This window comes from Talpa europaea (genome assembly GCF_964194135.1).
Source record: "Talpa europaea genome assembly, chromosome: 1".
In the NCBI taxonomy this organism is placed as follows: domain Eukaryota; kingdom Metazoa; phylum Chordata; class Mammalia; order Eulipotyphla; family Talpidae; genus Talpa; species Talpa europaea.
Window position 1 is genome coordinate 123,039,795 of NC_140073.1, and position 144,179 is coordinate 123,183,973.

Below are 144,179 nucleotides of genomic sequence, written 5' to 3' on the forward strand. Positions count from 1 at the left end.
AATTTTTTTAATTTTATTTTTATATTCCCCATACAATTGTAACCCCCTTATTTTGACCCCAACACCTCCTTTCCCTGCCCCCTCACCCCCTGTAGTGTGTCTCTGGTTCATAGTTGTTTGTTGATTTTGATTTTTTTCTTTATTATAGTTATTCTTTTTCCTGGTCCCTTATTTAGGTTTTCTAGATTCCTGCTATGAGTGAGACCATCTGGTATTTTTCTTTCTCTTTCTGGCTTATTTCGCTGAGCATGATCCCTTCTAGCTCCACCCATGTTGCTGCAAATTGCATGTGTTTATCTTTTTTGAATGCTGAGTAATATTCCATGGTGTATATGGACCACATCTTCTTGATCCAGTCATCTATTTATGGGCATTTGGGTTGTTTCCAAAGCTTAGCTATTGTAAATAGTGCTGCTATAAACATAGGGGTGCAGGTGCTCTTTGGAATTGATGTTTCTGTGTCCTTTGGGTAAATACCTAGGAGTGGAATTGCTGGATCATATGGAAGCTCTATCGTTAGTAGGTTGAGGAATCTCCACACAGCTCTCCATAGTGGTTGGACCAGTTTGCACTCCCACCAGCAGTGCAGAGGAGTTCCTTTTTCTCCATATCCTCGCCAACATTTTAACAATCTTGATTTAACAACCTCTTTGTAGGGAAAGGGAGAAATGCAGTACATGTAAACGTGTCTGTTAGCTGCTCTGGTACATTTTCTTGGGGAAAAATCAGAATATAAAAGTGAAAAAAAGAAGCTACAGAGATATATACAGATATGTTCATATACATCATTATCCTCTCTTGTTGACAGTGGCTATTTGAAGGGAGTGGGATGGGGTGAAAAGAAGAGGGTGCTTTTAATTTTTACCTTATAAAGTTACATTGGGAATCTTACTTTTTTCTAAACTCATGCTATATTATCTAAAATAAAAAGGGGGAAAGAGTAGAATTGAGTCATATCACAAAAATCCAAAATAAGAAAAGAAAGTGAATTGCCTAAACTGTAATGTTAAAGAAGTGAAAGGAGACCTGGGAAATTAAAGAGAAAGGTGGTATTCTTGGAACTGCAAGTATAGCAAAGGATAAAAAGTCTTACTTAAATGACTGATTTTTATCTTTTCTAACTTATAGTATTAGCTAAAGCACTCCCAGTTTTTCTCCTTAATGAGAATGCTTTGGTGCACACCCAATCATTCTTTTAAGCTAGGGCAATAAGAATTTCTTTCATGCTGGTCTTGATAGTGGTGACTGCCTTTGAAAGCGTGATTGTTCTTCACATAGAAGGTAGGACTAAGACCTGCTATGCCACTTCATGAAATGGCATTCTGGATAATTATTATTATTCAGGTATAATTATTTTTAGTAACATAATTTCGAGAGCAGCAACTTATCAAGTTAAGCTAGTGTGGTGTGTGTGTGATATGATATACATATATGTATACACACATATAATACATAATATATAATACTTGATGTATATATACACACACCACACTAGCTTAACTTGATGATAGATAGAATATGCAATCCTATAAACTACTCAGTTTTATGTAATATTAACAAAAGATATTTCTTAGAATCCTTGAAAATGAATACAGACTTTGAAATGATCAAATTTTGAAATCCAGAGTTTGATATATTCAGACATTTCAGAATAAAGACAACACATGCTTTTTTGTGTTTTATACATGGAAGAAAGGTGTATAATGTCTGTTCATTACAAATGTGATAGCTAATCCTGAGAAAAAGGTGATAATATTCTTCCGCAGAGATTTCCTGACAATTTTAGGTGTCAGTTAACATGCTCATTATGTTTTGGGCAGAGGGAAATCTTAGTCCTTATATTTAAGAATTGTTCAGTGGGTTCTCTTTAACCCTACAAGTCAAGTATAGAATCCTATCCTAGTACACAGCCAGCTTTTTGGTAAAATTTTTTCTTTAAAAGATGTGGTACTAAACTATGAACCAGAGACACTTTTTGGGGGGTGGGGGCCGGGAGGGGAGGGATTGGGGTCAGAATGGGGCATGTGCAGTTGTATGGGGGAATATAAAAATAAAATTTATTATTTAATAAAAAAAATTTAAAAATAAAAGATGTGGTACATATACACAATGGAATATTACTCGGCAATCGAAAGAGATAAACTCATGCAATTTGCAGCAACATGGATGGAGCTGGAAGGGATCATGCTCAGCAAAATAAGCCAGAAAGAAAAAGAAAAATACCGGATGGTCTCACTCATAGCAGGAATTTAGAAAACCTAAATAAGGGACCATGAAAAAGACTAATTATAATAAAGTAAAAATCAAAATCAACAAGCAACTATAAACCAGAGACACACTAGGGGGGGAAACGGAGGGGAGGAGAGATTAGGGTCAAATTAAGGGGGGGATTGTATGGGGAATATAACCAAGATGAAAATGCATACATTGTGCAAAAATGATGTAAAAATATATAAAATAAAAATTTTTAAAAAATACAGAAAAAAATTTTTTTTTCTTTAAAGTGAAACTAACATGGTGTTTCCCAGGGTACAACTTTGGATTCCTGGAAAAACAAACATATACATCTGATGTGAATTCTGTGTGGGGCAATGAAAATACCTTTAATGTTTCCATGAAGAACATTCCATTTGGGTTTATAATTCCTCCATTGCTAATTATCCAACATTAGCTATCTGTGGGCATTTACTGTCTATACTGGTTGTTTGGAGGTTGAGAAGGGCCTTTGTCAGCCTGATCTGTCCTAAATCCTGAATGACACATCATCCAGTACTTAGCCCTGTTGTTGAATTTCAGTAACAGAAAACTAAACCCAAACAAATCAAATCAAAATGTGAAGTACCTAAAATTTGAAGCTATTATATACACACATAGATACATACATATGGGCCCATCTCCTATGGATATTGCAACTCTGGCTGCTAGGTTGTAGCTCTAAGTAATTTGTAAGCGCACACACACACACACACACACCCCAACCTTAGCGCCAACACAAACTACCCCATTGTTGTGTGTATTAAAAGTAGCCTCAGAACCAGTAAATGTGACTAGGTCATGACTGTGGTGATGATTGGATTGAAGGAATGTTAAAGTTTAGAAATGTGAAAGCTGTGTATTACCTTATAACCTGGTGTTCCTGTTACATTTTAGGAATGGGAGCAAATGGGGCAAAGGTGGGAAAAAACCTAGGCTCTCAGAACAATCATTGTCAGAATTGTGAAAGAGGATTGAGTAAAGGAGGGCCAGCACACTCTTCTTGACTTTTGTCCTAGGGTTTAACTGGAGAAGAGGAGACAGACTCAAGGAACTTTTTACAAGTAGAAAGAGGGAAAGTCCAACTACTTTGAAAGACTCTGAGAAAATGTTTTGACCTAAGACCAAGAGTGTCCCTGGGGGTGGGTAGGCACCCCCAGTGAAAGGGAGACTGTGCAACATGAGTCAGCAGTGGCCAGAGTCTGATGTGGCTTTGCAGAAGATAAAAGAAGAACTAGAAAGAGGAACTGGTGTTGCCTCAACAAACCTGATTTGTGGGTTAATTGCGCCAAGAGAAAGTGAGTCAGGAGCTCAGGCTGGCAGTTAACTGTTCATGAGATTATGCAGAGGAGACCTCTGCAGCCCTGCTGGGTGCATCCACCTCTGTGAAGTCCCTTTAGCCCAGAGCAGAGACAGGCTGCAGAACCCAGGACTCCCAGAGAAACTCTGAGCCCTGGACCAGGGAGGAGTGGGCCCCATCAACCTTGTGAGGAATTCTCTCATAGTGACTTTGGACACTTGAAGGGGCAAGGTTCAGGTAGAACACACTTGGTCCTAAGGTAAACAAGGCTACTCTCAAAGTAAAGCCTAAAGTCCCAACACTAAACACAGCAAACCATAGAAAATGGCATATATACTGTCTATGACTTTTAAAGAAATGTGCTGATCTAATCCAGCATAGACAAGCTTCTGTAGCTATTACAGAGTGCCTTCTTAATTTTATTTCACAATACATTCTGTGGAATTGTGTTTACCTAATGCACCCAGATTTACCTTTATGAGGGAGTTTGAATGAAGGACTTTATTCTTACATTTCCAAATGGTAAAAAAATTATGCACAATTATATGTCCCATGTAATGAGGTTTCCTGTATTTTGAAAATGTATCTTGTAAGAGTATGAAAAGCCCTTGTAACCAGCCATTTCAGTTGTTTCTATGCTAAGCACAAGGATAAACAGATTTCAGTTTTGCAACTCCCTGTGACCTTTCAGGAGCTCCAGGATCAAAGGTGTCCAGCTTGTTACTCAAATATGTGGTATTTAAAATAATGTGTTTTTTTTTTTAAAGTGATAAATGCTCCTTGAAGAAAAAGCCAGGAAAGTATAAGAAAAAAATCAAAGTAGCTTCTAATTTAACTACTCAAGGACAAGCCCTGATAACATTTTAAAAGTAGTCTCCAGGTCTTTTTCTAAAATATATTTCATATGAAATATATGTTTACAAATATAAATTTACTATACCGAGGGGTTTATGTCTTGCTTTTTTAACTTAATGTGATGCATAGCTTATGAGCATTTCTCCATTTGTAATAATTTTCTTACATCCATGAATATAAGATTCTTTTTTTCTCTCATGGATATGCCATAATTTAACCACCCTTATAACTGATTGCTTACTTTATTTCCATTTTGATTATTATGAAAATTGCTGAAATAGCCATCCCTATGCCTAAATCTTTGCCTTTTTGAAAATTTATACTTATACTCAGTTGATGAAAGTACCTGTCAATCTTCATTCTTGCCAGCATTGAGTAATTTAATTTTGAGAGTGTTGGTATGGTGTGTATATTAAACTATCTTTTTTCCTTAATGGGCTAGGTAGTCTTTTTCTAAAAGAACTTGATCAGACATGGTAACTCAATTTATCAGAGTTCTAATGACATAAGAAACAATTTTAGGTTACATACACTGACATATACTTAGGCTATACATTATCAATTTAGATGATAGTAAATTTAGGGACTAAAAGGAAAATTCAACTATTATAACTACAGGTCTATAGAAAAATGTATTTTAAAGCTTGAGGTCATGATCTGAATTGTAAACTCATAAAATGTGTCTAAGAATGAAGCATCTATAAGTTTCTGTTTAAAATGTCTAATTTTGGGGCCTCCCTGATGGCGCAAGAGGTTAAGCACCACACTGTGAAGCAAGCTGTAGCCTCTGCAGCATGAGTTCAATCCCCGGCTGGCCAGGGAGCAACCCACATGGCGCAGCAGACCTCTTCTGACTCTGTTGCTCCCCTCAGCAGTGTACTTCGGTCAATCTGCCTGTTCTGTTCCCCACTCTGCCTCTTGTGGGTCCTCTCATACCCCACATCTCTGGCCTGTACCCTAGCTCTGTACCCTAGCTCTGCATAAATAAATCTTTAAAAAAAATTAAATGTCTAATTTTATGGACAGATTGTGCTGTCTCTAACCCTTCTAACTTTCTCAGTGTCTCAAGGTGTCAGAATAGCTAACTAATATACTAATCCTTTATTGGATAAGTACCATATATTCATTATTAATAGTCTTATTTTTACATATATAGTATATATGCTGGCACAGTAGCCTAATGTCTTATTACTAATAGCTGAAGTTCTATTATCTTTCATTATAATGCTTAATTTTCCATTATAATGCTTATTTTCTCACAGTTTGCTTTTTCTGTGTTTCTAGTATTTTTAGAACTTGGACTTGTACTGCTATACTAATGTATTTATCTGATTCAGTCCTTTTCTGAAAAGGTTTGGGGAAAAAATGTGTGTATGTGTCTGTATATGAAACAGAGATTCACATAACTAAGCTTAAAAATAAACCAAAAACTATTTTAAAGAATTATAATTTGTCTTTTATTTTTTGCTAACTGAATTTTATATAAATTGCTTCTAAAATATAGTGAATCTTTTTTAAAGATTTATTTATTTATATAAGAACTGGGGCACAGGCCAGAGGCACAGGAGGGTGAAAGGATTCACCAGAGACAGAGCTGGGAGCAGAACAGGCAGATGGACTGAAAACACCACTGAGGGGAGCAGTGGGCGAGACAGGAGAGGTAGGAGAGGTCTTTCTCGCCATGTGGGTATCTCCCTTACTGGCTGGGAATCGAACAAGCACTGCAGAGGCTGTGGACAGGTTCACAGTGCTGTGCTCAACTCGCTGTGCCACCAAGGAGGCCCTGAAGTATAGTGAATTTATTGAGGAAAGCCTTTCTGAAAAAATTTAGGCAATTCTACTTTCAATTTTAAACTTTTAAAAACCCATTATTATATGTATTGAAAACGCAAGAAGTCTCATTTTCCATGTTCTTCCTGGAAAGAAACAAATTTTTATTCCTTAAAATTGTAAATAATTTGACAATGTAGTTTTCAAATGATGAGTGTTAACTTGGTGTAAATCCAGTTCCTCTGTGGTCTCTATTGGTGCACACCAGCTACCACCTATGCTCTTTTCTCTCCTCTTCTAAGCCTGTACCTGCTCTGTTTCATGTAACAAGTTTACAGATAGCATTTCAAATTTGGTAAGACTTCCCAGGCTACCACATGGTAATAGTTGCACTTGTAAGGTTCCCTAACTGAGAATGTATATAATGATCTAAAGCTGGTAAGAATTGCATTAACATTTATTAAAGAAATGAAGGATGATAGCATCCCTGTGCATGTGGAAATGAGTAGAGTGCATATATGTGACCATTTATTTCATGCTTTTGAGGACCAATGGCAGTAAGTCCATGGTGCCCAGAGTTTGGAAGTGATGCCCTAGAGGAAGCATGTGGTAGGTGATTCCATGCCCACCGCTGCGGCCCAGGGCTGGAGGGTAGTGACTAGGATGCTGAAGTATGGGTATGGCTATCTTGGGAGACATGTTGCTGGTACCCAGTTTGGAAAGTAGAAAGAATGTTTCCTTAAAATTATGCATGCTGTAACTCTTTGGTTCTCTAGCACTCTTGGTTCAGTAACCTGCCAGCACTATTAATATTACCATTTCAATGGGGAAAGGGTTTTAAGCTTCAACAATTGACACACAACTAATATTGGAAACTCAGCCTGTTCATTAGTTTAGTTATCCTATACAGAGTTTTAATCTACTGTCTGGTTACTGATCTTTATTTAGGAAGAGATGACTTTACATTGATTCTGCTGTTAGAAAGCATCTGTGATACTCTTAAAAATCCTACATTGTGTTCTGTCTTGACAAATAAATGCAGAATATCAACATAGCATATCTAGTTAACTTCATGTCTTACTTTGATTTGGATTTTTTGTTGGAGAAACACAAGATATAGGTATTTTCTTAAAAAAAACATTTTTTCTTGCTTTAAAAAGAACTATTACTTGTTCCTCTCACTGGGTTTCAAGACAGGAAGTTTGAGAGGTAGAAGGAAATGAGACTCTGTGATCTTCAAATTTACACTATAATCTATTGGCACAATATTTAATCAAAAGACTAAAACAAACAGGAATTGGCTTCCATGATAGTTGACAAGGCCTATATAGCTTAATTACAAAATTTTTTATTGCCATTTAATTGTATCTTCCACGAAGTGAATGTAGAAATCCACTTGGCTTTTACTACTAAAACTGCAGTTGGGGGCAAATGACTATTGCCCCCTACCCCAGAGAGATGAATTGTATTCCTTTTATCCTCTTAGCAGGTTTAAGGGAATTACGTTATCAGTTCCTTTCACATTTATTATGTTAGAACTATATAATTAAAATGTTCCTAAGGGGACTATATTTTAAATGAATAACTATTTTTGTCTTGGAGACACTTAATCATTCTAGTTCATTATCCAACAATGTGTTATTTAGTGAGCCAGTGGACACCCCATCTCACCCCCCCCTTAAACTGAAGACATGAAAATGGGTATGAACTATGGACATGAGCACTAACTAGCATTAGTTAGGCTGGTGTTAGCCTAATTCAGAGGAAATGCCAAAATATTCTAGAACATTAACTTGTAAAGAATACTTTTAGAATAATTGCAAAATAAATCCTAGAATTTTATTTATTTTTAATTGTATTTTTTTTTACTGTGGTAACATTGATTTACAGTACTGTATATGATTTAGGGGTATAGGTTCATACCTCTTCAGATGTATGTTACTGCACCACACCCACCGCCAAAGGACCATAATCTTCGATCATACTCCATTCAGCCCCCTTCTACCATTTACTCCCTCCTTTCACCCCTGGTAGACTCAATTTTACGGTGAGATTCTAGGGTTCTTTTTGGTTTAGTTTTCTGTTTGTCTTGTTTCTTTATATTCTACATATGAGTGAAATCATTCCGTATCTGTCTTTCTCCTTCTGTCTTATTTTGCTCAGCATGATGTCCAGTTCCACTCATGTTTTTACAGATGACAAGAGTTTATCTTATTTTATAGCTGAGTAATACTGCATTGTATACATATCCCATAGCATCTTAATCCATTCATTTGCTCTTGTGCACTTAAGTTGTTTCTACAACTTGGCTATTGTAAATAGTGCTGCAGAGAATATAGAAGTGCATATATCCTTTTGAATTCTTTGGGTAGATACCTAGGAGTGGAAATGCTGGATCATATGGCAGATCTTTGTTAATATTTTGAGAAACTTCCATAGTGATTTTTCATAGGGACTAAGGCCCATTATTTTTAAAAATATTTTATTTTATGTAATTCTTACATCATTTTTAATTTTTGCACAATGTATGCATTTTCATTTTGGTTATATTCCCCATACAATTGCACTCCCCCTTATTTTGACCCTAATCCTTCCTCTCCCCACCCCTCACCCCCTCAGTGTGTCTCTGGTTTATATTTGCTTGTTGATTTTAATTTTTACTTTGTATTAATTAGTCTTTTTTCTGGTCCCTTATTCAGGTTTTCTAAATTCCTGCTATGAGTGAAACCATTAAGGCCCAGTATTTTCATGAAATATTATATTCTGAAATGAAACCACTACTACTACCACCACCAAATGTGATACATTGTTTTTGAGTTAGCAAAATGCTTTCTTATGAGTTGTTTGATTTAAGCCCAAGAATCCCTCTATAAATTGGTTGATTTGGGTTTGTTTTTATATCCATTTTACAGTGGGAAAAAGAAGGTTCAAAAAAGCATTGATTTTTAGTCAGGAGAGCACTTGGAACGTCTTAAAATTTTCTGGTGACATTACACTTTAGTAAAAAAAATTCTGGTGACATTACACTTATATGCATACTGCATCAGATGGTTGTCAGAAATAACCAGTATTTATTGAGACCTTACAAGAGTAAAGGGCAACGTGCTAAGTACTAGATTCTTCCCTCAAGGAGTTTATAATCTAGTTAGGCAAAGAGGAAATATCTATTAAAAAATAGCAATAACATTACCCATAGATCCTACAGCAGCACAGGTGGGGGAGCTCTTTCCAGAAGTAGAGGAAGGAATAAAAATATTGCAAGTTTAATTTACTTCCAGATGTTATAAAAGACTGCTTTAGATATAGTTTATAAAGCACCAACTAAAATAACGGCCCTGCAGGATATCAGTGTAGTAAGACCAGTACACTAAAATATAAGATCAAAATTAGAAAATCATCAGCAGGGGTTGCAATAGAAAACTACTTTTTATTTTCCACATTAAAGCTACTTTCCACACTCTAGCAATAATGATCTTTGTAAAATACAAATGTGGTCATTCTGCTTTCTTGTTTAATTCATTTCAGTGGCTTCCTCTCAAAATAAGCAATACCTGCAAGTTCTTCATACTTGCCAGGCACTGTGCTAAGAGTTCAACATGGGTTGTGCCTTTTCATTGTCACCCTAACAGAAACACATTATGTTCCTCATCTAGCTCAAGACGGACACTGGAGAATTAAGCTGGGTGGACAGGACTAGAGTCAGCTTAGGCTTCTTCCATAATTTGGCTTAACCATAAAGGAGTCATGTCAAAATGCTCTAGAGGAAGAGGAAGACTTCAGAATAGTAATTCACCTCCTTTGCACACCTTAATCCCTGTAACATGCTATGTTATAAAACTAACCATATCTTTCTCTTTCATGACATTGGCTAGCAGATGTTAAAGTAATCCTTTTTGAAAAAAGATCTGCTAGAATTGACCTTGAGCTCTGTGCCTCTGAGAAAAGCTCTATTCTGGCAAATTCTGTGAATTGAACTGAATGTTTAATTAAGAGTGTAGCATGTGAATAACAGGACTCCTGAAGGCTCATTTAGAGTAGTTTCTTTAATTGTGTTCTTATAAATTGCTGCAGGAGTTAATTTCTTCTCTGGAACTCACTACTGCTCAAAAGCATAGAGAATGGTCAATAGCAATTGACAATGTAGGGCTAACTCCATGAGTTCAAGAAGTGGATTTTCCCATTCTGCAGCAATAGTCTTCTATGCACCAATTTGAGTTATAATGGCAACAGTGCCAGGAGTGTCTCTTCTGTGTTATCCAGGGGTTGCTTTCTTTCCACTGATAGTTACATCACTGCTACCTTATAGCACACATTATCTTAGTGTTTGTAGGTCTGACCTTTGGCGATTATTATTCTAAATAATTATATACAGGTTATAATTTTTTTTCTTTAAAAATTGAATCTATTTCCATACTCATATATTCGTGAATAACTCAATACATGCTTAGCCAGTTTTAATTTACTTAATGGAGAAAGCTATCAATTTTAACTAGAATGATTTCATCACCTCTTATCAATAATTCAGAAGTACCTGTTATTTGAGTGACTCACTATAAGTACTGGTAGAATGTCTTTCCAGGTTTTAAAAGACTGTGTTATGTTTTCACAGTAATAGTGTTGATTACTATCATTAGGTGAGAAAACTTTTCTGCTTTTCTAAATGCTAAACAAAAGCCCTCCTTATCCAATTAGAATTAACTGCAAACCTACACCTGCAATCCCCTAGAGAAGTTCTATAAACTTAATTTTGTGTGTAATTTGAAATGTCTTTTTTTTTTAAAAAAAAAAACAAAACAGTTTCTATTCAGAAATCTTTAAAACTCAGAAGTTTAAGACATAATATCTCAATGGGTTCATATTAGTGAACTGCTTAGTAAACAGAATTTCCCCTGGATTTGTAAAATGATTAAGTACTTCATCCAGGTTGGGAATATTTTTCTGCTCTTTTTACCACCCTATCAATGACAAGTTAAATGTAATCTGTTTTAAGCCATGTCCTGCGGTGGGTCATATTTCAATTAAAATAGAGGTTTTTTTTGATTTACTTGTTTCTTTTTGTTCCTATTCCTGTGATTACACAAACGACTGTTGTTAAATTTTATTATTTTTACTATGTTTACAATGTGATTTTTCTTGATCTTCCATCAAAATAAAATCTGATCTGAAAATAATGAGAACCATTATGTCTGGAATTGAAACTAAAAACATTTGCTTGCATTTCTTTGATTTGGAATTTATATAAAAGTTACTGAATTTGACATTCATAAAAAAGGTACTAAATGTTATATGAGATGAACATTTCCTTAGGACTTTGCATTTTTTATACTTTGAGAACTACTTAACATCTGGATCAAATAACAAGTGAAACCTTACATAACCTTAGGTAGTCTAAAATCTTTTGAATAACAATGATTTGGGAGAAGGTCACTTAACAAGGTTGAAGTCAACATCCTAATATAAGACATTTTGCAGCTTTGAATTAGCATTTGGGCATCAGTTCTTCATGGGGAATTCTGCCCTTATAAGAAAACTTTGTGACCTTCTCTGGCCTACTTGGTGAAGATTCAGCAGTTGATTTATGAAGGACAATTAATTAAAAGTCACTATAGGGCACCTGATCGGAACTCATGCAGTCAGAATTCATTCTGTGCAATTCTGAAAACTATTTTTAGTCTATGACAGAAGAATGCTATTAGTTGCTTTTAATTATTGTCTTTTATAAAGAAAAAGCTCGTATAACTGAGTATTTTGTGTTTTTTTTTAAATTAGAGGTATGCATGCATAAAGCTTTAAAAAAAAAACCAAACAACCAACTTTTCAAGAATTATAAAAGGAAAGAAACAAATCAGACTTATATGCTAACCCTCCCCAGTTCCCTTTCCAGAGGCAATTACTTTCCTTATTTTTTAGGTGGTTATTTTGATATTTTACCTATATGTTTTTAAATAACATGCTTGTATTCTCATTCTTGGTTTTTTAAAATGTAGGTATTACCTATAATATCTATAGTCTTTCCACTGTGACTATAGAGTTAGCTTTTTTTTTTTTTAAAGATTTATTTATACATACACGAGCTGGAGTGCAGGCCTGAGGTGCTGGTTGAGGGTGCTCAGAGAATTCACCAGAGTATGGAGCACGACAGGCGGATCTACTGAAATACACTGCTGAGGGGAGCAGCTGGCAAGACAGGAGAGGTCTGCTGCACCATGTGGGTTATCTCCCTGGAGGGAATCAAACTCATGCTGGAGTGGCTGCTGACTGAGACTTAACCCCTTTCACCACCAGGGAGGCCGGAGTTAGCTTTCTTTTCTGCCCCAATTCTTCGTATCTGTTCAATGTTCTCATTTCCCTGACTTCCCAGTGTAGTTATGTGGCAATTTTGGTGAGGCCAGTAATCACAGCTGAGACATGTAAATTGTGATTATTTTTCTTTGCTTGTGCAACTTTTTTTGTAGTGTGTGATATACTTAACTTGCTCTGTATTTACCATAATTGATCCCTAAACTCTTTGCCAACTGTCTATGTTTCCTTTAGGAAATACAGATGTACTGGTATTTTGTCATCACACTTTGCCGACATTCTCTCGTGACCTCAGACCTGCCCCTGCAGGACTATTTGCCCTTTGTGTCTGCTACACAACTATCATCCCTGGATCTCAGTCCCCATCATGCATGCATTCCTTTTGCCTCCCTCCCACATTGTCTTTCCCCCTTTATATTCCATATCTTATTCCTTATCCACTGCGTTTGGCAGAGCACAACCTGAGAAAGGATATATACAAGATAAATTGAGAAGCTGCATATGTAAAATGCCTCACTTCACTTGTGAACTTGAATAATTTGGCTGGGTTTAACTTGTAGAGAAATCTGAAGCCATTGTGGTTCCTGATCCTTAGTATGTGACAAATTTTACCTTTCAAAGTTTGTCGGGTCAGCTGACCCAATGTTCTAAAATTTTCAAGATGTGATTTGACTTGGGTCTGTTTTATCCATTGTGTTTGATACTCAGTGGGTTACTTGAGGCAAACAACTCATATCATATATTTCTGAGAACTTTTCTTAAAACATTTCCTTTTCAATCTTCTTTTTCACTTTTGAGGTTTTGATAGGGATTGTGTTAAAACTGTATATAATTTGAGGGGAACTGAAATCTTTACTGTAGTGAGTGTTCCACTCCATGAACATGGTGTATCCCTTATTTAGATCTTTGATTTCTTTCATCAGCATTTTGTAGTTTATAGCAGATAGTCTTGAACATGTTTTGTTTATGCCTAAATATTTCTTTTCTCCCTTAAATAATTTAAAATGGGATAGTAGTTTTAATTTTGGTGTCTGCATGTTCTTTACTAATGTGCAAAACACAATTGTTTGTAGGTTTATTTTGTATCCTTGAGCTTGCTGAACCCATTTATATTAGTTCTAGAAAATTTTGTAGATGGCTTGGCATTTTCTACAATTATGTGGACTTCAAATAGAGTTTATTTCTTCATTTTTGATCTCTGCTTCCATTTTTCTCATTACTGTACTGGCTGTTGCGTAAGAGTGGTGAGACCGGTCTTGCTTTATTCCATGTCTTAGGGAAAATACTCAGTTTTTCACCAGTTAGTATAATATTACCTGTAATTTTTATAGGTGGTTTTTGTAAAGTTGAGGAAATTATCTTGTGTATCTATTTTTTCTGAGACTGTTTGTGAATAAATTTTGCCAATTTTTTTTTCTCCATTGATTGTAAAGATCATGATACTTTTTTCTTTACCTTGTTAGTATGGTGGCTTACATGGACTGATTTTTAAATATTGTCTCACCCTTGCATCCTTGGAATAAATCCCACTTGGTTGTAATGTACTGCTTTTTATATATTGCTAACTTTTCTTGTTTTTTAAAGATTTATTTATTTATGCATACAAGAACGGGGGTACAGGCCAGAGGTGTGGGGGTGAGAGGATTCACCAGAGATAGAGTGGGGAACAGAACAGGCAGATTGACTGAAATATACTTTTCAGGGAAACAATAGGTGAGACAGGAGAGGTCTGCTGCACCATGTGGGTAGCTCCCTGGCCAGGGATCCAACTTATGCTACAGTGATTGCAAATAGCTTTATAGGTTGCTTCTTAACACCTTGCACCACCAGAGAGGCCCTAAATTTTCTTTTCTAATATTATGTTGAGTTTTTGTGTCTGTATTTATTGAATATTGGTCTTTGGTTTTCTGGATTTTATCTAATATAGGATCCTGGGTTGATAATTTTCCCAACATTAAAAATATATATATTGTGTTGCTTCCTTCTGGGGCCCATAGTTTCTAGTGAGAGATCTGCTATCATGAATTGTTCTTCCCTTATGATTCCTTTCTAACTGGCTTCAACTTTTTTTGGTTTTGAATTTTCAAAGTTTGACTGTGGGGTTTTGGTGTGGCTTTCTCCTTTTTGAAGTTCACGCAGCTTATTAAATCTGTAGGTGTATGTCTTTAGGCAGTTAGAGACTTTTTAATTTTACTTCTTTGAGTATTTCAACCCTGTCCTTTTTCTTCTCTCCTTCCAAGACTCTGATTGCATGAATTTTTGACCTTTTGCTATAGTGTGAGAGGTCCTGTTAAGTTTTTTTTTTTTTCTGGGCCTGTCTTCTTTGTTGTTCAGATTGTGTAATTTCTATTGTTCTGTCTTTCTTTTCATTGGATTCTTCTGTCTCCATTCATTGATTTTTATATTTGGGTTATCATATTTTCCCATTCTAAAATGTCTGTTTTCTATTTTATATTTCTTTATATTATATTTCAAAGCACAGACTTTGTTTTCTGTGCTTCAACTTTCCATTTTTTCATGTTTCAAATCTGTTCATGTTGAAGCATTTTTGACAGCTGCTTTAAAATCAGTGTGAGGTTACCCTGACATTCCTGTCATCTTGATGGTAGCATCTGTTGGTTGTCTTTCTTCATTTAGTTTGGGGTCTTCCTGGTTTTTGGTATAATGCAATATTTTTTATTGAAACCTAGACATTTTGGGTATTATGAGGTTCTGGGTCTTATTTAAGTGTTTTGTTTTAGCTGGATTTTTCCCGACACCACTCTGGCAAGAGAATGGGAGGTGTGGCCCTATTATTACTAGCTTGGGTAGAAGTACAGGTTCCCCACTCAACACCCTGCTGACACCTGAGGGTGTCACCTTACTATGGAGGTTTACTTACTGTGAAGTGGCCATGGATGTTCTCGCTTGTCACTGGGCTGATACCTCTGACTGGCAGTGGAAGGCTCATTACTGTTCCCAACACCCCCTCTTTTAACATCTGGATGGGAGCAGGACCAGTGGCCTTGATCTTGCTGGGAGGTCCTGACTCTCAAACCTCCTCTGCAACCATCCAGTGCAGAAGGCAGCAGTGGCTTGTTACTGACAAGTTGGAATAGAAGTCTGGCTTCCCATGCAGCCTCCACCAACACTGTTGTAAGCTGTGCCTCCTTATTGCTTCACAGTGATGGAATTCCAGCTCCCTGTATGGTCTTCTCTGACGCCACCTCCACTGAGGGTTTGGGTACCCCTTTAGAGTGTGGTGAATGTGAAAGTCTTGGTTCCCCTCTTTGCCTTTGCTGATCAGGGTGGGAATGAGGCCACATTTTTCCCCCAGTGGTATTTGGCTGCCACTTATGAGTTATTTGAATAAATTGAATAAATCACATGAGCCATGCCTCATTTTCTCCTCTGCAAAACAGGGATGATAGGAATGTTGTGTGATGAATGTGAGTTAATACATATAAAGATCTTCAGATGTTACTTGGCACAGAGATAATGCTCAATAAGTATCTACTAATTTTTTGCTGAGTTTTTTTTTTTTTTGGCCTTTTTTTTTAAACCTACAATGTATATGAAAAGAACATCTGGAGAAACATATGTAATAAAAGCAACATGAAGACTACTCCTTGGCAGGCCATCCTACTGTGGTGGCTATGGTGGCCAGGGCTTCAATGATCAAATCCAGTTGCAATTGAGTCTACCTTTCTCATTACGTTTGTGGTAGTGGTTAAGAACACATTTCTGTTTTTCTCTGGGAACTGAATGATTTTAGCTATTTATTTTCTAAATTCTAGACTTCACAGTGGATTTGCTTGAACAGTAAAACCAATAAACTATATAAAAATTACTTTCAGTTTCCGCTATTTGGTTTATACGTAATCCCTATCACTTTACCTTTTCCTAAGGAATCAGTGAAAAGATTAAGAATGAACCTGAGCTCTCACCCTGTTAGGAGATGTCATTAGCCAGTCATTGGCCACAAAGAGTATTTGATTTTTTTTGAAAGTACTTCTCTTTATCAATATTGCACTTCTGTAACTGATAAATGGTGAATATTCTCACACTTATTATTTGTAGCTTAGAAATCCTGCAAGATGAAACCCTGTTTAATTGTCATCAGTTTCATTACTAAGCCATCTTTTAAATTTTACTTTACAGATCATCAGTCAGAATTTTGAAGGTGATAAACTGTCTGATGGTGGAGCAAAGCCATGGCGACAGATGATAAAGTTGCCATCTTAACTGATGATGAAGAGGAACAGAAGAGAAAATATGTGCTTGCTGATCCCTTTAATGGTATTGCCAGGGAACAAGAACCACCTTCAAATGAAACACCCTCTTCCACAGAAACAGCTGCTATACCTGAAGAGGAGATAGACTGGATAGAAAAACATTGTGTTAAAATAAACAATGATCTTCTAATTTCCAAGGTCTTTTATTTTTTCTTTTACTCTGCTTATGGCTCTCTCTACCCACTTTTGCCTGTGTATTACAAACAGCTGGGAATGTCTCCAAGCCAGAGTGGACTGCTAGTAGGTATTCGATACTTCATTGAATTCTGCAGTGCCCCGTTTTGGGGTGTAGTTGCAGATCGCTTTAAAAAAGGCAAAATTGTCCTTCTCTTTTCTCTTTTGTGTTGGGTTTTATTCAACCTGGGCATTGGATTTGTCAAACCTGCCACCTTGAGATGTGTACCAAAGATTTCTCCAACAGCTCACCCCACCAATTCAAGTCACCCGTTAACCACCTTGCCAGCAAATTCTTCCACGATCACTCCCATCACCACGTTACCTAGAATGCGGGAGAAAAGGGACCTGCTTCCTTCCAATTGGCCAGTGATGTTAGAAATGGGGCCCAACACCACAGTATATGCCACCAGTACACCCACTCTGCAGCCTCAGACAGAAGAAGTTACCACCCACATTACAGACCTGACCTTAAACTGGAGCACTGCAACCCCTGCCTCCCCAGGAAATGTAACCAGGGAGACAACCACTTCTGTTATCACTACCACCAAATCTTTACCTTCCGACCAAGTCACACTTGTTTATGATCAACAGGAGGTTGAAGCTATATTCTTGGTGATCTTGGTAGTTGTCATAATAGGAGAATTTTTTAGTGCCTCTTCTGTCACGATTGTGGACACAGTAACACTGCAGTATCTGGGAAAACACAGAGACCGCTATGGACTGCAGCGCATGTGGGGCTCCCTGGGCTGGGGCCTGGCAATGCTGTCCGTGGGCATCGGGATTGACTACACCCACATAGAAGTGCTCGTAGATGGCAAGGGGTGTAAACCCCCTGAGTACCGGAACTACCAGATTGTCTTCATCGTCTTTGGTGTCCTGATGACCATGGCCTTGATTGTGGCTACCCAGTTCCGGTTCCGCTATAACCACTTCAATAATAGTGAAAATAAAGGGAAGGAGGTGGAGATCCCTCAGGTGGAGAGGAACAGCTCCACAGAGTCCTCAGAGGAGACACCAACCACCACAAGCCACTCGCAGGCCTTCAACTTTTGGGACTTAATCAGACTGCTTTGCGGCGTGCAGTATGGCTCGGTGTTGTTCGTGGCTTGGTTTATGGGTTTTGGATATGGCTTCGTGTTCACCTTTCTCTACTGGCATTTGGAGGACCTGAATGGAACTACAACCCTCTTTGGGGTCTGTTCAGTCCTGAGTCATGTGTCCGAGCTGACAGCTTACTTTTTTAGTCACAAGCTTATTGAATTGATTGGCCACATCAGGTAAGAACATGCTTACTCTTCCTGCCCCTAGTAGTTGAATGTTATTTTTCCATAGTTTACAGTGCATTTAAGGATATTATAAATTGTGTTGCTGGTAGGGCTGGGTGGGACTGAAGCTTTCTGTTGCTTTTCCTCCTTAAAATAGAAACAAAAGGAAGGAAGTAATGAACCTAGATGAATTATCTAAGGCAAACAAAAAAAAATGCTGCTTCCTCTGTATGCTGAGAGACTCTTACAGCAAATGTTTTCAGGTGTAGAAGCAACAATTTCATACACAGTATTATTCCATAGCTCTTGAAGGTCTGCCTGTGTCAAGCACTTATGAAAGGGTTTAGAGGATAAAGTGGATTACGTTTTTTTCAGCCTTCTTTTATTCTCAGCCACTTGATGACACAGATCTTGAATATTTGGTGTATGAAGAGGTCCACTATATTTAACAAGACTGTCAATGACCCACCATAATCTCTAATCCATGATATTATATAGGGGAGATTTTTATATATTTTTTTCTGATGATAACAGTGGCCTCATTTTTGTCTGCCACAAAGACAAAAGTATGTTTAAAAATCTTCCTTTTACCTAAAATCTCCCCTGTAACCTTTTGAGTAAAAAAAAAAACCTATAAATGCCTAATGTTTGTTATGTAATGTTTCTCATACTTTGTCTGGAGTTGATCAAACATTAGCTTATTGTTTATAAGACTTTCTGTTCTGTCACTGGTTCTTAAATATAGAGCCAACTTCAGTTAAGCGTTCTTACCTCACAGAAAAGCACAGCAAACCTATCCCTAAAATTTGAAGTTGCTGTAACTGAAAAAAGCAACTGTGTGGTAATTTTAAAATCTGTTTCTAGGAGTAATTAGAAAGGAGAAATAAATACTAACAAGATTTGATTTTTTTCCTTTAATTTCCTTCTGACTAATTGATGAAAATATTTTCTAATTTAAAGTCTCAACATACAGTCATTCTTTTTCCCCAAACAATTGTGAATATTTTTTCTTGTTTGCTTTGGTTTTGTTTTGGGAAGCTATGTTCTGTTCATTCTCTTTCTGAAAGCTTTGGCCCTTTTGTTTTCACTAAACAAAGTCAGATGTGTGTGGATAGTTCTTAGACCCACAGACTTCCCAAGGCACATTCAGTGGGGCCAGCCTGAAAAGTGTCTTGGAATATTAAGAACTTGGAGTGTGCTTTAACTGTGTCCAGGTCATGTTTACATTCTCTGAGGATGACCATGATTAATTAGAGACACTTCTTTGCATTGTGGGGGTCTGAGTGGGATCTCACCTCAGCTAATACTGTCTTTAAACCATAGTCATTTATTTATTCCCAGAAAGCTACCCAGTCAGGTCTTAGCAGTGAGTGGACTTCTGAGATGTCATTGTTTTATCAGTCAACTGTAGGAGTTGAATGCTGACTCAGTGTGGAGTATGCATATGGCTTCTATTTTCAAACATTGTTAGGTTCTTCTTACATGCTCAGAAAAAATGTTTCTTTTCTGTCATTGCCTTTTGTCTGGGGCATATATTTTCATGATAAAATCCTTGAAGGTTTAATACTAATTTTGATAATTATAATAGCTTACACTGTGTTTTTCTTTCATAAATTTTACTCTTTATTTAAAACATCTACAGCTCACTTAACCTTCATTTTCTGGTTTTATGTACCAAAGCATCTTCCTTACTTAATGATGTGATGGAAGAAGATGACTCTTGTGGTCACATTTTTGCTCCCAGAAGCCTACTGGGATTCCATCAATTTGTGGTCATTTACCTCTGTTGGATTTTAATTCTTGCCATTAAAATGTATCATCTTAACTACTTTTAAAAGGTTCTGATAGCTGCAGTGAGATTATGCCCACATATTCAAGTAAAATGGATTGTTTCTTTTGGTGAGAATTTGGAGACCCCAGTCAAGTGAGATTTGGGGGTTTAAAAGTTAGCTATGACAGTTGAAACTTTTCACTGAAAGAACAGCATACATTAAAATAGTTGCTGAGGAGAAATCAGCTTTCTGTAAATTCATAATCTTTATGTTTCCCTTGTAGACTCTTAAGGAGGGATTTGTCTGTGGTCCTTGTGTATGTTTTTTAACATTCTGTGACTGTCTCATTGGGAAGTTGTTCTGAGGAGTTAGCACTTCCATAAAAATTGTAAATATCCTAATGTGGTCAAAAGTAGCTTTCCCACAATTTCTTTATGTAGATTCATAATTAAGAAAAATTTATACCAGAAAACAGTTTTTAAAAATAGAATTCCAATTTTGAAACACTGAATATTTTAACAGTTCTGTAGCTTGGGCCCAGGTTTTTAGGAATTACCTATCAGTCTGAATATGCACATACACCCAGACACAGAGTGATTACTGACTTTGACCTTCTCTGCAGAGAAAGTGGCCTTTTCAGGCAAATTGCATAATGCTTCATATTTCCATTCAAAAAAGTAAATTTCTTTTGATTTGAAATCACAAAACTTTGGAATTTACAACAGGTATAGTTCGAAGATGCTGGAAGGGATCATGCTCAGCGAAATAAGCCAAAAAGAAAAAGAAAAATACCGGATGGTCTCACTCATAGCAGGAATCTAGAAAACTTAAATAAGGGACCAGGAAAATGAATAACTATAAGAAAGTGAAAATCAAAATCAACAAAAAACTATGAACCAGAGACACTTTTTGGGGGCTGGGGGCTGGGAGGGGAGGGATTGGGGTCAGAATGGGGCATTTGCAATTGTATGGGGGAATATAAAAATAAAATTTATTATTAAAAAAATAAATAAATAAAATAAAATCGACGAGAAGGCCATATAGTTGAAAATGAAATTAGTGGGAAGGGAAAAGGATAATCTATTTAAAACATTGGTTTTAAGTACAATCACATATGCTTTATTCTTATTAGCTGGACTCAGTTTGTTAATTTAATCCTGCTAAGGTCAATTTATACTTACTCTACAATAAAACCTACATTGTCCAAAAAAAAAAAAAAAAAAAGATGAAAGCTAGGCTTCTTTAAGGATTATAAATAGGGTATCTGGTGGTGCCAGGGGTTCAGTCTCAGCACTATGATGCAATTCACAGTCACTGCAGCACGAGTTCAATCCCCAGCCAGGGAGCTAACCTCCATGGCGCAGCAGACTTCTCCTGTCTCACCCTCTCCTACACTGCTCCCTTCAGCAGTGTATTTCAACAGACCTGCCAGTTCTGCTCCCCACCTGTCTTTGGTGAATCCTCTCACCCTCCCGCACCTCTAGCTTATACCCCAGCTCTTGTATGTATAATTAAATAAATCTTTAAAAAAGGATTATAACTATAGCTTAAGATATATTCACCTTGCTGAAGATATCAACAACCATGAGTTAGGGTTGTGATCAAAATTAATTGCAACTAATCATTTGTAAATTTATAAATCATTACTATTCAATATTAGGCCATCATGATGCTATTTGATTTGCATTTATTTACTTTTTTTTTTTTTTTGTGGGACCCTTGCCGGCAGCCGGGGAACGAACGGGCGCTGCAGAGGCTGCGGGCAGCCTCACAGCCCAGTGCTCAACTGCTGCGCCACCAGGGGAGGCCCTGCATGTATTTACATTTTAAGGGGGATACAAGAATTTTGCTCAATTTATCTCACTTTCAAGGTCAGTTTTGCCATGTAAATGTTATCCAGAAGTATTATATTAACAATATTAGCCAATAGTTATGACAGAATAGTAGTCAGTATCCAAACGAGCTAGCCAGTTGGGGAAAAAAAGAAATACGAGATACAGATAGTTAGAGGAACCCACTGGCTTTCCTGGGCAGGCGCTGCAGGAAGACACAGAGCAGATAGCAGGACGCTGGGCTACAGCTGAAGACACAGAGGAGGTAGGGCATGAGGAGCCCTTTGTGACTGGAGGAATAATAATCAGTATTAGAAGAGTAAGGAAGCCCTGCCGCTGGGGTGATCAGGAAGGCTTACCAGAGAAAGCTGAATTTGAGCTGGCCACTGAAGGATTTAGAGAAGATCCTGTTACATTTTATTTTTGCTTTTCATCCTCTCCTTTCTTTCTCCCCACCTCTTTGTGCCATATTTGTTGATCCTGAATCTTTTCATTTCCAGATCCCTCCTCATCCAACGTGATAGGGTACTGAATTTCGCAGGCTGTGTTTCCTGAGTCTTGGTGTCCAATCTTCTGCCTGGATTCAGCTAATGCGGTGGTGCTTACCAGTTAAACTCACCAGAAGAGCATGAGGAAAATCCTCATGCCCTCAGACCAATTACACCAGACTCTCTAGGGCTATACTCAGGCATATGATTCCAGTGTGCAGCCAAGATTGATAATCACCAAGTAGAGAGGCAGAGGTGGAGGAGAAGATGGAGGTGGAAGGGGAAAAAAACCCAGATGTAGCTTTCTCTTTTTCTAGTTCATGCAGCTTTTGTGTGAGCTTTGAAGATTGTTCTTTGTAACTCTTTGAGGAGGTTCTTTTTCTTCAGTGAACAGTTCTTCACGCACATGTGCTGGTCAGTATAGAGCTGAAGACAAGAGGGAAACCCTTGTCAGCTCTCTGTACTCCAGCAGTCTGCCCTGCCCCCAGATTCTTACCCTCTCTCAACTCAGAAGGCCTCTGTGTCCACTCAGGAGTATCTCTGATAGTTGCTGCATCTCACCTATGGTACTACACACTGTGGGTGACCATGAGCTCTGGTAGCAAGGCCCTCTCCCCCCTACTCCTCTCCCTCTACCTCCACCTTGGAGAGACTGGCTGCCTGCGCTTCTTTCATGGACTCTGGCTTCTCCGCTATTCCTTCACCTAATGACTAAGTCCTTGGATTAGGACAGATTGGTGCCTGTTTCCCTGATTAGTTCCTGACTCATACATAATCCTTAGCTGCTAGGAGGTCTTCTGATGGTAATCATCACAGTGAAGGAAGAGAATGAAAATTGAATCATGCAGTACTTGATAAAAAACAAACATAGTGAACCTTAAAAGAAAGGAAGGAAAAGAACATAAAAGAAAGAAAAGAACCACATTTCCTTTCTTATTCCTTAAGGGAGGATTGTTTCTCCTTTCAAAATGACTTTTGACAATAAAAAAAGATGTAAAAATTTAATTTCCGTTGTCAGTTTGGAATTATACATGCTCTACAGAAACAAGAATTACTCTGTTATTTAAGAATCAAAACGCTGCCTATTTGTCTAATTTTTGAGCAATTATGTAGGCTTAGGGAATCCCAGATTACTGGGATGCAGGGATGCATACTAAAATGGTGGGGGAGACCAAAGGCCAGGTGGGTGCTAGGATGAGGAACACCAACTTCCTGGAGGCAGTAGGGAGCCTTAGCAAAGGGAGGGCCACATATTTTCACTTGTTTCCAATGCAGGGACTAACTGTGAAGCAGGGCTTTTACTGAAAAGTTTCTTAAAATAGTCCAAGAGGTGATACAGGCCTGAACTTCAGCAGTAGTAATAGAAACTGAGGGCAGGAATGGATTTGGAAGATAAAAATGACAGAATGGTTTGGTTGTGGGAATGGAGGGACAGATCCCCATGTCTTCAACTTTCATAAATCTGATAGAAAATCCAAAAGGAAGATACAGAATTGAGGGGGATTGCAATTTGAATTTGATGTTCTTTACTTTGAAGTTTGGAACACCTAGATAGGAACGTCTAGCAGACCGTTGACTGTTAAAAGCCTGAAGCTTACTGGAGAGGTTATTAGACTAGTGAATAAAGATTTGGGACAGTTAAAGCCATAAGATCAAAAGGGAAATATTAGGGTGGAATAAAGCGACTAAGAAAATCAATCAGGGTTGTCTCCAAGATTAGTTGTAAGTTTCTGGTCTTACTGAAATGTTGGTCTGTTTATTGTTTATTGTATCCTCGGGCTTAAGAATATTTAGTTATGTTGAATTGTGTTGTGAGGTATTTCCTATAACCAGTCAACACCTTGCTTCAGGGGTGACATGATAAGAGGCCTGCATAAGCAGATGTCTCAAAACACCACTGAAGTGTGCTCTTTTTTCCCTAATGTCACAAAGTGGGAACAGAAACAGTTCGAACAAAATCTTTTTGGTTAGCAGTCCCTACTTTAAAAGAATAAGTAAAATAGCTAGTCATAAAAGTTTGTAAGTTGGCAAGTTATGGTAATTTTATTTATACTATTTTTCCTTGAAAAAGCTATCACTTAAGAGAAGGGTTTCAGCATTGTGAGTGAGGAACACTCAATTAAATCTGAAATTAATGAAATCTGAAATCTGGTAAAAGTTGAAGGAACTTCAAAACCGGAATTGTCTGTGGAGTGGCTAAGACTCTTCACAGTGGGTTTTGTGGGGGCTTTCAGGGATCCTTTCATGCTCCTGGTAGGGTAAGCCCTCCTCAGAGATTACCCAGGTTGGTCTGGAGACTTACAGGCTAATAAAGACTGTGGTGGGACGCACCCAACATCTGGGGGACTCCTGGATAATCCTCCTCAAAAACCTGTTAGCACACTTGCTTATGCCTCCCTCCTGCCTTCCTTCCTTTCTCCCCTAGTTTCTAAGCCTTGCCCAGACATATAACTTCCGATTATTTGATTTCAAAGTCTGCCTTCTTGGCACAGCCCTTGTCCATCTTGCTGGTAGTGCAGAAATCCTGGCTTGCCATGGGTTGCCTCAACATTGACACCTGAGGTTTCTGGGGCTACCTCAACAGAAATGGTCTTTTGGCCCATTTCATCTCATAACATGAAATTGTGCTTCTCAGTAAACTTTTCTTTTGTGATTCAGGATATTGGACAGCTGTTGAGTGACATTTGTTCTGCTACTTTGCCCTTATCCAATTCCTCCTAATGATTTATCAACGTTTAAAGTATTACCTGTTTTCTAAAGCCAACTCAAGCATTCACCCTATTTCCCTAATCTAAAGGCACAACCATGATCAGGAGCATAACTATGCTAACAGGGCCAGCCCCTGTCTTCATTGGTCCAACCCACAATTGTTTCAAGTCCTTGTCTAGGTTTGGTCTCATGTAGGGGCCCTAGCGCAGGAACACACTGATATTATCCACCAAAAGATCACTGCAGGTTAAGAGGGAGGGGAACTTGACCTTACACTGGCCAACCAACTTTGTGACTCCATTCTCCTCCGAACCTTTCTATATCCTTGTATCTATAAAATAGAAGAGTTGGGCCTCCCTGGTGGCTCAGGGGTTTTTGCCTAAGTCAGAGATGTGCAAAGCTACTCATGCAAACCCAGGCAGGTCTTGCTGTGACAACAGGCTATCAGACCAGTGATGGGGGTGTGATTCACGATGGCAGTCACTGGGATCAGTATAAAGAATTTTTTCTGCAAAGTCAGTTCACTTGAGTGGAAGTTAGAACCCTAAGCCCTAGACATTTCTCCATGGACTAGCTCAGATGGAATTCCTAGAAGACTTTGCTGCCCTTGCTGAAATATTTGCTTTTAATGGCAGCTTACACACAGACAGTTTTTTTCACATGCTTATTTGATCTTTTCAAATGGCCAGTAGTGACAGTCCCTGACAAAAATCCACTTTTAGTATGCCGGTGCCAGGAATTCCACCACTCCCACCAATGGCAGAGCATGCCCCACCTGCTGTGAAAATGCACTAATTAGCTCTGTTTGTCAGAGCCTTTCATTTTACACAACCACTGGAAAGGTAAATAGCAATCCCTTAGATAACATAAATGAGTAAATATAATTATATTGGGTTGTATAAAATGCTAACAATCCTCCTTTAAGGGCACAGCCTCTCTGCCTTTAGAAGCCCAGGGAGGGCCTCCCTGGTGGCGGTTGAGCGCTGGGTTGCAAAGCTGCCCGCAGCCTCTACAGCACCGGGTTCGATCCCCGGCTGCTGGGCGAGGGTCCCACATGGCGCGCAGACCTCTCCTGCCCACCTGCTGCTCCCCTCAGCAGTGTACTTCATCGGTCTGCCTATTCTGTCCCCAGCTCTGGCTCTGATAAATTCTCTCACCCTCCTGCGCTTCTGACTGTACCCAGTGCTTGTATAAATCAATCAATCAATCTTTAAAAAAAAAAAAAAAAAAAAGAAGCGCAGGGAAGCTGTCACTGGAATCTCATACTTTATTGCTAGTCCATGGGATGAATGGCTCTTGGGAAAACACTGGCATCCTTTACTAAATTTAGCTTTATATTGGAGTTATAAGCCACGTTGGAGGTCATTTTTGTGAGCTGAATTGTGTCCCTAACCCCAACTCAGATGTTGAAGTCCTAACTCTCAGTACTTCAGAATGTGGCTTATTTGGAGATGGGAGGGGGTCTTTAAAAAAGTGATTAAAATGAAGTCATTAGGGTGGGCTCTAATCCAGTATGACTGGTGTTCTTGTGAAAAGAGGAGATTGGGACACTCACACACATGCGTGCACACACACACACACACACAAGACCATGTAAAGACACAGGGAGAAAGCTAAGAAGAGAGACTTTAGAAAAAAGTAACCCTACCAACCAACACTTTGATCTCAGACTTCTAGTCTCCAGAAATGTAAGAAAATAAATTCTGTTGTTTAAGCTACCCAATCTGTGGTATTTGTGATGGTAGCCCCAGCAAACTAGTACAGTGAAGCAGGCCTAGTCCACCCAGGTTAGGTTCCCTTCCCCCTAATCCTCTGCCTTTGTTTTGCCACTTGTGATGTGGAACTTGTTGCCTCACAAGGTATCTAAGATCTTTTATTATGTAGGGCTTGATCACATGATATGGCAGATATTCTTGCCATAGTGGCTTAAGGCAAACAGGAAATGTATTGATTAACTAGCACATGGCCTTAGGTGTATCTTTAACCACATCTCAAATGATGCTATCAGAATCCAAGTCTCTCCAGCTACCAGCTCTACCTCCCACCAGTGGGTTGACTTCATTTGCAGGCCTCTGCCGGAGGGCCTAGGCAAGCCAGGGTCACATCTTCCCAGCTGAAAAGAGAATGCTGCAATCCCTTGTTTCTGCTTAGCAAATAAACAACATCGATTGCACTGACTGCTCACAGTTCTGATTTTGGGCTAACACAGCCCACTCTCTCTTCAGCAGAACAGCCCTTCACACATTTGGGTGTCCCTCCTACAGGTTTGCTTTTCCAGTTCCCTCGGGGCTTTTTCTCAGAACATCTTATCCAAGACTCTCTTTTTTTCTTTCCCCTCCTTATTCTGACTCCTTTGGGTTTTTTTTGACAGTAATAACTTAATTGTACCCAGTTCCTGCTGTGGTCTGGCCAAAGTCAAGAACAGTGGGATCATTATCTCTTCTTGATTTGGTCATGATACTCCTTTCAGCCTGAATTTTTATGAACTTGTTCAGTTTCCTTTAATTAAGCTTAGGGTCAGCTACAACTCTTAAGGCCTTTTTCAAATTAATTGCTTTGCCAAATGTCAGTGATTCTTGTCTGAAACTGTAAGGTTTGTATACCTATAGTTTTATGTATACCTTAGGACATATCTTGGAAGACTTCTAATCAAAACCATGGTGTGTGCTCTAGCATTTGACATTTACCTAGGTAGAAACAATAACAACAAAATGGCAGCTTATGTCTTCCAAGTAATTGGTCTCCATTAATCAAGTTTCTATTTTAAGAAGTTATGTCTTAAGCTGATGATACACACAACCTAAAAAGAAAAGTAGAAGATAAACTAAAAGAACAAAGGAGAGCTGTAAATATAGTCAGGAACCAGCACAGTGATCAGGCTGATGGTTACCATAATTATACTCTTAAAGTCATTGGAGAGGAAAGATCTGAAGGCAGCAAAATAAATGACTTAAGGCCACCAAAGATGCAGACTTCATTTTTACCTTTTCTTTTTCTAGCAGAAAAAAAAAAATTGAAGTATGGTAACTGCCCAAAACATACATGGCTAAGTGACTTTTCTTTCCCCATCTTTCACTCTGGCATACAATGTGACTCTTATGTTCTGTTTTACAAGGATAGTTGCCAGCTGTACCTGCTTGGTGATAGAAGCTTGGTGGCTTCCCAGTTCTCAGTTGGTGGTCCCCTTGGCTGGGCAGTGATTATAGGAGTCTCACTGGCTCTTTGAGCTTCATGGCTTATGAGCCAACTCTTACTTTTCTGGTGAGATAGGCCTGTGGGTACCCCAGAACCCTATTACCTGCTCATGCACATGTGTCGTAAATTCATTTATGGTGCTTCAGGATGACCCAAATAAGCAAACTGTCGTCAGCTAATCTTTGAACTAGTGTTTATCTACATACATGACTTGATATTTGATATTTATTTTTAACCACAGTCATTAACATTAATCAAAAATGTTGCCAAATATGAACATCCCTTTTTTTTTTTTTATATCATCCTAGTTTCTAGGCCTCTTTTAAAAGGCAATGCATTCTTTGACACACACATCACCTATTCTTATACAATAGCCAGGTATATATGTGTGCATGTATCTCTTGCTACACACATATATAATTACATGTGTATGATTACAGGTTTAATATGTACATACTTTATAATGGTCTTATTCCCCAAATATGTATTCCTGGCACTTAGAACAGAGTTTGTTAAATAATTATTTGTTGTATGATGTTCTATTTGAAGTATTCTTGTTTTGGCTCTAGTCCATAAATATATATTGTATGCCTCCTATATATCAAGCACTGGAGATAAAATTGAGACAACATAATATGAAGGAGACCTCACTGTGCAGGGAGCACACAGTCAGGCTGTCAGTGTGTGGATACAGCTGACATAAGGATTATAAAGAGAGGCACATGATGCTGTGAACATATATAAAGAACTGATATCTGAAGGAAAAGAATATCAGGTCACAGGGATGGTGGAAACAGTGACCCAGTGGGTCCATGTGACAGTCATGTGATGGGAGGACAGTGGGTTGTGCCAGATAGGCAACAAGGAAATATGTTGTATAATAGAATCTTGATTCTATTGGAAGTTTTGATTCAAAAGTTCCTATTGTATTTCATGTACCTTCTATGATCCAGGTGGTTCTTGAAGCAAATGAGCACCTTCTTAGTCTATTTCTACAGAACACCATTGTCTTTGTCTGGAAAGAATATGATAATGGCAATGTTGATCATTTCGTGTGCATAACACTTAACACTTTATGCCACTATATGATTTACTCATGCTCAGTCTCACAACAGATTCAAAAGATAGGAATAATACTGAAAATTAACTTAGCTAGGAAGTTGTATTATTTTTAAGGTGCAACAGAAACTCTGATAATGTTCCCTTAGGTTGGAGAAGCATTGGTCAGCCTTATGCATCATCCAGCATTTATTGTGCCTACTCAAGCTATGTGATCTGTGTTCATTCTATGAGGAAGTAGATACACACATGGGGAAAATTCAGAGAGAACTAAAAGGTACCCAGTAAAGTGTCTCTCTCACCCCTGCCAACAGTCCCTCTAGAGACCATCAGTGACAAGAGATTCTAGCACCTTCCAGAGACATTCTGTTCACATGTAAATGCCTACATGGATATGTAACTCTTCTGACATATAACATAGAAAATGTAGCTTTATTACTATAAAACATAAAATATAAAAACATTTGCTAATCTTTTGATGTAGGGCCAAAGCTTTACTTGGAAATGATTCTGCTGACTGAGGTGAAGCCACACCTATGCTCTCTGATTTCCATTAATTTAGTTTTAACATAAACTTAAAAATACATACAAAAGAATCTGAGAGCAAAATTCCTTTAGTTTTTATTATTTTATTTATTTATTTATTTATTTTTATTTTTTATAGAGGCATGTTTTTATTTATTTATTTATTTGTTTGTTTTGTTAATACATGCACTGGGTACAGTCAGAAGCGTGGGAGGGTGAGAGAATTCACCAGAGCCAGAGCAGGGAGCAGAGCAGGCAGAAGGACCGAAGTACACTGCTGAGGGGAGCAGCGGGCGGCAGGAGAGGTCTGCGCGCCATGTGGGACCCTCCTCCGGTGGCCAGGGAACAGCCAGGGATCAAACCACCACTGCAGAGGCTGCGGGCAGCTTCGTAACCCAGCGCTCAACCGCTGCGCCACCAGGGAGACCCAGTTTTTATTATTTTAACCCCAATTTTTTTATAATTGTGTTTCCCACACCTAATTTGACAACTTTTTTTAACCTGCTAAATCCTTATTGTTATATGCTTATTAAACATATAAAAATGTTATATTATCCCCTGATGTAGTATACAAATTCAGAATCTACAAAAAATATACACCTTATAAAATGACACAATGACCAGCAAGACATTGTTTTAAGAGACTCATCTAGTAATGGCAATACCATTGCAGCAAACTTAAGACCTATCCTAAAGACCAACACCTGAAGTGTATATAAACTCTGTATTTGCTAGAACATTTTCTGCCTTTATATATTTAGATAGAATCAAGCACTAGGATTTAAAGAGAAACTCTCATTTTTGCTTAATCTTCTGATACTATAAGCCAGGATATTTTTTGATATGTTTCTATATAATCTTAAGTTTGACATTTAGGTCTATGGTCAATTTTAATTAATTTTTATAGGCATAAATCTGGAACATGGTTTTCAATTTAACATGTGGCTAACCATTTGTTCCATCACCATTTGTTAAAGGACTATCCTCTCTCCACGGAATTGTTGTAGCACAACTATTGAAAACCAATGGTCTAAATATGTGGGGGCTTAGGTCTGAATTCTCCATTCTGTTTCCTTGTTCTATGGTTATCTTTACACCAATACCACCTTTTTAAATGAGTCTAGAGGTCAGGAATGTTTGTGTTTCAGCTTTATTTTGTTTCTTCAAAGATGGTTAGTCTATTGTAGGTCCTTTATGCTTCATGTGAATTTAACATCAGTTTGTCAGTTTATGCAAAAATCTGGGCTTATGTATGGGATTAGATTGAATCTATAGGTCAAGGGAGAATTGTTGTTCTAACAATACTAGAAAAAAAAAAAAGAGCAACTCATCTAGTGGTACTCAACAGGAAGTGTTTAGAAATATGTGTGGAAAATTTTTGTTACAAAGACTGGTATTTAGCACTGAACGGTCAGGTATCTTATTAATCATTCAACAGTAAATGGGTGGATCCCATCCAAAATGATAGTGGCCCATTGAGAAATTTTTTTTTAAAATGAGAATAGTGCTTCTTTTTTGCTCTCCTGCTATTTTACATATGATTATATTTAATTACATTAGTGTAGATTCATTTAGACTTTGAGCAAGGCAGATTTCCTTTGAGTACAAAGATGAAAAAGACATAGTTGTTGCCGGAACTAATAGTCTTCTCTATGTAATAGTTACAGAGGGTGACAAGTACTCTAATGGAAACTGTACTAATAGAGTAACAAAATAAGTTCAATTTACCCACATTTGGGGAAGTTTCTTGGAAAGACGATGCATTTCAAGGGTAGGACTCAACAGTCACAGGTAGCAGTGCCCAAAATCATGACTTAGAAAAAGAGAAAGGTATGTCATCAGCTCTGCCACTTCCAGGTAGGCACTTGGTCTGAGCATGAGGTGTGACTGCTCAGGCAGCCCAGGTCACTGTCTGCGGTCATGTCTCCTCCCTGGTGTATGGCTGCTTTTGCTACCATGCTGCATTAGAAGAGTCTACCATGATGGTAGTTCTGGCTGCTTCCTTGGATTGGGAATTCCAAAGAATGCCAGCTATGATGCTTTCAAACCAGCCAACCCTTGGAGTGGGGCACAGGAAGGCAGGAAATGCCACGAAGAGGACAAGATGGGGAGAAAAGATGAGATTGCCCATAGTTATGGTAAAATCTTATGCCACTAGAGGTGCAGAGAAATCCTGCAGTTGCATCCACAGAAAGAGTACATCATTGGAGCCTTATAGAAGCAGGGGATGATATGAGAAAACAAGAATTTTACAGACTAAAATTGGACTCTTTCAAGCCCTAAACCTTAGATTGTAATTACTTTCTAAATTGTTTAGTAAGCATGGTATTTTCCTGTAATCATGAGATATTTTTCTACCTTCCTAAACTGACTGTGGGGAGTATCACCTCACTAAGGTCATCAGTGGCAGTCAATGAATATGATAGAAATAAGCTTCATTCTTGGCGAGGAGGGCACTGCTTATATTAAGTGCTTATTTTAAGCACCAGAATCTTGACTGTAGTTAGCAGCTGATGTCTACCTGATGTAGGTAATAATCTGTAATAATTGTAATAATATCTGAAGGCTTTTGTTTAAACTGACAAGTGATATAAACTTTAAAATGATTTGGGAATAATGGTACCCAACCTAATTATGAGACTAAATACTGTTTACAGAAAATCTAAGCTGATTCATATATGAGGCAAACTATAGACTGTACCCTTAAGCATCTGGTAATAATGGCCAATTCTTCTCATAGGAAATGGTAAAATCTAAAAACTACAAGAAATTGTCCACGTGTTCTGTAACCTGTTGGGAATGTTGCTTTCTGAATCTCGGTTTGTTGCTAGTCTGTTCTCCATTCCTTTGCCTTGAGAAACACTCACCCTTGAGTAACCTGTAGACTAGGTTACTCTGAGTCTGTCTGTGTCATTTATAATCTCTTCTATACATTAGAACATATGCATTTTTTAAAGATTTAATTTATTTATACAAGAACCAGGATACAGGCCAGATGTGCAGGAGGGTGAGAGGATTCACCAGAGACAGAGCGGGGAACAGAACAGGCAGACTGATGAAATATACTGCTGAGGGGAGCAGCGGGCAAGGCAGGAGAAGTCTGCCGCACCATGTGGGTGCTCCGCGGCCCGCAGGGATGGAACCGGCACTGCAGAGGCTGCGGACGGCTTCACAGCACTGCGCTGAACTGCCTGTGCCATTGGGGAGGCCCAAGAACATATGCATTTTGATGTGTGGGTCTATAATACAGATTGCAGGGCTCTGGTGGTACATTTAGCCACATTGTAAGTAGAGAATCATAACTAACCTGACCTGTTAGGAACTGCACAGTGACTCACAATTAATTGTATCTCTATCTTAAATATAGTCTGTCTGGGGGGAAAGTATGAGCTTTATTATAAGATAACTGTCCATATGGGGAATTGTAATTACATAATTAGACTTTCACAAGCACTTTTCTGCTATTGTTATAATTTGCTCAAACTCCATAATATCATGTTTTCTGTCATATTAGTATTAGTTGCCCCTTACCAACTGTGTTCTTCTTTATAATACACTTTATAATTCATTTACATCAATCATGGGTTCTAAAATTGCCAGTTTATCTTGCAACTTTTATACTTACTAACGTCTCATTATGAAGTAGGAAAGCGATGATACCTCTCATTACAGGTGTTCAGTAGGTATCTTTGTATCTTGCTGAGAGGCAATTTCAGACTATTCTGTATTTCTAGACTCTAGTACCCAGGAAAATTGTAAGAAACATGTGCTTTATAATAAACATAAAGAATTTGTCCAGAAGATGATCTAGTAAAACATATTTTATATTTCATTTTATTAGCAAATATTTAATTTCATGAGTGTGAATGTATTCATTAGCTATCTCTCCCATTACAAAGCACCACAGACTAGATGGCATAAAAAAAGAAAGAATGTGAATTCCTCACAATTCTGGAAGCTAGAAGTCCAAGATTAAGGTATTGCGGGTTGCTGTTTTTGAGGATCCCTCTCCTTGGCCTGTTTTCTTCTACTGCCTTAAGCTGGTCTTCCCTCTGAGTCTGTCTGTGTCATTTATAATTTCTTCTTGTTATCAGGACACCATTCGTATAGGATTAGGGGCCACCCATATACTATCATTTGCTATAATTACTTTTTAAAGGTCTCTTTCTCTTCATACAGGTATACTCTGAGGAAATTAGGACTTAGGTCTTCTATATATGAAATTTGGGGGAGGCAGGAAGAGAGGGTCATTATTTAGCCCATAAGTGAATAATGTGCAGTTTAAATATCCCTTTCAGGGCCTCCCCAGTGGTGCAGCTGGTTGAGTGCAGTGCTGTGAGGCTGTCAGAAGCCTCTGCAGCACAGGTTCAATTCCCTGCCAGTTGGGGAGATTCCCACATGGTGTGGTGGACCTCTCCTGTCACACCCACTGCTCCCCTCAGCAGTGTATCTCAGTGGATCTGCCTGTTCTTCTCCCCGCTCTGTCTCTGGTGAATCCTCTCACCCTCCTGCGCCTCTGGCCTGTACCCCAGCTCTTGTATAAAAATATATAAATCTTTAAAAAAAAGAACTCCCAAAATATTAAAAAATATAAAAATAAATATCCCTTTTAGATATTAAAGAGATTCTTAAATTGCTGAAATACTTCTTAGCAACTAGTCAATAAATATGTTTACTCTGCTTTTTCATAGATCAAAATGCTGCTTTCCTTCCTACTCATACCCTTGCTGATTTCTTGAAACCACTGGTTTTCCCAGAATAGTTGGGGAGGAAGCAATGGTTGTGCTCCCCTCTCTTTTGGAATTCTGGGATAAAAGTGTTAGAAAACTAAAGGGCACTTGGATACTCTTCTTTAAAAATAATAAAACATCGCTACCATGTATTGAGTGCTAATGTTGCACGATTCTCTGTGCTGTAATTATCACAAGCCTGCAGAACAGAGGTCCCTACTTGATTTATGAGGAAACTGAGGCTCAGAGAAATGAAGTATCTTTCTCTGGATACTTCTTATTTTTCTTTTATTCTAAGGTACCTGTTTCGGCCTAAAGCACTATCAATTGTGAAATTAGAATGTGGGAAAGAACTAGAGTTTAAATGAAGCAGATAGCCACTTGGCTTATATCAACAGATAGCAGTCTGAGACCCAAGGGACCCCAAACTTAAGGCTCCCATGACTGAATTCCACATGAGTACAGGTCTGAAGACATAGCACCATCTACCTCTTAAACTGTCTTCATTGATTTAAGTTACTTTAGACTAGGACCTTTGGATTTTGGCCTGGGTTGAAATGTTGTCATTGTAACCAGGATTCAGATGGGTTCAAAAGAAAGTTTCAGGATGGGCAATGTGAACAAGCAAGATATATTACCAATATTTGTTTTAATGAAGGGATTATAGGATGTACTAAGGGGAGTTTCTTGGAATCAGCTAGAAAAGTGGGGTCTGTCCTTGGTCAATATTTGAATAAACAGGGAACTTCAGAAGCTAGGTGCCTGGGTTCCAACCCTAGGGATCTTTATTGATAGTGGCATAGGCCTAGATATCTATAGTTTTGAATAGTTACCATAAGTCTAATGTACAGCCCAAGTTAATAAAAGCTAGTGAGCTAGGCCAGGGATTGGCAAAACTATAGGCAGGAGCCAAATTTGTTCTGCTGCAGGCTTTTGTACAACCTATGAGCTGAGAGTGGCTTTTGCACTGCAAAGTGGTTGAAAAAAATCATGAGAATAAGATTTTGTGACATGTAAAACTTATAAATCAAATATTACTGCGACACAGCCATCCATGTATATTCATTTACATGTTGTCTATGGTTGCCTTCACCGAATGCAGCAGAGTCAAGTAGTTGTAAGAAATCTTCAAGGCTGGAATTATTTACTGTATGGTCCTCTGGAGAAAATGTGTGTTGACCCCTGAGTGAGGCTAAGCAGAAGTCTTCAACAGAGCTGCTTTAGTACTGAAAAAGGAGAGATAGGTTTATTTAACTTGTGTGTTTGTGTAGTATATTTTGCATTTTAACTTCCTGTGGGCTTTTTTGTTTATTTCCTAGCAGAGGGGCCTTGGCTGATAGATCTGCAGCAAATGTGCTCAACAAATTTTTTTTATCAAACAGGATTAAGACATGCTTTCCCTCTCAAACCATACAAGTATAAGTAACATAATGTCCACAGAGTAAGATAATTTTATTTACTTTTCTGAAGAGCTTCTAAATTCCTTCTTCTATTCCTTTCCTAATTCCTCCCCGCACTTGGCCATCTATTCTGTCTTCCACCAATCCTTCTGTTCCTTTTTAGCAGTTAATGATAGGTGTATTGCTCAGAGCATTTCCTTTTTTTTAATCCAATGTTGGAAAACAGAGTAAAGTTTATAGGAATGATTTTAGTATAAAAATAGAGTAGAGCAAGATTAGGAAAATACCAGAATATCATATTAGTTTATTTCTTTTACCTTCCAGTTTTTATCCACTTGAATTTAGAGAATAAGAAAAGTGTTCAGGTCAGGAAAATTAACAGAAAATGGAAAACAAATGAGAAAGAGAAATCTCTACAATCAGGTTGTGCTTTTACAGAAAAGCAGCTGCTATTTGCTTCCAAACCAGCCTGTCCAGTTCAGAGTGAGAGAGACTGTAACCTTATGCTTGGATGCACCACTTTAGAGTGGATACACCGACCCTGAGAGTCTCCTTGTAAAACTGCTTGGTGTCTTGGGATCTGTAGGCAAGATGCATTCATAATCACATGTTCTCATTTTTATCCTTCCTTCCTCCATCATAGTGAGTGGCCACAATCCCAAGCATATTTACCCCACAGCCCCCTGGAAGGAAGCCAACAGTGGCATTACAGATGGCAGTGTGCCCAGACTATCTTAAAAAAAGCATCGTCTCTGCTACTAATTAAATTTCAGGACGGGTGATGTTCGCTTTTATATTAATAAGTGTTGTGAAAGGCTGAGAACAGATATGTTAGAAGTTACCCTTCTTATTCCTAAGAGTTCATGGTTAAATTTAATTGTCCTTTAGCTGAACCCTCCTAAGTTTGGTACACTGTATTGTAGATGATGGATGGTTTGGGCAGGAAAGAAAATATGTAGGTAATATTTGCATGTTTTGTAGCTCATAATGGGGGCTCAGTTTGTTTTCCTTTGTGTTTTTTTTAGAGTTCTGTACATTGGCCTGGCCTGCAATACTGCTCGTTATATTTATATTTCCTACCTGGAAAATGCCTGGACTGTTCTCCCCATGGAAGTTCTTCAAGGTAAGTTAACAGCTGGAATTAGAATTATTTCTTTAGCTAACTGAGCTATGGCTATGTAAAAATTCAGTGGTCTTTGGCATATGACTCTCCAAAGGAAGGGTGGAACTGCTGTTTTAAATGATTTTCAGGTGGTTGTTAAGGAAGAGGTGACATCAGAGGGACTGGTTCTTCATTTACTGTTCTATGTTTGTTGAGCCAAACAACATTGGATTTGACCCACACCCCTGTGATTAAACAAAGAAAGAGGAAATCTAGAATACACTCCTATGTACAATTGTTAGGCATACAGCCAAAGGTGGTTTTAAAACATAAAAGGGTGTATGTATCCTTTGTTTAAAATAAAGCTTTATTGACTTACCATTGGTTTACAAAGCTATTTAAAATTTGAGTTTACAGCTTACATTTTGGTGCTTTTATAGGTTAACTATACTTACTGAAGTTTGTCATAATTTTATGGCTTCAGATATTTTTAGCATATCTAGTGCTTTATAATGAAAACTTTGTAGTTAGACTATTGTATAATTATAGACCTTTTGTAGTTAGACTACTGTCTAACTACAGACCCTTTAAGTCTTTGCCCAGATACCCACTGTTGGCTTTAATGAACTGTTTTCTTCAACATGTAACTTGGAACAAATTTCTAGGAGGCTTTTGCCGTGTAGCTTAAGTGATGAAAACATGGATTTCTATTCAAAGTTCATTGCCATATTAGCTCATATAAATCCAGACTATATCCTGAAAATCCCTGTTAGCAGCTTAGTTAACCCATGTTGGGATTATGATTACAGTAAAGGTTCAGGACAAGATTACTAGAGTTGATCTCATGGGACAGTCTAGACTCCTAAATCATTAATTGTATTAAATAATCTGTGGTTGCACTCACTTTCATTAGCTTCATGGATTGCTATATTTCCCTACCCTTTAGGATACAAATGCAGCATAATCTATGCAATTAATTTCCTGTTATGATATCTAAGATGAAAGATTCACAATTATACCTTTAGACAAAATGTACCACATGCAAGTTCATCAAATTCTATCATAGCAATGAAAAGAAAACTTATCCTAGTTGAAAGGAGATATAATTTGTATTCACATTATAAGTATAAAAATTAAACATATCTACCCTTTAAAGATTTGGTGCAAAGATGTAATTGGTAAAAGGAGACTATCTTTATAAATCATAGAAAATGGAAACGGTATTAAAAAATAAATGGTTGTTTATAATAAGTAGCACTCTGGAAGAGTCTGGAAGTGGGCACACATCTCACTATTGTATTGTTTAAGAATAGCAAAGCTTAAATATGAACTGTAGGAAAGAATCATGCACTCACAGGTTTATGCGGCAGAATTGACTGGATTCTCCATCCTTATTCCTATTTTGTTCTATGAGGCAGGATCCTTACTTAACTTATTGCTTTATTTATTGATGTGTGACCATTGCAGTCTCTAAAAAAATTAAAAGACAAAAGAAACCCGGTATGCCTGAAGAAAAGAAAGTATATTGTAATAATATAAGCATATACTTATTCCCTCTTAATACAAATTAGACTGAAAAGGACAGTGACTTAAGAGAGCAAAAGAGAAAAACTCTTTAGTAAAATGTTTAAAGAAACAACAGAGTAATTTTATGATGGCAAAAACAAATGCTGTTGTGCATCAAAAAACTTTTTTTTCCGTTTATTTACCAAAGATGTATTAAATAACTACTTTGAATCAGGCAGTATGCTGGGCTGGGAATGTATAAAAAACAATGTATTAACATGAGCCCCAAGGTCTTACCATCTGCTCAGGAAACCAGATGTGTAAACACATAATTACTACACAGCGTGTTAGATGGAATCAGAAAAATGTTCCAGGTAACAGAAAATATGCTTTGTGGAGTGATGAGCTTTGTGAAGCAGGGATTAGGATATTGAAGATATTATTGAAAGATTCCCCAAGGAAATCAGTGTTAGCTGGATTTTGAAGGGTGGATAGGAATCTACCAGGTGGCCTGAAGAGAGCAGGCCTTTGGTGTCATGCAGAGCTGTGAGTCAAAGCACAGAAGTGGGAAGCAGAATGGCGCTTGCAGGAGACGTAGCGTTAATGCCCTGGCTCATCTGGATGGATTTGATTTCCCAGCTGCTGAATGGGCCATATTTTTATAAGATTTGTGTGCACCTCATGGCAATTATCCCAGAATTTAGGAAGCTGGCCAAGTTCTGAATCTGAAGAGGAATCCTGCTTTTTGTGGCAGGCTATGATTTATAGCTTTGTGTTTCATTTCATTTCCCCTCGTGTCAGTGGAAACCTGGTTACTGAACTGATGCAAGAAAAAAGGGAATCTATAAATACACAGTCTCCTAGTCTAATAGAAGGCCCTGTGACCAGCCTCACAAAGCTCTTTGTGTCTCAATCTGGAGGAGACAGTTTCAGTCCCTGGCAGAAGTGTATGCTGAGTATTTTGGCAGTATGCCAAAACCAAAATCCCTTGCCTTGTCTGACCCATGTCCACTTACAGAAAATAGGTGACAATCCATGCAGAATAAATCCTGCATCACAGGAATTCTTTTTAACTGAAAAGGGTTTGTTTTGGCAGTCTGTATTCTTCCTCCTTCACAAGGCTTGTCCAAATGACTCTCAAGTACCTGTGCTTAAAGTGACTCTACTGAGGGTGTAATAAAGACAAGATACGAGGATGACAAAACACTGAGTGACTGAATTACAGGACAAGCATACTGTCATGATAAACACCCCTTAATTCCTTGACAGGAATTATGACCTGATGATTACGAAGCACTAGTTTTAGGAGTGGGAGGTTGAGGAATGGGGTATTGGCTCCCATCAATGATAAGCTTGACCCTGAAAAGTCCATGATTTCATTTTGATTTCAAACACAAGAGGGTCTTCTTTATGGAGAGCTGTGTGGAGATTTCTGGACCTACTAAACATAGAGCTTCCATATGATCCAGCAATTCCACTCCTAGGTATTTACCCAAAGGACACAGAAACATCAATTCCAAAGAGCACCTGCACCCCTATGTTTATAGCAGCACTGTTTACACTAGCTAAGCTTTGAAAACAACCCAAATGCCCCAAAATAGATGGCTGGATCAAGAAGATGTGGTACATATATACCATGGAATATTACTCAGCATTCAAAAAAGATAAACACATGCAATTTGCAGCAACATGGATGGCGCTGGAAGGGATCATGCTCAGCGAAATAAGCCAGAAAGAAAAAGAAAAATACCGGATGGTCTCACTCATAGCAGGAATCTAGAAAACTTAAATAAGGGACCAGGAAAATGAATAACTATAAGAAAGTGAAAATCAAAATCAACAAAAAACTATAAACCAGAGACACTCTATGGGGGGTAGGGGGTGAGAGGGGAGGGATTGGGGTCAAAATAATGGGGTTGCAATTGTATGGGGAATATAAAAATAAATTTTATTATAAAAAAAATAAAAAATAAAATAAAATAAAAACCGAGGTGAGGTCTGTGTCTTCAAACTATCACCCCTTATCTCATCTTCCAAACACTTAAGAACTAGTACCCCCTGGTGGGCAATTAAGGGGAGGAGATGAGGGATGTGCTTTGGTTCACATCTTCAGCTCTGCTTCTCTTCCTCTTTTGGGTTGCTTGTAACAAATAGAAGAGGGTTGCCTGTTTTCCTTCACTCCCTGGGGTGCTTGATCATCTCAGCATTCCTCTCCTCAGGACATGTGGGCAATAATTAACAGATGGGATAGGATGAATTACATTTCTTGCTCTCTAGGTTCCTAGGAAGGAGGCTATGGCAGGGATCTCTGGGGATTAAGGTAAAGGTATTGGGTGCTATTGGGAATTGTGAGGATGTTTCTTTTCCATGATCTTTCTCACAGTTCTTGCATCTCCTGCAGGTTTATCCTTTTGGCAGGTTAGCTACCACTTGGCAGCAAGCATGTTGTCAGCAGGCAACTGTGGCACCATATAAAGAAGCAAGACATATATCTTGCCTTTAAGGAAACTGAGACTTATTTTAAAAAGAGACAGTGGGTCTAAGTGCTTGAAAGCATTGCTAGGTAAGATGGAGGGGCTGGGATCATTTTTATTTTTCAAGATCTCATGGTAAAAACCCATAGGAATTTTTTTCCTTCTACTTTTGTATAAGAATTTAAACGTTCAGAATTGTGGTCAGGAATAGAAACATTTGACAAAAACCAAACCCACATTTGTTAATGCTTCATGCTATGTGGATATTGGCTGTGAATCCTTGCAAGACTTTGAGGTGAATGTGATCAAAATTATTCTTGCTACTATAATGTATTAAAGGCGAGTCAGGCCATTCTAGGGCTGCTGTAACTAAAGATGTCCTTTTGAGGTACTTGGTTTAATGGCTCAAGCACTGAAGACTGAAATGAGTTCTATATCAGATCCTTCTCTGCAGGAGTCAGTGGGGCCAAGGTATGAAAGACGGCTTTTTAATGTCACCTGTAGGAGAACTTGAGTTGACACTAATAAGGTTTGCTCCCCTATTTATCGTGCTTATTCAGCCAAGGAAGAGCCATGCTTTCCTCCTTGTAATAAACTAGAAGAGCATGAAAAAATTATGAAAGGATGGCTCTACAGCTCTTATTTGATAGTGGCAATTCTAGAGATATTGCAGTTTGAAACAGAAGTCGCTTACCACATGAACATGTAAGATGGACAGTTTCTCTAAGTTTGGCATTTCAATCGATAAATTGGCATGTGAAAGTCAACGGTGTTATTGTTAAAAATAACTTTTAATCAGAAGAGCTATATAAGTTGTAATAGCTTTTTTCTTTGCCACTCACATGCTTTACAGTAAATCTTACAGAACTTTTCCTTCAAAATAGAAATTACTTTGTCTACTTAGAATTCATTTTAAATGTCTTCTGCTCCAAGGATTCTTTTCTGGCAATTCATCCCATATTTAGCTCTTCCTCTTCTGAATTATTCTCAAACTTATCAGCTGTGTTATAGAGTTTGGTACTTCATTAATACCCAATTATTTTTACAAACACTAGTTTTTGTTTCTGATTTTTAGCTCTTAAATGCAAAGACCTTGCCTTAATTTTTTGAATTCTCCAAAGCATCATGCATGTAGGAAAAGACTATAAATATATGATTTTACAGACCTCTATAAATATAGTAAATATTTTCTAATTTTTAAAGCTCTTAAATAACATAGTTCTGGCTCAAGGATGTATAAATATGTGAAGGAGATTTAAAAACTAAATTTAAAAGATATATTGTTTCTTTGGGAACATCCTGTCATCCATTGCACATCTGTGAAAACACCAGTGTATTTTAATCATGTACTTACTTATGCTCCCAACTCATATAAATTATTAAGGGCCTCCCTGGTGGTATAGGGGTTAAAGACAGGGCTGTCAAGCTACGAGAAGCCACTACAACACAAGTTTGATCCCCGGCCAGTCAGCATCCCACATGGCGCAGCAGACCTCTTCTGCCTTGCCCTCTGCTCCCCTCGGTAGTGTATTTCAGTCGATCCATCTGTTCTACTGCCTACTTTCTCTGGTGAATCCTCTCACCTCCCGCACCTCTGGCTTACACCCCAGTTCTTGAATGCATAAATAAATACATCTTTAAAAGAATTATTTAGGGTGACTTACCAAAATATACAACAATCTGGGAACCATAAAGTGGTTAGATTTGAATTAGACCATCTGGTATTTCAGCTCCCCTACCTGTAAGCTCTGTCTCTTTGGGTAGGGTACTTAATTTCTCTGAGCCTCAGACTTTTGTGCTACAGAATGAGTTAATATGCATTACTAAATATAAAGTATATAGTTTTGAAATTTGAAGATACAATGTACCAAAAGGAAAAAAAAATCAGAACTATTTCCTTTTGGGTGCTATTTTAAAACTGGTAGAAGAAAATATGACTAACTTCATTGTAAACAATTGAAATAAAATTTTTTATGATCATATTGTATTAGATCCCTCATCTTCATGGTCTAGAGTGATTGTATAAGACTGACTTCAGTTTAATCACTAAATGAGCCTGATAAATAATTTAATGACCTGGGTTCATGAAAGAAATAATGAAATACTCTCCAAATGTAATGTCTTCTTTCTTTATTAGAATCTCTATGAAGTTGCCGCACCCCCTCCCAGCCAAAGACAACCCTTATAATTTTTACTTGAATGGATAGTCAACTTCCTCAAAGAGAAAAGTTGAAAATATAAACCAACATCAAAAGGCAAAGTCTGATTTTCTCCATTTGAAAAAAATGAACTCAGAGATAATTTTTCCAATCCTTTTCCCAATGTCAGCACTTGGTTGAACCCAAAGAAATAGCTGAGATTCTATTTTATCTACCAAATAGTAAAAAAAAAAAAAAAAAACAAAAAACTGACAAGAGTTTTAGATTATCAAAATTACTAGTTGATTCTTCCATTTATGTGGTATTTTGAAATAAAATATTTTAGAGGAACCATTTTTAATTGTACATCTGCCTGAAAAATGTTGGCGCATATACAGCATCTCATCTTCTGCTTTTAGTAACAGAGAAAAAATTTACTGTATATTTTACTATTTTTTCTTCCAATTAATTAATGCCCTGAGTTGTTTTAAAGACGATAGTTCTCAATTATCTAATCAGTCCTGAAAAGCAATAAGGAAACTCTGGAAATATAACCATAGAGAATCTTTTATAACTGCTACTTAATGTCAGCCAACAGATCCCAAGAACAGTTTAAAAGCATCCTGATTTAAGTCAGCCTGATGGAAAATGCATTAATTATTGTAGAAGACTCAAAGTTATAGAAAACCTTTGGAATTCTGAAAAAGGAAAGAAAAAAATACCCTATTGTTGGAAGTTTTTGTATGCCCAGATCTTCACACTTAAGAGAATAACTGCTAGAATTATATTTGATCTAAATTTATAGCAAAAATATTACTATATGGTTATAATTATCTACTTATAAATCCTGCAATTGATTGCTAATAATAGACATGACAGTAGATTTGGTATTATCATTAAAGTCAGTTTATAACCATTTCATGTGGTTTCAGGTCTTCTGTGATTCATCTTTTAGAAATGATTTTCAGGGTTTCCCTAGTGGCATAGGAGTTAAAGTCTCAGTGCTGTCAAGGCATCGCCAGCCACTGTGGCATGAGTTCAATCCCCAACCAGGGAGCTAATCCACATGGCAGCAGACCTCTGCTGTCTCACCCGCTGCTCCACTCAGCAGTGTATTTTAGTAGATCTACCTATTCTGTTCCCCACTCTGTCTCTGGTGAATCCTCTCAACCCCCTATACCTCTGGCCCAGTTCTTATATTCATAAATAAATAAATTTTTTAAAAAAAGAAATGATCTCTAAAACATGTTGGATGTTACTAGTGAATCTAATTAATTTTTAATAAATTCATTTGATTTCTTGGAGTATTTTTGATTTTTTTCCTTAGTAGTATTAATGAGAAAATATGTGTATCTGAAAAGAAATGGAGTTAGCAGATTTGTTAATACATGAAAATATTTAAAAATATATCCATTGTATACTACTATGTCAACATTTATAAGTAAGACTCTATGTAGGCATTATTTAATTCCATGAGAGCTGGCATTTTCTAAAGTATTGAAATTGTTTAACCCGATAAAGCAAATATTGTATTTGACTTTTGTAGACATGAATTACATGTGCATTCTACTTCTAATCATCTAGTTCATCTGCCTAGTTAAAAAATAACCTAGTTGAAATAATTATTAAAATATATAAATGCCTAAAAACAATTATTTTGATGTTTCATACTTATAGGATATATAATTTAACATACCCCATAAAAATAGTGTTTATTCTAATATAGGGATACTTAGGTAAGATCATCCCTGGTAATTGAGCGTATGCTAGACATTGTGAATTTTACTTTGTTGGTGCTGGATATTTTTGTATTTTGTATTACTGTAAGTATTATTGAGCTTTGTTTCAACTAAATTAGTTGGAAATAGTATGATCCTTTTGAGTGATCTTTTAAAGATCACTCAGTAGGACCAGTGCATTGTTTAGATAGGGGCTAATTAACACAAGGCCCTTTGGGTGCTCTACCAAGCCCAAGAATCATGAGTTTTTCCAGTTTGGCTGGTGGAAACAGGTTGTGTTCCTGGCCATTTATGGGATCTGAGTACTGTTTCCCATAATGCTTTGGGAGGTTCCTTCCTGGGTGTGGATACTTTCTACACATTCTTTTGCTGATCACTACTCTGAAAACTCGGAAGGAACCCACTGTAGATCTCTGGAGTTTTCTCACTGTGAAGCTGTCTGCTGTCTGGTACTCTGCCTTAACTGCCCCAGACTGTTAGCCCCATCTCCTCAACTCACTGTTTCCCTTTCTATATGCTGCACCTTCTCCACTCTCACCGGGCATTAAGCTGTTTGCGTCCCATCTCAGGAATCACTGTCCCTGCACTGATGTCCAGTGTCTTGGGAACTATTACTTCATATTTTTGTCCAGTTTTTAGTTGTTTTGGGAAGGAAGGTAAATCCAGTACCTCTTATTCCATTTTGGCCAGAAACAAGACTAATGTCATATTATATCTTAAATGAATATTAATATATTAGTTTAATTTTCCAAAACAGGTTAAAAGTTAATGATGATATTATCTCCAAATGAAATTATTTACCAGGCAGCAAGCCCATGACTTAATTTAGGCAGAACCAGATGATTTCTTAATCCATTTCAATTATAAAACCTATTTAAAACCATTATAATTTTTTAAAATTTATCATACTTTAAGCAGTGCCCTTAAATAAAGACTTAAATTCAGACAGTGCACACTTGCTATACATTAAAATAGTGATCACATTTTTTTCACCTGTTATCTTCATCCTGTCCTTCCTTCCAACAAGTGGTGAAGATAAGAAACTTGTAATAATAAGGTATTATAAATGGTCTATACACTCTTTTGGTAAACAAATTGAAGCTATATATTAAAAGGCATAAAAATTGTTATATCCTTTGAATCATTACTCCATTTGTAGGATTAGAGCCAATGTATTTATAAGATGCATAAAAAGGTATTTTTCAAAAATGTTAATTGTAGTGCTAATTATAATAAAGCAATTGGACATAATTTTAATGTCTAAATAGGTGCCCAATAAGGAATTAATACCCAGCACATATAAAGAACCGTACAATTCAAGAACAAATAAAGGACAACCCAATTCAAAAATGGGCAATGGACTTGAATAGATATTTTGTTAAAAAAAAAAAATACACACACACACAGAGCCTCCCTGGTGGCTTAGGGATAAAGTCTCAGCACTATTACCACGACGGCCCACCCTGGTAGCCTATATTCGATCCCTGGCCAGGGAGACAACCCGCATATGGCACAGCAGACCTCTCCTGGGTCTGCTCCCCTCAGCAGTGTATTTCAGTAGATCCACCTGCTCAGCTCCCCAACCCTGTCTCTGGTGAATCCTCTCACTCCCCGTACCTCTGGCCTACACCCCAGTTCTTGTATGCATAAATAAAGAAATCTTTATACACACACACACACACACACACACACACACACACAACCAATAAACACATAAGAGCCTCCCTGGTGGCGCAAGGGGTTAAGACGCAACCTATGAAGCTATCCGCAGCCACTGCAGCACAAGTTCAGTCCCCGGGCAGGGAGCTAACCACATGGCACAGCAGACCTCTCCTGACTCGCCTGCTGCTCCCCTCAGCAGTGTATTTCAGTTAATCCTCCTATTCTGTTCCCCACTCTGTCTCTGGTGAATCCTCTCACCCCCCACACCACTGGCCTGTACCCCAGCTCTTGTATGCATAAATAAATAAATCTTAAAAAAAAACATAAGATTCTTAACATCACTAGCCATTAGAGAATACAAATCAAAACCACAATGAGATACTACTTCATACTCATTAGGATTGCTATTATAAAAATCAATAGTAAAGTGGAAAAAAAACAAGTGCCAATGAGGATATTAGAACCTGCCTGAATTTTTGGTGGGAATATAAAATGGTGCAGCTACTATGAAAAACAGGCTAAACATGTAATATGATCCGGTAATTCCAATTAACAGTGGGATCATACCAAGAAGAATTACAGTAGGGAGTCAGATACAGGCACAGCAGTGCACAGAGCAGCATCATTCACAACAGTTGAGACAGAAACAACCCAAATGTCCAGCTACAGATCAACAAAATGTATTATCTACATAATAGAGAATATTGGCCTTAAAAAAGAAAGAAGTTGACACGTGCTACAATATGGATGGACCTTGAACACATAATATGTGAAATAAGCCACACACAAAAGGACAGTCCTATCTGATTTTACTTATGTGAGCTACCAGAGTAGTCAGATTCATAGAGACAGGAAACAGAATGGGGGTTCCCAGGAGCCGGGCAGCTATTTTTGGGTGAATACAGTTTCAGTTTGGGATGATCAATTCTGGAGAGGGACGGTGATGATGATCGCATAATACTGTGAATTTCTTAATGATGCTGAACTGTACTTAAAATTTCTAGTTAAAATGGTAAATTTCATATTATGTATATTTTATCACAAATAAAATATATACCTTTGTTAGGTATGTATGTGTGTATATATATATATACATACCTACATATGTATATACACATACATACATATCCTTAAATAATATATTCACATTAAATAAGTCACTTAAATAGTCATGTAAATGAATAATTCACATTTCAAAAATGAGTAAGTTTTATAGACCAGATGATCCCTCTTATTCTTCCTCCCCAGGAGTGACACATGCAGCTATCTGGGCGGCGTGCATTTCTTACCTCAGTGCAGCTGTTCCCCCAGAGCTGAGGACGTCCGCCCAGGGCATCCTGCAGGGCCTTCACCTGGGCTTGGGCAGGGGTTGTGGAGCCATGATTGGAGGCGTGTTAGTCAATTATTTCGGTAAGAATTGTTTTCTCTCTTTTTCCTTTCTTTGATACTAATTTAGGATTTTCAGCAACAACTCAATAAATACTGACATTACTACTGAAGATTGCCAGAAACTAAATTCCAGTACTCATGTTCTCTTTCTGGCTTTCCTGGTGATCATAATTGTGGTGCAATGCGCTTAAGATGATTAGAGCTGCTCCATAATCCCACACACTTCTTTGACTGAATGAGATGCTTCACAGACACCTGGAAGGAGCCAAGCAAATGAATAAGCACAGGTGTTTCTGGTTTGAAGTTAACCTAAACCTGCCAATGATATTGCTAGAGGAAAGAAAAGTCATCGTCGTTATTTCATCAGTAGATTTTGAACCAGAGAAATCTATTAGACATATGCGACTTTGGTATTATCACTATATCTATAATCATACAAACTGTCTGCCCTGTCTGATCTCCCTTGTTGGAAATACAGGTGTAGAGTCAGGAGTGGACAAGGTGCAGGTTTTCTGATCCCATGCAGACCGGGTAAAGGAGGAGTCAGAGTCCTCAGTGGTTTTGAAGGTTTTTATTGGGATTACCAGATACATGGCAGGCAGGGGTGCTGGGGGGCCATTAGGCCGGCAGGCCTCCCAGCCCCCAGCAGGTCTTCACTCTGGGCTCTCCGGCCTTCTCTGCTTCTCTCTTGGCTTCTGCTGCTCTCTCAGGTTCTCTTTTGGCTTCTTCTGCTGGCATCCCTGTGATGCCGCCCTTAAAAGTCCAGTCTCTCAGCCATGGTGTACCCACTTCAGGTACTCGCCATCAGGCATGCATTCAGGACCACAGGATTCCCTCATCTATCCTACTGGTGGGAGGGCAGAAAAGCCTGATACCTTTTACCTACCCTACAACAGGGCTGGGATGGAAGTGGGATTATAGGCTCCAGAGACCTTGATTGCTCAAGTTATCTATATAAGGTTGGCCCAGGGTTGAGTTTATAGAGCTATTTGAGCTCTGCTGTTCCAATTAAGGGGGCTATTTAATCGTTAGGTAAACCATCTTTCTGAAGAGAGCACCACTGAATTTTATGATGAAAGGCACTCAGATAAATGCTATCATTTATCAAAGCAGTTTTAAAATTTAATCAATGATAGGTCCAGTACTGCCACCTGGGTCTCCTGGTGTCTAGCCAGCCTGGTATTATTTTTCACTACATGAAGCTAAAGTCCTTTTGCTATTCTCATCCCAAGCTCTGCTGCCTTTGCCCTGAACTTTAGAACATTAAGTTTTTGATGAGCACTATCTGGAATATTTAGAACCACCCTATTGAGTGCTCTGTCTTGCTCACAGGGGCTGCTGCAACCTTCCGGGGTATTGGCATGGCTTGCCTGGTGATCCTCCTGCTCTTCTCCCTGATCCAGTGGTTGGCAGTGCCGGATGAAGAAGAAGGTAAACATAGCCGTTCTCTTTTAATGATTCTAAAGGTAGAAGCCAAGGGGGAATTCCATGCATACCGCTCCGAAACCAAGGGGAGTAATAGATGTACCATACATCTGCTTGCCTAGATCTTCTCAGTGGTGGTATCAGTGCGCTTGTGTGTACCTTTGCTGGAGAGAAGCTACCTACTGTGTTGAAAAGGATACTGATTGATTTAAGTAGCTTGGGGTTTTCTTGTTTTTGTTTTCTTTTGGGAAGTAATGATTTTACATTTCTCTAGCCTTCTAAAGGGATTTAAATTTTAAATCAAATACCTATAAATCTATACAGTAATTTTACTCTTAGGGAAAGGGAGTGGTAGTAATCTTATTTTATCTTCATTTGAAAAAAGTCTACATCTTAAACTTGAAGTTTTCTCTAGAATAAGGCATGAACGTCATTAAAATTTTTGTATAGAAAAGAGGTTTTATCAAATATAATGTGTAGGTGAGGACAAGCTGAATCAATTTTTTTTTTTTAATTAAGAATGCCAACCAGTAGAACAGAAATATTCTTGTTCATCTCCTGGGTCCAACAATAGGATTGGTTTATCTTCTTTGGTGTCTTGTCCTTTGAGGAACATTTGCCTCACATACTTGAAGTGCTTCTGCTAAGAAAAAAACTAGCTTGTTACAGAAACCCCAAAGGCAGATTTCAATGCCAGCAAGTTACTGGCATTGAATCAAAACTGATTTTCCTTATTCCTTTGTATTCCTAACTGAATCATGGTCCGTGCCTTCAGTAAAAGGTCAGCAAGAACAGTTATCAGATAACTTTTTCCTGGTTGATGCTTATCTCTAAAAATCTCAATCCTGAGTGGGCCTAAGGCAACATTCACTAAGACCTATGCTCCACAGATATTATGTTGAAGTTAAGTGAATAATACATTTCATAAATGTAAATTAATAAGTCCCATAGGGAATTTCTGGAAGATTAAATACCATATTCACTTGCTCAGTACTTGCACCAAGGTGAAGCCCTTGATATACAGCAGGTGTTAGCTGCCAGCCACACTAGAACAGGCTTGTGGGACTGTCCTCTTGTTTACTTATTTTTACATTTGATTAAATGTATAGAGAACTCGGAAAACTGATTTAAGCATGATTTTCTCTCCAGACAAGACAATGTTGGCAGAAAGGATTCCTGTTCCCTCAAGTCCTGTTCCCATAGCAACCATCGACTTGGTACAGCAGCAGACAGACGATGTCATGTCACGAATTGAGCCCAGACTTCCACCCAAGAAAACCAAGCACCAGGAAGAACAGGAGGATGTAAACAAGCCGGCATGGGGGGTCAGCTCCTCCCCCTGGGTGACCTTTGTCTATGCACTCTACCAAATTAAAGAGATGATGCAGCTGACAAGAGAAAACCGCGCTTCTGAAATACAGCCTTTACAGGTGAAGTTCCTCTTCTGACCTGCCTTAAGTGGGCTCAGTAGTTTTAATATTCGTTAATTCATTCAACCGGAATTTTGGAAGGTCTGGTGTAGGGAATAAACACGTAGACGAGTAATTTCAGGGATGAGTGCATTGAAGAGGTTCCACAAAGGGACAATTTTGCCTTAAGGAATTCAGGATGTCTTCACGGCAATGGTGATACTTCTTTTTTTTAGATTTATTTAGTTATGCATACAAGAGCAGGGGTACAGGCCAGTGGTATGTGGGGGGGGGGGGGTGAGAGAATTCACCAGAGACAGAGTGGGAAACAGAACAGGCAGATTGACTGAAGTACACTGCTAAGGGGAGCAGTGGGAGAGTCAGGAGAGGTCTGCTGCGTCATGTGGGTTGCTCCCTGACCAGCTGGGGATTGAACTCGTGCTGCAGAGGCTGTTAATTGCTTCATAGTGCAGTGCTTAACCCCTTATGTCACCAGGGAGGCCCAGTGGTGATACTTCTTAAAAGAAAAAAAGTACATCCTGAGATTTCTTTTTTTCCTTACAATTTCTGTGTTGACAGGTATCAGTTGTAGTAAGGACATATGGTTCATGCCTGGGAGGAACATCTGCATTAATAATCTCTGCAATTCTAAGATTTTTTTTTTTTAATTCTAAGATTCTTGTGGGATTATATATAATAGAACCTCAATAAACATTTGATGAATTAATACCCCGAGCCATGATACAGGTCTCATAGGACACCTAATTCAATGGAAGTGTAGTTTTACTGGTGGCCTCATCCAAATAATAAGGTGTGATTTTTCTTATCCTGAGAGGTGTGGTCTCTGAGTAAAGTGAGATCATGTTGATAAGAACAGTGTGGGTAGCTGTAAGTCAAACGATACACTCTCTTTGGAAAATGACAAAGTGTGACCTTTGTGGACAGTTTGGCCAAAGTAATGTGTCTACTCCCTGTGTTTATCATTAGACACTCCCTTTACATGGTGAGTCATGCCCACTCTTTATCGAGAGTAGTTTCAGAGGACCATAAGAAGAAATAAGGGCAAAGCCTTCAAAATAAAGAGAAATGTAGGTTATTTCCTTTTTATAAAATATGAACCACCTTAATTAATCACAACTTTATACGACCTTACATATTTCTCTAACTTAAGCCAAATCTGATTCTTCACTGATAACTATAATGAACTCTGGTCTATGCATGATCCTATTTATAAACTCACAGGAATACTTTGCTTAGTCAAGAAAGAGAATATCAGGGTGGGAGAAGCACATGAGGGATGTGCAGTGGGAGGGGAAACAGGAGAAAGAGTGGTATTTTCTGCCTAAATAGTGGTGTTTTCATTACTTGGTATAGACATCTTCATTTCCACAGAAACCTGTTGGACTTAAGAAATATTTTTTTTCTGGTATGTTAAGATGAATAAAAACCAGCTGGCCTGGGCTATTCTTATGAAGAAGTTGTTATACTAAGATTTTTTTTATATTTTAGAATCAATCACAGAAATAAAACTATGGTGATATTCAGCTCTTCGAAGTGAAGAGGAAAATCCATTTGAAAAACATCTGTAAACGGCAGGAATGTGGCATGGAATGCAGCACTGTGGCATTTTTGCAGAAGGGCTGTGCGTGAGCTCTAGAGGGAGTGTGTGCTCACAGCTGCTTACAGTGGGGTTTAAAAGACTTACACTATTGCCACCTTTTAGCTTTTCATAAATCTGCCAAACACAGATAATCAAGAACCTCTAGAGGTTCATTTTTTTCCTTCTGAGATATCTCATATTCCCAATTTGTTTCTATTCCTTTTTACCAACTTTTTAAAAATACTCATCAGAATGGCTGAATTGTTAGATTTTTTTTTCTATTAAATACAATAAAATATGGTTAAAATCTTAAAAAAAAAGACCTACACCCCAGTTCCTTTATGCAAAATTAAAAAAATCTTAAAAAAAAAAAGTGCTCACTCACATTCCCTTTTTTCTACATGGATATTCAATCTTATTTATCTTTCAGTTTATACCTTAGGGTCCCAAATATATATCAGGACTGAATTTTAGGACATTCTTCTGGCCTTGCCGTCCTTGCTTCCTGCTGGATGGGGGCCTTCAGGCTCTTGAATTCAGTGGTCTCCTGCGTGGCCTGCGTGTCACTGCCATGCTGCTTGCCTGGCAACTTGGTGGCTGGTGAGGGTTCAGGAAATATTTGCTTCGTAAATTGTTTTCCTAGTAGTAACAGGCTTCTTGGTAATAATGTTCCTTTTTCTACGAGATACCTCTGCTTATAGTGTTTGTGTTTTTCATGCGGCTTTGGCAGTTGCACATAGGAAAAGAGATGAAAGGTAAGATGTTCCATCTTATCCTTCTATTACTTGTTCATCTCAGGATGATATCCCCCCGTTTCCTATATCCTACTTGACAACAGTACAAAGTGGTAGGTTGATTTGCTATCACTGACTGGGGGTCATCTCCTGTTTTTTCCTTTCAGGGGACCAGTGAGAATAGGGAAAATTCTCCAGCCGGTGGAGCGCGGCCTGTCCCTGGTGAGACTCATTCTGCCCCCTCGAGAAGCCAGCCATCCCCTCAAGCGGCGGCACCTCCAACGCAGAGCAGTCCAGCTCACCGAGGTGTGGAGCAGCATGCGGAAGAGAGCGGGGACCAGCAGGCTCCTGCCGCAGGAGGACACTGAGCGGCCTGCTCACCTCGCACCTTCATGGAATGGCTTCTCTGCCTGGACAGAGGGAGAGGTGTGAACCCCAGTGTGACACGTCTCCCTTAAGGAGCATGGCGCCACCTTCGCTTCTATATACCTGAACTCATCATTACCATGGAAACACACACACATGCCACACAGGAGCTACAGTACACATTGGCAGAAGCAGGTGAACTTCACAATCCCACTAGAATCACAGATGGGAAATGGAGTGCAGTGAGGACTTTAGTTCTTTGTCGGTGAGGTTGACGATGGACTTCTCTGTCAGTGCAGAAAAGAAGCTGAAACCAGCAGTTACACTAAGTGGAGGGAAAGGAAGCGCTGCAAGGTGAAAGCTGATATAATTTTTCCCTCTTCTGATTATTTATTCTAATTATTTGGCTCTCAATGCAAATTGGGAAGAAAGAGTATATATCTATCGTTTTGTTTTTTTTTTTCCTGAAGAGAACCATTAAAAAGGTTATGAGACATTAAAAAGTAACCAGATAGCAGTTCAGAGTATATTCGCTTTTGTTTTGTTTTTTTAAAGTTTCACCAGAAACTTGGCGTATGTTTAGCAAATATATTTTTATATGTGTATGGTGTATAATGAAAACAGTCAATTCTTTGAGCAGCAAAAGCTGTTAAGGACTACTGCAAGCTAAGCTGAGCTTTAAAATGCCTTTTGTTTTAAATGGGCTTTAAGACCAGTGGAGGGGATATTTTCAACCAACCAACCAACTTAGTATCCAGTGGCTTGATATATAGACAAGGCTTTACTAAATATATTGATACTGTAAATAGCCCCCGTCACTATTTACAATTTTATAGTGATTTGGGCTGCAGTTAGTTGATGGAATAAAACAAAAACTATCACTGAATTCCTAAGGGTTTCTTTAATTAAGCAGTACTATTTTCAAATAACAGTATAAGATTTAAGTGCCTGGGGGAGGGATGTGATTTTTAGAAACTACAGAATAGGTCAGTTTTTATTTTGTTTTTTTGGTGAGGGGGTTAAAGGTGGCGAATAGGAAACCAGGAATGGAAAGGAGGGGACTAAGAGGCAACTATACTTTCCAATGACTAAGGAAACAAATCTCAGTATCTTCCTTCCCATGGAGACACAGTCAGACACTGGACAGTCCAGATATGGGTAAGCTACTGTAAATATTACATACAACTACTGCCAGAACAATGGCTGGGTGAAACACACATATAGCTTGCTGCTAAAAGTGAAAGCTGAGGTTAAAAGGAAGCCTTGGGGGAGGGACTTGGAAAAGGGAACACTGCTTTAGCTGAATGGAGGTCAATTACAGTGTGTGTAATAGCTGTGGATGAGCACAGGAGAGAGGAAAGAACAGAGTTAAAAATGAGCAACTCACCTTGCCCCTGACCCTGATTAGACAGGATCAAGTGTAAAGTGAGGGCTTCTCCATGACACCATACTTCTGCCCCAAACTGCATCTGGGAGAAGATACTCTACACTTGAAAATCTAGCTTCACCACAAAACACTGCTTAAAAATAAAATCACTGAAAGAAATAGAACTAAGCAAATAGTTATTTTTGCACTTGAACTGAAACGTACTGTACTGTAAATTATCATGACTCATTTTAAGTGACCTTTAAAATCAGATGTATTTATTATGCTTATGTAATTATAGAAATAAAGAGATGGGTGACAGGCTGAACCTCACCTATGAATGTACAGTATGTGGATTTGTGAAACTGACTGTAGGAAGTCAAAAACTTATACTGTGTCTTGTGTTTACAGTTCTGATTTATTTCTTTGAAAAGCCTGCTGTTTTGGAAATGTACAACTGACATGTTGAAATAAAAATAAATACCATTTTTAAATACTTCTTAAATGATAAAGATGTGACCAAATAAAAGTACTTTACTCTGTAAAGAATGAGACCAAGATTCAACAGATCTTTGTTATGAAACATTTACTGTGTTCAATAATGCAGTCATTTCCAGCCTTTTAGAGCGACAACTTCGTAGGTTTGTGGCCTTTGTGGCTTTTTCTTCCTGTCCTCAACATGCTATATGCCATTAAAAAAATATTAAAGTGAGTTCAAATTAAATTCTGATTTGAGAATTTCATAACCCCACTTGAGATTCCCTGGAAATCCCGAGGGGTGTCACAAATCCTGGCTGGTAATCACTGCCTTAATGACTTATTTCATGCTCTTTCCCCTATGATTGTAGAAAATGTGAATTACCCGAGTGCTGAGCTTGTGTGGATCCTGAGAGACTAGTTTCTAATTACAAACAATTACTCAAAGCCTTAAGTAGAATAGTAAGATGATTATAATACATATATCTCCACTAGCCAGTAAACCTCATGAAAACCTACAGAATTCATAGGAAAACATACTGCCTTACTGGCTTATAATCCTGCTCTGGGCCACATGCCAGGTAGTGACTAAGTGCTTCCCTCTGATCTGCTCTTCCTCCAGTACAGCAGGGTGGGGGGTGCTGGGGCCATGATTTAAGCAGTAATCCTCTCAGCCCACCAGGTGTAAGCAGTGAATCGGAGAAAAGAACCATATTCACACTCCTGGGTACTTGTTGTCTGCTGATGAAATTGCCATCTTGTCTTGTACATATCACCAATCTGGTACATACCACTGTCCCCACTATAAACATGGGGATTCTGAAGGGAACAGTTTATGTCATGGGATCAAGAACATAAAGCCAGCATTCAAACTTGCCTGATGCCAAAACATGGTTCACCCAGCACCTTCCCCCCACCCCAGGGGCCAGGGAGGCTTCCCTGCTTCTGGTTTGGTGGAACAAGCCATACAAAGGCCTGGCCTGAACCACCATCACCTCATGTGCCTGATACAAGGACATGTGTGGCTGTACTGCCAGGTATTATAAAATTCGTTTTCTGGATATTCCCAGATACCTAAAAATCAGGCACCTTTTAACTCCTGATGCTTTCTTAGCTGTGGCCAGACCGCTTACACTTTGAAGGTGACTTGGGTTGTCTGGCAACCTTGCAGAGAAAACCCAGAGGTTGGTAGGGACTCTGACCAGTGCCACGGGCATCTGGATGAGCAAGCACATCCACAGCTCAAAGTCCCAGATGATGGCATTGTTGGGGAGCACTGTCTGGAGTGTAGCCTTAGCCACAGGTGTCAGAACTTGCCATGTGGTGCATCTGAGGAGCTGGGTTTCTGACTTAAAAGGCCACATGTGACTTGTGACCACCATATTGCACAGTGCCAGTGTAAAAGACTATTTTAGGGAGACCTCTCCATCTGTTTCCCTATCTTCAGTATGAGAGGCTGAACCTTAAAATTGTTGCATGAAGATGAGGGCATGCTGTGACTGCAAGGAAGTAGCAGGTGATTTTCCATTCAGAAGTTCCTTTGTTTTGGTGCATGAGGATACCAAGTCACTCCTGAAGTCCCAGATCACTCCTGTGTCATTTCAGCAAAACACAGTTCAAGAATCCAAACCATTGGGCAGGAGGGGGGAGGCAGGTGCTTAGATGGCGTAAAGTTGAAGGGGTGAGAGAAGGGGCAGTGGTTTCTAAAATCTAAAATCTAAAATCAATTGACCTTATGCCAGGACAAACTGCAGTTTGAGATAAAGAGAGTACCTGGAAACTTGATGTCGAGAAGGGGAAAGAAATGAGCCATTCCAGGTGGGGGCTTAATTCTCACTCCCATCTGTTTTGGGTGGCTAACGCAGGGTCACCTGCCCTATTGTGGCTTCATGGAGGTTCTAGATTTTAGAGGTGGCAACCCAGGGATCCTACAGTGCTCAGTTTAGGAGTTTGAGATCTGAAGTCCCATTGTCTGGATTTGAGTCTCAGCTCTGCCAGTGAAAACCTGCACATACACCTGACCTCTCTGGGTCTCAGGTCCCTTCTCTGTAAGTGATGAGAGCATACAGGCTATTTTGAATTCTAAATGAAATACCTGATCTATATTGCACATTCTGCAAGTACTGCTGTTATTGTTGTGTGGCAAATAAGCCATGGCAAGAGCAGTGGGGTCTCATTTCCCCAATCAGAACCTGACTCTCAGTATTTTGTCAACATTTAAATCTATATTCTAAATCTATAAATGGTCAACATTTAAATCTATAATCTATAAATCTACTTTCTCCGAAAGTACATGTCATGCTAAATGTTTGCCTATACCTAGTAAACTGTTCAATAAAGCTCAGTTCCTACATGCATTGTAAACACTGAGTAGCTGGAGGTAGGAGCTGAGACACAAGATCAAGCAAAACCTAAGCTGAAGAGGTTGGGGATGACAGGTAACAACAATCCCCTTGTGTGAAGTCTACAGAGAGGGGGAGATTTTTAAGACACTGTTCCACAATTTTTGTTTCCTTTTCTCCTACGAGGCATCAACAAATATAAACCAAGAAATCTTGTTTTTTCCCAAATAGTCATCTGAGGATATTACTATTTTCAGCTATAGACATGTCTATAGTATGTGCTACTCAAAGTGTGGTTGTGGGCTGGTTATTCATATACCATACACTGTTGCCAGTGGATGACAAAGTAGAAATTAAGGATTTCAAGATACGTAAGGCAATTTGACAGTGCCATGACATCCAGGCACATGATAATGGCTTAGAATTTATATGTCTTTTAAAAAATTACTTCATTTTTCTACTTTTTTTTTTTAATGTATCTTACCAAAGTGTTACTTGCAATGGAGGTAGGGGGTATGTCCATCACCCAGACCGTCTAGAAGCAGCATCTCCTGCACACACAGCTACCAGGCACAGGGGATTAACGTGCACTGAAGCAGCAGGCACATTAGCATTCAGCTAATCTCTTGAATGGATTAGCCATGGGGCCTTTTCCTTCACTAACTTTTTTTAAAGCCTGCAATAAAGGAAGTAGAAAGGACATGGTCCCTGGCATTCCGTGGCTCAAACCCTGATTCTAGTCCTTGGCATATATGTCCTTCAACAAACTTCTTTTACTTTCTCCAAATCTTACCTCAAATGTAAAATGGAAATAGCAGTAATACATATTACAGAGAGGCCATGAGGTTCATATGAAAGGCATAGAAAGTGCCTCGTGTAGCACCCGGTCCTCCTCCCCTTTCTAAGGCTTGATCACTGCCTTTTTGGAAAGTGGACCAAATTTAGAATATATGCAGATTCTCCAAAAGATTTAAACAACAAAGAGCAGCTATCCCACTGAATGCACCTACATGATGATACAAACCAGTATTACTTCAATTAAAAAAAAAAAAGACAACTAGACTCTTAGGCCAGAGAAGGGTAAAAGGTATTAACATATGAAGAACATGCCCACTAGAAGGGCATTTGATGTTGGTCAATAATAAAAGATTAGACAGTGGTCACAGGAGGAATTTGGTGGGACCCGCCTTAAAAGAAGGGTCCTCTCTGCTAACAGACTGGGTATTTCATCACATTAGCAAGGCTGCTCACCCTGAGGGTATCTGCATTGGACTTTTTGTCCTGACGACTTTAAACATTATTATATAACAAATTCCCTTTTTGTGCTCTCGCAACCTTTTTATTACCATTTGAGCCCTTATAAATCTGTTTTCTGAGAATTTGTTGGTTGAATCAATTCTTATCTTTATGTCAATTATATTTTTGGTTGTGAAACACTAAATGGACAGACTATATGAATTGGTTAATGTGAGACAACTTTTCTTATGGTTCAATGACAAAAACCAAGCACTAAATCAACCAGGTCAAGAGTCACACCCACATGGTAAACCTATCAATGTCACATCAACCTGTGGGGTCTCTCAGAGGGCAGCATACTTTTGGGGTTGCCTAAAAATACCTCTCTGTCCTTCTGCAGGCTTCTTCAATAGCCCATTTCATTATGTTACCTATGCAGAGGCTGCTTCTTTCAATGGGACAAAATAAAAACCCCTGATTTAAAATATTATATTTCTCCGACGCTGGGGAACAACCCCATACAGAATAACATAAGATCCTGTTTCTTTTCTCATCATTTCAGGGGTCTCAATTTCTCCACATGTTGATGTAGCCCATCATCTACTCCAAAACTCCTAAACTCTAAAGTTGCTTATTACATTTCTAGAGGACCAAAAAGCCCAAACTTCAAATACTGTCCAAATGTCAGAGAGACACACCCCTGTAATTCAACCTTAAGTATTATTGGCAAACTACACAACTAATTCACAAAGCATTTTTTGTGACATGTTAAATGTGCTTTAAAACCTTTTAGAAATAACACTGAATGATACGATTGTTTAAGCACAGCCACCTACTCTTCATCTCACCCACACATTTTGGTGTCAAATAGTCCAACTTGCTAACAACAGTAAGCTTTTGTGAGACACCTCATGCAAGTAATAACAACAAAGGGCCCTGTCCTGCTCCTCAGCTGCACCCTTTGGTGGTGTGAAGCCCAGAGTCCACTTGCAACCAGAGATATTTTCTGAGTGGTCACTTAAACATATAAAAGTCTTTAAATAAAGGAAGGGAGGAGAGAAGGACATGGAAAGGGAGCGTGTGTGTGTGTGTGTGTGTGTGTGTGTGAGAGAGAGAGAGAGAGAGAGAGGAGAGGATGAGAGGGGAAGGCTTGTGGAGGGGAAAAAGATCAATGTTGTTTGATGAGCTCAAGACTATAATCAATGCTATACTAAACCCCAAATCAAATGAACACAACATAGATACATGAAAGTAATGCTTTTATTTGCTTGGCTTGTCAATACTTACATAACAGAAATGGACACATCCCCAATTTCCTCTAAAAGTAAACATGAGAAAGAACATCCCAGAAGATTGCTCTCTTTTTTTCTTTCTTGAGTTGTTTTTATTGTGATGGTTACAGCCAGTTTGTTGGACCACTAGGAGTTGCTGCCTTCTATCGAAGGCCAGGGGCTGTCTTGGATGGGATGGCTCCTGGGATATCCAGCAGACTCTTCACATACATTTTGTAATCCACAAATGATTCCTTGTGTGGTGAATGTGGTGAGCACAAGAATGTGCATTTTATAAAACTAGCAAATTTCCTGACATCTAAAAGGTGTCAGGTAAAAACAGACCTATAAAATATTGACACAATGCTTCAAAGAGGAAACATCATTTGAAAACCAGTAAGAAATTCTAAATGGGTTGCCATGCTTTTCTTCAATAACGTAGGAAATCTACTGAATTTGGCTCAAGAAAGCAATGCATAGATTCTCTGTCTGTCCTCCATGACCCTTTAAAGGGAGATTTTTTTTTTTTTTTTTTATGATCCCATAGCATCAAAAAAGGCCAAGATTGGTTGGTAGGAAGAATCAATTTAACAGCATCCAAATCTTTTTTCAGACCCATGACATAGCCTCTTTTTCTCACAGTCAAAGATTACAGTTAGTCTCTCATTTCACGCTGGAGTTGAACAGTATGAATCAAGAAAAAAAGATCTGTGCTCTATCTACCCTGGCAGATCACAAATCTGTTTTGGAGGAGATTGTTACCAACATATATAACTCAACAATTTTTAAAGATGGCCCAGTGAACTAAAAAAATGTCAAAAAGGTTAAATGTTTTCAATTTCAACATCCAAAAAAAAATGTAGACATCAAACCTAATTTTTAATCCTTATATATATCTATAAAAGTCTTATCAAAACTTAAAAATAAAAATCTTAGAATGTTTCTCTTCATTATAGTTACAAAACTGCTGGTTGGTCATTATTAAAAATAAAGTCACCAATATTGTTAGACCTGAAAAGTAGGGCGATGGTCCCTTGGCTCATTTCTAAGGTCTCTTCTACCTGAGTACTGGAAAACACTAGGGCTGGAGTTCTAGTCCCAGTGCTGCCTCAAAATAGTGTATTGTCTTGGACAAGTTATTTACCTCCCTCATCCTTAATTTCTCCATCATTAGCATTTTCCAAACACAAGTTCCAAAAAATATTAATCTCCTAACAAAAGGATTCTGTGATCAAATTAAGTTGAAAACTGCTGCACACACCTTCTCCCCTTTAGGAGATCCAGAATGTGCACTCATATTAGTAAGGGCTCTGAGAAGTCCTGTAGTTTACTTGTTTGGCTGTGTATCAATCTTAGTTGATTGACTTCAGAATCCTGTTACATAGGATGTTATTAGCACCCTGTGGACTTGACTTTGGAGAACACTTGTCCAGATCATTCTCAGGTCTCTCCTAGCACACTGATAACATATTGAAAGCACAATGCAGAGTCTCTTGACACAGGTTCTCGGGATTAGGAGTATTTAGTACCCTTGTATTGCTAAAGTGAATGCTGAATTCACACTAACTGGCTCCTTAAAGACCAATATAATTCCCTTGTTCCTAATGAAAGTCTTCGTTCAAGGAAAGTGGTCCTGAGTCTCACAGCATCTGGTAGCCACGTACAGTATAGTAAATAATAGAACTGGTCAAGAATAAGTTATCAATATAGCTTAGTTTTCCATTCTAATGTGACTTGATATTTCTCCACAGCAAAGGTTTTTACCACTGTTCCCTAAAATAGTTCTGTTCGACTTTCAGTGGGCCCCTGCCCTTTCATTCCTTGTCCAGAATGAAGTCAATGCTCAAGCAGACTGTCAGCATTCTGCAGGCTGAAGAGCTGCTCTTCTAAGAAGACACCCCCAGGGCCGTACTGTTCTTCATGCTGACTTACTTCTTCAGGTGACAAGTGGCTTCCTCCAAGAACAAAATCTGCAAACCTAATAAGGTTTTTTGTTTTAAATAAAGTTAATGTTATCACAGAAAGGTTTATTTGGAAGATAACATGTTCCCTTGCTCCTTATTCTCTTTAATTAAATTTGACTTTGTATCAATAAGAGGCTGGCATTGGTGCTAAAAACAGGGGTGGCTTATGTGATCCTTTAAGAGACATTCAAGGAGAAGTTAGAAAGGCAGGCAGACACAAGGCCTGAGTATTGCCAAACATCATACCCACCTGTTTTCTAACCCCTTGTTTTCTCTTGTTCATATTCGCCTAGATTTATTATTTATTCATTCTTTCAGTATGTGTAGGGTAAATGTATGTCAGGCTTTTTGGCCCTCCCGCTATTAGGATTAATGATGATCCCTGTGGTCCTGAATGCATGCCTGATGGCGGACACCTGGAGTGGGGTGTGGGGATACGTAGGTGGGTACACCTGGGCTGAGAGACGAGGCTCATCAGGGTGGTGTCACGGGGATGCCAGAGGGAGCAGAATAAGGAGAAAAAGTGAGAGAACGGAATGGAACCAGCAGAAGAGAGAGAACAAGACCATGAAAGAACCTGGAGAGTCCAGGAAGAGTGAAGATTGGCCGGGGGCTGGGAGGCCTGCCACCCTGCAGGCCCCCGGCCTGCTGTGTACCTGGTAAAATCCCAATAAAAGCCTGAAAAAGCCACCGAGGACTCCAGGACTCTCCTTTACCTGCACAGGATCAGAGATCCTGAATTGTGCCCTTCCCACCACTACAGTATGTCAGTGCTTTCTGCCTTTGATCTTTAATTTGAGGGCATTGTTATGATAAGGCTAAGAAGCAGGGAAAGCAAAAAGGGAAAAGATACTGAGGTGGAGATGTCTTTCTTGGTGAAATTTAAAAATTATTTTCTACACTGTAAGTGAGGTGAAAAGCAGATGACACCTTACATTCCACTTTCCTCCATCATAACGGCCTTCCCTATAAAACACATCAGCTTAGTATTGAGTCTGACATTAGCGGTTCCATAGTACAAGTCTGAGCAAGAAATAAAAAGACCTGTGACAGGTTCCACACTGCCTGTCACCCATGGAAGCAGTCTGTGGCATGGAAGTCCCTAGACCGAAGTATCATACTATTTTCACACTGATTCTAACCCAGGTTGTGATCCAAGCAGCCAAGCAGGACTTACTTTTTAGGGGCCTGGAGTCTGGAGACAGCCAGCCAGGACTGGAAGTCAGGCCTCTGGCAGGCGCGGCGCAGCTCCTCCAGGGCGCTGGTGGTTTCCGCGTCAGCCTGTTCCCTGTACTCATCTTCAGTGAGGTACTTAACCACCAGCTTTTCTGACGTGAACCATTTCTTCATTTTCCTAAAACATATGACATTTGGTTGCTAACTACATTTCTTAGTAACAGTAATAAGGTCGTTTCGACCATGCCTATTGTACGGTAAATGGAATTCATCAGAATTTTTACTCCACTAGCCTCTGTAGGCGTGCCTGATGGTGGACACCTAGAGTATGGTGTGGGCATGCATAAGTGGGCACACCTGAGCTAGAGGCTGGGGCTAGAAGGGCGGCGTCACTCAGACAGAGGATGATTACAGAGAGGGTTAGCTGTGTGACTACAGAGGCGAGCCCAGAGAAAGCGTGTAGAGATTCGTGGGGGGCTGCCTGCCTGCCTCCCAGAGCCCACTGCCTGGCCCGTGCCTGCCTCCCTGTCTGGTGTGCCTGGATCCCTGAGAGAGCATTAAACCCTGAAAAATCCACCAAGGGCTTCTTATCCATCTGCTCAAACCATAGTGAATCTGTCCTGTGCTTGCTGGCACTAGACCTAGGTGTTTTTTATTATTGTGATTTGGCATATAGAACATACATTCTGGGTTTAATAGTATATCTTCCTCTTCCTAGGTGAACTTAAGTCATGTCCTCAGATATCTAAGGACCAATTTTTGGTATGAGATGCTAATTGTTATTTTCTTCCTTCGCGATTTCTAATCACACAACCAGACAATTAAAAGCCTGGTGTCTTCATGCTCAGCCTACTGATTTTCTTGGGCACTAATAGAAACAAGCCTCTGAAATGTCCTTTTATGGAAACACAGTAAAATCACTTGCCACTTACTTTCTAGACAGAAAAGCAGTATTTGTGGGATACCGTCTCCACCTAGTGGTGGTGATGCTGACTAAATACTAGAAAGGGATATATAAGGAAAGTGTATGTACAGTAATTTATAATAATTCCTCCTTTGCTACATGCCAAGGGACTCATGATTGGAATTTTTTCCCAATCAGAAAAGTCTTAAAGGGAAGAATCTCATAAAAGTGATAATGATGATAAAGTTTTAAAAACAGGCTATGCCTACTGATAAATTGAAAAAAATGTTTCTAGGTGTTTTACATATAATTTAACCAGAGATTTCCAAATGAACAATCACAAGAATTACCAGAGGTTTTTTTAAAATATCTCTTTTCTTGAATTTGGGACCTGAAAAATCTTTTATCGTCTAAAGATTGTTTGGAGGCTAATGAGCTAGATTAGGGAATCACTGACAATATTTCCTTCTCCTTTTCTGAATTCCTAGCTTGGTGTCCCTGGGATTTGGAAAAGCCCTGGTCTAGCCCTGGCCTTGAGCTTTACCCACTATGTGAACTGGCTATCTCCTTAATAGTTCTGAGCCTCACTTTGCTTACATGGAAAAAAATGAAAGCAATAACCACAACCAGGTTCAATGAGATATTTTACATACAGTGAGTAGCCTACAGTAAGAATTCATAACGACAATCAAAAGGGTAGCTACTCTATATTATTAAAATGTATTCAAGTAGATCTTTGCAAACTAGAAAATAATATACCAATCAAGGTATTACTTCTCTGCTTTATCATATAACCTTTAAGTTTCTGTTTTATCCCCTATTTATTCACAGAATTATTCACTAGCAAAAACTGAGGAAATATTACATTTTAATTGTATTTGTTATCAACAGCATACACAGTGTGGGTTCCTATGAGTTGGCCCTAGCTGGTCACTCATGGGCAACTTTGCTATCTACAAATCACAGGAGAGAATTTGCTATCTACAAATGACAGGAGAGAATTTTTTGACTGTTTGCCATCTAAAAATCACAGGAGAGAATTCTTTGACTACCTACAGAGTATAGCCTGTATCATGAGGCAGGTAGAGGTTACTTCACTTTTCTATACTTTCAAAAGGTTTAAGTTTTAAAACCTAAGAGAAAAGAAAGTCCTTAATAAGAATAACACCTTTCCATCATTAATAATTGATTTTCTGTTCCCTCTCACCTCATACGCACAATAAATACCTAATGGAAGGAAGTGCAGACAAAACTAGAAATTCTAGGCAATCTGGGCCCAAGTTAATTTGTTACTGATTTCAATGAATTCTAGAAAAGCTGTAATTACCTGGTAATTGCAAGGCACCTCTGAAAGACTGCTGAAGACTAGTCATGGAGATGGGATCAAATGCTTAAGTTCTCTACCCTCCTCCCCTCACTGAAGGTAATCTCCAGATGAAATATAGTTAATTATGAGATTAAATATGACATATCCAAAACTTTCCCCAAACAATAAATAAAACTAGAGTTCAAAAAGTCAAATTTACAAGGAAAGAAAATATACACACCAACTCATATAGCTGAATACCATCCATGGGTAGTGCAGCATCCTGGATGACAGCATGAGAACAATAGCTATATACGCAAACTGGGGCGCCGTGACACCAGAATAGACCAGAAGCAGGGACAGGAGCCGCAGAGTCCATGTCAGAAGGTTTATGTCCCTCTTGTCAATAAGTGGCCCGTGTTTGTAACAAACAGCAAAGCTGAGAAATCCAATTATCAAGACATAGGCTGTAAGAGCAAAAGAATGTAAAGTTTACATTTTTTTTTTCAAATTTACATTATCTGAACTTGCAAAAGTTATGTGGAAAACCTGGCAGAGCTTTGACTTAAGAACTGAGAATAGAGCAGAAAACCCTCATTTTCATTTTCTTTTTCCAATGAAGGCTGAGGAATGATAAGACTAGTTCATTTTTTCCACATGAGAGTCCAGATTGACTTTTGTAATATTTACGAATGTACAATAATTAATTACTATGATATATAAGTCTATGTGCTTTCTAGTCCCATTCCTACCTAGACAAACATTATCATGGTTGTTTTGGTCAAATCTAAGCCTCAGCATCTCTTGCAATCAGCTCAAACCCTATTTTTAATTTTTACTTTCTGATCACCAAAGGAAAATGTAATTTTACAGAGGGACCAGGCTGTGGCCTTCCTAATGCAGCACTCGGATTCAGCAGCACTAGTGGAGGGAGGATAAGATTCCCTCAAATGCAGGGCAAGATGCCACACGTCCCATGTGGGAGCCAGTGCACAGTGCACGCCACCTCTTCTTAAGCCACCAAAAGTGATTCCTTTGTATCTCAGAGCTGATGTACAGTTTACAGAAAATATAGGGGAGAAAGGCACAAGCTAAGCTATACCACAAAGGAGTAATCAGAGAAAACCATAAAGAGGGATGTTGTATAGGACAATTAGCTTGAACCCTGCAGGGCAGCACCGTGATGGAAAAAAAAAAAAAAAAAGGAGTGTTATGGATTAAAAGAGACTTACAGGACATAAGAGATGCAAAATGTGTTCTGGACTATATCCTTGCTTATACAAATCAACCACCGAAGACATCTAGGAAATTTGAACTTGGCCTGGGTAATAGATGTTTTTATGTAATTATTAACTTTATTTTAATAGTTATTTAACCAAAGAGGTCTTGTTTTATTTTTTAATGCTCAGTGACATATTTAGGTGCATATGCCATGAACATCTATAATTTATTTTAAAAGTACTTTAGAAAAAAAGAAAAATGATCAAAAAATGAAATCTTCAAGTAAAAAAAGCTGTTTTCTGGGTGAGTGGACAAATGTGAGAAATTTGATGCTAGTTTGGGGAAAATCTATTCTTCTAGTCTCCATTATTTTCCAATTAAAATAACTTTTTAAGGAACTCTCCTATATTGCTGGTGGGAGTGCAAACTGGTCCAACCACTATGGAAAGCTGTATGCAAGTTCCTCAGTCTACTAAAAATGGAGCTTCCATATGACCCAGCAATTCCACTCCTAGGGATCTATCCAAAAGACACAAAAACAATGATTCAAAAGAATACCTGGATCCCTATGTTTACTGCAGCACTATTTATAATAGGTAAAACCTGGAAACAACCCAAATGCCCAAAAATAGATGACTGGATCAAGAAGATGTGGTGGGTGGCACAGCGGTTGAGCACTGGGTTGTGAAGCTGCCCGCAGCCTCTGCAGCGCCTGTTCAATCCCCGACCACTGGGTGAGGGTCCCACATGGCGTGCAGACCTCTCCTGCCGCCCGCTGCTCCCCTCAGCAGTGTACTTCGGTCTTTCTGCCTGCTCTGCTCTCCCCTCTGGCTCTGGTGAATTCTCTCACCCTCCCGCGCTTCTGACTGTACCCAGTGCTTGTATAAATAAATAAATCTTTAAAAAAAAAAAAAAAGATGTGGTTACATGTACACAATGGAATACTATTCAGCAACCGAAAAGATAAACTAATGCCATTTACAGCAACATGGATGGAGCTAGAAGGAATTATGCTCAGTGAAATAAGTCAGAAGGAAAAAGAAAAATATCAGATGGTTTCACTTAAAGGAAGAATATAGAGGAACCAAATAAGACATCAGGGGACAAAAAGAATAACAGTACAAAATACAACAAAGCAAAAACATACAATTATAAATCAGAGATATACTGCAGGGGAGGAGGCAGGAGAGGGATCAGAAGGAAGAGCACAGGACACTGTGGTGAGGGTGAACGGGTGAACTAAAGGCAATTCTATGAGGGCTACACCTGAGGGGTGGGGTGGAGGAGCAAACATTGTTTAAAAATGAACAATGATGTAAAATATATATTAATAAAAATTAAATTAAAAATAAAATAAATAACTTTTTAAAAGTTGTTTTGCATGAAACAAGGAGAATGAATGGATTCTTAATAGCCTCTCTGTTTCTGAAAAATCAAGTCTCACTAGTCATTTATATTTAGCATTTCTCACCTTACATACTGACTATACTAAGCAAAAAAAGTCACATTTTAGAGAAACTTTTTCATTACAAGTTATATGTAGTTAGAGCTTAACCACAATTCAAAAGTATATGCAGTCAAAAGGAACACATACTTTCTGTTCTTTTGATCTTTAGTATAGACAAGTAAGAAAAATGTCACAGGGAAGTAGGCTAAAATGAGATCCAAAGAACTAAAATATTATTTTTAACAACATTTCTCCTTAACTCAAAATGAAAAGTCAGATGCTATAGAGAAATGGATGTCAAAAGAAAGCCTCCAGGTATACTTCAGCTTTACCAATAACAGCATTTTTTTTTAAATTTACCTACCTAATATATATATTCTGTTTTCATACGACAGCCATTTCTGATCTTCCATCAACTGGTATATAACATAAACTGAAGCAAACCAACAACCAACCATTAGCGCCCAAAAGGTGCTATACTGTGTGTGGAAGAAAATAAATGACACATTTTTTGGTTCATTCACTCTCATAAAAAAATAGAAATAAACAAATAAACCCTCCGAGTTAGAAACTACTACATCCAACTGTACTGAAGCCAACGGAAGATTCTCCAGTGTTTCCTTAAAAGTCAAGGGACCAACAGCTGGGACTTGCTGGAATGCTGACTCTCAAGCCTCCCTGCAGACTCCTGAATCACATTCTGCATTTCAACAGGACCCCCTGGTGATTTGCATGTATAGTGAAGTTGGAGGAGCACTGTTCTAAAGAATAAATTTATCTCAAAATAAATACTGGTGTTGCCAGCTTTAACCAGAGTAACTGCAACATTATCACCGACAATAATTATTCTCAATTAAGTACAAAGCATTCTTTTATTGAAGGTGTTTCAGAACTAACAATAATGGAGAAATGCCTTATTGTAGCAACGCTGTTATCCAAGGCCCGATGGTTCAGCATCACCCGAGTCCTCAGTTTTGCCATAAAAGACACTCAGCATATAACTAGCCCTAGTCACTTCTAAGAAAAACTAAAAGGGTCAAGAAAATTATCACTGTAACCTAATACTTAAGCCTCCATATACTAACAAACAAAAATGGAACTCTAGAAAAGGATACATTTAAAGTCAGTTTATACAATCTTGAAATATAGTTGGAATCTGCTATCATCAATATGAATTAATTTTGATGCATTTTTCATGTCTACAAGATCACAGTTTACATGTTTCCATGCATTTATACATAGCATGCTTACCTTAGGAATGTGCCTTTTTAACAGCAGCAGGACAAAGACGAATATCATTAGAATACCTAGCACAGTCCCAGCAGAGTAATAAAAAATAGGGCTTCTGTCAAGGCAAGCAGATAAAAGTCATTTAAATGCCAAGTTGCACTTTCTGTGTTAAAAACATGTTTAACTTAATGACAGTAGTCATAAAGAATATTAAGAAGAGAAAACTCAGAAGGGAGCTTTGATTACATCATATACTCCAAAAAAATGGAATCTGTACTTGAAATTTATGGTATATGGCTTGCCACTAACTCCGAATATGTGAGTTATCTTGTATGTTTAGAATTTGGTTCAACAATACTTATGGGCACCTATCATGTAGCAGGCACTTGTCTGAGACCTTCACATGCATTCAAAACTACCCTGGGAAACAGCTATTCACATCTAGGGAAGGAGACTAAGGCATAAAGAATGTGAAGACCAGGCCTCCCTGGTGGTGCAGGCGGTCAAGCGCCACACTGTGAAGCTGTCCGCAGCTCTGCAGTGTGGGTTCAATCCTGGCCAGTCAGCCGGTGAGAATCCCACAAGGCGAAGCAGACCTCTCTCGTCTCGCTCACTGCTCCCCTCAGCAGTGTATTTCGTCAGTCTGCCTGTTCTGTTCCCCGCTCTGTCTCTGGTGAATCCTCTCACCCTCCCGTGAATCTGGCCTGTACCCCGGTTCTTGTATAAAAATAAATAAATCTTAAAAAAAAAAAAAAAAAAAAAAAGAATGTGAAGATCTTCCTGAGTCAGTGTCGGGCTAAAATGAAGGATTCAGGCTGTACATACAGCCCAGTTGCTCTGAGACTGTTTTTACTCTTCCAGCTTTGGAAGAAACACTAGATTTTTAAAGACCATTAATAGCATTAAACATGACTGATTACATGACTAGGAAAAGCTCTAAAATGAACAATATGAAGAACAGCAAGCCAAGAAATAAAATTATATTGGAAAGAGAGTCCTTCTTCATGAGAAACAAAATATTAGGATAACATGCTTATCCAAAAGTCAGCTATTTGTTAAATTCAACTTTCTGTATTAGAACCACAAATAGAAGGCAGCTTGAATGTAATAGAGAGAGCAAGGCAGTTGGCACCAGTAATCCTGAGTATAAATCTCAACCCTGGCAAGAACTGGTCATTTGATGATGGATGTTGAGCTTTAATCCATAAAGTAAGAAAAATAATACAGAGCTCATATGGCTGTTAAGAGGATCAAACATAAAGGTAATGTATACTAATACATAATATAAAATAACGAATGAGAGCACTCTCTAACATACACACCAAGCTAGACAAAGAACTGTTAGTGGTTTTTTTTTTTTAAATTTTTTAATTTTTTTTTTAAAGTATGTGTTTCTGGTATATTTATTATCTTTTTTTAAAAATATTTATTTATTTATTTATACAAGCACCGGGCACAGTCAGAAACGCGGGAGGGTGAGAGAATTCACCGAGCCAGAACGGGGAGCAGAGCAGGCAGAAGGAGCGAAGTACACTGCTGAGGGGAGCAGCCGGCGGCAGGAGAGGTCTGCGCACCATGTGGGACCCTCCTCCAGTGGCCGGGGAGCAGCCGGGGATCGAAACGGCTCAGTAGAGGCTGCGGGCAGCTTCGCAAACCAGCACTCAACCGCTGCGCCACCGGGGAGGCCCAAACTGTTAGTGGTTTTAAAGGCCTTTCCAGCACAATCTTCAGACCTATTGTTTGCAAAACCTAAAACAAGAACTACAAAATATTGTAGAAGTATTGAGCATAGGGTCAGAAAATTCCTCTACACTTCTTTATTCAGAGGGTTCACAAAGTGGCCTCCCTGGTGGCACGAGGGGTTAAGCACTGCACTATGAAGCAATCTGCAGCCTCTGCAGCACAAGTTTGATCCCCGGCCGGCCAGGGAGAAACCACATGGCGCAGCAGACCTCTCCTGCCTCACCCGCTGCTCCCCTCAGCAGTGTATTTCAGTAGATCTGCCTGTTCTTCTCCCCGCTCTGTCTCTGGTGAATCCTCTCACCCAGACATCTCTGGCCTTTACCCCAGCTCTTGTAAGTATTAAAAAAAAAAAAAAAAACAGAGGGTTCACAAAGTAAAAACGAATACTTACTGACTCAAGGTCTTTGCGTAAAAGAAGAGGAAAACACCTGCCGCAAACACAAGGAAGAGTTTGAAGTCCACAACTGGAGTAAAAAAGACACACACAACAAAGATTTGGTATCACTGTAATGGCAGTAAAAGAAAAGTCAGTTTATTTGAAAGGTCATGTCAAAAAAATCGAAACCCAGAAAGAGAAGTACAATAAAAACAGACTTACTACTTCGATTCACACTCATCGTACAGAAAAGCATCTTCCCAGTAGGCTCCACCGAGAAGCACACTGTCTCCTCACATGGATTGATGGTTAGGGTTATTTCATTAGATGTCTTTGGTGTCCAAAATTTATGAATCACACATTTAAAAAAAGATAGAATGGTTTCTGGATACTGACAATTGTATCTGTCTGTGATATATACAATATTGAACAGGTCTGGACTAGTAATTTTCACCTACAAAGCAAAAACACATAAATCATATATAGGTATGATTTATATATATATATATAAAAACTATATGATCTATTTATGTAAATATATATGTTTAAAAACTTCATAGAAGCTTCTTAAAATCATGAGTAAAGAGGAGTAGAGAGAGAGCCAGATTGGCTGAGTGAAGAAACACGTGATCACAGCGTGTGAAGAATGTTCTGATCCCAGGACTGGACACACACCTGTGCTTATTCTAAACACCAGGCACAGACAATTCTGAAAGTGAAGTTTTCTTCCTCTGAGTTGTGGCTGACTTAACTCCCCCTTCCAGCAGGCTATTGTGGCCAAGGGGTACACAGACAAGGATGAGATGGTGGCAAACTATATGGTCACAAACAAAAGCAAAGTAGGGTTTATACCTTCTACCACTTTCTACTGTGATAGAGAAAAAGTACTTCCTTCTGAGCTCGTGTAATTCAGGCTTTTTTCATCAGACCTCCTGAAAGAGGACCAGAAGCCATCCTCAGATTCTATTCACTTCTTACAACAAAGCATAAGCTACAAAGCCAAGCAGATGATGACAACCCAGTGATGATTAAATGACAACCCTGCTATGACTTTCGTCCCTATTTCTCTTCTTGTCCAAGAGTAGGGCAAGCCTGAAAAGAGTGAGAAAGCCAGCTTTGAGTTATTACCAGCCATCTGTCAACCTGCCCCTCATTTTCTTGCACTTTAGCTACTGGCTAACCGTTGCTCTCTGTGGCCCATATGGCTTTCCTTCATACTTCTTAAGGACTCAATATACACATCAAACTCCCTCCAAAACCCTGGTCTCTAAGTTCCTCGATCTACTTCCCCCTTCATCCCCCTTCCTGCACCCTTCACCCCACTCTAATCCTCTTGCTTTATCATACTCACTTGCAAAACCCAATTCTCCCCTTATTCCATTCTTGAATTTCTACATCTCCAAATGTGCTGGGGAAACAGTGTTTCAAACAGTGGTCTCACGTCAAACCCATGACTGCGAACCTGAACGCTGCCCAGTCCTCTGTAGTCAGTGCTCCTCTCACCAACCATGATTTCACAACTTCTCCTTCCTCAGTATCCCAACACCTCCTCCTCCTCCACTCTCTTGGCTGATAATCCTTCCCACTCCACTGAAATGTAAGAAATCAGAGGAGAATGTCAACCAGTTCCTATCCCCATGTCCACCCACCTCGCAGCACCAGCAGGCACATGTTCTGCTTCCTGTTTTGGGGAGAATTTCTGCCACAGAGGAGATTTACATACTCTGTTCTAAAGGCAAGTACCCGACTTGTGTACTGGATCTTATCCATCTCTGCTTACCCAAGGATATGCCATTAAAACACACAAACACACCCCTATCCCCCCATTTTCCTCTGTAGCTATCATCCCATTTCCTTGCTTCCTTGGAATAAAATTCTTTTTGAAAGTTTACCATACTTGAAGTTTCCAGTTCCCCTCCTCCCATTTTCTCTTCAACCTGCTTCAATCAGACACCATTCCCAAAAGGCTGCCCCTGACAAGGTCACTAGTATCCTATATGTTGCTAAATTACGTGATGGATTCATTCTCAGACATCCTATTTGGTCCATCAGCATTCAGCAGTGTTGTTCATTTTCTTCTTCTGTTACACTTTCTTCTGGGACTTCCTGGGTATCTCCTTCTTCGATTGTTGTTCTTTTTCTCTCTTCTCTACCAACCCCTTCCACTCTCTGGCCCATTAATAGAAGACTGACCCAGGCTCAGTTGTTGCTTCTCTTCTTTTCATCCAAACCCACTCATTAGGCTCATAGCTTTACGCTCCATCCTTAAATATGCATCACTGCTTAATTTTGCAAAAGAAACACAGGACAGATATGCCAGTGTACTATCCACTATATATACCAGAAAACTGGCACCTACAGGTGTCAGGTAGGAAATGTGTAGAGGGATGGGGGGAGTGATACTTCTCCTCCAAGAATTCCTTTGTGTAGACTTTTAACTTTGTGTAGACTTTTGACGTATATTATCAATAATATAACAATTCAACATCATATATCAATAATATAACAACATCATATTTCAATAATATAACAATTCAACATCTGAATTCCACTTCCTAGCTATTCCCTTAGCCTAGAACACACTTTCTCCAGACACCCTCCATGAACTCTTTCTCAAATGTCACCTTTCCAATGAGAACTATTCCAGCCACACATTTCATTACTGTAATTTGCCCCCCACCTCCCTTGTTTCATATTATTTTCTATTTTTTTCATAGCACTTATTAGTTTTATAATTTTCTTCTCTATATTTATGGCAAAAATCTACCCTACCCCCACTCCCAAAATTGTAAACCTCACAGGACGAGGGATTTATTTTGTTCACTGATATATTCCAAGAGCCTAAAATAGCTCCTGACACTTAGTGGTGCTCAATAAATAGTCGTTAAATCTTGAATGAAGGAAAGTACTAGGCAATTCAGAGTAACTATTATCTTGGCCATATCTGGCACTGGAGCTAACTCTAGAATTTCTATATTGAGGGGTTTGGGATGGCAATTATTTTGGAAAGTAGGAGGGTGGGTGTTGTCTTGTGTCTAAAGAGCAAGTACACTGTACTCAAATAGTCTATTTATTTGAGTTTTTTGGAGTAGGGCCAATGAAGAGCATGGAGAGTTGAAGTCCCCCCTTAAAGTGACTCCTGAGTCACTGTGTGTGTTCCCCAAGTCAGCTTTCACAATGATACATAGCTCTATGTCATACAAAAGTTACCTTCTACTCTTCAAGTAGTATATTTTAATTCCCTGTACCCAAGAAATGATTTAAAAGTAGATGCTTACCTGCATAGTTGACCATATATATTTCCACTCTAATTGGGAATTTTGATAGTAGCAGTAACAGTTTGACTTGGAAACTTTAATTAAATCCATTTCCTTCAAAGCTTCACACTTTTGAGCTGAGAGAGAGAACAGGAAATATATTTCTTAATATTAAGTTGCCCATAATGTTATCTTTTTTCTTTTCTATTCACAGGTTTAACAATAGCCATTTTTATAGTCTATGACCAATAAATTCTTCTACATGGTAATTATAGTCCTTTATTCTTTCCAAGCTAAAAGGAGACAGACAAAAATTTCTGGTCCAATGTGAATATTCTTATGAAATATGCAGGGCACTATAAGAGCACAGAGAAAAAAATACTTCTTCAGTCCTCAAGCAGTGGGCAAGAGTTAAGGACAGCCCCAGAAAAGAGGAAATGTGAATGAGGCACTGCAGGATAAATTGGGGGCAATGATGGGTTGGAGGCGGTGTGTACAAAACCATACGGATGGGCCTCCCCGGTGGCGCAGCGGTTGAGCGCTGGGTTGCGAAGCTGCCCGCAGCCTCAGCGGCACCGGTTCAATCCCCGGCTGCTCCCCGGCCACCGGAGGAGTGTCCCACATGGTGCGCAGACCTCTCCTGCCACCCGCTGCTCCCCTCAGCAGTGTACTTCGGTCCTTCTGCCTGCTGTTCTCCGCTCTGGCTCTGGTGAATTCTCTCACCCTTCTGTGCTTCTGACTGTACCCAGTGCATGTATAAACAAAACAAACAAACAAACAAACAAATAAATAAATAAACATGCCTCTATAAAAAAAAAAAAAAACATACGGATGACAGAAGTGGTTCAGCAATTCATTGAAGGAGGGAGTGTAGTGAATACAAGAGGACATTTCAATACCTGCAGCTAGAGAGGGAAGCAGTGGTCACTGTTACACTAAGTTATGTTTCATGCTGAAAGCAGAGCATTGAAGGATATTAGGTAGGTATCAAAGTCTCAGGAGGAAAAGTGTCAAGTTAAACCTCAAAAGGTTTAAATGAAAGGAGTTCAGCAGAGACGTGGGCAGGGTCAAGGCATTAACAAGGTACTGTGCACTTCCCAGGAACCAGCAACAACAGGAAGTCTCTAACACCCCAGGCCTGAGATGGCAAAAGGATAACCACTGCCAGAACTTCCATGGAAGTGGAGTGAGGGTATGGGCGTCTCAACCTCTCTCTCCTCCTGCCCTCCTGATCAGCGCTTCTCTTTGGCCAAATCCAACAGGAAGCCTGAGGGCAAAGTCCAGGTGATACAGTCCCCACCGCTCAGCTTCCAGGCCTGCAGCAGGAGTCAGGGGGCAAAGGATGGCTCCATGGGAACAGAGACTAGCCAGTTCAATAAGGAAGTGACAAGATTATTTACTGTCATGTTTTAGAAAGCGCATTCTATAAGCAATGTGAATATTAGCCGGGAAGACAGCTGAAAGCAGAACCACTAAGGAGGCTACTGAAGCAATGTAGGCAAGAAATGGACTGAGTAGGAAGAAGAATAGGTTAAAGGGGGTGTAGGAAGCAGAATCAACAGACTCTGGAGATTCATTGCTGGAGGGAGAGCTCAAAGATGATGGAAGATTCTGGTGAGTGGAGAGATGGTGCTGTCCTTTATCCAGCTAAAAAATACTGGAGAAAAAAGAAAGCTTGCATGGGAAAAGAGGGATGAGTTCATTTCACACAATCTGAATTCTGGTTGGCAAAACTAAGTGAAGACAAGATAGGCTGTGCACAAAAATGTGATTGGGACAGATGTAGATGTGTATGTGTATTTGTATGTCATATAAATATTATATATGACAATACATGAGACAACACAACATAATATCTGGGGGGCGGGGAAGGTGGATATTTCCTGTAATGTTTTAGAAAGCATTCTATAAGCAAGGTGAAAATTTACAGAGATAAATACGATAACTGACACAAGAAAATTATAAAGAAATGGGGTTCTTCCATTCTGTGACTGCTCCTGCATTTGAATTTAAAATGAAGTGAAAGTCATAAATTCTTCTGGATTCAGGACAGGGTGTCACCATTACATCTGTAAAATAGGAAAAGGGCAGGGAACACTTATGGGCACACAGAGAAATGGCCTGATGCCCAACCCCTGACTCCTCTAAGGAAAGTGTGGTCAGCTGTTTCTCCAGAAGAACCTGAAATAAAGCTAGCACAACCTGCTATGCCAAAGATGGGGAAAGATTGGGTAACCACTAATAGCTAGTCAACAATTATATCCATTTAGAGAATAATATTGAATAAGCCCAGATAGGTCCTTGTTCTGGCTAAACACATCCTTAGTGTTAAGCTGGAAAAAGGTGATGACAGACTTGGGGAAAGGACACTGCAAAAACCCACAACCTCCTGAAATACAACCTCATAAGCCAGGGTTCTCAGGTGGCTACACAAAGCAGGAGAGTTACACAAGTATCCAGTATCTTCCACTGTGACACTGACAAATCATTTCATCTTTACTCTGCACATTGTGATATTTATTCTTAAATATACTAACAAACATGCATAGCCTGAGAGTCTGATTGGTGAATACAGGTTAGAGGCAGAACTCAAAAAAGTTATGAGAAGGAAGCTCTGTAGGTCCTGTTAAATATAGGATGCTAAACAAATAAACTAAAAATTCAAATTTAGTATCCTGTAGATTTGAAACTAGATGAAAACTAGACCTCTGGTGATGACTATAATATAATATATAATGTAATATATACAGATGCTGATTTATAAGGCTGGGCACCGAAGCCTATATAATGTTATAAACCAGTGTTATTTCAGTTTTTTTAAAATGCATCCTGCATCTGTTTATACATAAGAACCAAAAGGAGTATGCAGAGTTAATACTACCAACACACAGCGATCATGCTCAGGCATATTCTTAGACACATCTCAGATGCAAATTATATACCTGGCCAGAGGCTGCACAGCAAAAGGGCACTGGCCCGGACATCTAAGGGCTGGCAGCTAGTTGTAGAAAAGATATTGCCAAAGAAAACGGGGTAGAACCTGGAAAAGCCTGAGCAGTTTTGAGGTAGCACATGCACACACATGCGCGCACACACAAAACATGCACACTTTATATTTAAAAGCCCTCAGCTGGTGAGCAGCAGAGGTCAGATTAGAAGTGCTTTGAATTTGCAGGATAGGGCAGCCAGAATTGAGAACTTTAAGCTGTGAGTGCTCAACAGAAGAGAGGAATTCCTACCTGTTTCTAAGGGGAGCATATTTCACCAGGGCAGGTAAGGAGCTTGGAGTCTAAGGTCCACAAGCCCCAGCAGTCCCGCTAATGCCCAACCAGTTCTTTCTTCAGGGTTATTTCTAATACCACACATGTGTGCAATGCTAGGGGGTCTTATTTAAATTGCAAGGTAGTAACTTTTTTTTGCCTGCTGCATTTTAGCACTAGATTTTAATAGTCACATAACAGGATTCTATACTGAAAAATGAAAAAGAACATAAAACACAAGATAAGCATGTATCGCATGTTTTTTTAAAGATGGTGGTATATCGCATGTTTTTTTAAAGATGGTATAAGATATAATTACATAATGTATCATTTCATATGCATAAAGTCAAGGACAGAAATGATAGAAAATCCAAAAATGATTATTTATTTTAACACATTAGTAGTTATAATCACAAGGGCATCTTTCTTCAGCCTCTTGGTTAGCTTGGGTCCTAAGACACAGACTAAATTCATTTTAGTAGCAATTATAATGAACATTTATGTTCTTGAATACTGAAAATATGCTGTGAAAATGATAAGGAGCTTCTTATTTGAAGCTTAAAGGGGATTTTACAGGCTTCAAGGAGGCTATTTTCACAATTCTGCCACAATTCTGTCAGATTCCCCAATTACGACTTAAGAGACGACTTACAAGGGCTTCTCCTGTGGCTGCACCCAGGTCGCTCTCTGCATTCCCTTTTCCCACATGGGCTTCTACTTTGAGATGAATCAACTCTCCTAAGCGGGCCTCTTGTTAATGGCCTGAGAGAATATCCTCTTCATGGGGTCTGAGCTTTGTAAGCAAATGCTACCTTCAGATGAGATTTTTTTTTCATTTGATCCTGACTGTTCCGTAAATCATTTGATACCTGTAGCTCCTAAGATAAAAGCCAAATGATGCCATATATGTATAGTGCAATGTTTGAATTCAAGAATAAAAGCTTCTCTGTTGTCCAAGCTACTGTCTGCTTGCACTTGGATTACTGTAATTGTCTTCTATTTTTCTTCCTGCATCCAGAGCTAGCCCTATTCCCCTACAATCCATTCTCCAATCAGCACATGGATGGTTTAAAAACATCAATCGAAACACATTATTTAGGCAGCTCTCCTCCCAAGACAGCCTGCCTGTGACTCTACACGTCCTTCTCTTTTTTCTTTTCTCCTTTTCCTAATAAACCAGTCCTTATAAAATACAAAGAAAAAAACCAAAACAAAACAAAAAACCCCTATTACCCCCACCCCGGAAAAAAAAAACCCACATTATTTACCTGCTCAAAACCCTTCAGTGGCTTCTCATAACACTCATAATAAAATCCACATGCCTTTCCAAGGATCTAGGTGCCTCTGGCTTTTCTCCTCTACTTCTCTTGGCTACTCCAGCCACACCAACCCTTCTGTCCTCAAGATTCCCCCACCCCACCCCACCCAAACCTCCAGTTTTCCTGCCTGCAGTTTCCCTGGCCTCAACTAGATTCCTCAGATGCTGGCAGAGCTTGCTTCTTCCAATTGATATATGAGCTTGTATGTCAGAAAGCCACTGTCTAAAGTAGTATCCACCAGTCACTTCCACAGGCTTTCTTCTGACTATGCTTTACTTTTTCTTCATATCACATATGTACTTACTAGTTCATACTCATTCTCTTAATGAAGTTAGGGACACTACATATTCATTATGTATCCCCAGCATTTAAATATTTGTCCTTTGTATGAGTGCTGTAATTTGAGAGGATTTGTGGGTGATTCAGGCATGCGCGGTCAGGCCAGTGAACGCCTGGCCAATCTTTTAAGAGCCTGGCCAGTGCCAATCAGCATCATAAAAGGTGGTACATGCTGGTACGCACCTTGAAGCAACATGATGTAACAGGACACCCTCTCAAGCCTGTGCCATTGCTACCACACCTACAGAACCCACAGGCTACTCTGCCCCCTAATCACACCATCCTCAATATGCCCATAACACCCTTTGGGCTAGAGACCCTTTTCTCTCTCCTCAAGGGAGAGAGAAGGCAGGAAGAAACAAGAGGCACCAATACGCTTGTCTGTTACTTTTTTTACTCATAATATATGGTACATCAATGTTCTCTATAAGGGATCTCCTGGTTAGAAGAAAATATTGCTCTGAATTTTACTTCGTTAACCTGATTAAGTAAAGTATGGATGGAGACAGTGTTTGGCTACCTACAAAAACACTACTAAACTCAAGTCTCAGTGTCTTCCCTAAATGTTTCTAGAGTGGCTTCTGCTGTCGAGGTAAAGTTAATATCAAATTTATACACTACACAAGACATTATTATAGACAATGTGTCAGTATCCTATAGTGACTTGTGGCTGCCAACCATTGTTATTACCTCTCCCCTGATGTGAATGGATTTCAAGCAACCCATACAAGAATTCCTAAATATTTAAGGAAGTAGAAACTCAGACACAAGAAGCCACAAAGGCTAGCTCCAAGTGAGTTCATGTGACCCTTAAGCCATGGGCGAGTGGTTGCAGTAGGCATTAGGCAGTGACTTGTGATGATCAAGATTGTTATTGAGGTTGGCCTACTGCCTGCCTATAGAGAAGAGAACCAGATCTTTTTATCTTAGATTGCTAGAAAGATTATGTCTTTCTTCCCTTCAGCAATCTTCTAGAGACACTTCATTGTTCTGTTTCTATTTCCTCTATCTTCACCTGCAGGTGAGAAATAGAAAATGTAGACCACTTGACTCCAACTCTGTGGCCACATGCCCTGACACTGAAGGCTGGAGAGCTGCCTTAATGTCTGCTGGTGCCATTTATTCACACAGACCCCAGTTTTGCTGGTCCATTCTTCTAGGATAGAATTTCCTTGTGGAAGAAGTAAGGAAACTCAAATATTTCATACCAACAACAAAATCCTTTAACAATGCAATGCAGAAAACAAAAGGGAATTTCTAGGGATTCATAAAAATGCAAGATAATAATTCATTCGGACAGAAAAGTACAATGCCTGCCAGGGAGAACTACTAATTCCATCTGTGGCTGAAATATTTCTCTAGCCTGGAGGGTGCCCTATAACCTACATATTCACTTCCCAAAACTGATTCAGATCAGGAGAAAATTCTGGAAGCATGGCTATAGCAGCTCTGCCTTATCTTCTAGGCACCTAGGAGTATGTTCCAGCCAATCCCAAATGTTGTCCTCAGTATGGCCATCCCAATAATACAGTGTTTAGTAGGCCATGGAATGGGTGTCACCTTCCTTAACTTCTTTCTGTCCTTGGCAGGCTCTCTGGATCCTTTCAATAAACCTGACTTGGAGAGAACAATATATTCATGGACAGTTGTGCCCAAAATGCTAAGACAAAACAATTTTTTACATTATCAAAGCAGCTTTTGATAAGCTTAACCAATGAGATGCTTTTAGTTCAAGTACCACTCAATTTATAGTGCTTATCTAAGTTTTAAATTACATTTTATATGAAAAAGGAATAGGTAAATAACGCCTACTTTAACAAATTAAATTTAAAGTTACTTCTTTGTTAATACTTTTGTCATTTATTAGTTTTCTTAAGTGTATAGAGGTATATTTAAATTAATAAGTTTAGTCATACATAAGGTAAAAATATTCAGTCAAAATTTCAGAAAAGGGCAGGTAGTACTTAAATCTACTTAAAGAGTATGCTAAAAATAAAAAGCACAAACACCTAAAATCTTAGCAGATCTTAAACAATCTCCAACACAAAAATTTTTCAGCAATGTTCCTCATGAAAATTTAACCTTACATGCCCCTCACATGGGAAAAAAATCTTCAGATAAAATTATAACAGAATAATAAAATCACTTATTAGATTGCCATTTTCCCCATTTGGCCTACAGCTGCTTTTCTTTTGTGACAAGAAAAACAATTTTTAAAAAGGCCAAAAAAAAAAAAAAATCAAGGAAACTTAACTCCTGAGAATTCAAACAGAAGTAGTATTTACCTTGGCAATATTTTGGAAATTCACATTTTTAAAGGTGTCAGCATATAGCACCAAAGACACAAAGGTAAATTTTTATTTAACCCAGTTGTTTAAGTTGACTTGAATATAAATCTTGGTTTTCATTTCTCCAATTACATACATATATAATGAAACTGAAATCATCACATGCTAATACACATTCAGGTCTGATTTTAAAATCAACTATTGATTTGTCGTCTTCTTCGGAGATGAATGTTAAAGCTGTGGTTTCAAATGGCTTACTGCTACAATTCAAGCCTGGGAATTCATTGCAGTGACCTGAGCTTTGTCTCAAGATAACACATGACTTCTGGGGATCTCGCGCACTACTTGCAACTGTGGGTGACTTATTAATTTATGAATTTTCATCTTCAAACTCTGATGCACAACTGAAAAAAAAAATTATTAACTACCAAACCAACAACTGTGGGTGACTCTTGGTTTGCAATTTCTCTTTCCGTTCAACGAGGCAACTCCTTGCCTCTTCCACGCCAACTGCCTCTGACTTTCCTAGAAATAGGGTAACAGAGAGCTGGTCTCAAGTCTAGATGTTCTCTATTCCATGGAAGGGTGAGTATTTGTTCAAAACAGAGTTTTAGACCAGGAAATTTCATCTAATCCAAGTCTCTCACATTATGCATAGGCCCTATGTTATGAAAACACCAGCTCTTTGATCTCAGGGTTCCTCATAAAACCACACTCTTGAAACAGCAATGGTTCTTAGACCTAGTCTAGTCAGAGTTCCAACATGGTGTCACTGGCACATCACAGGATCCAGGATGCCTCACAATCCTAGTTGTTAAGAACTATCTGGAATGGCAAGTGTTGTCATTTTTCTACATATATACATATATACGTATATGTTGCCATTTTTCTTAGCCTGGGCTAGAATTTTATCAACTCAATGAGCATTCTATGTGTCAAGCAAACAAACTCTGATAAGCATTTGTGTACATCTTTGATTAACAAAATAGAGAAGTGAACTATTAACACTAAATGTGATGACACAGCAACTTGAAAAACAATGGGGTCGTTGAAGGAAAAAAAAAAGGAAAATATTGGAAACCATTCAGTAATCGGACATCTTCATTTTACTTATGAGAAAACGACAGCCAATAAAAATTACGTGCCTGGACCAAGGTAATTCGACAAGTGGGTGGCTGAATATAATGACTGAACTAGACACAACATTCTGGGTGCTGGTCCAGGGTTACTTACAACTTTCTGGTTGTTGCCATATTCATAAGACCTCCTTAAACAGATTTGTGAATTAATTTTTCATCACTATGTACTGGTTACCTTTCATACCAGTTACATTTCTAATTACTTTCATCCTTAGACAAAGAACTCTGATTTTAGTGGAAGGATGCCTGAGACCCTGCTAAAAATCGTACTTTGTTACTTCCCTTGCAACCAGGATGACCAATGAGAGGAAGAGAAGTTGGTGGAGAGTGATTTCAGGAAATTCTTTAAAGATTTTTATAGGAAAGCAATGAAAGGGAAATGTTAAGCTCATAACAAGGTAGTAAAGATCGTGGAGTTAGAATCTGAGCGTCCCCTTGTGTGTCAGGTCTTTGAGAGCATTCCACGGAGAGCCAGCTCATCACACCATAAGCAGCTACCATTTGTTTCCTATTGTACCAGAATTGTGCACACGTTAAACATCACAATACTCCTAAATGGTATTAATGTCCGAGTTTTTTTTTTGTTTGTTTCCAGCAGCCTGACTCACTCACAAGGTCACAGAGCTAGTCAAGGGCAGGGGAACTTAGGCCTGATTCTAAGGCCTGAGCTCTTACCTTCTCTAGTCTTGTGTCAAGGCAAGTGTTAGCTAGAAAAATAAGGTTTTCAACACAAAGTGATGTACTACACAAAAGCCCTGTGTTGGGGAAACTAGGGTCACCTATGTCAATGAGCAGCAGTGTTAATACCTTGGGCATAAGATCTCTGAGCCTCGACTGCTTTCAGTAGTAAAATCATAAGCTGCCCAGAGTGTCTGAGAGAGAGAGACCAAGAAAAACAAGGCGAACTGCAAGGGAGGTGGGGCCTAGCTCGGGCGCCCGCCGGTGAGGCTAACACCCGGCAGGGGCGCGTCCGTCGCTCCGGGCCCTCGCGCCGGGGTGGGAAGGGCGCCCAGGGGGCGGCCGGGCGCGCGCGCCGCCGGGTGCCCGCGGTTACCTGGGAGCAACGCCGCCGCCTCTTCCCCGCGTCCCGAGCGCGTGAGCAGTGTGGACAGGGGTGGCAGCCAGAGCAGCGGCCACCACGGCCACGCGGGCGGCCGCATTCCGGGCCGCAGCCTGAGCCCTTGGGGGCCGGGCCGGCCGCCAGAGTAGCGAAAATGGCGGGGGCCAAGGAAGATGGAGGGGGCCGGGAGGCCCGCGGGCGGGAAAGGAGGCGGCCCCGCCTCTCCGAACGGAGGTGGAGTCTGGCCTAGACCCTGAGGCTTGGTAGCTTGCTCCCCGGGCCCTCCAGGCCCCTCGGCCCTCACGATCCTGGCTTCCCCCGGAGGCGTTCGCGTCAGGTCCCAGCAGTGGCAGAGCCAAGGCCGGGGCGGGGGGAAGGTAATGGGGGGCGGGTACGCCTCAGATTTTTCCTTACAAATGCCTGCCCTGTGACCCGAGGAGTTTTAGAGCAGAGGTCTCAGAACTCCCAGGAGTGAACCCCGAGGGCAAGGCCCTTAGGCAGACCCCCCTTTTATAAAGAAATGTCAGTTTCTTTCTTTTTCTTTTTTTCTTTTGGTTTGTAACAAGCAATAACAAATAGACCATTGCTTAAATAACACTGACTGTATAGCTAAGCTCAGACACACCACATTTCAGTGTAAAGAGGCTGTAAGACCTTCCCTCACCAATTTAACAGCTACCCCTTAAAATTAGCTGTGTTAAAAAGAATACAGAGATCAGATCGGTGGTTGCTGGAGGCAGGTTCTGGGGGTGGGAGATTAGGGGTAGGGGAAACAGGTGAAGGTGGGTCAAAACTAGAAAAAAAATTGTTACCATCTGAGGTGATGACTTAACTAAAAATGTAATTATTTTGCAATATATACATATCAAATCATGTTGTACACCTATAACTAACACAATGTTATATTTATATCTAAAAAAACGATATATCTTGACTAGCCTATTGAAAATTAATCTAGAACAAGCAGCCGTATATAATATACTGTACTTTCTTTTTTTAAAGAATCAGCCCTCTCAGGCCCTAGAAACCCATGAATGTGATTCAATATTTCATTCAAAAAATGTGAAAAGGTGATTTCCCCTTCTCTAGCTCTGGTCTTCTGCTAAGGTACCACAAAAGGTACCACAGAGAACCCAAACGTGACAGAAATCATCCTCTAAAACTAGCTCAGCCTCATTTTCCCTAAATGATCTGAGGAAGATGCACTAGACTCCCTGGCACTGGTGCACAATCATGTATGGCTTTTAGAAGGTGCAGAAATTTGCTTGTTAGTGACTCTTCAGGAGGATAATTATACAAATAAACTGTTATTAAGTGAACGCCCACCCTGATTCTCCCTGCAGACTGTCTCCAGAGAAAGGGCAAAACCCCTGATTCAGGTATGAGCTAGCATCTAGCACAAGGACCTTTTCCTAACCACATTCATTTTAATTTAGTTTCATTTTTTTTAAAGATTTGTTTATTTTTATACAAGAGCTGGGGTACAGGCCAGAGGTGAGGGAGGGTGAGAGGATTCACCAGAGACAGAGTGGGGAGGAGAACAGGCAGATGGACTGAAAACACAGCTGAGGGAAGCGGCGGTGCAACAGGAGAGCTGTGCTGCGCCATCTGGGAATCTCCCTAGCCAGCCAGGAATCGAACCGGCGCCTTAGAGGCTGCCGACAGCTTCGCAGTGCTGTGCTCAACCCATTGTGCCAGCGCTCAACCCTCTGTGCCACTGGGAAGGCCCTAATTTAGTTTCATTTTGGATGACACTATGGAAAGTGGTTATGTAACAGGGTGGTCCCCAGTAAAGGGAGAGGTTCCCTGCCCCTCCCAAGGGAGGGTGGAGCTGAGCAGGGAGAGGAGAAGCTGCAGAAGAGACTGAGGAAGGAAGGAGCAGGATGGAGCCAGGAGACCTAAAGGAGGCGCATGGAGCCTAGAGACACGTGAAGAAACAGCTTGTCTTTTTGGTCGTGGACTGGGTGACACAGATGTGGGTGAGACCCGTGGGGAGGTGACAATGGCAGCTTTTATCTTGATGTTGATTTTGCTCTTTTCCTTCCGGGCTTGTCTGGTTGTTTCTGACCCTTTTCTGTGGGTCCCCACTGGAAGATGCTTTAGACTTGTGGCAGGCTTTGGGGCCTTGTTCTGGGCCGATACCATATGGATGGAGTTTTACCCACGAGGGGACGGGTAACTTTGAGTGCTTCATTTAGAAACTAGACTCTTTGCCTTTCCTGTATTGTTTTCCTAGTTGTATTAAAGTTCCTTCCCATTAAAAAGTCTCATGTTTTGTGTTGATGCGGCAGATGGCAGAACCCATTTAGAATAGGCAGGTTTGCGGGGTTTGGACTGCCCCTCTCCCTGTCCTATAACAGTTAAAAGAAACAGGTAGATCTTGAATAACAAATGTTTTCCTGCAGCTGGAGCTGGTAGAGAAATAAAAGAGCAGGCACACAGTAATAAATTAATGTTTAAAATGTTATTCATGTAATCTGTTCTTAATATCTATAAAGAAGCTAAATTGAAACACCCTATTCCTCTCTATAGGATAACAATATTTTCCCAGAGATAACAAGACTATTAGAAGGTGATAATTCTGTCCCTGTGGGACAATCATAAACCCTTGGCTAGCTTCCCCAAGCCTTTCTCATATGAACAGCTAAAACCATTGGAGGAAACACCAATAGGGCAAAGACCCACTGCTTCTAGGGAAGAGAGAAGCACAAATTCTGCCCTCAGGGGAGCAGCAGGAACACTGAGCTCAGTGTCCTGAACTGAATAATAGTAGAGTTTGATAACTGCTGGGGAAATTCTCACTCAAGACACATCACACATTGGAGGCAGAATTTGGCAGTAATGGGATAAAGGGGCAGAAATACTGAGAAACCCAACTTCTAAGGTTCAGGTTCACAGACCCTGCCTAAGACCAAGGCTAGAGCAGGAGTATGGAGAACTGTCTTGCTCCCTCACAAAGGCCTAAGTAGTACATAAATAAATAATTTAAAATGCTAAATATATTAAATCAATAAAATAGGTAGACATCAAGTAGCAAAAAGGGCAAGCAAAAGAAATATAACACATGGAAATACGGCATCTCAAGATAGTTTGACATCACAGGGTGAGAACAACTTTCTAAAATCCAAATACAAAAGATGGAAGAGTCTATCTCCCTATCAGATAACAAGTTTAGAACTGCCATAATAAATTAAAAGAGAGAGAAGAAAACTCAGAAAGGCAAGTCAAAGTGACAAGAGAACTCAGGATGGCAAATTAAAGAAATACAAGAGAACTCAGAAAATCTAACAAAATCCGGAAAAACAAATTAATGAGCTAAGAAATTAAATCAACAAATAGAAGTTTGAAATTGAAGTTTTAAGTAGAAAATGGCAGAAATTCAGTAAATAAAGCACTCAACCAATGAGATCAAGTACCCTAAAACAAGCTATGGAAATAGAATAGATCAAATGGAAGACTGAATCAGTAACATTAAAGATAATAATGGAATAAGCACCCTAGTGGGAGAAGGGAGAGAAACAAGATGTAAAAAAAAAAAAAAGAGCAGCAGCAATTTGAGAAATTCTGATATTAAGAAAGCCAAATAAGACAATGGGTATCCAGAGGGGGAGAGACAGAGGGGGGCGGGGAGCCAAAAGCCTATTCAAAGAAATTATAAACTTCCTACACACCCAGGCAAGGAAGGAAATATCCAATCCATGAATCAAAAAGAACATCTGGTTACCTAAATGCAATGAGACCGACACCAAGACACTTAACAGTGAAACTAAAAGAATTCAGGGGAAAAAAAGAATATTGAAGGCAGCTGGGGGGAAGCAGGTAATATATACAAGTATTCCCATCAAGCTTATATAAGGCTTCTCTTTCCCTACCAAACATTTATTCTCTAGGATTGCTTTGTTTTTACTCTACTGATGCTCTTTATTTTCATAATTTTTTCTTGTATTGAGGAATTCTGCAACATTCGGTTTATGCTTACAATCAAAAAAAAAAAATTTAAGCCTGATAATTATTTTCCTCGAAACAAAATCTGTTAATATCCCATGCATGCAAAGTTTAGAAAACACTACACTTAATCTTTAATGAGGTCTGAATTCAAAGTCAAGTTTCAACTGTCCAAAGAATTTTATAACGCTAGGCCAGAGTGTTAAAGATATTAAACAGGTGAGCATCACAACTGAGTTTTGGGGGATAACAATGACTACAAGCAAAACAAAAACAAACAAACAAAATACACACACACACACAAAGAGAAATACAGTAAGAAAGAATCCAGAACCAGGAATGCGTCAGATTTAGGAAGATTTAGGAAGACTCTTAGGTCCTTGCTTCCTTCTCATCAGAAACAGATGGTATTAACAAACTGATAAATGCTAGTGTCATTTAAGAATAGTAGATTGTAGTAGTTTGCTTCTTTCTAGTATATCAACTATACTGATTGATTAACCAAAACAAAACAAAATTCCATCTACACAGGACACCTGCCTAATCTTCTATTCAAAACTCCTGGGATAGTATATAGGCTTGCTTGCTATGTTTCTATTAGAAAATAGAGATAATGTTTGCCCATCAGTGGCTCAGTGTGGTGAAAGAGTCACATTTAACTTTCCCAGATGGCATAAGACAATTAAAACTGGATATTGGGCCTCCCCTGGGGGCGCAGCGGTTGAGCGCTGGGCAGTGAAGATGCCCGCAGCCTCTGCAGCGCCGGTTTGATCCCCGGCCGCCCGTGAGGGTCCCACATGGCACGCAGACCTCTCCTGCTGCCCACTGCTCTCCTCAGCAGTGTGTTTCGTCAGTCTGCCTGTTCTGTTCCCCTCTGGCTTTGGTGAATTCTCTCACCCTCCCGTGCTTCTGGCTGTACCCAGTGCTTGTATAAATAAATAAATCTTTAAAAACAAAAAACAAAAAAAAAGTCTGGATATTAGCACCAGCTCATAAATTTCTATACCAGAAGAGATGGTAGAAAAAGGGCAGAATTCACCATCTCTGAAGCAATTGCCCAATTGCGCCTATGTCTCTTAGCTGTGGAACGCTGGTTAACAGTTCATGCCCATTGCTAAAAAAATGAAACACTGCAGCTTGCGGAATCTGAATCACATAGAAAGGGAAGAAGTTGGCACTCCTCTTAGAATGCTAGCAGTGTGGTAATAGCAAATGTTTGGCATTGTAAATGCAGATTCCCAGGATATTCTCCAGAGATTGAGTCAGCCCATCTGGGGTAGAACCTAAAATATGCCTCTTTGATATGTACCCCAGGTGATTCAAAAGAATTAGGACTAAACTCTGAGTTTATACATTTCATATTTGACAGTAACTAACGTTTTGAGCAATTTTGTAATTACAGCTAAAATATTATGTGTGCATTTTGTTAAATTTGTTATTGCTATAATTTATATTCATTGGAAAAAATAAAGAGCTTCCTTAATATTATTTTAGTGACCTGAGTTCTCTATTCTTTGACTTTTTCCACATGGTGTGAAAAAGATTACGATTAAATTTTCAGCCTCTGCATTTTTATTTCTAGAATTCTTGTTCTTCATAACTAATTAATTTTCCATAACTGTCATAGGGTTATAATCAGTCATTATGAATCAGAAGTAAAATTTAGTTCAAGTAAGAAATTATTTAGAGGCTTTCACTTGGTTTCTAGGTAGATAGAACATTTCATTAAAAAAAATAGGAGAGGGCCTCCCCGGTGGCGCAGCGGTTGAGCGCTGGGTTGCGAAGCTACCCACGGCCTCTGCGGCGCCGGTTCGATCCCCGGCTGCTCCCCAGCCACAGGAGGAGGGTCCCACATGGCGCGCAGACCTCTCCTGCCGCCCGCTGCTCCCCTCAGCAGTGTACTTCGGTCCTTCTGCCTGCTCTGCTCCCCGCTCTGGCTCTGGTGAATTCTCTCACCCTCCCGCGCTTCTGACTGTACCCAGTGCATGTATAAACAAAACAAACAAACAAACAAATAAATAAATAAATAAACATGCCTCTATTAAAAAAAAAAAATAGGAGAAAATAGGCAAAGTCCTACTACTTTGGGTTCTTTTATAACAAAATATTTATTATTCCATTACTTCAATCACACTTGCTGATGTCATAAAGATTATAGAAATTACATGGCATCACTTCTTCCTTTAGAAAATTCACATTTTTGGAATTTTGCAAATTCCAAGGAAAAAAAACTATCTGCTCAAGACTTTTCCATAAAAGAATAAAAATAGAAGTTGACTTGTTGGATTATTTATGTATTTATTAGCATATTTCACTGAAGATATATTTTGAAATTGACTTGCCATATACAGGTTCAGTAATTTTAGTAATAATTCATGTTAAGACTGGGCCTCCCTGATGGCGCAGGGGTTAAGCACCGGGCTATGAGGCAATCCCCAGCTGGCCAGGGAGCAACTCACATGGCGAAACAGACCTCTCTTGTCTTGCCTCCTGCACCCCTCAGCAGAGTATGTCACTCAATCTTCCTGTTCGGTTCCCAGCTCTGTCTCTCACTCCCCGCATCTCCGGCCTGTACCCCAGCTCTTGTATGCATGAATAAATAAATCTTTAAAAAAATTTCATGTCAAGGGACCTCCCTGGTGGCGCAGCGGTTGAGCGCTGGGTTGTGAAGCTGCCCGCAGCCTCTGCAGCACCGGTTCAATCTCCGGCTGCTCCCCGGCCACCAGAGGAGGGTCCCACATGGCGCGCAGACCTCTCCTGCCACCCGCTGCTCCCCTCAGCAGTGTACTTCGGTCCTTCTGCCTGCTCTGCTCCCCGCTCTGGCTCTGGTGAATTCTCTCACCCTCCCGCGCTTCTGACTGTACCCAGTGCTTGTATAAATAAATAAATCTAAAAAAAATTTCATGTCAAGACTAAAAGATAAAAAGCTTTTCAGTATGAATACATGATACTGGAAGGGATGCAAATAAATATAATTTATTTAAAAATAAATAATATATCTTCTATATTAAACTGCCCAAGTCCTTGGTTAAAAAAAAAAAAAATTGGTCAAATTCAGTTCAAATCTTTCCATTTAAATTGAGAAATGTGGAATTCTTTGAAGTAGTAAAACTTAAATTTTAGTGTAGATCTCCAAAGGCTATTGCTCACTAGATCCAGTGTTTGGCCTGGAAATCCACATTTTTTTCCTCTGAGACAGTCTTTGACCATACTGTCTTAATGGTGAGGAAAATGTTTGAAAGTGACTGATAATTAGTGGATAATGGCTAAAAATAATATCCATGGGAAAAGAATGGTATAATGAGTTAACCTGAAAAAAGAAAGTTTGAAGATGTGCTTTTTAAGAGTTAATTTAAGGAACTGGGATACAGAAAACTGATCATCAATTTATTATGTTTTCAAAGAAAAGAGCAAAATAGAAATAGGTTTAAATTGCAATGAGTGAGCTTAGGATCACAATTTAAATATCATTTTCTTAGCATTGGGACCCCAGTTTATTTCAACCTGTACACCATCCAATCCTGTCACTCCAGTCCACTTAATTCTTAAGGAATCTCTGCCAAAGTTTTTTTATTTTTATTTTTTTACCAACACACCCTTAGGAAGCATTTTTCTTAATCGGCCATTCTCTATACTTATTCTCCCACCCCCTCCCTATTACCCCCCAGTGATGTCTATTAAAATAATTTATACTGAGATAATTACATTATTTTTCTTCCAGGGAAAGCTATAAAGAGCAGTTATCCTTTTAGCTTAAGTTCTTTAATTGTCTTTATTAGACAATTTATTGACAATGAAAGAATCGTGTGTGATTCAGGAGCCCTTCAATTCAGTTCAAACGGGGATTTTACCCCTCTTGCTTTCAGCACCTGATCATGGCTTCAGAAGACTGTCCCCAGTGGACAATCTATCCAGAAAATTCTTCATTCTATTTAATGTGCATTTGGAAAGATCTCAAATATTTTTTTAAAGGCATGGGGGGGGGAGGGAGGGAGAGGGAGGAGGTAAATGTAAGTTTCAGATTTTGTTCTTGGCTTATAAATTCTCTCACTTTTTAAGTCAGCTCTCAATAGCCTCTATTTCCAATACTGTTGTTTTTTTGTATTTCATGGCTAGACCTAAGTGTGTCATGGAGTTGTTTACATATGTTTGACATCCTTATTTTTTCAGGATGTTATTGTTGCTCATCGGAGTGGAAAGAAAGCATAGACAGCTGCAAGGAAGACATTCATGTTTTATTTACAATAAAAATAAGGGTTTATAATAAAATATTTTATTTTATAAAGAAAATTGACACATGAGAATTTTTCTGTTTATCTTTTCTGAACTGTTTCTATAAGAAAATCAACATGTCTACATTAGTCATGTCTCAATAGATATTATATAGAAAGTGGTAATTATAAATACTTCTAATTTTTGCTAATGTTATTAATCTTATTCTGCCTATAAGCCTATTTGCCTGAAATTAGATGCATTTTTGCTGACAAGCAAAATCTGTAAAATTACATGAAAAACAGTAGTTATTATTTAGTGCATTTCACTAACTCTACTTTCCCCTCAAATACATATGATTTGCTGAGATTTAAAGGCCCTGTCCTATCAACAAATCTTCCCGCCTTATCAGAGAATGTAATAGAGAGTATGCATTAGTTAGGATGTTGCCAATTACAAAGAACAGAATTTCAACTAAAAGTGGCTTAAACAGTGAAGACATTCATTATGACACATACAAGTCCCAAGGCAGATTGATTCAGCCATGTAAACAGTCTGTCAAAGCCTCAGGTTGTTTTAAGGGTTCTGCGTTACTATTGTCAGTTTGTTGAAGTTTGTCAATATTTGTCCTCACAATTGTAAAAGGCTGGCATTGTTGCTGATACTATGAACAAATAGGGAGTCATCTCTCTTTCCCTCTCTTGAATAGGGAAATAAATCCATTTTCAGCAACTCTCACCTTTACACTTCCAAGAGGCTCCCTTGCTGTCCCACTGGCAAGCTAGTAGTCTACACACTTGCTACACAGGGTAGAGTGAATGGCATTTACAGCCCCCTGTGGTGGGAGGGATCTTCAGAGAAGACAAGAACTGGAATGGCAATAGATGGGGGAGTGTGGGGAGAAATCACCACCATACTGGTGACAGCTCCCAAAAGCCTTCATAAGTGTCTGAAAATGGTAATCTAAAATTATATGCTGACTAACAATTTACAATAGCTAAGCTTTGGAAACAACCCAAATGTCCCAAAATAGATGACTGGATTAAGAAGAGTGGTGCACATACACCATGGAATATTACTCTGCATTCAAAAAAGATAAACACATGCAATTTGCAGCAACATGGATGGAGCTGGAAGGGATCATGCTCAGCAAAATAAGACAGAAAGAAAAAGAAAAATACCGGATGGTCTCACTCATAACAGGAATCTAGAAAACCTAAATAAGGGACCAGGAAAAAGAATAACTATAAGAAAGAAAAAAATCAACAAACAACTATGAACCAGAGACACACTTTGGGGGGGGGGGAGGGGAGAGCAGGGAAAGGAAGGATTGAGGTCAAAATCAGGGGGTTGCAATTGTATGGGGAATATAAAAATAAAAAATAAATTAATTAAAACAATTATATGCTGACTAAATAAATGAGTTTTGTTCATGTTCATGATTTTAAAGTGATAAATGTGTTTTCTATTTTGTAGTTTACATGGTGATTCTATACCAATTAATTATTCCTCTTACTAATTTTGTGTAGTAGATTTACAGAACATCTTTATTCTAAAGCATTCAATTTCCAAAATAGAAAATACTTTCTATTGTAATCATGAAAAAGAAGGAAAATTAGACAAAGGAATATGGGTTTTAATGCAGGAAAAAATGAGGATAATAGGAACAATAGAAAAAGGAAAAAAGCAAGAAAAAAGGAGGGGTGGAGTAGAAAGAGCAGTGACTAATCTGGATGGTCTAATGTAAGAGAATTCAGTTAACTAGGTCACCAGCCATCAAGACACTGGAGCAAATAGAGGGGAAAGGGAGAGGAGGTAGACTCCTGTTTCAGGCATGTATTCTGCAGGTTAGAATTTGTCCTAACCACACTGCAGGTGTGTCCCTGGAAATGCATGTTCATATAGTTTGGCATTAGCATTCAGATGGCACTCCTTTTTTTTTCACTTAAAGATAATTCACCTAACAATGATGCTTAAAATAATCCATCCAAATATTTAAGGCTCTTAACTTCTCTCAGCAATAATTAAAGCAACTTTAGACTAGGCCAAGGAAAATGTTTGACTATCAGTTTCAAAAGGTCAGCCCTCCAAGTGATCTGGGCTTTGTAAAGATTTATTCCTCTATATGAATTAAAATCTAAGCTCACATTAGGGAAAACAGCTCGTGTAAATATCCTAAGAGGATTAAGAGGTTACTTTCCCTACTTTCCATTTCACCATTTACCTGGCTCTTTATTGCCTTTTCCCAAGTTTCCTTTTTTCAAATCTTTGCCAGATATAATAATCACTGGATATAGAAGTACTTCTTAATACTTTATCAACCTTGTATAATACACGAAAGTATCTTGTTGAAATTCTCCTTTTGTTGTGATAGCAATTTATATCCAGATTTTTATTACTTTTAATTTTCATTTCTATTGTAAAATAAGACTGAAAGCAATACAAAATAAATATACACTCTAGTGAGTTATTTTAAGGGAAATATTATAAAAACATTTATTGTAATGAAGTAAAAAACCAAATCAAGAAATTGAATGTTCCAGCTACTCCAGAAGCCTTCCGTGTGCTGATTTCAAACCACCTCCCTCACTGTGAAGTACCTTCCATCCTGTTTGTCATAGTAATTGCTTCCATGTGTTCTTTATAGGTATATGATCTGAGTGCACATCCACAGACACTATAACTTCGCCTACTAACATATTTTTTGGATATATCTTTAAAGTCTCTTAAATCTTTTAAATCTTTGTGTATCTCTTTTAAATCACTCCGTCTACAGGTTGACTTTTACTGTTTATGTCTCTTCCTTATGATCTATCTGTTGAAGAACCCAAACTGTCTGACTTGTAGAGTTCCCTATAGTCTGGATTTCTCTGTGTTGGGATGTTCTTTTATTCTCGGTATTTCCTGCACACTGGAATCTGGATTCCGAGGCTTTGGGGAACTCAGATTGTCTTCCTTTGGGCAAGATTACAAGTTGCATTGTGTTCCTTCATTAGAAGGCATCTGATGTCTGGTTGATTCTATGATAATTCTAACATTTGATGTTTAGATTCATGAATTCACTGGGGGCTGCAAAATGGTGATTTTCAAATTCCATTATTCCTTTTTACTTATTAACTGGAATATTTTTATAAGAAGACATACCTCATCTATTTGGCTACACAGTGGTACAATTCATATAGAAAAGGCAGGGTAGCTGTTTTCAAAAGAATGAATTGGTTTCTAATCCTCCTCTGAAGGTGACTAATTCTTTCAACATATTTGACAAGCTTTCAATAAATAGTAATTATTCTTTATTTTTTTAAACTCAAATTATTCTATCATCAGCCAGTAAGATTCTTTCAGCTTGGTTTTAATCCTTTTGACAAACCCTTGCAATTTTTGATTAAATCTTTTGATATTTGAAATTGAATATTCCAAATTCATCCTGTAGAAATGGAATCTTGTCATATTTCCAAAATCCTGATTTATTTTAGGATTTCAAGACTATAATCTGGTTGCTAACATTTACTGATACTCTGTAGGTTAGTAGTTCCAGGACCTTTCAGTGGCAGAGCTAGAAACTCTACCTATTGATAAGGATACATATAGATATAGTTTTACAGATAAAATATCTAAATGATTATACTGTTATTTCCAATTAAAATTCAGATTTATGGGTATCCTGACAGAACATTTTATATAAATGATTCTTGTTAAAAAATGTTTGTCACTTTCTCTTGGGTTATCTTTTTGTTTTCGATGGAAAGATTTTTCACCCTTTCAGTCTTATATTTTTCTCTTCAGGTATAATTTGTCTTATGCTTGCTCTTATGTTCATTCTACTTTAGTCATACTTCTCAAATGATTTTTCTTTTATTTCTAATCGTCTCCTATGTTCTGTCACCACAGTCTCTTTAATTTTCTGAGTTTTAAAATTTTTGATTAATGTTTTCATTTCATGTTTTGTATTATTTCCTTAACGTAGTTTAGCTTTAGAAAGTCAAAATCGTGATTTGTCCTGTGAGCAACTGGCTAGTTGTTCCTGCCCTCTCAGATCACACCTCCTCCTGCCTGTTCAACTGCATCTATACCCCTAGCTCCTTCAGTGCTCATTAAACTAGTTTTAACATGTTACTGTTCTCTCATTTTTAATGTGTTGATTAAATTTTCCACATATTCAGTGAGCCACTTTTCTTTTTGAAAATTATAATTGAACAGTATACATTATCCAAAATTAAATGTGGCATTTGGTCTAATCATTATAGATCTCCTTCTCTTAAAAACAAGTTGGACACCTGAATTAATTCTTTTGAGTTTCTGGACAAACATGTCACTTGACTTTAGGTGATAATCCTCTCCTTGATTCAACAAGTATGTATTAAGAGCCTACTCTGGGAAAGAAGCTTACAGCTATTAACTTCTGACAAGAAGAATGTTAAATGTATCTCTGTTTAATAGTGTCATGGCTATAACATGAATTCAGTTTGTTTACACTGGTGATCCAATCCTCAGGGTGTGTAGGAGGTATGGACACTTTGAGTTAATCCCATTAACTGTAAACTTAATCGACTGAGTTCTGGGTAGAATTAGGTCTCCATATATCAGCCTTTATATTCCAGGCTATTTAAGTGCTGAAATATTGTATTTGTGCTGGTACAATGTCATTAGTGTTTTTAAAAATCTGAAATCTGAGCCACTTATATGAGACGTATCTAGAGAATTTGTACACCGCATTAATATCTCAAGTCCAATAGAATTGTACTCAGTAAGAGGCATTTTAATGTTATTGGGCAGGAAGGGAAGGGAAGATCTCAGGCCCCATTACCACCAAACTCCCAGGAGTCTGCACACCCTATTTCCTGGGGCCAGATTCTCTCTGCTTTCCAAACTTTCCTCTCCTAGAGTAATTTATTTCAAACACCACCTTCTCCAATCATCCTCCTTGCGAAGACTCCAGAAATGGGAGAAGGTAATCTCTGCCTTGAACCTTAGCTCTCTCTCTAATAGAGAGCACTTAAGGGCGAAGTGGACCCCACAATGAAGACCATGTGTCTTAGATTGTTAGGGCTGCCATAACAGTGCCACATATGGGGTGACTTAAACAACAGAAGATTATTTCCTCACAATTCTGAAGGCTAGAAGTAAAAGATGTAAAGGTTTCTTCTGAAAGATTCTCCCTGGCTTGTAGCTGACCAACTACTCCCTGTGTCTTCACATGAACTTTTCTTCTGTTTGTGCCTTTGTCCTAAAACCAACATAAAAATTGGGGGTGTGGAGCATCATTCAGCCCATAGCACCATATATGTGTAATTCTTAAAAATCAAATATAAGCATTTATATATTCTGTAAAACAAATACAAAAATACCAGCATTACAATAATATCATAGCTATTCACATAATACAGTAAGATTAGTTATTTAATTGTATTGTGGATCAATAGATTTTCTATTTTACTGGCCCATGGAACAGTCTCAGAGGCTACCAACTACATTTTCTTTTTTAAATAAGGGAATCTTCATTTGTATTTTTCTGTGTAGTTATCCTTGCTGAACTTTTTCATCCTGCCCTAACCTGGAGGCTGGATGTCCCTAGTACATAGAAAACTTTTACATAATAAATTAGATTTTAAAGGGTTAATTTAAAGATTGGTAAAAGAGATGAGAAAGACAAGAAATCAAACTTGGCATTCACTGGGTTTACTGAAAAGAGAAGACCCAAACAGTCCTTTTCCTCTTTATGAAGTTCAGCAAGAAATAAGCCCAGCAGAGCTGAGTTAGTTCCAAGGGCCAACACTGGCCAAGACCAGTAGAAATGGGACATGAGCTCTTTTGCTAAGCTTTCATAGCTTAGCTTGATAATTACTTCTTGGCCAGGAAGTGCACATTGTTACCTAGTAAACTAGATGTCCCCCACCCCAGTTGCCCATAGATATACACTTCTACTCTTTCTATTCTGCTTCCAGCTCTGCCAGCCCACTTATCCCCGCTCTCTCTGTTCTCTCTCTGCAGAGTCATGAACACTCCCCAGTTCCACCTCTGAGTTTCCCACTTCAGATTTATTCCTGGAGACGGCTGTGGGTGGGGGTCGGTGTCCTTGTATCCCATCTTTGCTTGCTGATTAACTCATTCATGAAATTTTATAGGTGACCCACCCCACTCCACGCCTTGCCCAAGATGTTTTCAGCATTCTGAGTCTCAGTTGAATTCATTCTAATTGTGGCTGTTGATCAAGATGATCTCTATGATTCCTCTTCACCCTAATGCTATTTGCCTATGCTTCAATTTCAGACTCAAATGCAGATTGAAAAAAATCCTATTTACAGTTACAAAAGAAACTTAATATAAATGTCTTTATCAGTGGGGAGGGCGAGGGGGATGGAAGGAAAGGGTAGAGGATATCAACCAATAGTGGGAATGACACCAGAGCTTTGGTGGTGATGAGGTGAGGCTTACACACACACACACAGGTGAAAACATACCATTGAAATTTATACACTATTGTAAATGAATGAAATTTTATTTAATAAAAAAAATGCTGTTGGCTAACAGACATGGAAGGAAAATATCCCTTTGTTCCTAGACTTTTAAGGTTTATTTTAGATGGAAAATTTAAGCTAATGTCAACCATGCTTCTGCAATGTGCTCCCCTGCTCTGCGTTGGGCCCCTCTTTATAGAGGCATCTATGAGATCACTCTTAAAACTATATATAAGCTGAAACATTCTTCATCAGTGACACTGACAGATTCACCACCAGTTATCAGGCTAAATAACACATATATAATTCTGGAAAACATAATTAAAAATATTCAAAATGACTATCAGTAAAATGGCATCATCAACAAAGCTATGCTTTTTAAAATTAGAATTGCTTATTAATTGTTTCCTAATGCTTTTTTGTATGGTCCTATGGGTATATTCTTAGGACATTCCCATTTGCAAAAATGGCTTTGTACTGTTTTCTTCTCTTGCCCGCTCATCACCCACACATACCTGGCCTCCTATCCTTGCTGACTCATGGGCCCAGCCTCCTCCCACATACATACACACTCAGTGACCTAGCACCCACTGTCCACCCTCTCTTTTGTTCTCCCACTAATCAACCCACCCACCTGTCTTCTCTCCTTCACATAAGTAGACATTTCACACGCCCACTGCTTAATAGCCAAAGCACAATAATGACGGGGGTGGGGGGGGTGCAACAGGGAACAGGGGAGAGTTGGGGGGATGAGGAGTGGCGGAGGGGGGTGTTGAGGGAGAAGAATACTTTTTTTCCCGTGACCATTATGATCTTGTATTTTTTAATCAACCAGCTTTATCTACAAATGAGTAGTTGATAAATAGTCCTTTTATTCTTAGATTATTTTTCTGAAAACTTCCTCATACCCAATAACTGGATTTTCAATTTTTGAAAACTACCAAAATGTAAGTGTACTTTGAATGTTGTAACTTTTTTCAGTGAAAACAGATGGCCCTATCTTTTGTCCAAATTGAAATGTTTTACTCACATTTTTAAATGAATGAGTGCACCAATGAGACAATGGCTCATTGGGGTGGTTATCTGTAATGACAGAGTCTGAGCTATAGCTGGAATCAGACTGCCTGACAAGATTAATTGGCTATGATTTATGCCCAAGTGATTCCAGAGCCAACAGTAGGAACAAGGACCAGTCCACTCAATAAAACCCTGCCAAAGCCTCCCCACTCTGTGAGGCTGGCTCCTGGGGAGGTGGGGAGGCCTGCCTTTCCGACTTGTATCTGCTCTTGAGGCTAACCATCAGAAAGGTCATCCCCAATTCACCCTTACCTTAATGTTGCCATGGCTAAAATTCCAGCATTAGGGAGTCATTCCTGAATCTTCTCAGCATTGAAAGGATGAAGAAATAGGAAGATATTATTGAAGTTTCTTCCCATTCATGGCAACTATCTTTATCTTTTCAAAGCGCTCAGATTATATGCAAGATGGTGTGAACAGAATCTCATCTATAATAGATTGTGAATCTACTCTTTATAGGAAATACACACATAATGGTGGATTTTAAGGAGAGTCCAATAAAATATGCGCTGGTATGTTTTGCTGTCTTGTTATTTGGCGTTTTCAAATTATAATTGATGTGAGCTCCTTGAAGAAGGCTGGGACCATTTCTCTTCATTTATCTTTCTGAAATGTAGCATCATGGCTGGCATACAGTGGAACTCAGCCCATGACTGGAAAATTTTATTCTGCTTTAAATTCACCAATATTTTACTCTTTATTTTGAACATAACTAGTCTTCCATTTAAATTTCCACAACACTTGATTTATTCTTTTATGTATTTATCACTTTATCTCTTATGTAATATTTAATCTTAGAACTCTTCATGACTTTCAAGTTTGATCTTTATATGATTTAACTTTATGTCCTCACATAAAGTAAAACTTCTTACATAAACAGTTCCTTGCATAAAATAATGCAAACATAAAATAATGCAAAAATCAAGGAACAAATACTTCCCAACAAGTCCGACAGCCCAACAGAGGCAATATAACTGCCACCAACTTTCCAGTTGCTGACTTCTAGCTAAAGAGAATGAACACAGAAATATATCTCTTCTCAATAGAGACTAGAGAGGGGTAGATGAGAAATTTCAACAAATATTTGCTTGAAAAAGAATGAATGAGAATTAATGGGCCCAATAGGACAGCTAGCTTCAACATAAAGTGGAGATATCAAAGACAAATACAATTTTTCACCTTAAAGAACCCAAGAGGAGCTAGACTTGGAGTCACCAGATTTAGCAGAGAGTGGGGGTGAGTGTGATATAAGGTATAAGAAAAGTTGAAAGCTTATGTATGGAACAGTCAACCACTCTTTTATCCCCAGGCACAGAAAATCAGCAGCCAGGATGCTCCTTCCTACTTTTCAGAGGGAGATGGGAGATTTATTTCCTGGAGATGTTCAGTAGGAAATGTCTAGGCATCAGAGAAACCAGGCCTGATAGAAAACATGTATAAGGCATGGGGATGTAACAGCAAAATGAATTGGAACTGGAAATAGATGGCTATCTGTACTCTCCTAGGACCCTGCCACACAATCAAAACACTGTTAATCAGGCAATTAACCCCTAGGCCAGTGTTTTCTGACTGTGGGTTATGAAATCAGTTATGATTAGTGGATTACAAAATCAGTCATAACCAACATCGTCATAGGTTGGTTTCCTCGGTAAGCAGACTTTGTCTGAGACAGAGTTGAGAATTCAGAATATTTATTAGGGCATGACCTTGGTATTAACACCTGTAGAAGGAATAGAACTGGGCTAAAGAAGAAGTGGAACTGTGATTCAAGGTCCAGTGACCTTAGCCAAGCCCAGGAGAAGTGCTGAAGCTAGAATAGCTCATCAGAGTTGTCCTAACTCAGGCCAAGGTGACCAGATCTTTAACCCCTTTATTCTTTATTTGGAGATAAGGTCTTTAAAGAGATGATTAAGTTAAAACAAGGCTCTCAAAGTGGAACCCTAATCCAATGTGACTGGTGACCTTATAAAAAGAGGAACTAACATTAGGGGTACACACATACACAGAAACATACCATGTGAGGACACGGTTAGAAGTCGGCTCTGTAAGTCAGTGACAGAGCTCTATGGAGAAAGTGAATCTGCTGGCATCTTAGACTTGCAGCTTCCAGAACTGGGAGGAAAATTATTTTCAAAAAATAAAATAAAATGTTAAAAAAATTAATTTCTCCTTTTGAATCTCTCAGTCAGTGTTATTTTATTATGTATTAGCAAATTAATACACTCCCCGCATAGATGGGGCCTTCCTAGGAAATTAAGTGTGATCCTGGGCATGGCAGCAGTGGGCACTGAAGCAATTTCTGAAAAGCACACAGTTCAAGAGTGCCCACTGGGCTGGTGTAACCAGTCCTTCACTGCAGGGGGGACCTGACAGAGACTTCACGAGGTCTGTCAAAAACATGATGAAGATGAAATTCAAGTAGACTAGGAAGAAAATATCAGAGTATATTATATATCGAAAAAGTGAATATCAACAACGTGTTCATCAAGGATGCTCATTGTGGCAGTGTGGCTGCTGACAGCACACATGACCCATCAGTGGAAGCTGGATTCACAGCTCAGGTGATTATTCGAACCTCCCAGGTCAAATCAGTGCTGGCTATGCCTCTGTGCTGGGCTGTCCACAGAGCTCACATTGCTTGCAAGTTTGCTGAGCTGAAGGAGATTGATCATCGTTCTGGGAAAAAGCTGGATGATGGCCCCAAATTCTTGAAATCTGGTGACACTGCCATCATTGATCTGGTACCTGGAAAACCCATGTGTGTTGAGAGCTTCTCAGACTAACCTCCTTTGGGCCGTTTTGCTGTGTCATCACAACGTGCACAAATAGGCAGCTGGAGCTGGCAAGGTCACCACATCTTCAGGAAGGCTAAATAAATATCCCCAACACCTGCCACCCCAGTATTAATCAGTGGTAGAAGAAGAAATCAGAACTGTTTGTCTCAATTGGTTCAGTTTAATAGTAGAAAACTGGTTAATGATAACAATGCTTCATAAAACCTTCAGAAGAAAAGGAGAATATTTTGTGAACCATCTGGTGTGTGTGTTAGTTTTAATTTCTTAGTTTTTAAAATTATTACTTTCAAATGGAAACAATTTTACCACAAATCCGTCACAGAATTTGAGATCCATTAGAATAAGGTGTATGAGAAAACTGTCTTTTTTTGGTCAACACTGTACTACTGTATTACTTAAGTAAAAGATTCAGTAAGAGTTACCCTTAAACTGGTTCTGATGTTCCATCTGATGAAACTTCAGAGTTTAACAGTTGTAGGTCGTATTTTTCTGTTGGGAATTTCTGAGGTTTTCCTCAATCTTAAGGAGATATTCAAGTATGGAGTGAAAGCTATGGGCAGGCTTCTGTTTGTAGAATACTTCAGATTAGGGCAGATAAGCAGAGTAATTTTGGTTTATATGTAAGGTAAAATGCTATAATATTAAATTCCACGTGCTATGTGTAAAAGTTTTTGTAGTTACATCAAAATTGAGTAAATTTGTTGATACAATGTAATTTTAACTTCCCAATTACTGGAATGAATGTGCATTCTTACATTAGGAATAATTGAAATAGTTTAAAGAACTGAAAGTGTGAGGTTTAGATAGTATTGAGCACTGCCCTACCAGAGTTGTTTGGATCCAGATTGTAGGGAAAATAAAAGATATTAGAAGTTGAAAAAAAATCAGTAGAAGTATTGGTAGATAAAATCAAGGAAACTTGCTGAAAACAAAACCAGTAGATGAACAATAAGAATCAAAAGATTTGAGATTTAGAGATTCAATTTAGGTACAATATCTGATTAGAAGAAGCTATAGAAAGAAAAATAAATGGAGAAAAAACTACACAACAAAGTTCCTGGAACTACGGGACATAAATCTCAAAATTGAAAGTACCTACCAAGTACTCAGCATGACAAATAAAAAAAGGACACATCATTGAGATGTATGGGACCACCAGGAAGTATGAAAGAGTTTCAAAAGCTTCCTCATAAAGAAAAAAAAATGAGTCTTAAGCCAAAATGTAGGAATCAGAATGCATCAGATTTTTTAACTCTAGTATTGGACATAAGAAAGCAAGAGTGCAATGCCTTAAGGATTTATGAGGGGTGATGTTTTGTTATTTTAACCCAGAATGCAATACCCAAACTATCAATAAAGTATGAGGGCAAAAATAAAGATATTTTCAGACAGAGAAATATTCAAAAATTTACTTTTTATGTATCTTTTGTAGGAAACCACTATAGGATATGATCTATACAAATAAGGAGAACAAAACAAAAAAGAGGATGACATCAGATTCAAGAAATAGAGGCTCCATCATCTTAGAAATGAAAAGGGAATTAGCCTGATAATTATGAAAGTGATTCCAACACGGGGTCTCTGCAAGAAGCCTAGAGAACAAGTTTAGATTTATGCAGGAGACCACAGGACTTGGAAGGATGTCTCCAAGAAAATAAAGAAATTAGTAGAATACTTCATGAATTTGAATGTATTAAGAGGAGATTTATACTTCCGGCAGAGAATACAGAATGAATTTGTGACAGGTACATAGAAAATTAGGCAAGTAAAGAGTATGACATCAATTCCAAGGAAAACAGAAATTTGTACAAGAAATGCAATATAAGCACAATCTAGTACATTCCCAAGTCTTAATAATGTAAAACTTGAGTAGTGGGCTGAAAAAAATGTGATTTAACTATATTGAGAGCCTAAGAGGACTGTACAAGAATGCATGTCTTCCATAGAAGGGACTCATAAATAGTACCTGGAATTTTGAAAAGTCATTTAGAAAGGTGGAGATAAATCCTGGAAAAAACAGCTTAGAGTTGAGCCTGGGTGCATTTAGGAATGGAAACAGAACTAGAACTTGCAGATTATAAAGGTTGACCGGGTAGCCTTTTCTTTTATTTGTTGAAGACATAATTGACTTTTAAACTCTATGTATTGGGCCTCCCCGGTGGCGCAGCGGTTGAGCACTGGGTTGCGAAGCTGCCCGCGGCCTCTGCGGCGCCGGTTTGATCCCTGGCTGCTCCCCGGCCACCGGAGGAGGGTCCCGCATGGCGCGCAGACCCGTCCGCTGCTCCCCTCAGCAGTGTGCTTCGGTCCCTCTGTCTGCTCTGCTCCCTGCTCTGGAGCTGGTGAATTCTCTCACCCTCCTGTGCTTCTGACTGTACCCAGTGCTTGTATAAACAAACAAATAAAATAAATAAATAAAACATGCCTCTATAAAAAAAAAATAAACTATGTATTTATAACAGCTGAAAATAAAAATGATTTTAGGAAGGAAAATGACAATATAGTTGAATTTTTTTTTTTTTTTTTTGATAGAGCGGCAACCATCCTAAAAAAAACTAAAGGTAAAAGCTTGAAAGTGGTTTTCTTTTGGGGACCAGGCCTGCAGTTGATCTCCATTGTAAGTTCTTTTTTTTTTTCCCCCAAAGATCTATTTATTTATGCATACAAGAGCTGGGTTACAGGCCAGAGGTGTGTGGGGTAAGAAGGTTCACCAGAGACAGAGTGGGGAACAGAACAGGCAGACTGACTGAAAATACACTGCTGAGGGGAGCAGCGGGGGAGATGGAGAGGTCTGCCTCGCCATGTGGGTTGCTCCCTGGTGGGCTGGGGATAAAACTCGTGCTGCAGAGGCTTCGGATTGCTTCACAGTGGAGGAGGCCTCCCAGCAGGGAGGCCCTCCACGGTAAGTTCTATTTAAACAACTTGATTTTGTAGATTTGTGAGGACAAATATATAGTATGTATGTATGTACGTAGCCACCTAAGGTGGGCTTTGAAATGTCTCTGCTGCTTGTGGTTTCCTAATCTTTAAAATCATTAACATCTTCCATACTGAGAGTAAGGAGTAATAGAGAAAACACATCTAGAAGCTCTTGGTAGTCTGAAATGATCAATAAAAATTACCTTCTTTCCTCTCACAGATGAAACCAGGGCTAATCTTTCGGTTGTGAAAACTCATTCTGCCCTATCTTCCCTAGATTCATAAGGACCCTTCCATTAACTCAGCATACATGAATGCAGAGGTCATAAAAAATACCTTGTGTGAAATAAGAAATGCTCTTCGTGGAATCCAGCTAGACTTGCAATAGTGTTTCAACAATAAAGTGCAATAGTTTACTCATTTATTTTTTTATTGAATTTAAATTTTATTTTTATATTCCCCATACAATCAGAACCCCTGTATTTTGACCCCAATTCCTCCTTTCCCCGCCCCCCAGCCCCCATAGAGTATTTCTGGTTCATAGTTGTTTGTTGATTTTGATGTTTTCTTTCTTATAGTTATTCTTTTTCCTGGTCCCTTATTTAAGTTTTCTAGATTCCTGCTATGAGTGAGACCATCCGGTATTTTTCTTTTTCTTTTTGGCTTATTTCGCTGAGCATGATCCCTTCCAGCTCCATCCATGTTGCTGCAAATTGCATGTGTTTATCTTTTTTGAATGCTGAGTAATATTCCATGGTGTATATGTACCACATCTTCTTGATCCAGTCATCTATTTTGGGGCATTTGGGCTGTTTCCAAAGCTTAGCCATTGTAAATAGTGCTGCTATAAACATAGGTGTGCAGATGCTCTTTGGAATTGATGTTTCTGTGTCCTTTGGGTAAATACCTAGGAGTGGAATTGCTGGATCATATGGAAGCTCTATGTTTAGTAGGTCAAGAAATCTCCACACAGCTCTCCATAGTGGTTGGACCAGTTTGCACTCCCACCAACAGTGTAGGAGAGTTCCTTTTTCTCCACAACCTTGCCAACATTTGTTGTTGCTAGTTTTTTTAATATGTGCCATTCTCACTGGTGTAAGACGGTATCTCATTGTAGTTTTGATTTGCATTTCCCTGATGACAAGTGATGTTGAACATTTTTTCATATGCCTGTTGGCCATTTGCATTTCCTCTTCAGAGAAGTTTCTTTTTAGCTCTTCTGCCCATTTTTTGACTGGATTATTTTCTTTATTTTTGTTGAGTCTCATCAGCTCTTTGCAGATTTTTGTGATCAGTCCTTTATCATTAGTGTTGTGTGCAAAAATGTTCTCCCAGTCGGTGGGGTTTACTCATTTAACTTAAATTGGACTCAATCTACCCATTTTGTAATGCCACTAAAGCTGAGCTATGGGGAGTGGAGTACTGAGAAATTTCTAGGAGCAGGCAGATCCCCTGTATCAGTAGCCTCCGGTCAAGGCTGTCAAAATTAGCAGCCTAATTTTTTTACATGACACTGTCCAATTATGTTTTTTTCTTCGAGAGTGATGCGTGAAAAAGGCTGGGAAGTATCGACTTAAATGGTGCCATAAAAATCCATCATAAGGAATGAGAGTCATTTCTATAGTCTTTTTTAGTTGCTTACTCATTAAATTTATAAGAGAAGTAAATTTATGCCTTTATATGATTTCCTGACGTTCCCAAAACCCAATAGCAATTAATAACACTAGGTTTATAGACTCTAGGAATTTAGGTCAAGTTCAGCTATAGGTAATTTAACAGAGACCTCCAAGGTAGTGGTTTAAGTAATTTGATCATTAAGCTCTGCTGTGCAAAGAATTTTGGCGACAGATAGCCCCGGGCTAGTATGGTGGCTTCATAATCAAAGATCTGGCTACTTTCAGCTTTTGTTCTTAGGTTGCTAAGACTTGAGTTTCAGGCTCAGTAAGTGCAAATCAGACATCCACAACCCCAAAGAGCAGTAAGGAGGAGGAGGAGGAGGAGGAGAAGGTTGTGCCCTTTCCTTTTAAGGGAGACTTCCCAGAGATTATCCAATTTCCATTTCTGTCTTACTTTGAGGAATGTAGTTACATGACTATATAGCTGCTAGCATGGTTGCAAATTGTGGTCTTTGAGCTAGGTGGCAATACATCCAGCTTGAAAGATGAGCTTAATGAATTTGAGAGTGGATAATGGATATTTGGTAAGCAAATAGCAGTCTTCACAGTATGTTTTAGTGACTCCCATGAAATTAATTTCAAACAAAATCAATCTGTCAATTAATTATTTTATGCATGTTGCTAGAAAGACTGACATATGCATTAAGGAAGATCACTCAGCAAATTTATTTTTTGAAGTCCTGATTACATATTTTGTTGGATTTATTAATTTTTGATTAAGGCAGTCGAGCTGATTTCAGGTTATGAAGCAGCCTATCTGATTTCTGTGTTTTTTTTTTTTTTTATAGAGGCATGTTTTTTTATTTATTTATTTGTTTGTTTGTTTGTTCTGTTTACACATACACTGGGTACAGTCAGAAGCGCGGGAGGGTGAGAGAATTCACCAGAGCCAGAGCAGGGAGCAGAGCAGGCAGAAGGACCGAAGTACACTGCTGAGGGGAGCAGCGGGCGGCAGGAGAGGTCTGCGCGCCATGTGGGACCCTCCTCCGGTGGCCGGAGAGCATCCGGGGATCGAACCGGCGCTGCAGAGGCTGCGGGCAGCTTCGCAACCCAGCGCTCAACCGCTGCGCCACCGGGGAGGCCCTGATTTCTGTGTTTTAACTATATGATCTTGGGAAAATTTTCTAAGTATTCTGTGCTTTCTTTTTTTGTGTGACTGAGATAAAAACAAAAGTGTCATCTAATAGGATTTTGGAGGATTAGAAGGGTTAATACATGTAATTATTTAAAGTAGTGTCTAGCATACGGTAAGTGCTCAATAAATGTTAACTATTAATATACCTTTGATTTGAATTGAAATCTTTTACTTTAAAATCATAGGTAGCCATAATATCTGACACTCTATTAACAATTTCCAGGTATGCAATGTTTGCCTGGTTTTGCATTGTAGATACTTAAAAATGCTGATTCTTGGAGTCAAACCATATGGCTTTTCTTGAGTTAATAAATTTTATGCTCCATGGGCCTCCCCGGTGGCACAGCGGTTGAGCGTTGGGTTGCGAAGCTGCCTGCAGCCTCTGCAGCGCCGGTTCGATCCCCGGCTGCTCCCCGGCCACCGGAGTGGGGGGTCCCACATGGCACGCAGACCTCTCCTGCCGCCCGCTGCTCCCCTCAGCAGTGTACTTCGGTCCTTCTGCCTGCTCTGCTCCCCGCTCTGGCTCTGGTGAATTCTCTCACCCTCCTGCGCTTCTGACTTTACCCAGTGCATGTAAAAACAAACAAACAAATAAATAATAAAAATAAATAAATAAAAATACATGCCTCTAAAAAAAAAAAAAGTATTAAAAAAAAAAATAAATAAATAAATAAATTTTATGCTCCATAGAGGTATTAGGAAATGAAAAGGAGTTAGGTATTGGTAAATTGAATGACTGAACTGGTTTGTTTCTTTCACTTTCTTCCTCCCACTTCTTCGTTTTTATAGATTTTAATTTTTAAAAAAATTTTTTTAAAGATTTATTTATACAAGAACTGGGGTACAGGCCAGATATGTGGGAGGGTGAGAGGATTCACCAGAGACAGAGCAGGGAATAGAACAGGCAGACTGATGAAATACACTGCTGAGGGGAGCAGCGGGCTCGACAGGAGAGGTCTGCAGTGCCATGTGGGACCCTCGCCGGCGGCCGGGGATCGAACCGGCACTGCAGAGGCTGTGGACAGCTTCACAGCACTGTGCTCAACCACCTGTGCCACGAGGGAGGCCCTTCATAGATTTTAATATATAATATAACCCCTTCACCCAGATAGTCTCTTATTGATCCAGGGCTGTACATATCCTCGGTATCTCTGTTCCCAGCACTCAACACATGTCTTGTCCATAGTCCTTTCTAATCATACTCTGTAATAAATTCTGACTGTTCAAAATTAAAAATAGTCCAGATAAGAGCAAAAATGTAATTTACATGGGTTTCTCTACTGTTTTCTGTTTTTAATCTCCCTAGGTTTTTCTCAAGCATCTCCACAAATAAAAGAGGGTTAATTTTCTTTTTAGAAAGCAATACCTACGTGAAATTTTGATAATGAACTGCATTAATGAAAACATACAATGAAAACACTTTTCATCTCTTTTATTAATGAAAACTATATTAAGGAGGCTTTAAGAAAAATAAAAAATTCATATTTCCATGAACATGTGACTTTGATCTTTGAATCTAAGACAGTTGTTTCCACTGTTCCCATTTCCTTTCTAGAGGAAGAGGGTAAATAAGGGAATAAAAACTTGTGCCTCATCACATATTCCTTCTACTTACATTTTTTGGGCAAGAACGTTTTCTATGGCAACCCCTGGATGCAAGGGAAGCTGGGAAATGTGGTCCATAGCTGGGTGTCCCTGTGCTGGGCTAAACATCTCCAGAAATGGAGATGCTATAACTAAAAGGAGGAGGGGTGCACAAGTACAAAGTGTTAGCAGTCTTTGCCACATAATGTGTCATATAAATGCAATACAACAAAAACAACTTTATTTTGCTTTTCACTTAGCATTATATCAAAAGTTTTTTTTTCATGTTATTACATGGTCTTTGTAATTATAAAGTAATGGCCTTATAATAATTCATTGAGTGTATAATCCATAAATTATCTTCCTATTGTTGAAAATGTAGATTCTTTCCAGTTCTTCACTACTGTAAACAATGTCACAATAGATCTTTTCATGAGTATAAATTTTTTCATCTTCTTGAAATGATTCCCTTAGGATAAATTCCCAGAGCTAAGATTACAAGGTCAAAGGGTGTGTGAACAGTTATGATTCTTAATTTTTTTCCGAACTGGTTTCTGAGAAGATAGTACCGACTTGTTCCCAAAGGAAACGTGCATATTTTTTTTCTATGAATGTGGGAAGAGAGACCTATTCACATATCCTTGTAGGTAGAATACTTTCGGTTTTTCTGAAAAATATTAGGGATGGCTTGACTGCAATGATCAGGGGACAACACAATCCTGGGTTTGAATCTCTTATTTTGGTGCTTCCTGATGATACTATTATAGACAAGTACTTACTCTCCCTGTTTTAGAATTGACAATGATGGCGCGAATGGTTAAGATGCAACCTACGAATCTATCTGCAGCCACTGCGGCACGTGTTCAATCCCCAGTCAGGGAGCTACCCACATGGTGTAATAGACCCTTTCTGACTCGCCCACTGCTCCTCTCAGCAGTGTATTTCAGTAGAGCCACCTGTTCTGTTCCCCACTCTGTCTCTGGTGAATCCTCTCACCCCCCCCCAACACCTCTGGCCTGTAGCCCAGTTCTTTTATGCATAAAGAAATAAATCTTTAAAAAAATAAAATAAAATAAAATTGAGGATGAAAATATTTCCCTTGTAGGATTGCATGGTAATCGCTATGATGCTAACAAATACTCCGTTTTAACATCTTCTATGCACGTGTTAAAAATGCAATTCCCTCCCCACTTGAAGATGGATATGGCTGTGTGACTTGCTTTAGCCAGTGAAATGAAATCAGATGTCATCTCCAGGCATATATTTTAAGAATCAGTGTGTGATTTGCCACCTTCTTTTTCTCCCTTTCCATGCGATTGGAAGTATACTGATATATTAGCTCTTTAAATGAGTGCTAGAGTAATAAAAAATAGCAAAGAGCACAGCCCCAAGCCAATCTATGATTCAGATCTATAAATTGAATAGGAAATAATCTTTGGGCTTTTTGAAGTCCTCAAGACTTTTGGATTGTCTGTTAGGGCAATATAACTCTGCCTATCCTGACTGTTGCAGATTTTTCAGGATTAGTAAAATAATATGTGGAAGGTAGAGCCTCAATACATGTCCCTTATGATAATAATTACTACCATCCAGGTTTCACTTATTACAGGAATATAGAGGAACCAAATAAGACATCAGTGTAAAAAAAATAATAACAGTACAAAACACAACAAAGCAAAAAACAGACAAGTACAAATCAGAGACATACTGCAGGGGAGGAGTAGGGAGAGGGACCAGAAGGAGGGAGGGAAGAGAACAGGAGACTGTGGTGATGGTGCACAGGTGACTTGGGGAAGGAAATTCTTTTTTTTTTTTTAAAGATTTATTTATTTATACAAGCACTGGGTACAGTCAGAAGCACGGGAGGGTGAGAGAATTCACCTGAGACAGAGCGGAGAGCAGAACAGGCAGACTGACGAAGTACACTGCTGAGGGGAGCAGCGGGTGTGGCAGGAGAGGTCTGCGCGCCGTGTGGGACCCTCACCCAGTGGCCAGGGATTGAACCGGCGCTGCAGAGGCTGCAGGCATCTTTGCAACCCAGCGCTCAACCACTGTGCCACCGGGGAGGCCCTGGGGAAGGAAATTCTATGGGGACTCAACCTGAGGGAGGTGGGGGGTTGTTTAAAAAAAATAATTACTACCATCCATTAAGTGCCCTCTCTGTGCCTGGCACAGAGGTTCAATTTTCCTTTTTATCTTGCAGAAAGTTTAAGGAAACAAAAGGGTTTTTTTTGCAAGAATACACATAAAATTCATTAAAAAATGCTGTAAAGAAATTTACACAACTATGTCAATAATTTTTTGTGTACATTATCTCTGATCTTCATAACAAAGTCGTATATCATAAAAGCCTCCATTTTAAGGAGAAAAACAAAATTCAGAACGGTTAGTGTTTTGCGTAACATCATCCAGCTAGAGGTTGTAGAGCTGGGATTCAAATCTGGTATATTCTTCCCATCTTTATTTTTATCCCTTGTCTTTGGGATTTTATGACATTTAAAAAGTTATTGACATAGTTGTGTAAATTTCTTTACAGCATTTGTTTATGAATTTTATGTGTATTCTTGCAAAAAAAAAAAAAAAACCCTTCTCTTTTCTTAAACTTTCTGCCAGATAAAAAGGAATAAATTGAACTAAAGGTGGAAGAGCTTGCTATTCAAGCTCCTGCTTGTTTCCCCAGAGAAAAGTTCCTAAACTCAGGTAGCTTTTACATTTTTTAGGCTTGAGCAGTTAAGATGTATTATGCTTATGAAAGTAAAAAAATCATTTCAAAATTGGAGTGGAATGAGTCAGATTAGAATGAATTAGATTAAGTAAATTCTCAAACCCAACATTTACTGTTTCTCTTTCTTTTATGAACTGAGATTATAATTCACATGTTATAAACTTAACCATTTAAAATGTACATTCAATGGCTTTTAGTATATTTGAAGTTCTGTATCCATCTCCCCAATCAATTTTAGAATATTTTATTACCTCAAATAGGAACCCCACACACCTCAACTGTTACCCACTCTCCCCACTCTTACCAACTACTAATTAACTTTTTTGATTCTGCTTCTTTTTCTAGTTGGCTTCCAGAATGTCAGTTTCTCATTATCCCCACAAATGGTCCTTCCTCCCTGCCACCCCCCAGCCCTGTTTACAACTCTGCAATGTTTTGCTCAATCATTTTTAATTTAAAGCTTTAATTCTGAAGTATCTCATATAATAAACTATTTTCTAAGAAAGTTTTTACTTACTCCACTAAGAATTTTCCTGTATTATAATGTTGAAGTTTTTTTTTTTTTAAAAAAAGTACGGCTTTATTAAGGTCTCATCTGCTCATGACCTGATTATCCAGTTTGAGGAGCTTTCGAAATCTTTTCTTCTTTTTCATTGTTCTCTCATGAGCCATTTTACAGTGTAGTTCCTCAAACTCATTATATAAGGTGGTCAAATAGAAGAGATTAAATTAAAATTGTTCTTTTACATGACTCTGTTTATAAAAAAATGTCAGTTAGGAGAAAGAAGTTTTGAAATTAAAGGTAAAAAGATTTTTTTTAAAGATTTATTTATTTTATTTATACAAGAACTGGGGTACAGGCCAGATGTGCGGGAGGGTGAGAGGATTCACCAGAGATAGAGCAGAGAACACAGCAGGCAGACTGAAGAAATATACTGCTGAGGGGAGCAGCGGGCGCGACAGGAGAGGTCTGCAGTGCCATGTGGGACCCTCGCCGGCGGCCGGGGAGCGAACCGGCACTGCAGAGGCTGTGGACAGCTTCACAGCGCAGCAGTCAACCACCTGCGCCACCAGAGGAGGCCCAAAGGTAAAAAGATTATTAAGGATCATGTGTGAATTTTAGTGAACTGTATTCACAAGTACTGTGGAGTGTCTGGCTTCTTACTTTTTATAATACTTATTGTCATGGAGGGCCTCCCCCATGGCGCAGCGGGCTGAGTGCTGCGCCATGAGGCTGTCCACAGACTCCGCTGCGCGGGTTCGATTCCTGGTCAGCTAGGGAGAAACCCACATGGCGCTGTAGACCTCTCCTCTCTTGCCTGCTGCTCCCCTCAACAGTGTCTTCTGTCCATCTGCCTGTTCTGCTCCCTGATCTGTCTCTGGTGAATTCTCTCATCCTCCTGTGCCTCTGACTGTACCCCAGCTCTTGTATAAATAAATAAATCTTAAAAAAAAAACTTATTGTCATGGAAAATTAATGGCTTGTTGAATCAGATTGTATTTGTTACCATGAGACTCAAACTACCTGAACCATATGATTGGAGAACATTTCTAGAATTAGCACCGGTTCCAAAGTTTGTTGGTGGAAGGTAATGCTGATGCTAGTAAATTTTACTGATATTAAATAAAACAGGGAGTGACAAAAATACAAGTAAGAGAATGGGTGAGATGAATTGTTTCTAGGAGGTAAGAAATTAATGAACCATATGCATGTTTATACCCTTCTGAAGATGGTTTTTCTGTAGCTTATTGAATTGAGTCAATGATTTGGTTGATGGGGGTCTGGTTCTAGTCTGTACTTGTGCTAGCTGACTTGTTTTCTGTATGTTTTGGATACATGCAGCGATAGCAACCTGTTAGGTCTCTGGTAAAACCCCATCCAAACATGCGTGAAGCCTGTACATGTGAGGTTGAATAAGCGCATCCTAGGGCCTCAAAATACATTAACATTGTTGGACAGTTATGACAACAGAAAAACTGTGGATGACGAGGATGCTTAAAGGGCAATGCCTTAATTAAAAGACAAAGCAGGCACTTTACAGGCAAAGAGGACATGACATGCCTTTTTTTTTAATCATTGAGCTTTGCATTTCAATTCTGCTCCAATTATAATTTCCTATCCTCATGAAGTTTACATTCAGCAAATGTTTATTTAGCAACTACAAAATAATGCACATCTCATCACCTGTGAACTGTGAGGGATACAATGTAGAAGTGACAGGACCCCTGCCTCAAGATTGTGGGGGAGTATAGACTATATTTGGGAACCAATGAGTGCAGTGTGTGGACCACTATGTTAGTGGGGAAAATGGAAGACAGATGAAAAGGAGTCTAGGACTCGAATTGGTAGGTTCTTGAAAGTCAAATTTACATGTTAGGACTTTACTCTTTGGAAAACAGTAATTCACTTTTTTTCTTTCTAATGTGAAAAGAAAGTGATCAAAGCTGTTTTTGGCTAAATAGTCACATATTTTTTTCCCCACTGATAATCATGATCTTTTTTTCGATGGTAAGTTTTCAGTGAATAAAAACAATGATCTCTTTTACTTGCTTGTTTAATGTCCAATGCAATGTGGTAGGCTGTGCTTAATATTTAGTTCATGTAAACAGCAGCTGTTATTGAAAATTCATGTGTTCTCAGCATGGAGTGAATAAAGGACCCCCATTGTTCTTCACATTTATTTAGCTAAAGTAAAAATAAGAAACTCAGGCAATGTAGCAAATCATTTGTCTAAGATGGCCTTTAAATCCTTGTGAAGGTACCAGGTACTACAGAGTGTGGAAATGCTATGTTCGGAACTGATATGTCCTGTACTTCATTCATGCAGCATTTTCAATGTTATGTCTATAGACAGACTCCAAAGGATTCACATGTATTTAACTTATCTATGGTTCTGGCTAGATACAATAAATCTTATGCCCCTCTTTCATTGTCCGACATGTCCTTTCTGGGGTCTCCTGACCCTAATTTGTCATCATAAAGAGGATGTGAGTGATTCCACCGTAGGCACCATATTGTAAGGGCATCTAAAGAAAGGACAGGAGAAAATTTGAGTTTCCTCAGTTGAGTCAGGGGAAAAGAAGAACGAGGGTGATGATTGTAGAGCTTGCCTTAGTTCCTCCAGGAATTTAAAGAGGGAAAACAAGCATTTTTGTAGTTTCCAGAAATAGGACTGACTGCCAGCTTCTTGCCATCCTCCGTCTTAGCCTAGCAGTAGGAGAGGAACAAGCAGGCACAGGCAGGCTGACTACTTTCCTGCCTGTGACAGCTCCAGATTACAAATGTGCAGAACAAGATTACTGTGCCAGCATTCCAGGCCTGGGGAGCAATGGGGGTGGGCTGGCATAAGGGGAAGAAAAATAATAAAATAAAATAGAGGATATCATGAGAAGAAGTAGAAGTAAGCATAGTAGATACAGTACTAAGGTGTTCTGAGAAGGCTGCAGGGAGGGAGAGATGAGGGCAGGAGACAGAATGCCTTGTGCTGCATGGGAGTGTGTCTGAGAGCTCTGTGGGGGTGTTTGCAGAGGAAGTTGTGTGGGCATGTGTGTGCAAAATGTACATTAGGGAGGGGTTTTATTGATGTAGGAGTGGGAGGGTGTGTGCAGTAGGGTGTGGAATGCGGGGGTGGAGAGAAAAAAGAGTGCTGAGGGAGGAGGACTTTTATGGAGTGCCAGGAACACCCAATTCACAAAGGAAAATTGCCAGCTGCCAGAGTCAAATCTCCTTTGTGGGAACCAATCAGCTCCCCACAGAAGATTCTGGCTACAGATCTTACCCTAGGATGTCTGCCAGATGTTTGACCCATGAAGGGAGGGACACAATTTCTGGATTTTTACCACACCCTGATCCATGATCTTTCCCAGGGATTAATGTTTTGGCTTACATATTACCATAGTGTTGGTCACAGAACAGCATTTCTTGGCAGGCAATCTAGGCAGTAGAACCGTAAACTAGAAAGAAATACTTTCTAGTCTTGGTTTCTTCATGTGCCTTCTGATAGCCTTTAAGATCATACTGTGATATTTCTGTGCCCTGGTTTCCACTTTTTTTAGCGACAAGAAAATATGTGTCAACCAGCTAAGGGAAATATGATATAGAATTCATAATTGCAACATAAATAAAGATCAATGGGTGAAAACTTTTATTCCAGCATGAGAAAGAATTTCTAGTAAAGATTGTTCAAAACTAGAAGAGATTGATGTAGTTGGCAGGTGTCATGCCATTAGACATGTTCAAACAGAGGCAAGATGACCAACTGTTGGGTGTTTAGGGTGAATAAGAGGCATAGGTAAGGCACTTTGAAGAGTTATGAAAAAAACTCTGAGCTGTTATGATATTAGGACTACACGATTCTGATAGGATGGCTTGCTTAAATGACCTTTTGATTTCTCCCAGGAGAAAAGGAATGTAGGAAAAGTGGCAGTGTTGGAAGAGTCCTCAGAAGGTTCAGAGTCTCATTCTAACTCATCAGGATTGAGAAGATCGTAAGATGAAAGTCTTGATTCAAAGTAAAGACAATTAACAACATGAATTAGCTAAGGTTGTTAACCATTCTTTAAATGGTTGTTTTGCATCAATGAATCAGAACTCATTGAATTCTACCTTGCTTCTTACCTCAGAATAAATAGTAACTACTGTTGTATTTTATACTTTAAACTACACTCGAAATGTAAGAATCATTTGTTTCAACCATCCATAACTTATCTCTCCAACAGTATTGTCCACTTGGAATACATCCACAAACCAAGAATTATGTAAAAAGTTTACTGAGGAGGCAAAATAGATGTCACTGAATTCATTCTCTAAAATTCACAGAGTTAAAGTTCTCAGTATTTAGATTACTGACCTCTACCACTTAATGTCAGTAAACCATTACTGAAAGGCATAGTAATACACAAAAAAGCTCACTGGAAGCCTATTCCCCATTATTTTAAGTGGGAAAAATTATGATGTGTTACATATCATTCCTAAACCACCAATATATTTCTTAAAAGGTAATGAAATCATAGTAAAATGTGTATATGTAAGTAACAAATTACATGGTGTGATGCAAGATGACTGAGCAATGCTTGCTGATCACTGGGGAACTGACATGGTTGTTAACAGCTGCTTTGGAGGCTGTGCTCTCCCTCTCAGCACCAGCAACTGAGAAACTCACCTTTGCTGAAAATGTACATGTTTAAAAGTATGTGTGTATGATCCTGGCTTTCAATCAATTATACATCTTTTCCCAATACTGCTTTTGAAAAAGTTGAGTTTTGAGTATGTAAATACACATTTCCCCATAAAAACAGCAGCCAAAAATGATAAATTGAGATATAAATATATATATGTCCCATAAAGTTGGATGTCAAAAACCAAGAAATGTGAGATAAATGTTAACCAAGGATATGTCTAGTAGTATGCGGAAACCTGCTTATATTGGTTCACAAGAGACAACTGTTAAATCAGGATTTTAGCAAGCTGCTTCATGTCACATTGGTAACTTGAAATTGGCCATGGTGGGAATATTTACACCACAAAAATAGGCAAATGCTATAAATCAGTAACTTTTCCCGCCCCTATGAGATCTGGTTGATAAGTATTTACCATTAAACCACTGAGTATGCCTATACTAGTCTTCCTCAGTGTAAGGGTTACATCTCCATTAACCCATCAAAAGTTGACTCTATTACAAATCAAAAATGAATTTAATACACCCAAGCTGCCAAACATCATAGCTTACTCTAACCTACCTTAAACATGCTTAGAACATTTACATTAGCCTACAGTTGGGCAAAATCGTCAGATGCAAAGCCTATTTCACAATAAAGTGACAAATATCTTGGGTAATTTACTCTATGCTGCATGAAAGTGAAAAATAGTCTGCAGAATATCAGGGCTTTACTCTGTGATCACATGGCTGACTGAGAGCTGGGTTCACTGCTCCTGCCCAGCACCTGAGAGAGAGAGAATCCTACTGTGCATCACTAGCCTGGGAAAAATCAAAGATTCAAAATTTCAAGTGTGGTTTCTATTGGACTTGTATTGCTTTTGTACCATTGTAAAGTCAACATCTCCTAAGTTGAATCATTGTAAGTCAGGAACAGATAGTATGCTATTTCATCAAAGTTAAGATATCATTGCTTGTTGGAAATAGTATTATATCAAGGATAGGCTAGATTTACGCTGTAGTGAAAACATCCCACAACATAATACAACAGAAGTTTATCTCATGCTACAATGAGGGTAATTTGGGGACTCTGCTGTGGCTAGTCACGTACTAAAGAAGACCCTAACATTCCATAAGGGGTTGCAGTAGACAGTGTGAGAGAAAAGTCTCTGGTGAGAGAAAAGTCATCCTAAAGTCAAGACCTAGTTTTTCTCTGCTTTGATCCAGAAATAACACAAGTCACTTTCATATTTTTCTGGCTAGAACTAGTCACACAACCTACTTACAAGAGCACCAGGGAAGTACGGAGGACAGACCAGGTGAGCTCCACTGTTTCAGTTACACACACCATTATTTATATGTTGCCAAGGCAAAAACAAAACAAAACAAAACAAAAACTCTACTATCAACCTATGACTTAAAGCTTTCTTTTAACAGAAAAAAAGTTATCTGGACATACATTTAAAAAATTCATTTGCTGTTGGCGAGGTTGTGGAGAAAAAGGAACTCTCCTGCACTGTTGGTGGGAGTGCAAACTGGTCCAACCACTATGGAGAGCTGTGTGGAGATTTCTTGACCTACTAAACATAGAGCTTCCATATGATCCAGCAATTCCACTCCTAGGTATTTACCCAAAGGACACAGAAACATCAATTCCAAAGAGCATCTGCACACCTATGTTTATAGCAGCACTGTTTACAATAGCTAAGCTTTGGAAACAGCCCAAATGCCCAAAAATAGATGACTGGATCAAGAAGATGTGGTACATATATACCATGGAATATTACTCAGCATTCAAAAAAGATAAACACATGCAATTTGCAGCAACATGGATGGCACTGGAAGGGATCATGCTCAGCAAAATAAGCCAAAAAGAAAAAGAAAAATACCGGATGGTCTCACTCATAGCAGGAATCTAGAAAACTTAAATAAGGGACCAGGAAAATGAATAACTATAAGAAAGTGAAAATCAAAATCAACAAAAAACTATGAACCAGAGACACTTTTGGGGGGTGGGGGGCGGGAGGGGAGGGATTGGGGTCAGAATGGGGGGGTTGCAATTGTATGGGGAATATAAAAATAAAATTTATTATAAAAAAAAATAAAAGGAGGATATCCTCACAAAAAAAAAAAAAAAAGAAAGGATATACTGCAACAAGAAGGAAAATGAGCACAGAAGGAAGGAGTGGGAGATTAGGCGCATAATCAGCAAATAATTAGCAAAACATATTGGTAAATCTATTTAACTACTGATTGCTAATGATAACTATAACAACAAATTTTGTAATTCTAAAAACTGGTCAAACTAAAATTCTATAATCAATAAAGTGGCAGATTGAAAAAAAAATTCATTTGCACTCTTTTGCATATATAGAAGGCTAATTAAGCAATAAAAATGGTTAAAGTATTCTGTAAAACTTCTGCACTTCAAAAAATTGTATTATATTTTATTGAGGTTATGGTTAACAACAATGTATAGGATAACAAACTTATGCACATTTAGAGACTGTTTTTTTTAAATCATTTTTTGATTGAATTGACTGGTATCTATGGTTTTCTACAGAGCATAAGACACTGTCCCATCAGAGCATGAGTTAGGCAAGATTTCTTAAAAGAGTGTTCTATTATTGTCTCTTCCAGTCCACTGACCTCCATTATGCTGGTTTTAATTGTAAACTTTAAGATCCTACTGGAAGGTATTCATGGTAGGTTTTTAGAAACTAGGTTTCTACTCCTCAAATATCCTCAAATGATTTGCTGTCTAAAGCTGTATCCTGATGGGAAAAACTAAGTCACCATATTTTTAGCAAGCTCATGCTTTTAATGGACTAATTTCTCATGGATATAGGCAACTATGTCATAATGCTGCTTGGATGAGTGTGATTATGAAAAGTCATAAATTATAAGACGTGTCCTGACTTCAGAGATGTTGAAATCTAAATAATAAAAGTAATAATATAAGTGTAATCAGTGAGTAATAAATGTGTCTTTTAAAATCTATTAAATAATACACTTGTCAAAGGGGAAGGCTGAAACGGATTTTTGAAAACTTGGACAGAAAGAGGGAGAAAAGCCCAGTGATTTAAAAGTTATGGGTAGATTTTTTTTTTCTCTCTAGATGGTAGCTGGAATTCACCTTCAGGAAAAATTGTTCTTTTATTTTGGGAAAATCATCAGAATGAGTCATGTAGGTGTTTAAACGTAAGCTTAAGCAAAGGTCTTATTCTGAATTGGTGATTTTCAAGCAGAGTGTCTCTGAGTTGCTAAACATCTCTATTGCAACTCAATAACAAATGTGTGTTTTGTAATTTCTAGAACTGTATTTCTGCACATAGTATTTCCCATAGATAAATATTTATTTTCTTCAAAGTGTGAATTTAGACTATCTCGTGCAAGAAAGTGTTGCTTATTCATTTGGAGAATTGTGTGTATTCTCGTTCAGGAGCAAAATCTGGAGATTACATGAAGGATGAGTAGGCAAAATCTACATGTCACACCAATGGACAGGCCATACAAAGGAACAGGATAGGACTTGGTAGAGCTTAACAAGGTCTAGGCTATTGATGTCTGTGGGCTATATAAGGTTGAATAATATAAAAATGTATTGATGTTGGATTGGTGTGTTTTGATACATTATCCTCTCTGGGAACCATGGAACAAGTTCATGATTCCATTGGTCTGTCATGTTAGGAAAAGTAATACCAATCAACTGATGATTGGAGAAGTGGGTCTTGAACTAGAGGAAGGAGACCTCTTCTAATCTCTGATTCCTGGCTGTGGGCTCTGTTTGGAATTGTTCTGCGCCTGGGGTTGGATTGAGTTGGACAGGGATGGGAACGAAACCAGCATATCCTTGTGGAGAACTTGGAATGGGCCTGCTTTGGGTTCACATGTAAGCTCGCGTGGAAGTCAAGTCCAGCAGCAGTGCTCCAACTGTATTCCTCAACTTTCAGTTAAGCTTCATAAAAAGTGCAGCCTAGTCTCAGAAAGGTACCTCGAATTAAGGAAAGTAGTATTTCACAGCTCAGAAGATAAGATACACCGAAGAATAGGGTGTTTTCTTCTAAACTCAAGGAGGTGGAAGCAGCATATTAGGCGTGCAGAATTTTTCCTGCAAGCCCACTCAATATTGAAAACAGAAACTTGAAAATCAGGTGAGACAATCCAACTTTTTATCTACAGTAGACACAAATACTGAAAGAAATGATAAAAGCAAAGCATGGGAGCTCTGTGGGAATGGATTATAGACAAATAGCACCACACATCTTAGATGATGCCCTGGGTCCTAAGACAACATTCTTTTACAGTCTGGTACAAAATATGTGTTTCCTTTTCTTTTTTTTTTTTAAGATTTATTTATTTATTTATACAAGCACTGGGTACAGTCAGAAGCGCGGGAGGGTGAGAGAATTCACCAGAGCCAGAGTGGGGAACAGAACAGGCAGAAGGACTGAAGTACACTGCTGAGGGGAGCAGCGGGCGGCAGGAGAGGTCTGCGCGCCATGTGGGACCCTCGCTGGTGGCCGGGGATCGAACTGGCGCTTCAGAGGCTGCGGGCAGCTTTGCAGCCCAGCGCTCAACCGCTGCGCCACCAGGGGAGGCCCCAAAATGTGTGTTTCCTAATTCAAAAGGAAACCTTAGCTCTTATGTTTATTGCAGCATTATTTACAATAGCCAAGATATGGAAACAACCCAAATGCCCCCAAATAGATGATTGGATCAAAAAGTTATGGTATATTTATACAGTGGCATATTACTCAGCAATCAAAAAAGACAAATTCATGTCATTTGTGGCAACATGGATGTAGCTAGAGGGGATTATGCTAGCTGAAATTAGTCATAGAGGAAAAGATAAATACCAGATGGTCTCACTGATATGTGGTATACAGAGAAACCAAACAAAAGGTCAAGGAAAAGTCAAAGCTAGCAAGCAAACCATGGAACTGAAGCACACAGCAAAGGAGGCGGAGGGGGACAAAATAGGGGAGTGATGAACACAAGGGAATATGGTGATATCCATGGGTGATATGGTAGCAGAAGAACTGTGGGCACTACAATGATGTAACAAAAATAAATTTAATATAAAAATGTGTGTTTCTCATGACAATTCCAAGTTTTCAAGGACAAGGTTAAATTTGACAAACTCAGTTTGAGATGCATAAAAGTTCGCATCATCATTGAAAGAGATTTTTATGTAACTTGTTAATACAAAGAAAATAGTTATGGTATAGTAGCTTATAACCCTCAGTTAACTGGAAAACTCGGATATGGTAGATGTTGATTTCCCTGAGAAACATGGATAGTCAGAGACATGCTTGTAAAATTCGTGGTACTAGTGGTACTACAGGACATTTTAAAGACAAACGGTATTTTTCCCTGAAAGCATTTGGAGACATTCCCTGTGTGTTTCTAACAATGCTCTAGCAGCTCATATGAATCTAACAAGCATGAATTTATCTAAATCTCTCTTTATCCTATTTATATTTGTGGACTACGCAACATCTTGAGGATAATGAGTTCCATATGTTTACTACCCACTGTATAAAGTAATGCCATCTTTTATTTATCTTTAAACTACTTTCATAGAATTTCAATGGGTGTCCTTGAGTTTTAGCATTTCAAGATTTGAGGATGGGCAGGGCTACAGCTAGCACAGGCAGGGCTTTAGGCAGAGAAGGAAAAAGCACCCCCTCTAGGCTCTCAATTTAAAAATGGGTGTGCACCCTCTTTGGGGTAGATGCAGCCTTGTGTCGGATTACTGGCTTAGTGAGCAGAGACTGGGTAGATTTGAATCTCAGCTCGGTCCTCTCTCACTCGCCTCCCATTGCCATACCCTTGCATGCTATGCCTGGTACACCAGTATCCAGCAATCTTGGGCCTCACCATGGATGTCCTTTAAAGACTTTCCAGTTTTTGACAATATTGTCTCTCAGGTATCATCTTCCTAAGGGATCTTAGTCTTTCTAATTACTCTTAATTTAATGCTTAAATTAAATTACTTTTTTTTTTATAAGAGAATGCCTTTTTTTTTTTTAAGATTTTATTTATTTATTTATACAAGCATTGGGTACGGTCAGAAGCGCGAGAGAGTGAGACAAATTACCAGAGCCAGAGGAGAGAGCAGAGCAGGCAGACTGACGAAGTACACTGCTGAGGGGAGCAGTGGGTGGCAGGAGAGGTCTGCATGCCATTTGGGACCCTCATCCAGTGGCCGGAGATCCAACTGGTACTGCAGAGGCTGCGGGCAGCTTCGCAACCCAGCGCTCAACCACTGCACCACCGGGGAGGCCCTTAAATTACTCTTAATAATGATTCTCTGCCTTTCTTGACACATGGAGCTCAGGATGAGGAGCAGCCCACTTTCTGCTTTCTCTCAGACCCTCGGTATCTAGTGATACCTGGCTATTGGGCTTTGGGACAGATACAAAATAGAGGCCAGAGGAACAAGGCAGTAATGGATTTCATTTCCAGGGTCTCAATTGGATAATTGAGAGATGATTATATTATAATCACAGTCTAATTTGCCTAGACTCACTGTCTGCTTATTGCCTTTGCAGACAGCCATCAGGTACTTTTCTATGCATTTCCCAAGCTTGATAAGGTCTCTTTTCATTGTATCTTCATCAACTTCAAACTGTACCACCTGCACCTGCCACCTTTCCGATTTTATTTTCTTCCTTTCTAAAGATATGTTCAAACCTTAAATCATGTAAGAATTAGCAATAAGTAAGGATAAGACCACTTTTTAAAAACATACTGAAGATCATGAGTTTATTCCTTCTCTCCATTGAAAACTGTAAGCCTGTTCTCAGATAACGCTTGCCTTGCACAGTGCCTGACTCACTGAAAGAATGAATGACTAGATTCCCCCCCTTAAAGTCATTTTTGTTTTTATTTTATTTGCTCTTATGTAGAACAACATTTGATACTGTTATGTAAACATTTGCAAGGCCCTCTTGGTTCTGCTCAGTGAATGCTGGAGCTTGAGTATGCCTGGGTTAAGTGTTACATCTTGGCAGTGTGCTGAATACAGCAGTTAGTCACCCAGTGGAATGCAATTGTTCAACATTCTTTCATCTCAGGTCTTTTGTACCCATATTTAAAATACATCAAGCATTTCTAAAATTAAAATTTCAATTTTGATGACAACTCTTGAGAAAATGCTTACATTTTCTTCTTCCGCTGGTAGTGTTTTCTGGGGAAAAACACTCTGTGCCAATCTCAATTAATAGAGGTGTTTATCCTAAAAACTTTTTTTTTCAATGGCGATGTCTCCTATTTTCTAATCAGTTAATTAGAAATTTTAATAATTATAAAAAAATTTAAACACATAAAAAGAATGAACAGTGAAAGGAGCCCCTAGATACCCAACCTTCTACTTTGACAGTTTCAACAGCCCCTGAACTTAATGTAGCTTGATTTTTAAACACCCCTTGATTTCTATTGTCCCTTTTACACACTGGAAATTCTCAGGTTCTTCCTCCTCTTGTAGAAATTTTACAGGAGGTTAAAATAATAATCATATGGAAGCTGAAAATTTATTTATGTAATTTAAAGATCCCAAGACCTCCATGTAGAATGACATGAGCTGTGAACTCAGTTCCTAGTAACCAGGTGTAACAATGCCATGTCCATATTGTTTGTTGCTGGATCTTTCTCTATGCCAACGGGGACAATTCTCCATGGGTCTCTCATATGTCTGTAAGCAAATCACTGGCTTGCCCTTTGTTATTTTTAAAAGGATGTCTGTACAGTAAAAAGGCTTGAAAGTGAGAGTTAGTGTGGAGCAAAGGGCGGGCATATTTACTGACCATTATAAAAGGATTGCAGTTCCTTCAGCTTCTTCTGCCCCATGACCCAACCTATTGTATGGGTGGATGTCTCCTGATCCTATTCTCATCACCCATGGGGATTGGGACTTGAATTGATATTAATATGCAGATGACCCTGCTGTTGTTATTGCTATCATATATAAATTTCTTCATCTCTGATTTAGGAATCTCAGGTTTCTACTAGCATTCATGAAAGTGTGTAAGGCTAGCTAACAGGTTTGCAAGTAGGGTAAGTGTCAAACCCTCATAGTTCTTGGCAGTCTGGGCAATGATGATAGGATGCTAAAAAAGATGTGGCTCTGAAGGAGGAAGGATGAGTGCCTCACTGGCCAATTAATAGGATTTGAGGGAAGTCCACGGAATCAGTAGGGAATTGTTTAAATTTTATGGCCAACTGGGAAATGAATTTTATTTTATTTTTTTTCACTATATTGCCTACCAATGACAAGGAACTGGGAGGGTGGCTGTAGGCTGAGTATCAGGAAGTCATTTCTGAGCTAGTTGCTGAACAGTGTCAGGTGTATTGTCAACTCTCCTCTGTGGGAGAACTTCCTGACCAATCCAGGGGTCAACCTCAAATCTGCCTCATTGTAATAGCTGGTACTAAGATTCATCCTTGCTGGCATTCACATAAGTTACAGAGACACACATCCAGGCATTAAACAAGAAGGAAGGAAACTTGTTACCACTATGGGCAAAACCCAGATGAATCATTAGAACTTTGGTTTGTTCACTTGGGAAATGAGGGGCTAGGTTGTGTAATGCTTATCAAGGAAGAATGGCAATGGCTTGATTTTCTTGTAGCACAAATCCTCTTACAATGGGTAATGCTAACTTTAGATCTTCTTAGAAACAACATTTAAAGGTCTCAGAATTTTTCTGCAGTGGTTTCTGGCTGCTATAAGATAGTGTTGACTTTCTTGGAGAGATTTTTCTGAAATAGAAAAACTTTTGCGAGAAAGCATATATGTATGATGCATTGACTAGGATCTTATTAATCTGGACATGGTTTACAATGTTGATGAATGAGGATGAGAAAATGATTTCTCCCTATCCACTCTGACCTCAGCCACATTAAGGAAAAACAATTAGAGATGAAGGCCAATATCCCCCTGTTCCAAGGCGGAATCAAAGGCCTTGAACAACCATCCCCAGTAAGCTGGGGAATGTTGGAGTAAATAAAACTTTTATGACTCTGCTGGACATGGTAGTCCAAGTCACTATGCTGCCTGGGTAGGTGTAGAAGGAAAGGGCAGACACAGCTTAGGAGGGCTGGGAAGGATTCACAGCGGGGAAGGAAACTAGCTTGATTTGGTGGGTGGGACTCTGAGCCAATTCCATGAACTATTGTTACTTCTTCTACATCTTAATGCCAATAAGAATTGATGCTCATACTTCCCTGACCCATAAGTGCCAGAGAACATTTTCCCTCACTAAGAAGAGCTTCATGGAGTGAATGCTAAATGGACACACACAAAATTTTAGTGACATCAAGGGAATTTAGATACCCCTGCATTTAGATATTCCCTGCAGGAACACTAAAACATACTGGAGACCATGCCATGTGAATGAGACTTATCTTGATCTTTAAATACCAGTGGTATAGTGTGCCATCAGTCTGTAAAATGAATTTCATTGCAATCACAATGTCAGCATAGTTATGAATCCAGTCGCCAATAAATGTTAGCATGTAGTGAGTGTCACTACACTCTGATGTCTAAAGCTCCTATTATATAGATGGTGTCTCATCAATTGGGAGGTCAGAAGCCTAAGTTAAACTATTCTGACTCATTATCATCACACTTCTATTATCAGAGGTGACTGATAAAACTCAGGGAACTTCTAAGCAAGTAGAGATCCTGAAACTATGTGGCTGGATTCACAACCCAAACTCTCTGACAGTCAAGGAAAAACTGCTATCTTTTTTGGCCCCCACTACTAAAAGGAAGCCCACACCAGACACTTTGAGTACTGAGACAGTATGTGCCTCACTTGGGCATTCTATCTGGTTCTTCATATGAAGCAATTTGCAAACAAGCATCTTTTATGTGGGGCCCTATCCAACAGGCTGCATTGAAAGCTGTCCAGAAAAATATAACACATTCTTTAATTTTGGGACTCATAACTCTGATACCCCTCTGCTCTACAAGTCTCTGTGGCTGATGATTTTGCTGACTGGTAAAGGAAGGCAGCCTCCACCCAAAGGTGCCCTCTTGGGTTTTGAATTCGTTACCTCCCTGATGCAGCTTCCAGGATCACTTCTTTTTAAAAGTAGCTGTTTGCTTGCTACTGTGCTCTCATGAAAACTGATTGTCTGGGGGCCTCCCTGGTGGTGCAGTGGTTGAGCACTGGGCTGCGAAGCTGCCCGCAGCCTCTGCAGTGCTGGTTCGATCCCTGGCCGCCAGGTGAGGGTCCCACAGGGCGCGCAGACCTCTCCTGCCACCTGCTGCTCCCCTCAGTAGTGTATCTCGTCAGTCTGCCTGTTCTGTTCCCTGCTCTGGCTCTAGTGAATTCTCTCAACCTCCCGTGCTTCTGACTATACCCAGTGCTTGTATAAATAAATAAATAAATCTTAAAAAAAAAAAAAAAAAACCCAAAAAACTGATTGTCTGACCCATGGAGACCTTGTGACTTTCTGATGCAATATTCCTATTTTTGGATGAGTCAATTCAGTTTCAATGACTAACAAAGGGGGACAGTCCCAACAAGCTTCCCTTGCCATATGAAAGTTCAAGAACACAACCAGCTTGGCCTTAATAGCATCTAGACTTTACATGTAAAAAAGATATACCTATTCTTTTTGGGAAAACTATCCCCCACTATACCAACTGAAGTAAACTCACTGGCTTTACAGGGCCCTTAATTCATACCAGCTTCCCTAAATTTCTGGGCCTGACTATTCCATTAACGTCAAATCTGATGCTATTCATTTGGCTGCTATGGCTGTTGAATTTCAGTGCCAATGAGGCAAAACCAAAACTGAATGAAACTGTTCCACTCACTAGGTAGAACTCGAGGTTGTTATCATAGCTCTAGGCAACACTAGCTTTGAAAAACCTTATTATATTTTTTACTGATTCTTGGGTTATTACCAATGGTCTAGCTCTTTGGTATACCACTTAACTGAAGACGGGCAGATTAAAGTCACCACTCTTTGGGGCTACAGTCAGAATAAATTGTGTCTGCTGATGGAACTGTCTGGACCAAGCCCATACTAAGGGTCTATTTTGTGATAAGACTGATTAGACTCTGATTACTGATTAAGTTGGTACTGCTCAGATTTCAACCATCCTTGCCTGGATCCATCTCTGTGCTGGAGATGGAAACATAGCCACCATTAAACACTTGGTATAAAATACAAGCCTCTATATTTCTGATATGGCGGCAACTACTGAATGCTGGACTTGGAACCCCTGCCAAGAGTTAACACATTAGGGTCTCCCCTGGTGGCGCAGCGGTTGAGCGCTGGGCTGCGGGGCTGCCCTCAGCCTCTGCAGCGCCGGTTAGTTCCTGGCCGCTGGCGAGGGTCCCACCAAAAAAAAAAAAAAAAAGAGTTAACACATTAGTCTTGCAGTCAGGGAAGAAACATCAATGGGGCATTAACCCTACCCACACCTAGTAGGTTGATTACATTTGACTTTTTGAGTCCATCTCAGGGCTATTCTTGGAGCTTCTCTGCTGGTGATACTTTTTGGGTCCTACTATTTCTGTTTCTATCTGATCAGTCAACTGTGGCCATAGTATTATGACACTTGAAATTAATCCATGTCAAGCTTTTGGCTCTCTGGACCATTAGCAGTCTGACAATGGTGTGTGTGCCTTTAATCACAAGCCACTCAACAAATGACATTCAGGGTATTTGATGGCCCTTCCATGCTCCCTGAAACCCACAGCCACCTGGTATTTTGAGCATTGGAATGGCTCCTTGATAACTGACTCAGTATCTCCCACTCTATGCCCCTCACTTCTTCCTGGTCCATATACCTTACTAAGACAATTTGATCACTGAATGCAACTCTCCTTAGAAGGCGTCATTTTCTTTCAGCTGCTTCTTGGGTAATGATTAGGATGCAAAGGGTAGGCAGTGCACAGTCTTAACTAGACACCTTAGGACTCTACTCTGACCATTTCTAGGCATGGAGTTTTACTCATCTCCTAATGACAATCTCAGGCCTGGTTGGTTCACTAACTATTGCTGTGGGTAATATTTTATCCTTTGATCCTGATTTCTTCTTATTTTCTTGCTTCTACTGAAACATATAAAACTATGGCAGGCTAACTTGTTAGCTTGAAGGTAGAGCATAATATCAGGCTTTTCAAAGGTCACGACAGTATTCCTACACTGAACAGTGGTTCTGCACGGTAAAAAGAACCGCCACAGCACAGAATTCTACAGAAATGATGCCTTTCTGCACACTGCTGACACACTGACAGTGATAACTCTGTTACAGGCTCTTATGGGCTCAACAACATTATATAAAGAATATTTAGACAAAAAGTGGAAATGAGTAAGATTCAGGCACTATTTGTTCCCTTTGTATTACCATGCAAGGGGGAGAAACGGTGAATTTTCTTTGCCAGTTGCCTTCATACTTATAAGGTCCAGGGTGTGATTAACTATAGGAGAATGTGCCTCTTAATGACCTTTTCTGGTAGTGGCACAATGTAGACAACAAAGAAACAAATTACAGTAAAGATTGTATGCAGCTCAAATCAGGGTTGGCTAATTGAATCTAATATTATTGCTGACAGCTATGAGTATGTTTAAAGAATTTGTTGTGAAAGCTCCTCTTATGTTTACTATTGTGATTCAGCCTCCATGCGGTGATATTACAATTCAGGAAGTTCCGGTTACCGTAGGGATAATGGCAGCTTGCAGCGTGCACATGAGTCCAGGCATACTGCCCTTCAGAACCTTCCAGCGCACTCAAAACCAGGCAGAATAAATGCACTGTGCTCACATTTACTAAGAAAGGTTTCTACAGTTACAAAAACACACCTTTGAATGTCTTCCTATTAGTCATAGGTGACGGTTCTGACATGTGAACCTCACATGTCCTCACACAAATGTGATAGTTGCTCATGGAAACCTCAGGAGGCTTGGGGGCCTGGAGGCTGAAGACAGTGGAGACAGCCAAGCGTGACCTGGAAGTGGTCATGGGCAACTGGATGATGGCACATTACTGCTATGGGGAATCTGTGGATGATTCTACAAGTGTTGATTAAACCTGCAGGTACTGTATTAGACACTAAGAATATGCAGATAACAAAATGTTCATCAAAACTTGTCAGCCTGATGGAGGCAACCATGAATAGGATTGAAAGTCAGTAATTACTCTACATGTGAACAGGTATACAAGATGTTAAATGGGAATATAGAGAAAGAAATGATTCATTCTGCCAGGGATTGAAAAAAAAAATTATGTGGACAGTGGTTGTGGTTTTGACTACTGTGTTCAGGGTTGTTGTTATATAAACCCTCAATCTGTGCATCATGAGAGGCAGGCAGAAGGAAAGCTTTGGAGTCACACAGCCCTGGGTTTGAATTTAAGCTCAACCATTTATCAGTTAGGTGATAAATGGAATTTAATCTCTGTCAAATATGGTTTCTTTACTGTTAAAATAGGACTGGGTGGTATCATCATGCTGAGTTATGAGGATTAAAGGGAATAACCAATCTAAAGTATACACATAGTAGGTGCATCATAAACATTAGTCTCTTATGCCCCTCGCTCTTCACTCCTCTCCCTACATTAAGTGATGTAGAAAAGCCAAGGTCCCAGCTTACTGGAAGTGATCATTTGGTTATTCTTTCAGGAATTCACTGCAGATTTCAGAATATTTTGGAATTTGAAAGCCAAATAACTGAATTATATAGGAAAAGGAGAAACTAACAGTAACAACAATATTTTTTGCTGATTGCTTTACGTATCTACATATTTTTAATCCTCAAAAAATACCACAAAACAACAAACACTTTAAGGGAGGTAGTCTTTCCCATGTATTGAAGATTATTTTCTTACCTACTATAATATTTAGTATTATTTAACTCATCTATGTGTGTGTGTTGCCCTTCTTAACTTTGAGAGAGGCTTTTTTTTTTTTTTTAATTAGTAAGGCTCCCAAACTCAGGTGTACTGCAGTCAGATGAGCACAGCTGGCTGTAACCCCTAAAACAGCTGTGCTACAAGTCTCATGTGTAAATGAGTCTGACTGATTTAGAGCTTGGCATATAGGTATAGGATTATATAGTATGCATATATAACATATGTAATACACACACACACACACACATATCCTACTCTATCCCCATTAAGGGTAGTACAAAATGTAACGTTTCTTTAAAATAATTGTAAAGAAAATAAATCTATGCTACCTTCCAGTTCTTTTTTATCAGCATATCACACACATAATATTACACAGAGTTCATGATAGAAATGTTCCTTTATTACTCAACCAGAATCTTAGCGGGGAGTGGGGGGGTGTTAAAACTCTCCCAAAGCCTGGGATGGCTTAAGGGCTTTGGAGTAGATAAGTATTAAAATAGTTCTTCTCTCGGTTGGCTATGCTTTCTTTCTATCTCAGACAAGAGGACACTGAAGAGAAGATATTTGTGTCTCAAGACAGTTGTCTCTCAAAACATTCGTGATTAACTCCAGAGACTTCTGCTGTGCCTAGGTCCTCTGCTTTAAATGGTACTTTGACTCCCCCAAAGCAACTCAAATTATTTAGGGAATAAGATAAGTGTCTAACCATAAGATCCCAGGATACAGCAGGATTCTAATGAGAGAATTTAATTTTCTCAAGTGATATAGGTTGAAAGGGAGCACTGGAGGCCAGCCAGAGGCTGTCCCATGGGGTGATTCAGGAAAGTATATCCCTTCATTTTGTTGCTGCTTCATACCCAGGGTGATGTTCTCATGCCCTGAGATTGAAACTGGTTGATCCCCAGTCAGAAGTTGAGCCGGGAAGGAATAATAGAGAGTCTTATCAAGTGGCTGTGTCCTTAGGGAGATAATCAAGGCTATGTACACATTACTTCATTTCCCATTGGTCTGAATTTAGTCACAAGGTCATTCCTAATGCCAAGGGAAGTTGGGAAAAGTAGTTTGTGACTGAATGGACCTGTGTTGAGCTAAAATTCAGGTGGTTTTATCACAAAAATAAGAGGAGAAAGGATACTGAGAGAGAGAGAGCAATGTCAGCCATACTCCCTAAGACAAAAACTGGAAAAGAAAAGTAGTTGCATAAAGGAAGAGCAGAACCTCCCCCATTTTTGGGTTTTCCTAATCAGGAGGTATTTTCCCATCGTACAGTCCTTAAGTACTTCAGCCCCCTAGCATTCCTTTGTGGCAGCTTCGAGCTGTATCCTCAACTCTGCTGACTAGTGTCTCTGCCTCTATTTTTTACTACCACAAATCATTCATAAACACAGAAGCCAGGGGATCTTTATCAGAAGGAAACAAGGCAATGTCACTTTACTCAGAACTCACCAAAGACCACTCCTTGTCATAAAAATCAAGTCTACATCATCACAAAGTTATCTCCTTCTAACGTTCTGGCTTCAATCCAAATCTGACTTCTTGAATGAGGTTTTCCACAAGCACCCCAGCTAAAGCTACCTCACCCTCACAGTCCCATCTGCAACATTACCTCCAAATACCTCCATCATAAGCATGTGTTATGACCACTACCATTTATTATCTATGTACATGCTTACAGTATAAAGCAGGAGTTTGTTCAATCTTGTTCACCACTGTATCCAGAGTTGCAGACAGGCAGCTGTGAATGCATAATGGGCACTCTCTGACTGTTAGATGACAGATTTGATCTTTGTAAAATAGTCGAACTATCTAAAAGCTGAGAGCAGAGGACCTTGCATATGGTAGGTATTTAATAAATGCATATTGGTTAGAATTAGTTGCAAATTCCACTGAATCCGGGCAAGGGGCAGCATTTGAAATGGTTTACATAAACATTTTGTGTTTCATTAATATTTTTCTGAATATTAAAGAAACAAGTAAAGTTTGTAAAAAATACACATAAGTACAAGATGACTTCTACCACTGAAAGTCATTGTTAACATCTTGGTAAACTTCATGTAGATTTTTCCCCTGTATGTACATACACACATGATTTTTAAGAATTGGTATCAATATATACAGTTTCAATAGAAAACTTTCCAAGTATGTTAGCCAAGACATACTACTTATTTTAAAGCATGAAGACAAATATTAAGAGAATTAGACCATGTGCTTTACTTACATATTTCAGGTGGTGACTATAGAATAAGGTTTGTGTGCGCGCATCTATCAGCAGCAGAACCTGTTCCCCATGCCAGAACTCTGCAGAGAGAGGAAAACAGAATTCTTTTTATTTTATGTTTATTTTTTAATTTTATATTTATTTTTTTCTATTTCTATATTTTCTTTAGCAAAGTTCCTCAAGTCTTCGATGCTGTTTTTACTTAGCTCTAAATTTCCTTCCATCTCACAGAAAAATATTGACTGCTTTTCTTTTCATCTTTTCTAACAAGAGATGGTGAATATCACTGGAAGAAAATGATCCACACACAAAGTTTTACCTTTATCATAAACTTGTATATGACACAAACTCCCATGATGGAATTGTCTACGTAGGGCTATGCTACAAAAATGTCAGGAGTGTTGTCTTTCTAGGAGGTGAGGAAAACAATTAGATTAGGAAATCCGGTGCACAAATGTATATGAATATCTAAATGACATTACACAGCCAAATATGCCCTTCTACCCATGAATATAAATATAGTTGGCATCAAATCACTAAGCATAAAAATGTTGTGGGTGTTTACAACTTTTTAAAGAAAGGCATTATTTGCATTAAAAATATGCTTTCTGCCTTTTATATATGTGGAGGAAGAGGCACATTGTATTTCCAGTTCTGACTTGCCCAGTTCCTTCTCTGAATTTGGCCAAGTCACTTCCCCTCCCTGAACTTTTGTTTTTTCATCACCGAAATAAAACAAAAGTAAAAAAAAAAAAAAAGTCAATATTAGTATGCCATTGTAGCCAAGTAAACAGCACAGAATGTCCCATTATTATTACTGTTAAAAATATGTTGCGTTATTTTGTGCAGATTAATTATGTGGGTCATTGCTATTTTTTTTCCTGTAGTATTTTTGTTTGCTTGAACAATGCTGGTAGGTAGTTTTGCAGAATGGTGCTTTATCTGACTAAAACTTCTTGTGCAGTATCTACCAGCCTGATTGACGTGTCTAGTATCGATCAGCTGTACTTTAAAAGCCTCAGATTCTCGTTGAAACTTTAGTTGAGCCAAAACCTTTCTAAAGTGGGTTTAATGTGGGTGGTCACTATTCATGAAAGGGGCTGACAACCTGCCCCCAGAAGACTGTGGTAAAGAGCACAGTCATTTCAGAGCTGTGGCCACAGACCCAGGAGACTGGATGAGGCAGTAGAAGCAGTGTTGTACACTTTTCAACAGGAAAATAATACTTACCATTAAGTGGTGGCTGGTCTGTGAGAACAAAAATTGATACTGTGAGTCCCCTAAATCTTGTGACTGCATTATCGTTCACAAAACAACTCTCTGGAAAGGAAACACATTACCTGGAAATTTTGTGCTGTGTTGTGCAAGTACTTAGAGGGTGAGAAGAAAAAAGAATACAATTGAAAAGTATGACAAGTACGGCCAACAGGTGGTCATTGTATATATAGAGTTAATGCTTTCATGACACAAGGGGAAAAATTCTTATAGGTGCCCCATATAGTAGTCGAGAATTCCAGGCTAGAGACCCAGCCACAATTTTAAAACGTTACAATAAAATCAACAAACCCTCTGATTGTATGTCACAATGCTTCCACAGAACTTGAGGAGTTGGGGTACAGCAAAGAATAAAAAATCCTTTCTGAGTTTTCCTCACATCTAGTTTGAAAGTAGAATTTCTTTACTGCAACTGCTGATCTGTAAGGCCACCACTTTATGTGGGTTTCAAAGAACTTTTAGTGTTCAAATCTGGATACAGTCTATACTTATTTTTGTGCCAATACTGTACACAGTACACCACATACAGACACACACGCACACCATTTTTTTTTTATCTCCAGGCTAGTGTTTCTCAACTTCTGAGAAGGTCTTCTCAACTGTAATATTTTTTGTTTGTTTGTTTGTTTTCCATCACCATAGTCCCTTGTGTTCTTCCCTGCCGTTTTTATTTTATTTTATTTTTAAATAATAAATTTTATTTTTATATTCCCTACAATTGCAGCCCCCCCATTCTGACCCCAATCCCTCCCCTCCCGCCCCCCACCCCCCAAAAAGTGTCTCTGGTTCATAGTTTTTTGTTGATTTTGATTTTCACTTTCTTATAGTTACTCATTTTCCTGGTCCCTTATTTAAGTTTTCTAGATAGGCGAAACACTACGTGATATGCACATCAAAGACATCTTTACAGATACATCACCCAAAGCAGTGATAGTGAAGGCAAAGATAAACATCTGGGACTACATCAAATTAAAGAGCTTCTGCACAGCAAAAGAGACAATAACAAAAACAAAGAGAAACCCCACCGACTGGGAGAACATTTTTGCACACAACACTAATGATAAAGGACTGATCACAAAAATCTGCAAAGAGCTGATGAGACTCAACTGTAATAATTTGAATCAGAAAATTCCCTGTTGGGGGATGTCCTGTGCATGTAAGATCTTCGACAGCAATCCTGACCCCTACCCACCAGATGCCAGTGCACTTCCTCTCTCCCCATCTCACTCCCCCTGCTTCCCAATGAACCACCAGATGTGACTACAAAATGCTCTAATGGTTCCCCCCCAAAATGTTTCCTGACATTTGGCGATGTCTCTTGGGGGATAAAATCTCCCTTGGTTGAGAATTGTTGCTCTAGGCTGAGATGAGGAAGAGAAGACTCAGAGAGAATAAGGAAAATGAGGATTTCTCCAGGATTCAGATATTCATTCTCCAAATTTTTCTAGATGTGGAACTTACTCAAAGAGGCTTGCAAATGTTAATTAATTTTATTCCAAACAAGCCAATGTTACAAATATTATTTAAAACTATAACTGTTAACTTTTCTACAGAATGTTTTAATGGACTCAAGAATTTTTCTTGAAAATTATGCTAATGATTCAGTCATTGTTTCCTTAACTGGTGGCACTACTGGCTTTCCACTTGGAATAGCATCAAGTGTTATTTTGCATCCTTCCCCAAAACTTTGCAGACTACTCTGATACACTGCTGAAAATACATTTTTGCAGAATAAGTTATTTTTTACTGTGATTTTCAAATTAAAGAACCCACTTCATCTACTAGCGAGGAGAGCAACTATTTTTAAACGACATGTAATTGAGGTACAGTTTACCACGTTGCCACATTGGCTTAAAATATTTCGCTACCAGTAAAATTGCAATTTGCATTCAACACTGACCTTACAGAGCTTATGATTGGACCTCATAACTTACGTGTAACTAGAAACTCATATATATTATACTTTTGTAATATAATAAAAACTCATAACTCATTCTGAAGCTAAGACACATCCTTATTCAGTGTTTACATTTTATCTTGATTAGTATTTTATTCCAAATGAATGGAGAAACACTATGAATAGTGGCATTTATTTATTTATTTATTTATTTTGGGTAGTAGCACATCAGGCTCTCTCCTTCTACAATTATTTCAACCATCATTTTAAAAACATTAACTATGTGTGAGCATTTGTGCCAATTCTAAGTAGATTTTATTTTCATAGCCTAATCACATAGATTTCTTTTACAACCATGCTGAAATGAACCTTTATCCATTATTTTGATACTAGTGAAGATTAACTGCCACAAAAGTTACTGGATTCTCTATAGATACAGAACAGAAACCAAGGGATTGGAGAGAGGAAAGCTACAAAAGTTTGGCTGGATTTTTATAAAACCAAATATTTAGAAGAATAAGATTAAAATAGGTGGGGAGAATCTTGTTTCCTAACACTCTATTACTTGACATCAAGTAGACAAAAAAACAGAAGCTCTTGGGGTAAACTTTTATTTCCACTTCGATAGATGGTTAGCACAGAAGAATGTCTCAGGTAAAACCTGAAATGTCTGTAATTTTAGATGAGTTCTGAAAAAATATATGCTTTCTGGCCTATATATTGTTTACCATATTTGCTAGAGATTTCATTAGTACTAGTTAAATGTCAGTCAGAAGGAAAAGCGTAACTATTGCTATTGCATTTAAGAATTTTAATTTTAACTCTTATTTACTTTTAGATTGAGTCTTTTATGTTAGGTGCTGAGTTTCTAACCTAGTGTTGATTCACTTGGCTGTGTAGGAGTTATGTAAAATTATCCAACTGATATAAGCCAGGTGTTCACAGTTCTTTATGCACCAGGGACTACCCTGGAAGCGTTCCGAGAGTAGGTGTGTGTGACCTATAGCAAGCATGACAAAGACGCGCGTGGGTCTATTTTCAGTGTCCTCGAGGCAAGCTGTTGCCACAAATTTACCCACCACCTCGAAGTTCCCCTGCCCTCCAACCTCAGTGACATTCCCTCTTCCCAATCACCAGGGAGAACCTTTGGCAAGAGCAGATCCACCACCCCTTCCTGCATGGATGCGGAGAGTTCACAGGAGCCCTCCTGCTCTTCTACTCTGAGGCCCCTTGCTGCTGCTGGTGTTGCCTCCTATACCCCTAGCTGGCCCGAGTGGTGTGAAGCACCTGGAACCTGAGAAACTGGTGGTGGTTTTTAACTTCAACTCTATATGTCACAGGAAACAAAACGTTTGCCATCTTCAACAGAGTTGTTTTAAAAAAAAAACTCTCACTTTCTTTTTCTCTGTTTTCTAATTTATGTTCTTGGGAGAAGAAATGGGTTAAAAACCAACTAAAAACTGTAGGGAGAGGGAAAGGAGCCTCATTGGGAGGCCTCATAGAGAGGGTCATCAACGTTAGTCTTAGGACAAGGTTGGTGCAGCCAGAAGAAATGATTTGTGGGGGCAGGGGGTGCAGCAGTGATCATGGAGCTGACACATGGCCCGATCTTAGCAGGTGTCCCCTTGCTCTGGCAGCCACCCATCCTGTGCCGCCCCTCACAGCTCAATGCCTTCCCGGGATGGCAGCTCAGGGATGAGTTCAGGAAGGACAAACAATTGTATGGGTTGAACTGTATCCCCTTAAAATTCATATGTAGAAGTCCTACCCCTGGTATATGAGAATACAGCCTTACATGGAAATAGAGTCATTGTAGAAGCAATTAAGATGACATCATCCTGGAGTAGGGCGGGCAAATTATCCAATATTACTGTTTAAAAAGGGGAAATTTGGTGAGAGACACCCACAGGAAAAACCACTATGTGAACGTTGGAATTATGCTGCCAAGGGACTGTGGGAGCTGGGAGAGAGACCTGGGACATATAGTCTCCTATAGCCATCAGAGGGGGTAAAGCCTAGTCAACACCTTGATATTGGATTTCTAGTCTTCAGAACTGTGAGAAAATAGATTTCTGTTGCTTAAGTCACTCAGTCTATGATGATATATTAAGCCAGGCCAAGAAAATGAATACAACAATATAGCAATGGTGGGGCTGTTCCAGGTCTTGAGTAGAATCTACTGAAGGTGTGCTGGCTGGATGCAGCTAAGAGGTGGGCATCAGCTAACCTAAACACCTTGAATAAAACATGTGTATTGATATAGACATGTAAAAAAATAAATAAAAACAGATGATAGCAATTTCTAAGAAATACAATGAAAATAATAACCGCTAAAGTTATGTTCTATAAACAAATGATTAAAAAACTGTGGTCACCCTTGGGTTTCGTTATCTCTAGCTACCAGGTTAATTGTAGGAGCTAAACACTCTAGGCCACCTCCTTTATAATTTAGTTCAACCAGCATATGTTAACTTGAGTGTATGCCAAGAATGCTAAGCAATGGTAGAAGAATAAAGCATCAGACTCAATCCCAGTCCTCAGGTAGCTTGTTATACAGTAACAAATAAGACAGATTTCTGGAAGAATCTTTCAGTTATTAACCTATAGGGGATTCTATCCACTTATACTGAGCAATGTTTAAGACTCTTAGTTACAGGTAATGTAACGTACTGCTGGCTTAAACCAACCAACCAACCAATCAACTCACTCATCCTTGGGTGATTCCAGGGTTAAAATATGACCTACATTTGGTTCTCCAGAGAAACCAAATTAACAGGAGACAGAGAAGGCTTAAGAGCAGTTGGGGGAAGGGATGGAGGCAGAGAGGGTGAGGTGGAAGGGGCTCACATAGCATTTCTACGTTATAGTCTTGAAAATTCCTTCTTGGGAAACCTGAAGGCCTTTGTACTTTAAGGCCTTCAACTGATTGGATGAAATGATCCCCATCATGTTTTACACCAAATCTACTGACTTAAATGTTAACCACATCTTACAAGATACCATCACGTAAACATCTAGACTGGCATTTGCCAAACAACTATACCATTTTCTGGGTAAGTTGATACAGAAAGTGAACTGCCACAGGTGGAGTGGAATCCACAGAACACCCCCACATCACCAGGAAATCACCCCACCCATCTTCCTCGGTAGTGGCTTTACTGACCCATTCTCCAGCACATGTTCCACCAGAACCAATCGCTGTGGCTAAGGGAATACAACGCCCTGGTTGGACTGAGGATGGGGGAGGCTGCTGTGTTACAGAAGGCCTTGAGTAAGGAAAGAAGAAGGGAGAAAAGAGAGACACTTGGGAGCAAGGAAGGGCTCTTGGACGTGCAGTCCTTGGTGCTCCTGCTGCTGGCTATGAGCAGCGCTACCAGTGGGCACACCAGAGGCTTTACATCACATTAGCGCGATCTAAGCTGCCTTCGAATCTCTTGAAATTTTCCTTGAGGAAATTTTCATTTCTCTCACTCATTGATTTTAATCTGTAATTTCTGTTCCTCTGAGCACAGAATTGTTTTTAATTATAAATGCATGACATTTAAAATTATTTAAATACAAATATTTTTACACCAAGGGGTGTGGAATGTGGGGTGTGGGATGTGGGGATGGAAGCAATGAATTTTTTCCTGTGCAGAAACCCTGCTGGAAAAATATTTTCCCTTAGTCATCGTTCTGAAAATCATCTCTTCTCAGGGATGCTTGTTATTTAACATTAAATGGAATTGGCATTTTGAGCGTTTTGAATAATTTAGCTGGGCTCATTTCAGTGATTGCATAATGGTTGTAAATGGGTCAAGGTCCCTGTCATTTTGGAGAATTAACAAATGTATTTGTTTATTGGCCCTTGCTCACTTGCTTCCCCACACTCATCTTCTGCTTACACCCAATGGCTGCTACCCCCACTGTTGGAAGCTATGTTAGGACAGGGACTATCTTTTATTAGTACTCCCCAGTGTGGTCTCTGACATCTAGTTTATAATGCATCTGCGTGCATGAACTGACACTGAACACCAGCTTCTGGGAAGCCGGGGCATTGAGGAAGGTAGAGAGCGCCCATATAGTTCTGTGATTGCTCAGAGAACAAAGCTCCTTTAGAACAAAGTCAACAATGTTGTAACAACAAAAACAGCTTTACAAATTTCTACATGCACAGCTGCCATTGTTGGCAGCTGCACACAACAAAAATCTTACATGCAACTAATGTCTGTCAAATATTGGAAACCAACACTACGCAAAATCTGAAGTGTTTTCCATATCCCCACTCTTCACCTTTTTTTTTAACTTCTTTTTAAAGTAACTCTCTCAATCTCTGCTTCCCTTTTCCACATTCGAATCTCTCCTTTTCACTCCTTCCTTCTTATCAAAATGGGCAGGGACATTGTTTTAATAATTTTTACTTATAAATTAAGCAGTAGATTATAATGATTTATTTTCTCTATTGTAAAATGAAAGAATATGTTATACTCTGAAAGGAAATCCAGGTGTGAATAAATGAATGGGGACCTTGCTCTCTAAGGGCTAGAGGTCCACTGGGGCTGCAGTCAGTCAGTGGAGGGAAATCTTGTCAGAGGAAACATGAGCAAAGGGACAGAAGTCAAAGAGGGTTTGACAGGAAGGCATAAATGACAAGTCATCTGGTTCAGCTGTAACTTTGGCATGTGTAGGAGGGGGTGAGTAGAAACCAGGAGGCTGGAAAGATAAGCAGGTGGCAAAATCCTCAGGGGCAAGTGGGTGGAGAAAGTGCAGGCTGAGGTTCTTCTAGCTCAGTAAATCTCAACTGCGTTTGCATATTGGAATCACTGGGAGCTCTTGAAAATACCAGAGTCTAGGTCCCAAGACAATTACATATAAATCACGATGGGTGGAATGAAGCATCATTTTTTCAAAGCTCCCAAAGTGGATCTAACAAGAAGCTGAAACTGAGAATTGCTATAATCTAGCCCCTGAAATCACACCAACCCCAAATTTGCATGGGAAGGTAACGTTATAATTATGGATCTTTAAAATGAGGAAGAAACAGAAAGCACATCTGCTTTTACCCCTGTATTTTTGTAATTAATTACTTTCTTATTGTGGTCAAATTTCATTAAATTGATCATTTTAACCATTTCCAAATGTACTGTTCAGTAGCATTAAGTACATTTACATTGTTGTGCGATCAACATCACCATCCATCTTAGATTATTTTTTCTATTTTTATAGTTTTAAATTTTTTCCCTATTTATTACTCTCACTATATTTGACATCATTGTTCATTTTTGTACAGTTTGCTTTGTCCTCTCAGGTATAGTCCCCCAAAAATTCCCACCACCAAGTCCTGTGAACCATCACCATAGTCTCGTGTGCTCTTCCAGCCCGTTTTAATCCCTCTCTTTACCCCACCCCTGCTGAATGTCTCTGATTTATAATTGCCTGCTAGTTTTGTCTTCCCCCCCACCCGATCCCTTATTTAATTCCCCTATATTCCTCTCATAACTGAAACCATGGATATTTTTCTTTTTCCTTCTGACTTGTTTCACTGAGCATAATTCCCTCCAGCTCCATTCATGTTGCTGCAAATGGCATGAGTTTATCTTTTTGATTGCTGCATAGTATTCCATCGTGTATACATACCACATCTTCTTGATCCGGTCATGTTTTTGGACATTTAGGTTGTTTCCATATCTTAGCTATTATAAATAGTGCTACAATAAACACAGGGGGGCAGGTCTCCTTTTGCATTAATGTCTTTGTGTCCTTTGGGTAGATTCATGGGAGTAGAATTGCTGGGTCATATGGTAGCTCCATCTTTAATAATTTAGTAACACAGCTTTCCATAGTGGTTGGATCAGTCTGCATTCCCACCAGGAGTACAAGAGAGTTTCTTTTTCTCCACATCCTCACCAGCATTTGTTGTTGCCAGTTCTTTTAATATGTGCCATTCTCACTGGTGTAAGGTGGTATCTCATTGTGTTTTGATTTTCATTTCCCTGATTATAAGGGATATTGAACATTTTTTCAATACCTGTTGGCTATTTGCATTTCCTCTTTGGAGAAGTGTCTTTTTAGTTCTTTTGTCCATCTTTTGACTGGATTGTTTCCTTTGTTTTTGTTGAGTCATGTGAATTCTTTGTAGATCTTTGAAATCAGTCCCTTATCAGTTGTCTGGTGTGCAAATATTTTCTCCCAATCAGTAGGTGTCTCTTTGTTTTAGTTATTGTCTCTCTTGCTGTACTCATAATCTTTTTAAAAATTTTTAAATTATTTTTTAAAGATTTATTTATTCATGCATACAAGAGCTAGAGTACAGGCCAGAGATACGGGGGGCGAGGGGTGAGAGGATTCACCAGAGACAGAGTGGGGAACAGAACAGGCAGACTGACTGAAACACACTGCTGAGGGGAGCAGCGGGAGGGACAGGAGAGATCTGCCTTGCCATGTGGGTTGCTCCCTGGCCAGCCAGGGATCGAACTCGTGCTACAGAGGCTGTGGATTGCTTCATAGTGCTTAACCCCTTGTGCCACCAGGGATGCCTTCATAAGCTTTTTAGTTTGATGTAATTCCAGCTGTTTATCTTTCCCTTCACTTTCTTTGCTTTGGGGGAATGAATCTTCAAAGATGTTTCTGAGTATATGTGTCACAACAATCTTATTCAGCCCTAGTCAACATAAGTTGATTATTCAATGTAGGTTGATTCCAGATCTCAGCTATTGTGAACAATGCTATTAATACAGGAGTGCATAAATCTTTCCATAATAGTGTTTTTATATTCTTCAGATAAATACCTAGAAATGGTATTTCTGGATCATATACTATTTCCATTTTTAGTTTTTTAAGGAATCTCCATTCTGTTTTTCATAGAAGTGCACCAATTTACATTTCTACCAACAGTGAATGACTGCTTCTTCTACTCCATATTCTCATGTATAGTTCTTATTTCCAGTCTTCTTGGTATAAACCATTCTTACAGGGAACAGGTGATTTCTTACCACAGTTTTCATTTGCATTTCCCTTACAAAATGTGATGTTGAATATTTTTTTATGTACTTGTTGGCATTCTGCATGTATTTTTTGGAAGAG

The 144,179-nt window shown here is 39.0% G+C and overlaps 2 protein-coding genes across 2 annotated transcripts; one reads left to right on the forward strand and one right to left on the reverse strand.

The window, feature by feature from the left end:
• Positions 1–16,671: 16,671 nt before the first annotated feature.
• Positions 16,672–53,450, forward strand: MFSD6 (major facilitator superfamily domain containing 6; the record flags this gene model as incomplete). The annotated part of the gene is made up of 6 exons (XM_084237211.1): positions 16,672–18,206; positions 36,930–37,027; positions 47,774–47,935; positions 49,247–49,345; positions 50,489–50,769; positions 53,250–53,450. 6 exons carry the CDS (start codon positions 16,672–16,674, stop codon positions 53,448–53,450), a joined length of 2,376 nt encoding a protein of 791 aa, XP_084093337.1.
• Positions 53,451–61,976: 8,526 nt separating this feature from the next.
• NEMP2 (nuclear envelope integral membrane protein 2) lies at positions 61,977–84,269 on the reverse strand (the record flags this gene model as incomplete). Its single annotated transcript, XM_084259372.1, has 9 exons — positions 61,977–62,118; positions 63,282–63,458; positions 65,732–65,957; positions 68,523–68,637; positions 69,410–69,503; positions 71,523–71,595; positions 71,730–71,961; positions 74,786–74,901; positions 84,065–84,269. The coding sequence occupies 9 exons, from the start codon at positions 84,267–84,269 to the stop codon at positions 61,977–61,979; spliced, it is 1,380 nt and encodes a 459-aa protein (XP_084115498.1).
• Between the last annotated feature and the right edge of the window lie 59,910 nt (positions 84,270–144,179).